General features: G+C 45.4%; 2 protein-coding genes across 2 annotated transcripts; one reads left to right on the top strand and one right to left on the bottom strand.

Annotated features, from left to right (window-relative positions):
- Positions 1-35676: 35676 nt before the first annotated feature.
- Positions 35677-114007, bottom strand: COTL1 (coactosin like F-actin binding protein 1). Its single transcript, XM_082270435.1, has 4 exons — positions 113642-114007; positions 108200-108282; positions 44128-44285; positions 35677-35864 (listed from the first exon to the last, which is right to left on the bottom strand). The coding sequence occupies exons 1-4, from the start codon at positions 113716-113718 to the stop codon at positions 35754-35756; spliced, it is 429 nt and encodes a 142-aa protein (XP_082126561.1). The 5' UTR covers positions 113719-114007; the 3' UTR covers positions 35677-35753.
- Positions 114008-123442: 9435 nt separating this feature from the next.
- KLHL36 (kelch like family member 36) lies at positions 123443-139752 on the top strand. The gene is made up of 4 exons (XM_082270412.1): positions 123443-123506; positions 127821-128894; positions 132098-132255; positions 138953-139752. Exons 1-4 carry the CDS (start codon positions 123447-123449, stop codon positions 139506-139508), a joined length of 1848 nt encoding a protein of 615 aa, XP_082126538.1. The 5' UTR covers positions 123443-123446; the 3' UTR covers positions 139509-139752.
- Positions 139753-144179: the final 4427 nt, after the last annotated feature.

The raw sequence follows: 144179 nt of genomic DNA, 5'->3' as shown, positions 1-144179 counted from the left end.
TTGTGGTAAAATCACGCAACTTTTAGGTTGTATAAGTGTGAAAGGGGCCTTACACTTCACTAATTATGGCTTTTCTTACAGTTACCAAACAGCCAAAGTGCAATTCCAGGCAACATGTAAAGCAGAGGTAGGCAACCTTAAAGCGGAGTTCCCGGGAAAAAAATATTTTTAGATAAAAATACCCCCGGGACAGTCAGGGCTAGTGCATTTAACCAACGATAGCCTCTGAACTGTCCTGTTTCACTTACCTGTAAGAAGAATTACTTACCTTGAAAATGTCTTGTCCAGCGGTGCCATCTCAGGTGTGGGCAGCTGAAGCCGGAGCGTCCCTCTTTGTGTCCTCTTCAGTGATGTCGGAGTCTCAGAATGCCCTGCTCGTCACTTCCGGGGCAGGCGCGTCATACCTGCACAGCTTCTGGGCATGCCCAGAAGCTGTTCAGCAGGGAATGACGCGCATGCACTGGAAGTGACGAGTGACTCCAGTGCAGGCGCATTGATTCCTGGGATTGATGACGCTCATCTCCCAGGAGTCAATGCAAAGGAGGAAGTGACGTTGTGGGCCACGGCCGCAGAGGGAGGAAGAGGAAGTAAGGTAAGTTTATTTTCATTAAAAACAAGGTAAGTGAAACAAAAAAAAAATGTAATTATCCAATTCTTTTTCAGGTTTTTTTAAGCTAACGGACGGTGAAAAGTTAATTTCTAGGGTGGAACTCTGCTTTAAAGAGGTGGAGATCTACCTGAACAACATAGGAGAAGTCAAAGATCACCGGGCAGTGTCACCTCCTCACACCTGATTTAAACCTCTGATTACCATACTACCGTGTTGCAATCACATGCATTGCACTGCAATCATGGGTTTAAATGAAGTGGTGAGAAAGCAACATATTGCATCCTCACTACCTGTCAAACACACTTGGATCGCTTTTCAGAGGAGCAGCAGTGCCTGCTGTACTTGTGAATGAGCACTTTTGTTTTGAACTGTATTGTAACTGTATTGTCTTCCCTCCAGAGTTGTATAAATTACTCGAAACCCATACTTGAGTAAAAGTACAAGTGCTCGATCAAAAAGTGACTTGAGTAGAAGTGGAAATGCTCGATCAAAAAGTGACTTGAGTAGAAGTACTAAAGTATTCAACATTTTTTGTACTTAAGTATTGCAAGTAGTTTTTTTTTACATTTTGCTACTCAAGTACTGAAAGTAAAAGTACAAGTACTGTGTTATGTAGTTATTAAAGAAAGAAGTCAAAAGTTTGAACATCATATTGTTTTTTATTATTTCAAATGCAGCTTTTATTTATACATACAGTAGCATTTATTTTCGTATGCGCTGATAATACACATGTTTTGAGCTTCATGAAACCTGCCATCTACTGTTCTGGCAGTGGTAATTTTTATAATTGTAACGAGTAACTATGCAGCACAAAAAAAAATATTGGAGTAGAAGTATTGAAATCATCGAAAAAATGTAGTGAAGTAAAAGTGGAAGTAGGAGAAAAAAAAGTACAAATACCGCCTTTCGGTACTTAAGTACAGTAGTGAAGTAGTTCTACTTAGTTACTATACATCTCTGCTTCCCTCACATTGTAAAGCGCTGCGCAAACTGTTGGCGCTATATAAATCCTGTATAATAATAATAATACTTGCATTCAGCAGTGGCCCCCTTAGAGCTTATTTACACATAAAGTTGGGGGGTAATAAAACCCTGCGGCTGAGTTGCAGATTTATGGCCCCCAATTCCTGCCAAATGCTGCCAAAGGTGTACTACTCGTGGCACAACAGGAATTAGGCCCCCTGTTGCTTTTTAAGGGTGCTACCGCCTTCCAAACATGACCCATTCAAGTAAATAGGGCTATTCTGAAAACACCCCGCAACTGAATGATTCTGCGGGGTCCAAGGGATTAAAATAGGTGGTGAGAAAGCAACACAATGCTGCCTGCTTTAACCCCTTGTTTGCTTTACTGCCCAGGGTTGCAGGGCATTAGCAAAGTGGCCTCATTCACTTGAATGGGTCAGGTTTGGCAGGTGCTACACCATCCAACCATGACAGGGCATACAACTCCTGCTGTGGCTGTTACATGTGTACACCCCTGGCCACTGCACCTTAAAGGGGGGTCAGGGTGGTTGGGGCAGGGGTGGTAAAACACATCTTAAAATTGCGCACACCCGTGCAGCGGCAACAAGCTACATTTTTTAAAGCCTTTAAAAGCCTTTACAGGTTGCCACTTCAGATTTACAGAGGAGGACTACTGCAAGAATTAGTGCCCTCGATCTGACATTTGCGGTGATACCTCACATGCATACTGAAATTGCTGTTTACATATGACACCAGACCGATGCTTGCGTTCACCTTTGCACACAAACAGGGGTGCTTGAATTTTTTTTTTTTATATATATATATATATATATATATATATATATATATTATCTATTTTGACACCTTTTCTTTCATTTTTTTTTTTTATAATTTTTATTGTTATCACAGGGAATTTAAATATCCTCAATGATAGCAATAAGCAATTAGTAATATCCATGAGGAGGGATAGGCCCAGAAAGGTTTTAAATTCGGAATCGGTGATACATTTCCATGCAAATTCTCTGGCAAGGATCAAATTTGGATTTGCGGCGATTAATTGATCGGCATATAAATTGCTTTGGTCCACAATAGATCTGTACAGATCTTCCGTGAAAAACAGCTCATAAAAACCAAGGGAAGTAAAATCTGCTGCTTTCACCTGAATTCTGGGTTGACCAGTGAATGGGGGAAGTACGGGTGCTGCAGAAGTGGTGGGCTCCCAATTAGGATTTGCAAGCCCATCAAGAAGGACACTATGGGCTCTGCGGGCCTGTCTTTGAATTCTTGGTGGCTGCGGGACACTACCTGTGCTAGCCAACACAACAGCTTGAACTGCACTTATGGGACTCTCCACATTACCAAGTGTTGGGCTGGCCATACACTATACAATTTTCTTGTTCAACTTTCCTTTAGATTTACCAAAACCATGTAATATAGGGTCAAACCTAAACACTTTCAATTTGTATGCAGTCAGGCAGGCCCTTGCACTACATAGTTTAAGGTAAATCTAAAGGAAATTGAATAAGAAAATTGTATAGTGTATGGCCAGCCTTACTGCAGTGCTGGTTTGACTATGACCAGGATGTACTAGGCCGCTGATGCTTGCCAGTTCACCAGAAGGTTGAGCGGCACTAGTACCGACACTCTGCTGCATACGAGAACCTTGTGATTGTTGCACCTCAGCAACAGAAGAACAGGGTCGGGTACGCCTGACCTTAGCAGGGACCACTACTCTGTCCTCAGAGCTATCTGTCAGGGTGCTGCTGCTCTCCACAGGTTCGAATACTGAGACTGATTCTTACAGTGAGGCTTCCCCATCGCTCTCATCTTTAATGCTCAGCATCGTGTAGGCCTCTGTCTTCACTAATGTACCTCTTTTTGGACATTTTGTCCAATAAATTTATAAGTATCTAGTGTGACTCACAGGTAAAAAAGCACCTGTTTTTTTAAGGACCGTTTGAACCCCTACCAAAAAATCTAACTGCTAGTGCCAGCAGAAATCAGGCCTGACTCTGCTAACGCTGCGGTTTAGTGTGCTGTGTATTGGAAGTGACAGTAATCTGCTGAAACTGCATTTCTTCGGGGATGGGAGGAGGGGCCAAACACAGGTACTGGCAGGTGTTGGGGCTGATCCTGCTAACGCTGCATTTTGGGAACACTATACTAAACTATTGAGGACACTAGTATATTTCCGATCAGATCAAAGATATTGATCTGTTCAGACACTATACTACTGTAGTAATGAAGGTGTTTAGCGTGTGTGTGTGTGTGTGTCACTGGCAATCAAAGGGTTAAAATGTATTACTGGATTGATGCTAACTAACGTTAACGCTAACTGATGTCACCTGTGACACTAATACAGTGATAAGAAAAAAGATCTGTATAATATAATAGTGACACTGTGACAGGGCAATAAAGGGGTTAACTGGGGGGGATCAGGGGGTTAAATCTTTATTAGGGGATGTATGGCGGGTACCCTAAACCTATCTGGAACTCCCTCTAACTACCACTAACTGTCTCTTACACTAACTGAAGTCACAAGTGGCAATAATTCAGTGATCAGCAAATTATCTGTATACTGTATATAGTGACAGTAGTGGGGGGGGGGGGGGTGATCAGGGGGCTAAATGTGTGCCTATGTGTACTGGTGTGGGTGTAGTGCTTGTGTACTCACAGTTGATGCTCTCTTCTCTCACGCTGGAACTGAAAAGGGCTCCAGGAGAGAAGATTGCATAATTTCCTGTGCGTGTATTTACATTAAACAGGCACGGAACGTTCTGCAATTGGTCAGAACCAATCACCAGGTCCAGGCCAAAAATCATTGGCTTGGATTTGATGACTGATCGGTTTTAAACCGAATCAGAACATCCCGGGTACGGCGGGCGCTAACGCGCCCTCTAGCCCTGCGCGTGACCGACGTACATTTACGTCGGTACATGCAGCCGAGCCACCTTGCCGCAGTAAAACTGGTCGGCATATGGTTAAACAATAAAGTACAGAATTATATTTCAGCTCACAGACACACAGCCATCTATCAGGCTGAATGACGTCCTAAACAACTCAATGAGACTCATGAAGATATTTCTATGATTCACGAGATGTAATCAGAACTGTCTTCCATCTACGACCTTTATCAGGCCTTTAAATAACGCTGATCAATTCGGCATGGGTCAGCGCACAATACAAGCCCCGGCGACATTTGCATTTTAAGGGGATTTCAATTTTTACAGCGGTAATATCTGGGGGGCGCTCTGCGCAATTAGCAACAATTGATCCACAACAAATCTATATTGCATTAACTCACGTGACATGGCAAGGGTACGGGCGAGCCATTTTAGCGTCCGATAGGTTAATCTGCAACTTCGCGCCCATCAATAAAACGCAAATAAGCACAGTAAAAAAAAAAAATTTCCGCCGTCTTAAAATTAGGTAACTGACATTTCATTTGTAGTGTGCATCAAGCTACGTCGTTAACTTAATTTGTTTATATGCGAGGCAAATTGTTGCAGCTTCGAGATGAAAGCCCTGAGAGAGAAAACGAATAAAGGAGATGATATACTTCTGACGTTAAATAGAATGGGTCATGTAAAAACGCACAATATGACCGTCACCGCTAATTTCCTGATCAGTGGAAAGCAGAACTATCTTATAGATTGTCTGTTTCTACACCGTAACACATCAAAGATGCTTTAAATATCTGAGGGAAGTTACAGGAGGAAGGAAGCGGGTTTGAAAAACGCAGAAGTTTGCTTTTCATAATGCGGAGTTCACTTAATAATCATGCGTTAAGTGTTGGCAGGCGCTATTTTGCCTGCTGGTGAGAAGAGGTCATGGGGGTCACCATTGGCAGAGGCTTTTTGTTGAGGCTTTCATTGTTTAAGGCAGATCCACGTCTATGTGTTGCGATTATGAGCAGTAAGGGCTTATTCACACCTACCATATTGAGCTGCATTCAACACCTGATCTGTGAACTGCCCTGCCCATGTGCACCTTACTTTGCCCACATATTAATTAATCTGCTGTGTGCTAGTATGACACTTCCAGGTATTTATTACTTCTCACAGGTAATAGTACTCCCCCTGACAATGCCTTCATCTGATTTTCACTCCAGAAGAACGGCACCTTATTTGTTCAGGCATCCTCCAGAATCACCACTTACTTCCTGAACTGAGATGCTGGTTCACAGTCATGTACAGTATCTCACAAAAGTGAGTACACCCCTCACATTTTTGTAAATATTTTATTCTATCTTTTCATGTGACAACACTGAAGAAATGACACTTTGCGTATTTTGATTGGTTTGCGCAAAAGTTATCGCGTTTACTAACAAAGATAAAGATTTTTTGTCATTTTTGTTGTTTTTTTTTTAATGCGTAATGGCGGCGATCTGTGATTTTTTTTTGCGGTACTGCGATATTGTGGCGGACAGATCGGACCCTTGACTGACATTTTTGACACTTTTGGGGTTACCAGTGACATTTCTACAGTAATCAGTGCTATACATATGCACTGTTACTGTAAAAATACACTGGTAGTGAAGGGGTTAACTTTATTTGAGAGGGAGGGGCTGTGTGTGTCCCTAGGGGCGTGATTCTTACTGTGATTGGCTGTGGCTTGAGCTGTAGGAACAATGATCAACGGTCCTACATAGTAGAACCGTATGATCAGTGTTTCTACACAGGGGAGAATGACAGGCGGCTTGTTTACACTAGCCGCCTGACTTTCTCCCTCTCCCCCTCCCCTAACAATCGCTGAGTGACCGGCGGACATCGGGTCCGCCGGTCACACGCGCGGGGGGGTTCGTGACTGCGCGGGAGTGGGAGCGCGCCTCCGGCGGCGCGCACTCGCTCCCCAGAGCCTCACAGGCTAGCGACGTAGACCTGCGTCGCTCTGCCTGTGAGGGGCTGACTGCCGCAGTAAATATACTGTGAGCAGTCGGCAAGCGTTTAATGTCTAAACAGCTGGCAACAAAAGTGAGTACACCCATGAGTAAAAAATGTCCAAATTGGGCCCAATTAGCCATTTTCCCTCCCCCGGTGTCATGTGACTCGTTAGTGTTACAAGGTCTCAGGTTTGAATGGGGAGCAGGTGTGTTAAATTTGGTGTTATCGCTCTCACTCTCTCATACTGGTCACTGGAAGTTCAACATGGCACCTCATGGCAAAGAACTCTCTAAGGATCGTAAAAAAAAGAATTGTTGCTCTACATAAATATGGCCTAGGCTATAAGAAGATTGCCAAGACCCTGAAACTGAGCTGCAGCATGGTGGCCAAGACCATACAGCGGTTTAACAGGACAGGTTCCACTCAGAACAGGCCTCGCCATGGTCGACCAAATAATTTGAGTGCACGTGCTCAGCATCATATCCAGAGGTTGTCTTTGGGAAATAGACTTATGAGTGCTGCCAGCATTGCTGCAGAGGTTGAAGGGGTGGGGGGTCAGCCTATCAGTGCTCAGACCATACGCCGCACACTGCATCAAATTGGTCTGCATGGCTGTCATCCCAGAAGGAAGCCTCTTCTAAAGATTATGCACAAGAAAGTCCACAAACAGTTTGCTGAAGACAAGCAGTGGATTATTGGCAAGGATTACTGGAACCATGTCCTGTGGTCTGATGAGACCAAGATAAACTTATTTGGTTCAGATGGTGTCAAGCGTGTGTGGTGGCAACCAGGTGAGGAATACAAAGACAAGTGTGTCTTGCCTACAGTCAAGCATGGTGGTGGGAGTGTCATTGTCTGGGGCTGCATGAGTGCTGCCAGCACTGGGGAGCTACAGTTCATTGAGGGAACCATGAATGCCAACATGTACTGTGACATACTGAAGCAGAGCATGATCCCCTCCCTTCAGAGACTGGGCCGCAGGGCAATATTCCAACATGATAACGACCCCAAACACACCTCCAAGACGACCACTGCCTTGCTAAAGAAGCTGAGGGTAAAGGTGATGGACTGGCCAAGCACGTCTCCAGACCTAAACCCTATTGAGCATCTGTGGGTCATCCTCAAACAGAAGGTAGAGGAACGCAAGGTCTCTAACATCCACCAGCGCTGTGATGTCATCATGGAGGAGTGGAAGAGGACTCCAGTGGCAACCTGTAAAGCTCTGGTGAACTCCATGCCCAAGAGGGTTAAGGCAGTGCTGAAAAATAATGGTGGCCACACAAAATATTGACACTTTGGGCCCAATTTGGACATTTTCACTTAGGGGTGTACTCACTTTTGTTGCCAGCGGTTTAGACATGAATGGCTGTGTGTTGAGTTATTTGGAGGGGACAGAAAATTTACACTGTTATACAAGCTGTACACTCACTACTTTACATTGTAGCAAAGTGTCATTTCTTCAGTGTTGTCACATGAAAAGATATAATAAAATATTTACAAAAATGTGAGGGGTGTACTCACTTTTGTGAGATACTGTATATTCTAATACCTGGTATTACCGAGTTCCCGCATCGCAATCGACTCGCAGGCAGTTCACACTGCCATATGCGAATCGCTGGGGGTGTCAATACAAAGTTAATGACTCCCCCAGATTAGTTTGCATATCACAGTACGAACTGTCAGTTCGGACAGGAATCGGATCACATAGGTGTGAACACCCATGCGATCTGGTTCTGGTGCGGACCAAAAAAGAGTCCTGCACGACTATGGTCCGAATGTGATGCGAATTTAGCCATACAACCTATATGGCTGAATTTGCATCGTACAGACATCGCAGTGCGATCTGAATTACATGCGATGTCTGTCATCCTCTATATGTGAACCGCCACTAAAGGAGTTGTAAAGTCAGAAGGTGTTTTATCTTAATGTATTCTATGCATTAAAATAAAAAGCCTTCTGTGTGTAGCAGCCCCCCCCCCTCCAGCATCCCCTAATACTTACCTGAGCCCCCTCTCTATCCAGCGATGTCCACAAATCCCTCAGCCTCCGGGACTCTCCCTCCTGATTGGCTGAGACACAGTCACACCCATTGGCTCCCGCTGCTGTCAATCAAAGTCAGTTAGCCAATCTGGAGAGAGGGGGCGGGGCCGAACTGCAGCTCCATGTCTGAATGGACACATGGAGCTGCAGCTCGGCCCAGGTGCCACCATAGCAAGCTTCTTACTGTGGGGGCACTTGACAGAAGGGAGGAGACAGGAGCAGCGAAGAGGGACCTGAGAAGAGGAGGATCCGTGCAACAGGTTTGTTATTTTTTTTAAACAAGACCTTACAATCACTTTAAGGTTTGACAAGTTGGGTATCTGCTCTGCTTTTATATTTTACCAAAAATGTGGGTAGTTTATTGCATTTGTTTGCCCTAAAATTCACAATAGTGTGTTTTTCTCTTTTGCCTTTTTTACCTTTACGGTAATTTTTGAAGAAAAAAAAAGTCTGACTTACTGTCTTTTTTTTCGGGGGCGGGGCGGGGTTCAGAATTCTTTGCCTAAAGGCCCCCTAGATGTAAATCTGGCCTTGGCCGCAGCAGAGATCTTGGGTTCAGATCCAGGTCCTAACAGTAGCAGTTCCTGGGGAACAGGAGAAATGTGCTTCCTCCTGCCTGCAGCAGACTGATAACGACATCTCAGGTCCCTTTCACACAATCCGGTCGGTCAGGCGGACTCTGCTTATCCCAGCGGGGGATCGATCCACCGATCACTCGCTGAGCAGATGGCAGCTCTGTCGCCGCGCTGTGTGCGGAGACAGAGCTGTCAGGTCCCACTGTTCTCGATGGGGGAATCAGTCTGTCCGTTCTCATCCGATCCCATCCGATCCACTGGAGGAATGGAAAATAGGGTTTCCATCCGTCCAGATTTGACGGATCGGATCGGATAGCAGTGGACGTGTCTCCGCTGACGTCCGATACCCCATAGAGATGCATGGGGTGACACTTCAGATCCGCCCAAAATACTGACAGGCGGATCTGAATGGTCCGCCTGTGTGAAAGGGGCCTTAGCCTGAACATCACTGAGCTTGAGGTCAAGGAAGGCTTTTATTGATAAGAGAGTAGATGTATATTAGGAGCTGCGCCAGACATATATTAACCACTTAAGCCCCGGAAGATTTTACCCCCATTCCGACCAGGGTTTTTTTTGCGATTCGGCACTGCGTGACTTTAACGGACAATTGCGCGGTCGTGCGACGCTGTACCTAAACGAATTTGACGTCCTTTTTTTCCCACAAACAGAGCTTTCTTTTGGTGGTATTTGATCACCTGTGCAATTTTTTGATCATGCGCTATAAACAAAAAAAGAGCGTCAATTTTGCAAAAATAACAATATTTTTCACATTTTTTTATATGAAATTCCCCCCCCCCCCAAAAAAAAATGTAAAAATCGTAATTTTTAACATTTTCGGCCAATTTGTTTTATGCTACATATGTTTGGTAAAAAAAAATCGCAAAAAGCGTATTTTGATTGGTTTGTGCAAAAGTTATCGCGTTTACTAACAAAGGGAAAGATTTTTGTTGTTTTTTTTTAACGCGTAATGGCGGCGATCTGCGATTTTTTTTGCGGTACTGCGACATTGCGGCGGACAGATCGGACCCTTGACTGACATTTTTGACACTTTTGGGGTTACCAGTGACATTACTACAGTAATCAGTGCTATACATATGCACTGTTACTGTAAAATTACACTGGCAGTGAAGGGGTTAACTTTTTTTGAGAGGGAGGGGTTATGTGTGTCCCTAGGGGCATGATTCTAACTGTGATTGGCTGTGGCTTGAGGTGTAGGAACAGTGATCAACGGTCCTACATAGTAGAACCGTATGATCACTATTTCTACACAGGGGAGAATGACAGGCGGCTTGTTTACATCAGCCGCCTGCCTTTCTCCCTCTGCACCGACGATCGCCGAGTGACCGGCGGACATCGGTCCGCCGGTCACACGCGCGGGGGGGGGGGGTCCGTGACCGCGCGGGAGCGCGCCTCCGGGGGCGCTCGCTCCCTAGACCCTTACAGGCTAGCGACGTAGTACTACGTCGCTCTGCCTGTGAGGGGCTGACCGCCGCAGTAAATAGTCGTGCGGCGGTCGGCAAGCGGTTAAACAATCTATCACAGTATACAGTCCATGAACAATCTAATGGAGTAGAACTGCAGGTAGAGAGAAAGGACCCGATCCAATCAGCCAATCACCAGTGAATAGTGAGAGAGATGAGTTACACCCTGTGCTGACACCCGTAGCCTCTTACCGGAACTTTTGACCCTCCTGTCACAGAGTGGTCAAACATGCATAAGAGCAAACAGCGCTCGGCGTAAATGATGGCTTTATTGATAAGACTCCATTCACAACTGAGCGTATTGTTTACAGGCGTTTTTTTTTTTGGGGCGTTTTTCAGGGCATTTTTCAGGGCGTTTTTCATGGCATTTTCCAAGCATTTTTTGCAGGTTTTTGGAGGCAGGCATTGACATCTAACAAAAACGCTTGTAATCTGCCAAAAGAAAAAACTCATGTACTTTTTTGAGCTTCAGGCGTTCTGCTTCAGGCGACAAATTGCTCAGATGTGAACAGGGGCCATTGAAATGAATGGGATTTTGCTTGTTGGGCATTTTGAGACTTCAGAGATTAGCGTTTTATGAGCTGAAAAATGCTCAGGTGTGAACTGGGCCTAAAAGATGGAACTTTTCTGAGACATGATACTGTTGCTGTATATTATGTCAGGAATTTATTCATGCAAAGTTGTTGAAAATGTCCACTTCGAGTTAACGGAGTCAATGATATCAATGTATGGATTTGCAGCCTCAGCCTGTAAACAGATGTCTGGGGGATCATAATGAGGTTACAGACGGACAAAGAGGGTCTTCAGTCACCAGTTTTATTAGCTTCTGATCAGTGAGGGTGACAGATGCGATATGAGGACCCGTAACGGGAACAGCGATGCATGTTACACCCCGGGGTGGGTGATGTCACACAACATATGTTCAATGTAGTCATTAGTGAAGGGTGAATGCTCATCAGACAATTGAAAGTACCAACCATACCAGGCTGACAATAACATGGTGCCACAGGGGTTCAAAGAGCATACAACTGTGTAGAGCAGAATAACTCAGGTGGCATTTTGAGGGTCTTCTTGGTCCTTATCAGCCTGCTTGTAGAAGCCAGGATTTAACCACTTCTGGACCGGAAGGATTTTCCCCCTTAATGACCAGGCCATTTTTTGCGATTCGTCACTGCGTTACTTTAACAGACAATTGCGCGGTTGTGCGAAGCTGTATCCAAATAAAATTGATGTCGTCATTAGAGCTTTCTTTTGGTGGTATTTGATCACCTCTGCGATTTTTATTTATTGCGCTATAAACAAAAAAAGAGCAACAATTTTGAAAAAAAAACAAAACAATATTTTTCACTTTCTGCTATATAACATTCCCAAAAAAAAAAATTTAAAAATCAAATTGTTTCATAATTTTAGGTTAATTTGTATTCTGCTACATATTTTTGTTAACAGAAAAATCAAAATAAGCGTATTTTGATTGGTTTGCGCAAAAGTTATCCCGTCTACAAACTAAGGGAAAGATTTATGTCATTTTTATTTATTTATATTTTATACTAGTAATGGTATAGATCTGCGATTTGTAGCGGGACTGCGGTATTGCGGCAGACAGATTGGACCCCTAACTGACATTTTGACACTTTTGGGGGGACCAGTGACATTACTGCAGTAATCAGTGCTAAAAATATGCACTGTTATTTTACTACTGACACTTGCAGGGAAGGGGTTAATCCAGGGGCGATCAAAGGCTTACGTGTGAGCCTAGGGGAGTGTTTTCTAACTGTATGGGGGAGGGACTTGTGAAATGAACACAGAGACCTGTGATCCTATAGAGGAGGTTCACAGGCACTCTGTGATCATTCCAGAGAGAACAACGGTCCTCTGTGTTTACAACAGCTGACCGTCCTTCTCTCTCAGCGGGGAGCGATCACGAGTGGATCGGCATCCCTGCTGCCTAGTTGGGGCGAGCGCCCCGGCGGCGGCGCGTGCTCGCCTCCAGGAGCGCTCCGGCGAACTAACATACCCATACGTTGGTTCGCGCAGCCAAGCAATTCTGCCGTAGTATATCTGCAGTAGGCAGTTGGCGAGTGGTTCAGAGCCCATTCACACTAGCGCGACTTGTGAGGCGACTTGTGTGCCCTCAAGTCGCCCCAAGTCGCTTGACATAACAAAAGCAATGTTAATCAATCAGTGCCGTCTTAATTGGCACTACTGAAGTCGCTCCGACTTCAGAAAAGGGTCCTGTACTACTTTTAGGTGACTTGTATCCGACTTGTCCCATATACTTCAATGGGAGTCGCCTCCTTATCTTAATTGAAGCGACTTGCTATCAGACTTTCCAGGAAGAAGAAAGAGATTAGCCAGACATTCCCCACATTGCAGCCATGCCTATATGGTATATGGTATATGGTATATATATATATATATATATGTAATGGTATATATATTCCATTATCTCTGGTTGGTCTGTGTGAGTGGCACTGGTGGACACAGATAAGTGGCACTGGTGGACACTGATTTGTGGCACTGATATGTGGCACTAATATATGGCACTGGTGGACACTGATTCATGGCACTGATACGTGGCACTGATACGGGGCACTGGTGGACACTAATTAGTGGCACTGATACGTGGCACTGATACGTGGCACTGGTGGGCACTGATTCATGGCACTGATACGTGGCACTGATATGTGGCACTGGTGGACACTAATTCGTGGCACTGATATGTGGCACTGGTGGACACTGATTCGTGGCACTGATACGTGGCACTGGTCGACACTGATACGTGGCACTGATACGTGACACTGATACGTGGCACTGGTGGACACTGATACGTGGCACTGATACGTGACACTGATACGTGGCACTGGTGGACACTGATTTGTGGCACTGATATGTGGCACTGGTGGACACTGATTCGTGGCACTGATACGTGGCACTGGTGGACACTGATTCGTGGCACTGATATGTGGCACTGGTGGACACTGATTCGTGGCACTGATACATGGCACTGGTGGACACTGGTTTGTGGCACTGATACGTGGCACTGGTATGTGGCACTGGTGGACACTGATTCGTGGCACTGGTGGGCAGTGGCACTGGTGGACACATACGTGGCACTGGTGGGCAGTGGCACTGGTGGACACTGATACATGGCACTGGTGGGCAATGAGGAAATGAGTAAAAAAAAAAAAAACAGAAAAGGGGAATTAGGTCACAACACATCATATTCTGATTGGCCAAATACAAAGTCGTCTGTCATATAAGTCACGCAAAATAATTCACAGGTCGTGCTGAAGTCGCGGTAAAGTCGCGGTAAAGTCACGGTAAAATCGTGGTAAAAAGTCATTCCGACATGGGGCGACGTATGGTCGCGGCAGTGTGAACCGGCTCTAAGGCAAGGTTCACCACCTGGCTGCTCATCACCTGGCTAATACCATCCTACAGTAAAGCATGGTAGTGGCAGCATCATGCTGGGGGGATGTTTTACAAGTGGCAGGAGCTGGGAGACTAGTCAGGGTTGAGGGAAAGATGAATGCAGCAATGTACAGAGAACCTTGATGAAAACCTGCTCCAGAGCGCTCTGGACCTCAGACTGGGGTGAAGGTTCGTCTTTCAACAGGACAACGACCCTAAGCACACAGCCAAGATAACAAAGGAGTGGCTACGGGACAACTCTGTGAATGTCCTTGAGTGAACCAGTCAGAGCCCAGACTTGAGCCCGATTGAACATCTCTGGAGAGATCTGAACATGGCTGTGCACCGACGTGTCCTGTCCAACCTGATGGAGCTTAAGAGGTCCTGCAAATAAGAATGGGAGAAACTGCCCAAAAATAGGTGTGCCAAGCTTCTAGCATCATACTCACAAAGACTTGAGGCTGTAATTGGTGCCAAGGTGCTTCAACAAAGTATTGAGCAAAGGTTGTGAACTTGTGATACTTATGTACATGGGATTTTTTCATTTTTTATTTTTAATAAATTTGCAAAGATTTCAAACAAACTTCTTTCACGTTGTCATTATGGGGGATTGTTTGTAGAATTTTGAGGAAAATAATGAATTTATTCCATTTTGGAATAAGGCTGTAACATAATAAAATGTGGAAAAAGTGAATCAGTGTGAATATGTTCCGCATGCACTGTAACTCGGTCGTACAAGTTTCCTTTAAATAGGGAATGTTTCTACTGGTTTTATACAAATCATTGAAAAGAGATGCTATTCTTACTTTTTTTTAAAAAAAGCTATCTGTGGGGTCAATAATACCAAACCCAGCAAAATGAATCTATCAGTGTCTGGTATCTGAGACATGTGCTGACCGCCCCCATTGAGTTGGCTGGGAAGTGCACTGGACACCTAATAATAATAATAGCAGCAAAGAACACAAAAATCGCACATTCAAAGGGGAACTGAGGAGAAGGGTGGGGGGGATTGTGTAATGTGTGCGACTTCACTTCCCCACACTGAAAACTGAAATGAAGATTCATAGATATCAGCAGCAAAATATATACCACAGGCAGCAAAAATACACCCTGAGAAATAAAAATGAGATAGAGGCGCAGAGCTCAGCATGCACTAATTTCTGCAATGGTTCTCTAAATTTAACACAGCGGATAGTAAAAAAGCAGTTACAGTATTATTTTCCAGAAAAACTTCACCTTTTATCATACACCCACCCACAGCTGCCCGATGCCAGCCAGCCAGCCACCCACAGGCCTGTACCAGCCAGCCAGCCAGCCATAGGCCTGTACCAGCCAGCCAGCCACAGACCTGTACCAGCCAACCAGCCACAGGCCCTGCCTGTACCAGCTAGCCAGCCACCACACAGGGTGCCAGCCAGCCACCCACCAAAGGGTGCCAGCCAGCCACTCACCACCCACCCTGTCTGCGCTGCAGTCAGTGCAAAACTGCTAGATAAAAAAGCATTGGAGTCAGTGGACTACTGCTGCAGTAGTGTGCCACTCACTGCTACAATCACTTTAAAGCCCCATACACACGCACAGATTGTTGGCCAACTGATCGGCAAACTTTTGTCCAGTGTTGTTTGTTGGTTGAAATGTGCTCTAGACTTGCACTGGACTTTTGTTGGCCAACAAAAACCAACTTCAGAAGTGATGTCTGTTCTGGTTGACTTTCCGTGTGTTTTTACTTCTCTGAGCATGCCCAGTCTTGCTCATCTGATTTTTGTCTGCCGAAATCTGTACTGACTGAGGAACAATCGACCGTTCTTTGTTGGCCAACAAAAATTTTATAGCATGCACACCAGATTTTTTTCGGCCGAAAATTCGCAGTTGGTTGTCGGAAGCATCATACTAACAAGCCTACAATCGGCCGATCGGACGTTGGCCGACAATTTACGGCCAACAATCTGTGCGTGTACGGGGCTTTAATCACTACTGCAGTCACTGCAGCAGTGCAGTTGTGATTTAAAATGATTGCAGTGAGTGAGTGCCCTACTGCAGCAGTAGTCCACTGACTCCTCCAATCCACTGTCTAGCTGTTTGTTGTTGCCTAGCTTTTTTTCTAGCAGTTTAATTTGCGCTGACTGCAGTAGTGTAGAAAAAAAATGACCGTGTAAGTAGGCCCCTACCCCTATTGATGCAAAACAACACAAAAAGAAAAGATGGGGCTTTCTAGCCAATTGGGAGAAGGACGATCAAAAACAACCATCAATTTATATATAAAAAAACCTTGTTCATTCATACAACTTAAAAAACATATATGACATTAGGGTAAATAACCCGACATATGTACAACACAGAATTAAAAAGGTACCTTAGTGCAGAAATACTTTCCCATAAGGGGGTTATCAAGGACCCATTAAAGATGTTATAGGGTTTCTGGTGGAATAACGGTCTAGGGGGCCCCAGCAAGCCAACGCGTTTCACACGGGGCTTCCTCAGGGCCAGAGAGACCAGAGAAGACCGGTATTTCTGCAATTTTACATATGCAACAAGAAATTAGTAACCATGACATATGTAGCAACAACAAAAAACATAAAAAAAACAGAAACAAAAAAATATATGATATATAGTCTACATGAATGTATAATTTGTACTGACCCCACTATATAATGGACCATGGATGGGCAGGACCGACGGACCACCAATGATCAGAAGAATCTCCAGATCAAACAGTAAATGTCTTTTTTTTTTGTATTATCTTTTTATGTTGTTCCCTCTTTGTGCTAATGGGAGTATATAATTGCTTGGTCTGCAATGTATGCAGCATGCATTAATTAAGCCCCGGAAGATTTTACCCCCTTCCTGACTGGGGGGTTTTTGCGATTTTTTACTGCGTGACTTTAACGGACAATTGCGCGGGCGTGCGACGCTGTACCTAAACGAATTTGACGTCCTTTTTTTCCCCACAAACAGAGCTTTCTTTTGGTGGTATTTGATCACCTGTGCGATTTTTACTTTTTGCGCTATAAACAAAAAAAGAGCGTAAATTTTGCAAAAACAACAATATTTTTCACATTTTTTATATGAAATTCCCCCCAAAAAAATGTAAAAATCAAAAAATTTTAACATTTTTGGCCAATTTGTTTTCTGCTACATATGTTTGGTAAAAAAAAATCGCAAAAAGTGTATTTTGATTGGTTTGCGCAAAAGTTATTGCATTTACTAAGGGAAAGATTTCTGTCATTTTTGGTGTTTTTTTTTTTTTAACGCGTAATGGCGGCGATCTGCGATTATTTTTCCCTTGACTGACATTTTTGACACTTTTGGAGTTACCAGTGACATTACTGCAGTAATCAGTGCTATACATATGCACTGTTACTGCAAAATGACACTGGCAGGGAAGGGGTTAACTTTATTGGGGAAGGAGGGGTTAAGTGTGTCCTAGGGGCGTGCTTTTTACTGTGATTGGACATGGCTACTAGTGTAGGAACAGGGATCAACGGTCCTACATAGTAGAACCGTATGATCACCATTCCTACACAGGGGAGAATGACAGGCGGCTTGTTTATATCAGCCGCCTGCCTTTCTCCCTCTGCACCAACGATCGCCGAGTGACCGGCGGACATCGGGTCCGCCGGTCACACGCACGGACTTGCTAGGGAATGAGCCGGGGCGGGAGCGCGCCTCCGCGGGCGCGCGCTCGCCGGCTATTGGCTCCCAAGCAAGTGACAGGCTAGTGACGTATATATATGTCACTTTGCCTGGCCGGGGCTGACTGCCGACGTATATAGTCGTGGGGCGGTTGGCAACCGGTTAACCGCAAAATGGGTTCCTGTCAATCAGGTTTAGCAAGTCCCAAAACCTGGGTACATAAATATAGCTGGAAATTCCAAATATAAAGGGGGGGAGAAACCATCCCATAGAAGTCCAAAGTTGGTCTTGAGGCAGGTATATTTAATGCATAATCCTCATAGCTTATCAAGATATATGGCAGCTCCCATACTCCATAAGAGAGTGAGGCTGATCCAAGGTGTCCTGTTAGGGAGACTGCAGTAGTGATTTAAAATCATTGCAGTGAGTGTACTACTGCAGCGGTAGTCCACTCACTCCAATCCACTGTCTAGCTGTTTGTCTAGCTTTTTCCCTAGCAGTTTTGCACTGACTGCACTGCAGTAGTGATTTAAAATTATTGCAGTGAGTGAGTGCACTACTGCAGCAGTTTATGCATCATTCACAATCAGATGATGGGAAACTGATGTCCCTGCATGTGCAGTTTTCCTATCGGTTTTCATGCAGTTATAGTGTGAAGAACGAGCCCTTAAAGCGGAGTTCCACCCAAAAGTGGAACTTCCGCTTTAGGTAGTGCTAACCCCCTGACATGCCACATTTGGCATGTCATTTTTGGGGTGGGGGGGGAGCGGGTACCTAGTTTTGATAGGTACCCGCTCCCACTTCCGCTCGGAGCGCCGCGGTGCCCTGAGCGGAAGTTCTCCTCTCCCCCCTCCCTCCCTGCAATCTTCTGGGACATGTCAGAGGTCCCAGAAGATTGCCGGCCAATCACGACGCGTAGCGCAACTCGCGCATGCGCAGCGCGTATCCGGCTGTGAAGCCGCAAGCTGTCACAGCCGGGTGCCCACACCAGTGATGCCGGCGCCGGAGAGCAGAGAGGGAGAAGAGCGAGGCTTCGGGCGGCCGCATCGCTGGACCGTTGGACAGGTGAGTGTGTCAGTCCCCATTCACACTAGCGCGACTTGTCAGGTGACTTGGTCGCCTGACAAGTCGCGGTGGGTCGCCTGCCATTGATTAGCACAGGACCCGTTCTAATAGGAGCGACACAAGTCGCTCCGACTTAGAAAAAGGGTCCTGTACTACTTTGGCGTGACCTGGAGGTGACTTTCATTGGCTTCAATGATATGTAGTTCGTGCATGTCGCTTCACAGGTCGCCCCAGCAAGTCGCCCCTGTCTGAACGGGGTCTTAGGCTGGAACTCCGCTTTAATGTTAAAAATGTTAATAAACAAACATTAACATGTTCAGTAAGGCCCCGTTCACATTGCAGCGACCCGACTTTGCCGGGCGACCTCATAGGTCGCGGCGCGCTGCTCGCCCCGCGACCTCGGAGCGGCCGGCACGGACTTCATAACATTGAAGTCTATGCAGGTCACTCCAGGTCGCCCCAAAGAAGCTCCGAACCCTTTTTCTAAGTCGGAGCGACTTGTGTCGCTCCTATTAGAAGGGGTCCATAGCTTCTGTATGGCTGGCGACCTACGGCGACCTGTGAGGCGACCAGGTCGCCTCACAGGTCGCCCTAGTGTGAACGGGGGCTAACAGATTTGTTTTGAAAATTGTGTTTATTTTGCAAAACTTTAAAAGTTCAAAATATCGGCCCACATCAGCCAATACCAATATGCAATGGACAAAATATTGGTATCGGCAATGAAAACTGATATCGTTCGATCCCTAGTACATACTGTATGGTCAGTTGTCACCCTAGGACAGGAATTACTTTTCTGGCAGGATCAGCAGGTAAAAATAAGGACAAGAAACGAAAAAAAAAAAACAAACCCTAGTGCAGCCAATACATTAAGTGCCGGTTCACATTTATGTGATGCAGGAACCCTGCGAATCCACTGCGGGTTTCTGCATCGCATTCAAATCGCAGACAGTTTGAACTGCTATATGCAAATCGCTGGGGGTGTGAATGCAAAGTTAACAACACCCCAGATCAGTTCGCATATCGCAGTGCGAACTGTCAGTTCGGACATGAATCGGATCACACCCATGCAATCCGATTCTGCTGCGGACCCAATGCAAATTCAGCCATACAATCTGTGTGACTGAATTTTCATCGCACAGACATCGCATGGGATTTTCAGAGCAGTACGCTCCGAATCCCATGCAATGTCTGTCATTGCACTGATGGGAACCGGGACTAAGGCCCCTTTCACACCTGGCGGTCCGTTGGCGGACTCCGTTTTTCCCAGCGGGGGATCGATCCGCTGATCCGCCGCTGAGCAGGCGGATGGCTGCTCTGTCTCCGTGCTGTGTGCGAAGACAGAGCTGTTAGGTCCCCACTGTTCTCTATGGGGGAATTGGATGAGAACGGACCGTCTGTCCGTTCTCATCGGATCCCATCTGACCCGATCCGCTGGACAAATGGAAAATAGGGTTTCCATATTTGAAGGATCGGATTTTAGCGGACATGTCTCCGCTGACATCCGATGCCCCATAGAGATGCATGGGGCAGCCGTTCAGATCCGCCAAAAAACAGACAGGCGGATCTGAACGGTCTGCATGCGTGATAGGGGCCAAAAGGACAGGGAATCTGAAGTATATTACACCTGCAGTTTTTTGGGAAGCTGTTGATCTCCTACAGTAGAACTAGAAGTCCCAGCGTCCAGTCAGATGTCATCTTTGTAGTTCCGCACAAGGATCCCATTTTTGGCAGCTCAGGGCAGTTGTCAGAGGCACCACCAATATACAACTCTGCAGATTTTTAATGAGAATTTATAATCAGGGCAGGCGCTGAGGTGTTTGATGAAGCTCGGTGAAACGAGATTGTGAATTAAGTAGGTTAATTACTCCCAGTTATTATTCTGAAGCCTCTCCAGTATCGGTGATCTGAAAAGAGACCTCCAAATTGTAATGGATAGCTGAGCTCATCCCCCAATGCAGGGTGAGATCAGACGCCTGACAATGAGAGCTGATTATGGCGCTGGCGCTATGGGCTCAGAACATGCCGAACGTTCTAAACAGCACTGTAATTTAGTAGCAATTATATTGTTATTATGTTCTCTGTATATTAAAACAATTATATGTTTGTATTCTCTTTACTTCTATACACCAGTTAACCACTTGCCGACCGCCCCACGCAGATTTACTGCAGCTCGGCTGCGCATAATCACGTACATGTACGTGATTGTGAGCACGCGATCTCGGCGGCGTGCGCACTCTGTCGGAGCCGCGCTCCCACTGTGATTAGACACAGCGGGAGCCAGACTGCGGGAGGAGCGGGCTCGATTACCGCCCGCCTCCCGCGATCTTCGGGGAAACTGACAGGAGAGCCGCCTGCCTGTGTAAACAAAGCAGGCGGCTCTCCTGTCAGACAGGCACAATGCGATTGTGTGTCTTAGATAAGCTGAAACACCGATCTCTGTGTGCCTGTCACAAAGCCCCCCCAGAGTTAGTAAGCACAATTAGGCTCACACTTAACCCCCTGATCACCCCCAGTATTAACCCTTTCCCTGCCAGTGTCATTTACAGTGGCGGCTGGTGCATATGGGGCGCAGGTGAGCCGCCCCCCCCCCCATCCATGCCTCCGGCCCCCTAATCGACATGCTGGGCACCGGACGCATGGAGTTGTTATTTTGAAATTCCAACACTCCTAGCACAAAGATTATTCACATTTGTACATTGCGATTATGTGCGATTACTTGCATTTACATGCAGCTGCATTTAGCTGCGGTGGTAAATTCTTGCCTTTTGTATAGCAACGGTTTACTTTTTTTTTTCTTTGTACTGCGATTAACTGCATTTACATACAGATGGCTGCGTGACATCGCTACTGGACGGATGTTATGAAAACGTTGCTAAAAGCAGTGTGTGAACAGGGCCATAGGGATGCATTGTCTGCATTTAGCTGCAGTAAATAAACTCCTCTTTACACAGCTAAAAGCTGATATTTAACGGTTCGTGTGAAAGGGACCTTAGGGTTTGTTACATTTGCAATGCTGACTGATACGCAAAGAAGAGATATTCCTGGGCTCAAATCCCAATAGCTTGTTCATGTATTTGAACTATCAGGCGCTAAAGGGGCGTGACCACATATTAATCGGTTGCCGACCGCCGCAAGTACATACACTGCAGCGGTCAGCCCCGGCCAGGCAAAGTGACGTATATATACGTCACTAGCTTGTCAGTTGCTTGTGAGCCAATAGCGGGCGCGCGCGCCCGCCCCGGCTCGTTCCCTGGGAAGTTCGTGCGTGTGTCCCCTGGTCACTCGCGATCGTCCTCCGTGAAGGGAGAAAGGCAGGCGGCTGATGTAAACAAGCCGCCTGTCATTCTCCCCTGTGTAGGAATGGTGATCATACGGTTCTACCATGTAGGACCGTTGATCACTGTTCCTACACTAGTAGCCATGTCCAATCACAGTTAGAATCACGCCCCTAGGGACACACTTAACCCCTCCTTCCCCAATAAAGTTAACCCCTTCCCTTCCAGTGTCATTTTGCAGTAACAGTGCATATGTATAGCACTGATTACTGTAGTAATGTCACTGGTAACCCCAAAAGTGTCAAAAATGTCAGTCAAGGGTCCGATCTGTCCGCCGCAATGTCGCAGTACCGCAAAAAAAATTGCAGATCGCCGCCATTACGCGTTAAAAAAAAAAAAACACCAAAAATGACAGAAATCTTTCCCTTAGTTAGTAAACGCAATAACTTTTGCGCAAACCAATCAAAATACGCTTTTTGCAATTTTTTTTACCAAACATATGTAGCAGAAAACAAATTGGCCAAAAATGTTAAAAAATTTTGATTTTTAAATTTTTTTTTGGGAATTTCATATAAAAAAATGTGAAAAATATTGTTATTTTTGCAAAATTTATGCTGTTTTTTGTTTATAGCGCAAAAAGTAAAAACCGCACAGGTGATCAAATACCACCAAAAGAAAGCTCTGCTTGTGGGAAAAAAAGGACGTCAAATTCGTTTAGGTACAGCGTTGCACGACCGCGCAATTGTCCGTTAAAGTCACGCAGTGCCGAATCGCAAAATAAATCGGAATGGGGGTAAAATCTTCCCGGGGCTTAAGTGGTTAACACTAAAAATTCTGGATGGACCCTCTGCACACTGCTACACCCTTTCCAGCAAACTATGCAGTGAAAAACAGGGCCGTATAACTGCGGCAGGCGGTCGGAAGCGGTTAAACTGAATGGGTTGTTTTACAAGGTGATCGTTTACAATCATTTTAGCTTTTAATGCCATTTGTTCCTCATTGAAGAGATTTTTCTTCACTTCCTGTTACTGGTGACACAATAGGAAGTAAGGGGAACTGTTTCCCAAATGAGGGAAGATAACTCGTTTTTTGATGTTACCAAGAACATCCGTGTGATCCTCCAAATACCGCCTTTTGAAAAATGAAGTGCCACCTCTATGAAATCAATGCAGAATCCTCTGCCTCCCACTATGTGGAGTAGAGGGAGGAGGAGATCCCAGGAGGAACTTCATAGTTTTAGATCTCATCAGAACTTCACTTGGATTCATGTAATACCTGCTGCAGGCTATAGTTCCACCATAGAACAATGCTGGGCGTCAGTTCTTCTATCTGAGCAAACAATGGTGCAGCCCAACGCAGATACAATGTAGCGGAATGTTTCATGTCTGCCCCGGGTTCTTATCGTCAGATAACAGCTACAGTGCTGCATGTTTACCAACTGGGCTCAGCCATGTGTGCTTAACATCTACTGAGCACACACACTGCCGCGGACTCATACTTCTCACCCTATCAGAAGTGCTCCAGATAAAATGTCTTCATTTGCTATTATTAATCCCAATTTTACCCTAAAATGACACACAATTGCCAGAACTGCCACTTTTCTACTAAATAGAATTACACTGTAATAAAGCTCTGTTCACACTATGCAGGTGCGATGCAGCGCGTGCACGTTTCCACGTGCCGCGTGTACGGAAGCCCATTCAATTGGGCTGACCTGCGTGCAAGAAACATGCAAAAGAAGTCTCTGACCTTTTGTAAGATTGTGCCCCCCCCCCGAACCACATGCTACTGCAGCACCATGCGTTTTGGGGTGCTTGAAAACATGTGCATTAGCAGATGAGTGAGGTGTCAGGAAACCATGCCCATCTTTGGTTGGTGGGAACAGTTTCCCATCATTGATGTCATTGGGAGAAACTGTGCCTCATCATTGGTGTCAGTGGGAGGAATAGTGCCCCATCATTGATGTCGTTGGGAGAAACTGTGCCTCATTATTGGTGTCAGTGGGAGGAATAGTGCCTCATTGTTGGTGTCAGTGGGAGGAATAGTGCCTCATCCTTGGTGTCAGTGGGAGGAATAGTGCCTCATTGTTGGTGTCAGTGGGAGGAATAGTGCCTCATCCTTGGTATCAGTGGGAGGAATAGTGCCCCATCATTGGTGTCAGTGGGAGGAATAGTGCCCCATCATTGATGTCATTGGGAGAAACTGTGCCTCATCATTGGTGTCAGTGGGAGGAATAGTGCCTCATTGTTGGTGTCAGTGGGAGGAATAGTGCCTCATCATTGGTATCAGTGGGAGGAATAGTGCCTCATCATTGGTGTCAGTGGGAGGAATAGTGCCTCATCATTGGTATCAGTGGGAGGAATAGTGCCCCATCATTGGTGTCAGTGGGAGGAACAGTGCCCCATCATTGGTGTCAGTGGGAGGAATAGTGCCCCATCATTGGTGTCAGTGGGAGGAATAGTGACCAATCATTTTTGTCATTGGAGGAATAGTGCCCCATCATTGGTGTCAGTGGGAGGAATTGTGCCCCGTCTTTGGTGTCATAAGGCCCCTTCGTTAGTGTCATTGGGGAAGAATTCGGCCCCATTGTTGGTGTCATTGGAAGGAACTGTGCTCCATGGTCGGTGTCATTGGGAGGAATTGTGCCTCATCTTTAGTGTCACTGGACCCCATCTTTGGTGTCATTGGGAGGAACTGGTCCCCACCGTTGGAGTGATTGGGAGGAACTGTGCCCCATTGTTGGTGTCATTGAGAGGAATTGTGCCCTATCTTTGGTGTCATTGGGAGGAATTCTACCCCACCATTGGAGTGATTGGGAGGAACTGTGTCCATTGTTGGTGTCATTGGGAGGAATTGTGCCTCATCATTGGTGTTGCTGGACCCCATCTTTGGTGTCATTGGGGAGGCACCATCATTAGTGTAATTTAGAGAAACTGTGCCTCATTGTTGATCTCAATGGGAGGACTTCTGCCCCACGGTTGGTGTCATTGGGAGGAACTGTGCCCCATCATTGGTGTCAATGGGAGGAACTGTGCCAAATAGTTAGTGTCATTGGGAGGAACTGTGCCCCATCATTGATGTCATTAGGAGATACTGTGTCCTATATTTGGTGTCATTGGGAGAAATAGAGCCCCATCATTGGTGTCATTGAGAGGATTTTTGCCCCATTGTTGGTGTCATTGGGAGGAATTGTACCCTATCATTGGTGTCACAAGGCCCCATCGTTAGTGTCATTGGGAGGAATTCTGCCCTATTGTTGGTGTCACTGGGTCCCATCCTTGGTGTCATTGGGAGGAACTGTACCCCATTGTTGGTGTCATTGGGAGGAATTGTGCCCAATCATTGGTGTCACTGGGCCCCATCTTTGGTGTCATGGGGAGGAACTATGCCCCATCTTTGGTGTCATTTAGAGTAACTGTGCCTTATCGTTGGTATCAATGGAAAGAACTGTGCCCCATCTTTGGTGTTATTGGTTGGAATTGTGCCCCATCATTGGTGTCATCTGGAGTAATTGTGCCCCATTGTTGGTGTCAGTGGATAAAATATTGCCACAAAGGCCAGATAAAAGAAAACAAAGGGCCGCAGTTTGGAGACCAGTGATCTAGAGAGCCTTGGGCCTGTCCATGATCAGAGCTCTCCCACACGAACCCTTCTGTCAGGCTGTACGAGATGTTATACAATTCTTTGACATAACTTCAGTTCTGTGAGAGTTCATGGACCACTGATCAGAAGCTTTATATACAGTATTTTTTTTTAATCAATGGTTATAAGAAATTGTTTGCACGTGTGGTTTGGAGAAGTACTGTTTATTTACTGCCCAGCCAAACACTCCCACTTAAGCTGCAAAGGTGGAGTGCGGTATGCCATGGCCTCAATGCTTTATTCCCCTGGTGTCGCCAGGAAGGAATTGGAAGCACCCTGCAACAACATGCAACACGTGTGTACACAAACCCTAAAAGCTGTGTGAAAAGGTTGGAACACAAGGTAGTACCCAATCACCACAAAACCAAAGGGAGTGTGTGGTGGTTGGGGGGGAGGGGGGGCACTTTGTAGGCACCAAATGTCTTTGCAAACTCAGGTACTACCTGTAAAAGTAGCAGTGGCATCATCATAGTGGCGACACACAATAATGGACCGAAAAGCGCACATGCAACATTTTTCCTGATACAGTGCACTACAATGCACAGCAGTACACTGCGACACTGCAACACATGTGTCTGAGTTGCAATGTTTTAGGGCATTGGGATGCCATCCAAAATGAATGGCACCACAATGTGCCAGCAAGTGCATAGTTGTAATGTGCATGCTGATTGCACACATTACCACAATACACCTTTTATCCCTGGTGCCCAACCTGGGACACATGGGGCCCTTTGGCAGTGGCACTTTTTATGTGGCCCTTGGGGGGCCTGCAGGGACATGTGTGGTTCTTTATTGCCCTGTAATAGCAATGATTTTTATCAGTCTCATGTAATTTGTCTCCAGTCTATGACTGTCTTCCGAAGCATGTCCCCAGTCTCCAACAACTTCTATAGCATGTCCACAGTCTCTGACCATCTTCTGTACCATGTTCACAGTCTCTGAGGATCTCCTGCAGTATATCTGCAGTCTCTGACCATCTCCTGTACCATATCCACAGTATCTGACTAGCTTTTGTACCATGTTCACAGTCTCTGACCATCTCCTGTAGTATATCTGCAGTCCCTGGCCATCTCCTGTACTATATCTGCAGTCTCAGACCATGTCCTGTAGTATATCTGCAGTCCATGACCATTTCATGTAGCATGTTTGCGGTCTCTGACCATCTCCTGTAGTATGTCTGCAGTCTATGACCATCTCATGTAGTATTTTTGCAGTCTCTGACCATCTCATGTAGTATTTTTGCAGTCTCTGAGCATCTCTTGTAGTATGTTTGAGGTCTCTGACCATCTCGTGTAGTATGATGCAGTCTCTGACCATCTCTTGTAGTATGTTTGAGGTCTCTGACCATCTCCTGTAGTATGATGCAGTCTCTGACCATCTCCTATAGTATGTCTGCAGTCTCTGACCATCTCCTGTAGTATGTTTGCAGTCTCTAACCATCTTCTGTAGCATGTCTGCAGTCTATGACCATCTAATGTAGTATGTTTGCAGTCTCTGACCATCTCTTGTAGTATGTTTGAGGTCTCTGACCATCTCCTGTAGTATGATGCAGTCACTGATCATCTCCTGTAGTATGACAGCAGGCTCTGACCATCTCCTGAAGTATGTTTGCAGTCTTTAACCATCTCCTGTAGCATGTCTGCAGTCTCTGACCATCTCCTGTAGTAGGTCTGCAGTCTGACCAGTTAGTAGATCTGCTGTCTCTGACCATCTCCTGTAGTAGGTCTGCAGTCCCGGACTATGTCCTGCAATATGTCTGCAGTCTCTGACCATCTCCTGTAGTATGTCTGCAGTCTCTGACCATCTCCTGTAGTATGTCTGTAATCTCTGACCATCTCTTGTATCATGCCCATAGTCTTTGACTATATTCTGTTGTGTGTCTGCTGTCTCTGACACTACTCACCATATTGTATGTGGGACCCTTTGGTGATGTTGGGGGCCGCACTTGAGGCCCCTCATTTCATGAACGTTGGCCACCACAGTCCTATAGCAAAGCTGTTTTTCAGCCTATCTGCACCAAGTGGATTCTCTGACTTTACCCAAACCTTACCTGATTTTCCAGATTGCCATGATCAGATTACAGATGTACCCGTAGCCTGCCATTATATTCATAAAATAACAAAAGGAACTGAGAAAAAAAGCATAAATGACACAAAGAAGACAGAAATCTGATTCCTTTGCGCTTTAGTAAATGACCCCAAAAACAATGGAGCACATTGGATGCAGAGTCCATCCGCATTCTCACAGTACAAAACAGAAATGGAGTCACATAGGATGTAAACAAGATTCATTCCAGTTCCTTCTCCCGGACAAACAGATTTAGTTACAAAACAAAAAAAATACATATATATATATATCACCTTTCAAAAAGTGACCTTTAACCTTTTGCAAACGTCATATACAGGTCATGTAACATTCAAAGAACTACAGATGATATGTTTGGTGTATAGAGTTAATCTCTCTCCTCTTTCCCACACAAGCCAATTAACAGGCCTCGGGCTTCTTAACTACGATTGAGGATCTGTGGCTCCAGTTTACAGACCTCAGCTCCTTAAATACCATTGAGGATCTGTGGCTCAATTTACAGACCTCAGCTCCTTGACTACCATTGAGGATCTGTGGCTCCAGTTTACAGACCTCAGCTCCGTAACTACCATTGAAGAGCTGTGGCTCCAGTTTACAGACCTCAGCCCCTTAACTACCATAAAGGATCTGTGGCTCCAATTTATAGATTTCAGCGCCTTAACTTCTATTGAGGATCTATGGAGCTGAGGCTCCAATTAAGTGCCGGCTCACACTATGCGGTGCGGGAACAACATGCTACTTTGAACAGAAATCGCACCGCATTCCTGTTCAAATCACATGGGATTCTTTAGCAGTGCAATTTGAGGGACTATTCTGTATGGCTCAAATCCCACCAAAATCACGTGGAACCCTTTTTTTTTGGCTGCATCAGAATCAGATTGCATTGCAATCCAATTCTGAAAATCGCGCTGCATTTTGCGAACTGATTCTGGGGTGTCTTTAATTTAACACACTCACCTGCAGCGGCTCGCATGAACGGGGTGCAATTTGGATGCGGTGCGGAATCCGCATAGCATTTGTTGCAATTTTGCAGTGCATAAGTGTGAACCGGCACTTCCAGACCTCAGCTCATTAACTATCATTGAGGAGCTGTAGAGCTGCCGCTCTAGTTTATAGACCTCAGCTTGTTAACTGCCATTGAGGAGCTGTGGAGCTGCAGCGCCAGTTTACAGACCTCAGCTCGTTAACTACCATTGAGGAGCTGTGTCTCCAATTTACAGACCTCAGCTCCTTAACTGGCATTGAGGAGCTGTGGCTCCAATTTACAGACCTCAGCTTGTTAAATACCATTATGGAGCTGTGACTCCAATTTACAGACCTCAGCTCGTTAACCCTTATTGTGGAGCTGCAGCTTCAGTTTACAGACCTCCGCTCATTAACTACCATTGAGGGGCTGTGGCTCCAATTTACAGACCTCAGCTGGTTAACTACCATTGAGGAGCTGTGTAGCTGATGCTCCAATTTACAGCTCTTAGCTTGTTACCTACCATTTAGGAGCTGTGGAGCTGAGGCTCTTTTTTACAGATCTCAGCTTGTTGACTACCATTGAGGAGCTGTGGCTCCAATTTACAGATCTCAGCTCGTTACCTACCATTGAGGAGCTGTGGAGCTGCAGCGCCAGTTTACAGACCTCAGCTCGTTAACTACCATTGAGAAGCTGTGGCTCCAGTTTACAGACTTCGGCTCGTTAACTACCATTGAGGAGCTGTGGCTCCAGTTTACAGACCTCAGCTCGTTAACTACCATTGAGAAGCTGTGGCTCCAGTTTACAGACTTCGGCTCGTTAACTACCATTGAGGAGCTGTGGCTCCAGTTTACAGACCTCATCTGGTTGACTACCATTGAGGAGCTGTGGCTCCAGTTTACAGACCTCAGCTCGTTAACCCTCATTGTGGAGCTGCAGCTTCAATTTAAAGGCCTCAGCTCATTAACTACATTTGAGGGGCTGTGACAAATCTAAAAATCAGCTGAGCTTGAAAGGAGTGGTTTTTAGAAGGGATTGCTTTATCAGATACTCAGTACTGTAAGGCTCTATTCACATATAGGCATTTCGGATCGCAGGCAAAATTGCCGCGATTCTTCCCGTGATCCCGAACCATTGCAAGTCGCGGGACGCCCGTGCAATGCCCGTGAATTGCAATGGCACCCCAAATGCGGCGCGGTTTTACGCTTGACGAATCGCTGTAAAATCTGAATTGCCGGACGCCTGTCACCCAAAAAGAGTACAAAATTTTATCTTGGGCGACAGGCGTCCCGCGCTTCTGTTTGCGTGATTTTACCGCGATTCGTCAGACAAACTCGCGTCGTGTTTGGGGTGCCATTGCAAGTCCCAGGAATCACATGGGCATCCCGCGACTTGCAATGATTCGGGATCGTGGGCAGAATCGCGGCAATTCTGCTCGCGATCCGAGAAGCCTGTATGTGAATGGAGCTTAAGTGACTATGGAGGGGGCATTGCCTAAAAAGCCCGTCCGTGTAAACCCAGCTGATCTCAGTGAAGGGATCAGACCCCGCACAGCCCCGGGGTTCTCCTGCACTGGGGTTCTCTCTCCATGAACAATTGGAAAGTTTTCTAGGACCCCTTTACCATACAGACATAGAGCCACACACTCAGTGGGGCCAAAATCAGGTTTCGGAGCTGAAAACCCAGCAATATGCAGCATCATGCGACCTTGCAAGGTGCCAATAAGGAGCAGGTTGCAGGTTTGTAGACGAGGTACACTGGTCTAGCTATGTGCATAATTAGGACAATTTGGCAATTTCGTTGCATGGGAATGTTCAGAAGTAAAAAAAACACATTTTACGAGACTCTCCCGTGTAAACAAAAGGGGACAATATTAGTACAAGAGCGGGGGGGGGGGGTCGTGTGAAGTCGCATCTGCCTGGGGGGTCGTGTTACTATGGAACCACGGCTGTCTTTAACGCAAGGCAAAAGGGGCAGCTGCCCAGGGCCCAGTCATTGTTGGGGGGCCCAAAGCAGCTGCTCCTTGAGCCCGCCAGAGTTTCGGCCACCTCCGGCGCTGGTCACATGCTGGTTGCTCGCTACTGTCACTTGCTGTAAATACAGAAGCGCTGTAGAAACCTCTAGCAACCAGTCAGTGAGTGGTAATGATGTGCAGTATCCTCTAGGAACTAATCAGTGAGCGGTAATGATGTGCTGTAACCTCTAACAGCCAATCGCAATCGCTGCCTGATCTGCTGCAGTAAACAAATTTTGAGTCTAGGTGAAGGGGGGTCCAATCAATATTATGTATGGAACGATCAAGTGGGGTTTTGTGTTTAAAATACTAATGAGGTCCCCTCCTGTCTGGAAGATTACCGGGAAATATTAAAGAGCTCCAAGGAGAAGCAGGATATTGATTTAGGATCCGCTTATATGTTGTATCCCCCAACCACAGAGAGCACAGTTCAGTTTTTTGAGGTATGCCTCGTCTGCTCTTATGTAGTGCTAAGACGTTATTTTCTGTAATTCTGTATTGTTGTAATTAATTACATATGTTCATATATATATAAAAAGTTCTTACATATTTTTCTCACCATATACAGAATATCACTTGTATAAGATGTCTGTAAATCTCCTGAAGAAGCTATGGTATCCTGACGAAACATGTTGAGCTGACACCACCAAGTGTTGTTTCATTTATGTTTTTAAATGTTTGTACTTCGATCGAATAAAAGATTTCATGTTTTTTACATTTTTAGTTTTTTTTTCTCCATCAATTGGGTATAAATACATTTTCTTTTGGATTTTGGCACCAAAAAAGTCCCAAATATCCCTATTAATATTTCTTTATATGTTGTAAATTGTTTCCCTGTCCCCGTCCCCTAAAAGAGGATCAGTCTTGACTTATGCAAGGATCTGAGATCTCCATAAGGCCAACTCTCACCACAAAGAAGGTTTCATGTTGCCTTGCCCCCGCCCCCTCCCTCTCTAACAATTGGAATTTAAGTGAAGGCTATTTATTTGTACTGTTTCCACCCTTTCCCCACTGCACATGCGCAGATCTGCCGCCATAGGTATGCGCAGCCTATTAGGGTGTGCACCCCAAAGCTCAGACACACATGCCTTTCTCTGCAGCCTCGGCTGCACCGGACAGTAAAAGAATGGGAATTGCTCTGTGCTGAGATGCTTCCTGTTTATTCACAAACAGGAGCATAGCAAACAGTCTACTATGCTTCAGTTATAAATTAACACATTGAGTAATCAGTACCGATCGGCCAGACAGCAGATTCTGCAGCGTATAGGACAGTGATTAGGGTGTGCCCAGGCACATCTGGCACACCTTGTTCGTATGCCACCTCTATGAAATCAGTGCAGAATCCTCTGCAAGTATGTTCATTTAGAAAAGGAAGGGGCCGGTAAATGACATGTTAGCCCCTTCCCCCGCTCTCCATTCCTAAACATCCCCCCCACAGCAGCCGGGGGGAGAGGAGAGGAGGGAAGCCAGCAGCACTGCTAGGGGGAAAAGGTGCAACACAGGCGGAATCCACACTAAGTGATTAGGGTGTGCCCAGGCACACCCCCTGCACTCACCCATGGGTGACATTTAAAATGTATGGCACCAGAAGACAGCAACGCACGTTACATGCACTACCATACATTAAGAGGATGAACATGTTACTACAATGCAGATGTGCAAATCCAGCCTCATTTTGCCTTAAGGCCCCGTTCACACTGAATGCAACTTTGAAATTAAGCTACTTCACTTAAAGTCGCACAATTTCAAAGCTGCAGGTCAGTGCGATTTTCAGGTGCGACTTTCCTGACATCTCTGCGACCTAATGCACAGATGTCTATGCAAGTCACACCTGAAACGGCAAAAAAATAGTGCAGGAACCTTCAGATTTGAACAGCGGGGGGGCGACTTGTCATACGATTTGGAACTGTCAAATCGCATTACAGGTCGCACTGGTGTGAACAGGGACTTAAGGTCACCCAAAGTTACTGTCCTGTCATCTGCCTGACCTCACTCCTTACCTCCCAGCTCCTGAGACTGCATAACATAGTCAGATAGCAAAGACCCCAAGCCAAGTGGAACACTATTCACTATAGAGATGTGTTATTTGATGGAGTTATGCAAACTCGGGAGCTGGAGGACAGTGCGGCAGGGAACATGGAACTGATTCAATCCAGCTGTGCTCTGGGCTCGGACTCTCTGGCTCAAGAGATAAAGAAAAACCAACAAGCAAATCTTCTATAAGTATGCAAAATAAAATTCTAATGACATGTAACTGTCAATTCAATTAGAGGCGGGGGTGGGGTGGCAACATGAAAATAATTTTATACATTTTGTAAACGGATAATGTGGCCACTTCAAATGTGAATTGTGCTTGATGGGTCAATTTAAAGTGTGGGTCCACTTTTTTTTTTAGTGGTTAAATAGTGCCAAGTTTGTACATTACAGAGTTTGTATGAACAATGTCACAGCAACAATAGCGCTTTTTTTATTTTTATTTTTATTATTAATAATAAAAAGTCGCACTTGAGCTCCAGTCCAGTGATTTGTTCCTAAGCTGCAATGATGTCATCAGTCTGCTGCAGGCAGGAGTAAGCATTTCCTCAGTCTCCCCTCCCCCTAGTGGTCAGATTACAACATTGTAACTTTGTAGCAAGCCACAGTGTGAGAGGCTGCATCAGTGGCTGAACTGTGTCAGACATTTGTGAACACAGCCAGGGGATTTACAATATTACAGTATGTCATTTCTGAGCCGGCAACTCAGTGACCCTGGATGATGCCTGAACAAAAGATGGTGCTGTAATTCTGGAGAGAAAAGCAGGCTGTGATCTCTGCATAGGTGTGCACCCCCAAAGCTCAAACACACATATAGCCTAAGCTACAGAAGTGCTCTGTGTTGAATGGCTTCCTGTTCATTCTCAACGGAAGCATAGTAAACACGGTTACTATGCTTCAGTTATGAACGAACACAGTGAGTGATTGCTACAGATCACTCGCTGTGTTCATTCAGAAAAGGAAGGGGCCTATAAATGACATATTTACTGGGCCCCCACCCATTCTTAAGCATCCCCCGCAGCAGCCGAGAGGAGAGGAAGGAAGCCAGCAGTAAGCTGCTCGGTGCTGAATGGCTTCCTGTTCATTCACAAACTGCAGCATAGTAAACAGTTACTATAATTCAGTAATGAATGAACACAGTGAGTGATTTCTACAGACCATTCATTGTGTTAATTCAGAAAAGGAAGGGGCCTGTAAATGACATATTTACTGGCCCCTTCCCCTGCTCTCCATCCTTAAACATCCCCCGCTGCAGCTGGGGGAAGAGGAGAGGAAGCCAGCAGCAAGCTGCTCTGTGCTGAATGGCTTCCTGTTCATTCACAAACTGAAGCATAGTAAACAGTTACTATACTTCAGTTATGAATGAACACAGTAAGTGATTTCTACAGACCATTCATTGTGTTCATTCAGAAAAGGAAGGGGTCTGTCAATGAGACATTTACTGGCCCCTTCCCCTGCCCTCCATCCTGAAAAATGCCCTTTTGTGCCTTCAGAAGCAGCCAGCAGGAGAGAAGAGGAGGGAAACCAGCAGCTCTGGGGGGGGGGGGGGGGGGGTTGGGCAGGGGGGGGGGGATCTGCACCACCAGGATGATTAGGGTGTGCCCAGGCACACCTGACACACCTTGTGTGCACACCTATGAATCTCTGTGAGAGGGAATAAACACCTGGGAGTATTACACTGACACATTACATAGCATGAAAACGATATCGAACGATGGGTCCACTTTATGTATTGCTTAGGGCTCTGCACTGGTGCCCCATTGGCATGATGCCATTTACTTTGTGCTCTGACAAGAGGTGGGTACCTATCAGGCTGGCGGCCAGCCATACATCGAACGCCCCACCCCTTTTCAGTGCAGGAAGCGGGCGCCACAGCCCATAGGACTTCTGTACAATAAACTCTTCTGAGCTCACCAATACAATCTGATTGTACAACCTTCTTTCTTAGTCTTCCAACATCTATGTAGTGTAAGGGCCTGCCTGATTGGATACAAATTGATTGGATAGTTCAGGTAGGTCCTCTTATTGCATAGTTTTGGTAAATCTAAAGTAGATTGCAGTGGCGGCCCATCCATTGGGGGCGCAGGGGCGCCGCCCCCCTATTCATGCATCCGGCCCCCTAATCTACATGCAGGGCGCCAGACGCATAGATTCCAATGGGTTTTTGTTTTTTTTTTAAAGCACATGATTGGAGCCAGAGGCTTTAATAGGCTTCAAAAAAGGGTGGGCTCGGGGCGCAGAGCTCTGCGCCCTGAGCCCACCCAGTTGTGTGACAATAGCGAATGAGTATTCGCTATTGCCACACTGATTCTCCTCCTGGCCAATCAGGAGGCGGGTCCTGAGACCCGTTTCCCGATTGGCCAAAAGGAGAAGCCATGCTATTGGAAAAGGAGGAGGAGGGAGGAGATCAGTGCAGGCTGGAGCTGGTGGAGGACCAGCGCCCGGGGGGAAAGGCTGGAGCTGGTGGGGGACCAGCGACCAGGGGGGGGGGGGGCAGTGCAGACTGGAGCTGGTGTGGCCGGGGGGGGGGGGTGTATGGTGTGATCCGTCTGGTGGATTGGATGATTAGATTGCTATGTGTATGGGGAGCCTTAGGTACCGGCTTGGCTCTATTTAGCTACTAAAAGTTCCTAAACAACAATAAAATCCATCAAGGAGAATTTTGCAACTTTGTAACAAGATTTCAAACATTCCAGAAAACAAAAAAAACAACAATGAGGGATCAGTCTGCGGAACGCCGAATCCCCGGAGAGTCACGAGAAATTGAAGATAATCTTTTCAGGAGTTGGTTGTGTTTTGTCTTGGAGATGCAGAAAGCTGGCTGAACTCGTGGCGAGCGCCATCCACAGAAAGGCGGTAGGCTCAGACGCGCGTCTGCTGATAAAACCAGCGCAGCCGCCATGATAATGTCAACTGAGATGTTGTGACTGAGATATCAAGATATAAGAGTCCAGACGGGGCGGGGGAGGGGGGAGAGAAATATGCAAAGAAATATCCAGTTTCTTTTATCACAGCTTCCACCGGTTTTCCGGTTGTCTTTGTTGCGGCGAAATGTTGGTCTTCTAGCAGTGCGGAGGATTACTCTGCCTGGGCGTCGTAGTTGGCACCTCCGGCCTTCTTTAGCTCATTTTTGATGTAATCCTCGTCCAGGTCTTTGCGGTCGGTGATGACCATCTCTTTGGCAAAATTCTAAGAGGATAAAAAAAAAAAAAAAAAAAATCAGAAAGTTTAACATTTCAGTCTTATAAATATATTTTTCACCAACACAGTGCAGGGACAAGGTCAACTAGAGCCTGGGGCGCACATACCTAGCTGCCCCCCCCCCCTTCATGATGTATGAGCATCATGTCTCAGCTAAAATCCCCCCATAAAAACACTGAGCACAAATCTGCATGCTTACCCCCCCCCCCCCCCAACCATAAATTTCCCCTCCTCCCAGTAAAAATCCACCCCTTGCTGAAATCCCCCATCTCAGCACAAATCTTTGCCCCCCCCCCATCCCCTAAATCCTCCCAGCTCAAATGCCCACCCCCCCCCCCCCCAATGAAAAAAAAATAAATAATTCACCCTTCCTAGCACAGATCCTCTCCGCACAAATCTTTGCCCCCCCCCCATCCCCTAAATCCTCCCCGCTCAAATGCCCACCCTCCCTTCATGATGTATGAGCATCATGTCTCAGCTAAAATCCCCCCATAAAAACACTGAGCACAAATCTGCATGCTTCCCCCCCCCCAACCATATATTTCCCCTTCTCCCAGTAAAAATCCACCCCTTGATGAAATCCCCCATCTCAGCACAAATCTTTGCCCCCCCCCCATCCCCTAAATCCTCCCAGCTCAAATGCCCACCCCCCCCCCCCCCCAATGAAAAAAAAAAAAAAAAGATTTCACCCTTCCTAGCACAGATCCTCTCCGCACAAATCTTTGCCCCCCCCCCCCCATCCCCTAAATCCTCCCCGCTCAAATGCCCACCCCCCCTTCATGATGTATGAGCATCATGTCTCAGCTAAAATCCCCCCATAAAAACACTGAGCACAAATCTGCATGCTTACCCCCCTCCCCCTCCAGCATAAATTTCCCCTCCTCCAAGTAAAAAGCCACCCCTTGCTTAAATTCCCCATCTCAGCACAAATCTTTGCCCCCCCCCATCCCCTAAATCCTCCCAGCTCAAATACCCACCACCCCCCCCCCCCAAAAAAAAAAAAAAAAAAGAAAAGAATTCACCGTTCCTAGCACAGATCCTCTCAGCACAAATCTTTGCCCCCCCATCCCCTAAATCCTCCCAGCTCAAATGCCCCGCCCATAAAAACAAAATGAATTCACCCTTCCTAGCACAGATCCTCTCAGCACAAATCTTTGCCCCCCCCATCCCCTAATTCCTCCCAGCTCAAATGCCCATCCCCCCCCAAAAAAAATATAAAGAACTCACCCTTCCTAGCACAGATCCTCTCAGCACAAATCTTTGCCCCCCCCCCCATCCCCTAATTCCTCCCAGCTCAAATACCCACCACCCCCCCCCCCCCCCCCAAAGAAAAAAAAAAAAAAGAATTCACCCTTCCTAGCACAGATCCTCTCAGTACAAATCATCGTTATATGTAAACAGCATTACTACTGGCGTTACTTTTTACAATAACCAGTAATAAAACAAATTACTGTTTCCCCAGAAACAGTACAATAAAAATGCGGCGTTACTATAATTTCAGTGGCCAGCAGTGTAACATCCAATCCTGCATCCAGTGATTGGTGGGCAAGCAGGGGGCAGCCGTAATGAGAGTGAGTGGAGCTGTCGAAACACTGATGTCGGGGAGGGATGAGCTGGTATGTGGGGCTCCGCCCCTTGTTCCGTGCATAGACAAACAGCAGCTGACCGGGGAGGAAGGTGTGGCAGGGGGGTGATACCAGTTGTCTCAGAAGTGATGAGCGGGGCCGGTGCAGGGCATTCTGGGACTCCGATATCACGGAAGAGGACGCTCCGGCTTCAGCTGCCCACACCTGAGATGGCAGCGCTGGACAAGAAATTTTCAAGGTAAGTATTTCTTCTTACAGGTAAGTGAACCCGGGGACAGTTCAGAGGCTAGCCATTGTGGAATGTACTAACCCTGACTGTCCCGGGGGTATTTTTAGGTAAAAATTTTTTTTTAGGGTGGAACTCCGCTTTAACTAATTGGTGTCTTTGCAGTTTAACTAATTCCTGAACCTTGCACCCGAACAACGCTTTCCAGAACCTTGCACCCCGTACAACGCATTCCTGAACCTTGCACCCGAACAACGCCTTCCGGAACCTTGCACCCCGTACAACGCATTCCTGAACCTTGCACCCGAACAACGCTTTCCGGAACCTTGCACCTCGTACAACGCATTCCTGAACCTTGCACCCGAACAACGCTTTCCTGAACCTTGCACCCCGTACAACGCATTCCTGAACCTTGCACCCGAACAACGCTTTCCTGAACCTTGCACCCCCTACAACACATTCCTGAACCTTGCACCCCGTACAACGCATTCCTGAACCTTGCACCCCGTACAACGCATTCCTGAACCTTGCACCCCATACAACGCATTCCCAAAGCTTGCACCCCGTACAACACATTCCTGAACCTTGCACTCCATACAACGCATTCCTGAAGCTTGCACTCCATACAACGCATTCCTGAACCTTGCACCCGAACAACGCATTCCTGAACCTTGCACCCTGAACAACGCATTCCTGAACCTTGCACCCGAACAACGCATTCCTGAACCTTGCACCCTGAACAACGCATTCCTGAACCTTGCACCTGAACAACGCATTCCTGAACCTTGCACCCGAACAACGCATTCCTGAACCTTGCACCCCGAACAACGCATTCCTGAAGCTTGCACCCCATACAATGCATTCCTGAACCTTGCACCCTGAACAACGCATTCCTGAACCTTGCACCTGAACAACGCATTCCTGAACCTTGCACCCGAACAACGCATTCCTGAACCTTGCACCCCGAACAACACATTCCTGAAGCTTGCACCCCATACAACGCATTCCTGAACCTTGCACCCCATACAACGTATTCCTGAACCTTGCACCCCGTACAACGCATTCCTGAAGCTTGCACCCCGTACAACGCATTCCTGAAGCTTGCACCCCGTACAACGCATTCCTGATCCTTGCACTCCGTACAACGCATTCCTGAAGCTTGCACCCCGTACAACGCATTCCTGAACCTTGCACTCCGTACAACGCATTCCTGAAGCTTGCACCCCGTACAACGCATTCCTGAACCTTGCAGCGCCAGACCCAGCATATATCTTCATTCTTACCATAATTTTTAAAACTAACACTTAGAGAAATAAAGTGTGTTTTTAGTTTTTGTTCTTTTATTTCATAAAAAAAAAATCTCCAAACATTATTACCAAAAGAAATTCCTGTTTGTCCTAAAATATAAAAGGTAAAAAAAAAATATATATATATATATATTTCTATATATTCTTTAGTCACAACAAAGATATTGCTGAATAACCAGCCTCATAGCAGAGATGTAAAAATTGCTCTGGTCCATAGGGGGTGTACAGGGCTGACAGCAGAAAAGGTAAAAAGGTCAACTTCAGCCAAAATTGCTTTTTTTAAATTATTTTGAAAAGATCAGGGAAGGGTTAGAACCAGGGGCTGACTGGCAACCTTCAGCCCAGGGGGCAAGTACAGACCAGAAGCCCATGGTGCAGCGAATCATCCCCCCTCCCACTCTCCCTCTTTCCAGGACAGGGGCAGCAGTGGGGACTTTTTACTTCTCTTCACCAGGAATCCTTTAGGCAGGTCAGTGGGAGAAACGGTGCATCCTTTTTACAGGGCATCAGAGTGGCCCGGGGGGGGAGGGGGGCAATTGCCCCCCTGGCCTAGTCTTCCCCTGGTTAGAACCCTATGTTTATTGTTGTTTGTGCCATTTTTAAGTAATTTTGTGGCCCTTTTAGGCCCCTTTCACACAGGCGGACTGTTCAGATCCGCCTGTCAGTTTTTTTGGCGGATCTGAACGGTCACTGTAACGGACCGTTTCAGCAGACAAGGGGTTAAAATCCGTTTAGGCGATATGCCCCTTTCTGAGAGACAGGCACAGCTACTGCAGAACACCAAACCCTCGAACTGGATACAAAATAGCACTCCAACCTGGAACCTCACGAATAGCTGCTAGCAGACGAACAGGAAAAGCATACATCAGCTTACACTCCTAGCAATCAGTCTCCAACAGCATACAGTGAATCCTCCCAAGAACGAGACAAGGCTCCAAATTGAGGGTAAAACAGGAACAACAACAACATTTATTGGAAGAACACAGCACACTTTTATACAGAAATTGGAACATCCTTCCCCCAACAACCGCTTTCCCATTGGTCAATTGCACAGTACCTGCAGTTCCCATTCAGGTCCTCTTTTAGCCATGCAAATGAGGAATTGAAAATGAGTCAACAGGGATTGGTCAGATAGCTTTGACCAATGCAAGGAGACAGAAGCCCCAGGGGGCAATCAATGTACACAATAGTCAGACACAGAACAATGGTTCCATAACGAGCCCTCAATACACATTACTCTGAGTGTCAATACATCCCTTAGCAGACAACAGGTGAGGTCATTAGCACACCTGACAATAGGTGAATGGAGAGCCACCTCAGACAGCCCGTCTCCTCAGAACTTCCTGTAATGACCATATTAGGAGTTGACTTCCTGTTCAGAGACCTCATGGCAAATGGGAACAAAAATCTTCATATTACAAGGGAGACATTTTTCCTGAATATGACTGTCCCATTTGTAGTAGTCCAAACCATATTTTCAGTGTTCAACACCCTCCTGGTCACCCTGCATTCACCAAATCCATACGAATTAGAACCAGGGGCTGTTTGTTCGGTAGATAGAATCTACCGAACGGCTGTGCAGAAAGGGAGAAATAAATCCTTCTGCACCATAAAATTAACCCTTTAGCTGCCGGTCCATAATCCAAAGGCAGCAGGCGGGCAACCAGGGTCCTCCAATGCAATGTGGCGAGGTTGGTCTCGTCACAGTCACCCCATGCATCTCTATGGGGCATCGGATGTCAGCGGAGACATGTCACCTGATATCCAATCCGTCAAATCTGGATGGATGGAAACCCTTTTTTCCATCCGTCCAGCGGATCGGATGAGAACGGACAGACGGTCCGTTCCCATCCGATTCCCCCATAGAGATGCATGGGGACCTGACAGCTGTGTCTCCGCACACAGAGTGGAGACAGAGCTGTCATCCTCCTGCCGATCCCCCGCTGAGAAAAACGGAATCCGCCTGATGGGCTCCAAGTGTGAAAGCGGCCTAAAAGGCATTTCCCTTCACATTCTGTTCTCGGATTCCTTTCACTTGGACAGGAAGTGAAGGGAATTTTCCAAATAGGGACACAGCCAATGACAAAAAAAGCTGACAGGGGATCTAACCCTCCTTTACTCTATCCAACACTGAAAAGTGTGTGGATTTGAGCATTATACCATTGAAGCCTTCATTTCTTAAGAACTGGTATTTAATTTCTATGTAGTAAATTCAGCCAAGTTAAAGTCTTATCGATAATAAAAAAAAAAGAAAGAAAATACTGCAGACATTCTTCTTTAGTGAGTTAGCCCTTTAAGAAGATCTAGTGAGTGATTCCGCCAACTCTTCATCCTAAAACAGTATCCTGCTTCTTCGCCCAGACCGGAGTTCCCCTTTAAATGGTAAGACGTAAAAGCGGGGCGGCATGTCGTGTGAGATCGGTGTTCAGCCTGACACAACCGACACTGTTCTGGAGTCACAACAATGCATTCCGCGGACACAGTACAAGCGCCTGTTTGTTCATGTCGGAACACTGGCTGCTATTGAGGTCTGGCCATGCCAGAGAGGTTTAATTATGAATCCGGCCCTCTTGTCCCACTCACCCTGACCGGCGTCTCACTGTGCCAAATCAGAGCGCGGCGGACGCTCGTCACAACGAGGGAATGCTAGCTGCGGCATGAGGACCCGGCTGCTGGGGGTTTCCGATGGCTCTGATACATTGTTGAGCGATTCTAGGATTGAAACTTCACCACTGTGATATTCCAACCCAGATAGAAGTTTATTTTAAGCACTTCCATACAGGGCAGTTACACCCCCTTCCTGCCCAGGCCAATTTTCAGCTTTTAGCGCTGGTGCATTTTGAATGACAATTGCGCGGTCATGCAACACTGTACCTAAACCAAATTTATGTAATTAGTTCCCCCCAAATAGAGCTTTCTTTTGGTGGTATTTGATCACTGCAAGGTTTTTTTCTTTTTTGCTACACAAATAAAAAAAGACCGAAAAGCTTGAAAAAAAAAAAAAAAGTTTTTTTGTTGGTTATAAAATTTTGGAAATAGATAAGTTTTTTCCTGCACTGATGAGGAGGCACTGATGGGGTGGCACTAATATGCAGCACTGATGGGCACTGATATGCAGCATTGGTAGGCACTGATAGGCAACACTGATAGGTGGCACTAATGCGCACTTATAGGCAGCACTAATGGGCACTGATAGGCGGCACTGATGAGCACTGTTAGGCGGCACTAATCAGCACTGATCGGCACTGATGGGCACTGATAGGCGGCACTGATGAGCACTGTTAGGCGGCACTAATCAGCACTGATCGGCACTGATGAGCACTGATAGGCGGCACTGGTGGGCAATAATGGGCACTGGTGGGTGGCACTGATAGATGGCAATGATGGGCACTGGTGGGCAGCACTGATGGCAATGGTGGGCATCCCTGGTGGCCATGGGTGGGCATCCCCACAAATAGAGCTTTCTTTTGGTGGTATTTGATCACCGCAAGGTTTTTTTTTTTTTTGCTACACAAATAAAAAAAGACCAAAAAGTTTGAAAAAAAAAAAGTTTTTTGTTTATGTTCTAAAATCTTGTAAATAGATATGTTTTCTCCAGCACTGATGAGCACTGATGAGGCCGCACTGACAGGCACTGATGAGGAGGCACTAATATTCAGCACTGATGGGCACTGATAGGTAGCATGATATGCAGCATTGGTGGGTACTGATAGGCGGCACTAATAGGCACTGATGGACGGCACTGATGGGCAATAATGGGCACTGGTGGGTGGCACTGATAGATAGCAATGATGGGCACTGGTGGGCAGCACTGATGGGGAGGGCACCACTGGCAGGCTCCCTGAGCCCTGATTGCCATCCCTGGTGGCCATGGTGGGCATCCCTGGTGGCCATGGGTGGGCATCCCTAGTGGCACCCCCCCCCCCCACCAAGGGTCTGCACTGGTAAACAATGCTCTGATTACCAGCACAGAGCCCTCCCTGTCAGGGGAGCCGATCAACGGCTCTTCCTATTTACTATGTGAAATGCCGCTCTGCGGCTTCACGGCTGGGCCCCTACTGCGCATGCGTGAAGCGCACTGCGCTCGGTTACCGGCCTGAAAGCAGAGGGAGGAGGAGGGGGCCGAACTTCCGACGTTCCTCACTGCGGCGAGGTCCGATGAAAGTGGGGACAGGGTATCAGTCAAGAACAGGTACCAGCTCCCCCCCCCCCAAAAAAAAGGTGCCAAATGTGGCACTGGAGGGAGGGGAGGAGACAGATAAGCGGAAGTTCAATTTTTGAGTGGAACTCCGCTTTAACTCATTCCCACTGGCTGCCTCCCATCCCTTAAAAGGTTCTAAATGCCGGGAGGCGGAGGCAGGTATTCAGGTCATGTGACTGCTGTGATTGGCTGTCACAGTGGTCACATGATCACAAAGCTCCTGATGGCTAGTATGGCTAGTCACACAGATACTGTATGAACGGTACTCATTGGAAATCATGGGGTACAACTTGTCATGCGACTTTGCAGTCCCAAGTTGCAGGATGGGTCGCAAAGGTGTGAAAGGGGCCTATGGTAGTCTGTGGGTGGGGTTTACCTGTGTCCTGGGATCAGGGGAGAACTGGGCCAGGGGGGCAATCGCCCTCTGGGCGGCTCTAATGCCCCGTAAAAAGGCTGCACTGCTTCTGCCACAGACATTCCTAAAGGATTCCTGGTGAAGAGAAGTAAAAAGTCTTCACTGCTGACCTATTGAGTGCGGGATGAAGACAAGGACAGAGCGCAGACCTCCCCCCCAGCATGGATGGTGTAAACTATGTCTGAGCGGAGGCCGGTTCTGGAGACTCTCCTCCCCCAGCCAGCCCCGACTGAGCTGTCCCAACTCCCCCCAACCGCTCCCTGCTGGCCAGGTCGGGATTCGGTCAGTGAGTAGAGAGTACCTGGAGCGGAGCTTCAGCCTGGAATGGGGGTCAGGAGGACGGCGGGAAGAGGGAGAGTGGGAGGGGGGCTGAGTCGCTGCACCATGGGCCTCTGGTTTGTATTTGCCCCCTTGGCCTGAAGGTTGCCAGTCAACCCCTGCCTGGTGTGTGTGAGCGTAATTCCGCTAATAACAAGAAGATTTGATTGATTTGACACGTCACCGTCCAGAACTCACCTGCACAATGTCCTTTACCAGCGACTTATCCGTGCCAGTTTTGGCTCTCTGTAGGCCACCAACATTCTCTCCAATCCACGTAATTAAGGCAAACTTGACCCTCTTGCTCATGGCGTCTCCGGTGGTGAGTCTAACATAGGCGTACAGTCTGACATCATCTGCAAAGGAACAAAAAGAGACAGTTTACCGGATGGTTCCACCAAGGATTGAGCATTATTTACCATCAGGGACAAGCTGATAGGATCCCACATAACCACTTGCCCTCCGGAAGATTTACCCCCTTCATGACCGGAACATTTTTTGCGATACGGCACTGCGTTACTTTAACTGACAATTGCGCGGTCATGAAACACTGTACATAAATGAAATTTATGTCAGTTTTTTCCCACAAATATTTTCTTTTGGTATTTGATCACTATTGGGTTTTCTATATTTTGCATTATAAACAAAAAAAAAACAAACAAAAAAAAAAAAAAATAATCAGACAATTTAAAAAAACAAAAACAAAGAAAAAAAACAATATTTTTTACTTTCTGCTATAATAACATTTCCCATTAAAAAAAAAAAAATCTAAATTTCTCCATAAATGTCGGCCAACAAGTATTCTGCAACATACTTATGTTAAAAAAAAAAAAAAATCCCAATAAATGTATATTGGTATATTGATATTTATTTATAGCTTCTACAAACTATATATACTGGAATTTTTATTTATTTTTGCAAGTAATTGTGACAATCAGCAACTTATAGCGGGACTGCGATATTGCAGGCGACAATCTGACACTAACTGATATTTCTGACCCTTTGTAGGAACCAGTGCAGCGGACAATCTGACACTAACTGATATTTCTGACACTTTGTAGGAACCAATGCAGCGGACTATCTGACACTGATATTTCTGACACTTTGTAGGAACCAGTGCAGCGGACTATCTGACACTAACTGATATTTCTGACACTTTGTAGGAACCAGTGCAGCGGACTATCTGACACTAACTGATATTTCTGACACTTTGTAGGAACCAGTGCAGCGGACTATCTGACACTAACTGACATTTTTGAAACTTTGTAGGAACCACATTTGGCACCTTAACCGCTTGCCGACCGCCGCAAGTACATATACTGCGGCGGTCAGTCCCGGCCAGGCAAAGTGACATATATATATACGTCACTAGCCTGTCACCGGCTTGTGAGCCAATAGCGGGCGAGCGCGCGCCCGCTGAGGCGTGCGCCCGCCCCGGCTCGTTCACTAAGGAGTCCATGCATGTGACCGGCAGACCCGATGTCCACCAGTCACACTGCGATAGTCGGTAGAGAGGCAGGCAGCTAAGGTAAACAAGCCGCCTGTCATTCTCCCTGGTGTAAAAATGGAGATCAGATGGTTCTACTATGTAGGACCGTTGATCTCTGTTTTTACAGTAGTAGCCACAGCCAATCACAGTTAGAAGCACACCCCTAGGACACACTTAACCCCTCCCTCTCAAATAAAGTTAACCCCTTCCCTGCCAGTGTCATTTTTACAGTAACAGTGCATATGTATAGCACTGATTACTGCAGTAATGTCACTGGTACCCCAAAAGTGTCAAAAATGTCAGTCAAGGGTCCGATCTGTCCGCCTCAATGTCGCAGTCCCGCAAAAAAATAAAATCGCAGATCGCCGCCATTACTCGTTAAAAAAAAAAAAACAATAAAAATGACAAAAATCTTTCCCTTTATTAATAAACGCGATAACTTTTGCGCAAACCAATCAAAATACGCTTTTTGCGATTTTTTTTTTACCAAACATAGGTAGCAGAAAACAAATTGGCCGAAAATGTTAAATTTTTATTTTTACATTTTTTTTGGGGAATTTCATATAAAAAAATTGAAAAATATTGTTATTTTTGCAAAATTTTACGCTTTTTTTTGTTTATAGCCCAAAAAGTAAAAATCGCACAGGTGATCAAATACCACCAAAAGAAAGCTCTGTTTGTGGGAAAAAAGGACGTCAATTTCGTTTAGGTACGGCGTCGCACGACCGCGCAATTGTCAGTTAAAATCGCACAGTGCCGAATCGCAAAAAGTGGCCTGGACGTAAGACAGCAAAATCCTCTGGTGGTAAAGTGGTTAAGGGGGGAACGGGTACCTGTTTTTGACAGGTACCCTTCCCCACTTCCGGGAGACAGCATTATGCCTTGTACACACTATCAGATTATCTGAAGACTTTTGTCTGCAGACTTACCAAATCCATATAATATGAGGTCAAACCTAAACACTTTCAATTTGTATGCAATCCGGCAGGCCCTTGCACTACATAGAAAAGGTAAATCTGAAGACAAAAGTCTTCGGTGTGTACAGGGCATTAGGGCAGGAACCTTTCGAAGAGTTGCTGCATTTTGAACCTCAAGGATTTGAACGTTTCCATTACTGAAAATAGGGTTCGACTTGGCAATGTTGAACTGTCAAAATCGCATGACAAATCACATTGGCGTGAAATGTGAATGAGGGCCTAATGATATTCCTAAAGAGGCTAGTGTTGTATTTAAAGGTCCTGTGCAAGTTGGGTGCGATTGCGGTGCAAATGCAGTCATACAAACTGTATGGCTGAATTTGCAGCGCACAGAGATCGCATGTCGTTTTTTTAGGCGGTTCTGAGCGGATGCCCCATGCATCTCTATGGGGCATCGGATGTTAGCGGAGACATGTCCGCTGACATCAAATCCGGACGGATGGAAACCCTATTTTCCATCTGTCTGGCGGATCGGATTGGATGAGAACGGACAGGTGGTCAGCGGGGATCTGACACCGTCTCCGTGAAGATGGAGCTGTCATCCGCCTGCTCCCCCGATAGAACGGAGCCGTGTGAAAGGGGCCTTAAAAAAATAAAATCAATAGAAACTATAACAAAAATATTGATCTATATTAGATAATAAATAAAAATAAATATATAAAACACAAAATCCATTTTACACCAAGCAGCTTCTACAAACGTCCGCTGGTATATATGTTAGGGAGAGGACGGTGCCCCTGATTTATGAGGTCACTGTGACCGGAGGACAGATCGCACCTACAGGCGGCGTACAGCCATTGTGCAGTCTGCAGTCACAAGACGCATCGGAACATTTCATGCCATGAGTTCCTGTTAAGTGGTGGAACGCAGTGACCCAACTGACATTTTCCAACCTCTCTACTGACATTTACTGCATTCTGTGCCTGCTGAGCTGTGCTGAGAGCAACGACTTCCCGGGAAAACATGGAGGACCCCTATATACTCCTCTGTATAGATATACAAGATCAGGGGGCTCCGAACTCCTCAGTACGAGGCCACATCATATATTTCACAAATTATGGAGAGCTGAATCGGAGTCCCCCTTACATCAGCATCCCTATCAGATGTTCCCCCTTACATCAGAGTCTCCATCAGAATCCTCCCTTTTATCAGGGTCCCTATTAGAGTTCCCCTTTACATCAGGGTCCCTATCAGAGTCCTCCATTACATCACAGTTTCTACTAGAGTCCCCCTTACATCAGAGCCCCTATCAGAATCCCCATTACATCAGAGTCTCCATCAGAATCCTCCCTTTTATCAGGGTACCTATCAGAGTTCCCCTTTACATCAGGGTCCCTATCAGAGTCCTCTCTTACATCACAGATTCTACTAGAGTCCCCTTTACATCAGAGCCCCTATCAGAATCCCCATTACATCAGAGTCTCCATCAGAATCCTCCCTTTTATCAGGGTACCTATTAGAGTTCCCCTTTACATCAGGGTTCCTATCAGAGTCCTCTCTTACAATACAGTTTCTACTAGAGCCCCCCCCCCCCTCTTACATCAGAGCCCCTATCAGAATCCCCATTACATCAGAGTCTCCAATCCTCCCTTTTATCAGGGTCCCTATCAGAGTTCCCCTTTACATCAGGGTTCCTATCAGAGTCCTCTCTTACAATACAGTTTCTACTAGTCGCCCTTACATCAGAGCCAGAATCCCCATTACATCAGAGTCTCCATCAGAATCCTCCCTTTTATCAGGGTACCTATCAGAGTTCCCCTTTACATCAGGGTCCCTATCAGAGTCCTCTCTTACATCACAGATTCTACTAGAGTCCCCCTTACATCAGAGCCCCTATCAGAATCCCCATTACATCAGAGTCTCCATCAGAATCCTCCCTTTTATCAGGGTACCTATCAGAGTTCCCCTTTACATCAGGGTCCCTATCAGAGTCCTCTCTTACATCACAGATTCTACTAGAGTCCCCTTTACATCAGAGCCCCTATCAGAATCCCCATTACATCAGAGTCTCCATCAGAATCCTCCCTTTTATCAGGGTACCTATTAGAGTTCCCCTTTACATCAGGGTTCCTATCAGAGTCCTCTCTTACAATACAGTTTCTACTAGAGCCCCCCCCCCCTCTTACATCAGAGCCCCTATCAGAATCCCCATTACATCAGAGTCTCCAATCCTCCCTTTTATCAGGGTCCCTATCAGAGTTCCCCTTTACATCAGGGTTCCTATCAGAGTCCTCTCTTACAATACAGTTTCTACTAGTCGCCCTTACATCAGAGCCAGAATCCCCATTACATCAGAGTCTCCATCAGAATCCTCCCTTTTATCAGGGTCCCTATCAGAGTTCCCCTTTACATCAGGGTCCCTATCAGAGTCCTCTCTATATCAAGGCCTCCATCAGAGTCCTCTCTTACATCACAGTTTCCATTAGAGTCCCCCTTACATCAGAGTCCCCATCAGAGTAACCCTTACATCAGGGTCCCCAGCAGAGTCCCCCCCCTCTTTAGATCAGGGACTACACCAGAGTTCTCCCTTACATCAGAGTCCCCATCAGAATTTTGCCTTAGATCAGAGCCCCCCCCCTTACATCAGAGCCCCTATCAGAATCCCCATTTCATCAGAGTCTCCATCAGAATCCTCCCTTTTATCAGGGTACCTATCAGAGTTCCCCTTTACATCAGGGTCCCTAATAGAGTCCTCTATTACATCACAGTTTCTACTAGAGTCCCCCCTTACATCAGAGCCCCTATCAAAATCCCCATTACATCAGAATCCTCCCTTTTATCAGGGTCCCTATCAGAGTTCCCCTTCACATCAGGGTCCCTATCAGAGTCCTCTCTTACATCACAGTTTCTACTAGTCGCCCTTACATCAGAGCCAGAATCCCCATTACATCAGAGTCTCCATCAGAATCCTCCCTTTTATCAGGGTCCCTATCAGAGTTCCCCTTTACATCAGGGTCCCTAATAGAGTCCTCTATTACATCACAGTTTCTACTAGAGTCCCCCCTTACATCAGAGCCCCTATCAAAATCCCCATTACATCAGAATCCTCCCTTTTATCAGGGTCCCTATCAGAGTTCCCCTTCACATCAGGGTCCCTATCAGAGTCCTCTCTTACATCACAGTTTCTACTAGTCGCCCTTACATCAGAGCCAGAATCCCCATTACATCAGAGTCTCCATCAGAATCCTCCCTTTTATCAGGGTCCCTATCAGAGTTCCCCTTTACATCAGGGTCCCTATCAGAGTCCTCTCTATATCAAGGCCTCCATCAGAGTCCTCTCTTACATCACAGTTTCCATTAGAGTCCCCCTTACATCAGAGTCCCCATCAGAGTAACCCTTACATCAGGGTCCCCAGCAGAGTCCCCCCCCTCTTTAGATCAGGGACTACACCAGAGTTCTCCCTTACATCAGAGTCCCCATCAGAATTTTGCCTTAGATCAGAGCCCCTATCAGAATCTGCATTACATCAGGGTAAATTATATAAATAGGGGGAAAAAAATGTAAAGCGCCCCGTCCCCGTGAGCTCGCGCATGAAAGAAAAATGCATAGGTAAGTCACGCCCGCAAATTAAAACAGTGTTCAAATCACACGTGAGGTATTGCCGCAATGTTCAGAGCAAGAGCAATAATGATAGAAAAGGACCTCCTCTGTAACTCTACTCTGGTAACCGCTGAAAAAAAAGCGTCGTCTTTGGAGATTTTTAAGTACCGTAGTTTGTCACCATTCCACGGGTGTGCGCAATTTTAAACCGTAACATGTTAGGTATCTATTTACTCAGCGACATCATCTTTCACAATATACAAAAAAAAATTGGGCTAACTTTACTGTTTTTTTTTTTTTTTAATGCAGTAAAATGTATTGTTTCCAAATAAATTGCGTTTGAAAGACCGCTGCGCAAATACCGCGAGACAAAAAATATTGCAACAACCGCCATTTTATTCTCCAGAGTCTTTTCTAAAAAAAATTAAAAAAAAATCAATCTATCTATCCTTCCAATAATTATCTATCTATCTTTCCAATATCTATCTTTCCAATATCTATCTATCTATCTATCTATCCTTCCAATAATTATCTATCTATCTTTCCAATATCTATCTATCTATCTATCTATCTATCTATCTATCTATCCTTCCAATAATTATCTATCTATCTATCTATCCGATATCTATCTATCTAATATCTATCTATCTATCCAATATCTATCTATCTATCTATCTATCTATCTATCTATCTATCTATCTATCTATCCATCTATCCAATATCTATCTATCTAATATCTATCCATCTATCCAATATCTATCTATCTAATATCTATCCATCTATCCAATATCTATCTATGTAATATCTATCCATCTATCCAATATCTATCTATCTATCTATCTATCTATCTATCTATCTATCTATCTATCTATCTATCTATCTATCTATCTATCTATCTATCTATCTATCTATCTAATATCTATCTATCTAATATCTATCTATCTAATATCTATCTATCTAATATCTATCTATCTAATATCTATCTATCTATCTATCTATCTATCTATCTATCTATCTATCTATCTATCTATCCATCCTTCCAATATCTATCTATCTATCTATCTATCTATCTATCTATCTATCTATCTATCTATCTATCTATCCTTCCAATATTTATCTATCTATCTATCTGTTTGGGGGTTCTATGTAATTTTCTAGCAAAAAAATACTTATTTTAACTTGTAAAAAACAAGTGTCTGAAATAGGCCTAGTCCTTAAGTGGTTAACCTACCAGCGTGTCTTTGGTATGTGGGAGGAAAGTGGTGTACCTGGAGGAAACCCACACAGGCACAGGGAGAACATGCAAAACCAGGCAGGTACTGCCATAGTTGAGATTTGAACCAACAACCCTAGTGCTGCTAGGCAGAAGCGCTAACCATTTAGCCAATGTGTTATCTTCTATTCCTGTTTAAAGAGGAAGTAAACTTTTCCTTTTTTTTTTTGCTTTTTTTTTTTGCTTTTTTTCTTCCCTGCAAAGTAAATTCAGTGTGCTAGTATGCATCACATACTAGCACATTATGTGACACTTACCTTCAAAGTAAGCCCTCATCGTCCCTGCTGGAGGCAGCATCCATCTTCAGCTTTCTTCCTTCCTGGTCTGCAGACTCCGGCTATGCTAATGGCAGAAAGCCACGTGACGCCACGCGCGCGCCAGCGCGGAGCCGCCAGTCACGGCACAGGGCTCTGAGGAAACTGCATGGGCGGCCCTTTCTTTAGAGTGTATGCGACGATGGCGTCATCTGCTGCATGCAATGTAAATATCTCCTAAACGGTGCAAGTTTAGGAGATATTTACAGTACCTATAGGTAAGCCTTGTTAACCACTTCTGGACCGGAAGGATTTGCCCGCTTAATGACCAGGCCATTTTTTGCGATTCGGCACTGCATTACTTTAACTGACAATTGCACGGTCGTGCGACGCTGTACCCACATAAAATTGGTGTCCTTTATTTCATTTGAATGTTTATAAAGCCACACCCCATTGATGAGTCTATTATGGTTCTCCATTCTGCACATTCCCATGTTGTTTTAAGCCCCCGTTCACACTAGGGCGACCTGTGAGGCGACCTGGTCGCCTCACAGGTTGCCGTAGGTCGCCTCCCATAGGGAAGCTGCGGACCCGTTCTAATAGGAGCGACACAAGTCGCTCCGACTTAGAAAAAGGGTCCGGAGCTTCTTTGGGGCGACCAGGAGGTGACCGCCATAGACTTCAATGTTATGAAGTCCGTGGCGGCCGCTCCGAGGTCGCGGTGCGAAGTAGCGTCGCCCCTATGTGAACGGGGCCTTAGAAGAATGTTTGTTTGCTATTTGGCTACAAAAGTTTATTTTCATGTCCACTTACCAGAAGCTCTTCAATATGCTAATTAGTGTCATTTTGCACCTATTCAGTTCAGTTAACCACTTTAAGACCAGAAGGATTTGCCTCCCCCTTAATGACCAGGCCCTATTTTGCGTTACTTTAACGGACAATTGCGCGGTCGTGCGACGCTGTTCCTAAATAAAATTGATGTCCTTTTTTCCCCACAAATAGAGCTTTCTTTTGGTGGTATTTGATCACCTCTGCGAACTTTATTTTTTGCGCTATAAACAAAAAAATAGCGACAATTCTGAAGCAGTTAAAGGCTTACCTATAGGTAAAAGTTCTAAGAGTGGGTTTACAACCACTTTAATTGTAAACATTATATCAATGCAATACAGAGGAGTATACACAGTCCATTGCAGGTCCTCCTTCTCTATAAATCATATTTTGTGTTAGTGGACTATGAACTTTTGAAGACGTTGGAGATCACCAAGAAGCAATGTTGTACAATAAAAGTTTAGGAAAATACAAATTTCCTCCAAGTAAAAGAAATCATATTTGTTCATTTGTAGCATTCAGTGTTTCCAGTAACTACCAGTAGTGGCCGGTGCATTGGGGGAGCAGGGGCGCCGATCCCCCTATCCATGCTTCCGGCCCCCTAATCTACATGCAGGGGCGCCGGACACATGGAGTTCAATGGGTTTTTTTTTCTTCTGAAGCACGTGATTAGATCCAGAGGCTCTAATCACAGGCTTCAGAAAAGGGTGGACCTGGGCGCAAAGCAGTGCGCCCTGAGCCCACCCATTGTGTGACAATAGCGAATGAATATTCGCTATTGTCACATGGATCCTCCTCCTGGCCAATCATCGAGACCCGTTTCCTAATTGGCCGAAAGGTGAACCTTTGCCATTGGCCAAGGAGGAGGAGGACTCAGGAGACGCTGAGGACTGAGGAAAAGCCACCGCTGCATCAGGTAAGTGCACTGGTCACTCTGCACGCTGTGGTCACTCTGCACGCTGTGGTCACTCTGCACGCTGTGGTCACTCTGCACGCTGTGGTCACTCTGCACGCTGTGGTCACTCTGCACACTGTGGTCACTCTGCACGCTGTGGTCACTCTGCACGCTGTGGTCACTCTGCACGCTGTGGTCACTCTGCACGCTGTGGTCACTCTGCACGCTGTGGTCACTCTGCACGCTGTGGTCACTCTGCACGCTGTGGTCACTCTATACTTTGATTACTGAAGGCCCCTTTCACACTTTTGTGACCTCAAAGTCATGCAATTTTTTGCCGCAAAGCAATGCCTATTACATTTTTCTGTTTGCGCCCCCCCAAAAATTTGGAGCACCAGCCGCCACTGGTAACTACTTCACTTTTAAAGTGGACATCCAGCATACAGAAATTAAATTCCTCTTGCTGAGAAAATAAATCGGTCATGTTTAAAGTTCACATATTGCAGGGAAGTGTACTTACTTACAGCCAGAACATTACAGATTTGTACCGGTTTGTGTTTTGTAGATATTGAGACAGGAAGTTGTAATTGCCTCCTTCAATAGAGAGCTGTGTGGGAGAGTGAGGCTGCCATAATCGGTGGATTAGAATCGGTCCCAGCATTGTAATAAACAGATATTGTAACCTCAACACCCCTGCAGACAGGATAAAGGGTATCCAAACCCAAGAACCATATTTCAATTTTTGCTTATCAGTCTTTTGATGTGATGGCTGCAATTGTTTTTTTTTTTGGCTTTGTTTTCACATGGTGATCCTGCCAATAACACACGTCCTGCCCTAGTGTGATAACACTCAACTCACTGCTAGGGATAAACTTAGACATGTTTGGATCCTGGTCTGAACTCACCCGAGCTATCCAGCCAAGAAGCTGTCGCTGTGCACCACCAATCAGGGCCGGGGCAAAGGGTGGGCAGGAGAGGTGGCTGCCCTGGGCACTGTGGTATCCTGAGGTGGAGTGGGAGCTGCAAAGAGATTTATGGGGGGGGGGGGGTATTTGGGGGATGGCAGGGGGTAAGAAATGTTATAGGAGAGGACATTTGGGAGGGGGTGCTAGGAGTGGGGATTTAGGGGGATTTGTGTTAGGAAGAGGGATTGGGGAAGATGATTTGTGTTGGAAGGGGGAAGTTGGGTGGTGACGGGGGAAAGAAAAGTTATAGGAGGGGACATTTGGGAGCAGAGTTGTATAAAGTACTCGAAACCCATACTTGAGTAAAATTACAAGTGCTCGATCAAAAAGTGACTTGAGTAGAAGTACTAAAGTATTCAACATTTTTTGTACTTAAGTATTGCAAGTAGTTTTTTTAGAAATTTTGCTACTCAAGTACTGAAAGTAAAAGTACAAGTACTGTGTTATGTAGTTATTAAAGAAAGAAGTCAAAAGTTTGAACATCATATTGTTTTTTATTATTTCAAATGCAGCTTTTATTTATACATACAGTAGCTTTTATTTTCGTATGCGCTGATAATACACATGTTTTGAGCTTCATGAAACCTGCCATCTACTGTTCTGGCAGTGGTAATTTTTATAATTGTAACGAGTAACTATGCAGCACAAAAAAAAAAATATCGGAGTAGAAGTATTGAAATCATCGAAAAAATGTAGTGAAGTAAAAGTGGAAGTAGGAGAAAAAAAATTCTACTCTAGGAAAGTACAGATACCGCCTTTCGGTACTTCAGTACAGTAGTGAAGTAGTTCTACTTAGTTACTATACATCTCTGTTTGGGAGGGGGTGATAGAACTGGTGATTTAGGGGGATTTGTGTTGGGAAGGGGGATTGGGAAAGAGGTTTTGTGTAGGAAGGGGGAATTTGGTTGATGGCAAGGGGTAAGAAATATTATACGAGGGAAAATTTGAGGGTGGGGGTGCTAGGAGTGGTGATTTGGGAGGATTTGTGTTGGTAAGTGGGAATTGGGGAAGAGGATTTTTGCTAAGAGGGGGGAATATGTCCCCTGTACACCTGGATAGGAGGGGCGGCGGGGGCAGCATGTAGGGAAATCACTGTCCTCCTTTTTCCTCCTGTAGCTGCAGGAAGAGAATGGAGGAGATTGGTTCCTCTGTATGCTGCCCCCGCTGCTCCTCCTATCCAGTTCACTTGTGTTCTGCTGTCTCTGGGCCCCTGTGTGCTTCCCCGGTCCCCCCCCCCCCCCACTCTCCCGCCGGCTGCTGCAGGGGATGTGTCACAATAGAGAACCAGGAAGGGGTCGGTAAATATGTAAATTACCAGCTCCTTCCTTTTCTGAATGGACAGAGTCATAGTCAGTGACATTGTAAAAAAATAAAATAAAATTATAAAAAATAATACAATTAAAATACGAAAAAATAAAAACTACTGACACCAGTGGGTGAACTTCCAGGATCGCAAAGGTCACACTTGCAACCGGGCCCTGGCATTCCACCACCGTGGAGAGGCCCCAAGATGGCAGGAAGGGGGCCCACTGCAGAACTTGTGAAAGGGTCACACTTCGGGACCGTAATAAAGGGCCCTGCAACGAGAGTAAAGGGCCCCAGTATCAGTGGGAGGAGCCCCAGGCTTGAAGGGAAGGGCCCCGGCCAGGGGTCCGGGTGGGCCCTTCATGGTTTCTTGCACTGGGACCCTGAAGGTTCTAGTTACGCCTCTGGTTCACATCTAAAGAAGTCTTTGAAATAAGACTAGATCTTATACTTTATTTTTCAGTTCTGGTACAAGCGGAGCCACGGGCCCTGACCAGATCCGGCACGAGTGCGGCCATGATGGAAGGGTCACCCCCGGCGGCAGAGAATGTTCAGTGATATTTTTTATTATTGCATTTCTGGCAGAGAACAAGAAGAAATGTTTCAGAAAAAGAAGGGATAGTCAGCCAACGCAGACCTCCTCCCCTCTGCAGCCGCACAGACCCCAGGGCTCGGAATTACACAACCGACACATGTTGTATCAAATCTTTACAATCTCCAGCCAAGAATCCAGAGCCAGGAAAGCTGCTTAGTGTCAGGAGGAAAAGGTCCTCATACCTTCCTTTTTAAAGGAGAATTCCACATGGCATTCCTTCCTGGGGCTGGGTGGGATACTTAAACACTAACTGGTGGTCTGGGAACCAAGCAGGGCATGTATATCTATTGTATGATGAAAAATGACAGGTTCCTGCCGAAGGCTGGCCACACATTATACAATTAAATTGTACTATTTTCCTTTAGAAAACCATAGATAAAAAGGTCAAACCTAAACCTTTTCAATTTGCAGCAATCAGGCAGGCCTTTGTACTACATATAGTATCTCACAAAAGTTAGTACACCCCTCACATTTTGTAAATATTTTATTTTATCTTTTCATGTGACAACACTGAAGAAATGACACTTTGCTACAATGTAAAGTAGTGAGTGTACAGCTTGTATAACAGTGTAAGTTTGCTGTCTGTTCAAAATAACTCAACACACAGCCATTAATGTCTAAACCGCTGGTAACAAAAGTGAGTACACCCCTAAGTGAAAATGTCCAAATTGGGCCCAATTAGCTGTTTTCCCTCCCCGATGTCATGTGACTCATTAGTGTTACAAGGTCTCAGGTGTGAATGGGGAGCAGATGTGTTAAATTTGGTGTTATCGATCTCATACTGGTCACTGGACGTTCAACATGGCACCTCGTGGCAAAGAACTCTCTGAGGATCTGAAAAAAGAATTGTTGCTCTACATAAAGATGGTCTCTAGGCTATAAGAAGAATGCCAAGACCCTGAAACTGAGCCTCAGCACGGTGGCCTAGACCATACAGCGGCTTAAAAGGACAGGATCCACTCAGAGCAGGCCTCGCCATGGTCGACCAAAGAAGTTGGGTGCACGTGCTCAGGGTCATATCCAGAGGTTGTCTTTGGGAAATAGACATATGAGTGCTGTCAGCATTTCTGCAGAGGTTAAAGGGGTGGGGGGTCAGCCTGTTAGTGCTCAGACCATACGCTCAGGGCTGGCCCAAGACATTGTGCTGCCTGGGTCCAAGAATTAATTGCGGACCCCACCCCCCAAAAAAAAAATCACGCCCACCAAAAGGCCCCCACATGTATTGTATATAAATCTAACATTTTGAAAATATTATTTATACTGTTATCTTCTTCCATGATTCACCATCGGACCAGTTCCTCAAATACCCACTGTCTGTCCTCAGTCCTCCTGTCACTCTTGTGTCTGCCGTGCCCACCGCCCTAGAAGATCCAACCTGCCCTGCGTAAGATGGAGTACGCTGATGTCTGACGTCATTGCGCACATCACAATCACGTGAGGGACGTTCCCCCGGAGGAGACGTTCCACCTCCTCATACTCATAAGTTTGCAGTACGGACCGCAGTATGAGATGGGGAAATGCCACCCCTAACGCGCCGCAAGCTGATGACACACAAAACTGCTGGGAAAAAAAATCTTGAGAGTCAATCTGCTGCCCCTCTCCAAGTGCTGCCTGGGTCCAATGGACCCAGTGGGACCCATGGTAGGGCTGGCCCTGCATACGGTACACACTGCATCAAATGGGTCTGCATGGCTGTCGTCCCAGAAGGAAGCCTCTAAAGATAATGCACAAGAAAGCCCGCAAACAGTTTGAAGACAAGCAGACTAAGGAAATGGATTACTGGAACCATGTCCTGTGGTCTGATGAGACCAAGATAAATTATTTGGTTCAGATGGTGTCAAGCATGTGTGACGGCAACCAGGTGAGGAGTACAAAGACAAGTGTGTCTTGCCTACAGTCAAGCATGGTGGTGGGAGTGTCATGGTCTGGGGCTGCATGAGTGCTGCTGGCACTGGGGATCTACAGTTCATTGAGGTATCCATGAATGCCAACATGTACTGTGACATACTGAAGCAGAGCATGATCCCCTGCCTTCGGGGACTGGGCTTCAGGGCAGTATTCCAACATAACGACCCCAAACACACCTCCAAGAGGACCACTGCCTTGCTAAAGAAGCTGAGGGTAAAGGTGATGGACTGGCCAAGCATGTCTACAGACCTAAACCCTATTGAGCATCTGTGGGACATCCTCAAATGGAAGGTGGAGAAGCGCAAGGTCTCTAACATCCACCAGCTCCATGATGTCGCCATGGAGGAGTGGAAGAGGACTCCAGTGACAACCTGTGAAGCTCTGGTGAAAGAGGGTTAAGGCAGTGCTGGAAAATAATGGTGGCCACACAAAATATTGGGCACATTGGGCCCAATTTGGGCATTTTAACCTAGGGGGTGTACTCACTTTTGTTGCCAGCGATTTAGACATTAATGGCTGTGTGTTGAGTTATTTTGAGGGGACAGCAAATTTACACTGTTATACAAGCTGTACACTCACTACTTTACATTGTAGCAAAGTGTAATTTCAGTGTTGTCACATGAAAAGATATAATAAAATAGTTATAAAAATGTGAGGGGTGTACTTACTTTTGTGAGATACTGTAGTTGAAGGTAAATCTAAAGGAAATTGAATAAGAAATGTGTATAATGTATGGCCAGCTTTACTCTTCCCCCATGGGATAATCCACAGTGCTGAATGACTCTGCCCCTTCCTCTAAGTTACTCTCCACTCTGAAACACTCTGCAGTGCTGGAGGACTCTGCTCCTTCCTCTGTCTACAGCTGGCCATAGATGGATCAAAATTTTGCTGGGTTAGCAGGGATTGGCTGAATTTCGATCCATGTATGGGCTAGCTTGTTGTACACAAGTCGACCTATTGATTGTTACAGTACAGCGCAGCGGGAGGATTCCCCCGATCCACATTGAATGTATGGATGGGGAAATCAGCTCATTTTTCAACCTGCTGGTTGAACGAAGAAAAATAATTGTGTATCGGCTGCCTACCTCTTCTCTCCTGCACTGCCACAGGACTCTGCCACTTTCTCTAACTAACCCTCCTCTCCTGAAATACTCTGCACTGCTGGATTACTCTGCTCCTTCCTCTATCCAACTCTCCTCTCCTGAAATAATCTGCTCTTTCCTAACTAACTCTCCTCTCCTGTAATACTCTGCACTGCTTGAGGACTCTGATCCTTCCACTAACTCCTTTCACCTTAAATACTCTGCACTGCTGGAGGACTCTGCTACTTCCTCTATCGAACTCTCCTCTCCTGAAATACTCTGCGCTTCTGGAGAAATCTACTCCTTCCTCTAACTAACCCTCCTCTCCTGAAATACTCTGCGTCGCTGGACGGCTCTGCTCCTTTCTCTGTCCTTTCTGCTCTTTCCTCTAACTAACTCTCTTCTCCTGTAATACTCTGCTCCTTCCACTAACTCTTCTCACCTTAAATACGCTGCACTGCTGGAGGACTCTGCTCCTTCCACTACCTATCTCTCCTCTCCTGAAATACTCTGCACTGCTGGAGGACTCTGCTCCTTCCTCTATCCATCTCTCCTCTCCTGAAATACTCTGCACTACTGGAGGACTCTGCTCCTTCCTCTATCCATCTCTCCTCTCCTGAAATACTCTGCACTGCTGGAGAAATATGCTCCTTCCTCTAACTAACCCCCTCTCCTGAAATACTCTGCGTCGCTGGACGACTCTGCTCCTTTCTCTGTCCTTCCTGTTTAAGGGCTAAAACACATTTTACACTTTGGTGCCTTGCGGTAACATGTTCTGTGCATTTTAGTACCATTCATTTTTAATGGCACCCCAACACACTAAGACAGCACAGCTCCAATGCACATCCATTGCAGTGCACCAAAATGCATGATAATCATGCATTGTGGTGTGTCCTGCAATGTCAAAAATGGTGCATGTCTGTTTTCTTGGACATTTTGTTCTGCTGCCAGTCCATTCATTTGGTTAGACTACCCTAATGCAATGCACGCTAATGCATACAATGCACGTTAATGTACCGTGTTGACGCAATGCACCAGGATGAAAAAATTTCTGCATGGGCCCAAAAACTTATTTTATTTTTTATTTTGCAAAGGAAACATTTGTGCTCCAGACTACTCTAATATGGAACTACAAATATACAGATCACTTCTATCACTTCTTGTGACCTGCCCTCTGCATGCTTTTCCTCCGCCGCTGACCTAATGGCTGTTGGGAAGCATCTCCGGGACACTGTCAGCTCAGCAGGAAAAGCAACTGCAGCAAAAAAAAAAAAAAAAAGAGTTTTGTGCCAGAGTGCAGAGGAATTTCTATACAGGAAATGTTCAAGTTATCACTGTAAGGAATCATGTTTTGGACAATCCATTGTAGGGGGCTGAAGCACAAACAAGACAAGGGTCATCCAGGGGCAGGAAGACATCTGGATTTACATTAAGAACACCCTGTACCCAATGAACTCAGCCCGTTACATCCGCGGTGCACATTTCAAGGGCATAAGACTTGCTGACAAGGGCCGTGTCTAATGGATTTCGGAATGTTCAAGGAACATGTGAGTACAGGTTTTTTTAAAACAAAAAGTCCTAACATGCCATACATTTCTTTTAAAACACTCATATACTCTATAACCAGCTTGCAACATTTAAAATGTAACTAAGACTCAGCACTGCCCCTAGCGGTGAGAAAGCTAGGTAGCAACAGAAAGTCATGTGACATGATGATATTTATTCAATGGCCAATGAGCTGTAAAAGCTACATGCAGTTTGAAATACAGTAAAACCTTGGTTTGAGAGTAACTTGGTTTAAGAGCGCTTTGCAAGACAAGCAAAATTTTCAAATAAATTTTGACTTGATATACAAGCGATGTCTTGATATACAAGTAGCCTCAAGTCACAGCTGAGTATAAAAGAGAAGAGAGGCGCCTCTAAGTGTAGCAATATGTTTAAATTTAATGAAGGTACAACATTTAGCAACTCACATGGTTGATGATTGGAACAGGCACATCTAAGGATGCAGGCATTCAGGCTAAAGCTGTCCACGTAGACCATTCTCCGCACCACCATCTACGTCATCCCTTCCATGCTGCCCCTCGTTTTCAGATCGCTTTACTGCAGGGTGGTCTGCCCGGTCAGGATTACAGACTGGGAGCCGGCGGTGCAAAAGATAGTCTATGTGGACAGCTTTACCCCGGATGCCTGCATACTTGGATGTGCCTGTTTTATTCATCAACCATGTGAGTTGCTAAATGTTGTACCTTCATTAAATGGAACCATATTGCTACACTTAGAGGCGCCTCTCTTCTCTTTGATACTCTGTAGCTCCTGCTGGATTTTGCTTCTAATCCCCTTGTGGAAGCGGCTATTTGTGGATGGACATTTTATGGTTATATAACCTATCACATTGCTATAATCTTTGTATATGGACTATAAACTGAAGAATTTATGAATAAATGGTTGCGGAACGAATCATCTGAGTTTCCATTATTTCTTATGGGAAAATTTGCTTTGATATAAGAGTGCTTTGGATTACAAGCATGTTTCCGGAACGAATTATGCTCGCAATCCAAGGTTTCACTGTATATATATATAAAATATAGCTCTATAACAGGGGTCTCCAAACCTTCTAAACAAAGAGCCAGTTTACTGTCCTCATACTTTAGGGGGGCCGGACTGTGGTCAGTGGGAGTAAACAATGCTCCATCATTGGTATCAGGGGGAGCAATAGTGCCCTATCATGGAAGGAATAGTGCCCCATCAATGGTATCAGTGGGAGTAATAGGCCTTATCATTGGTATCAATGGGAGGAATAGTGCCCCATCATTGGTGTCAGTGGGAGGAATAGTGCCCCGTCATTGGTGTCAGTCGAAGGAATAGTGCCCCATAATTGGTGTCAGTCGAAGGAATAGTGCCCCATAATTGGTATTAATGAGAGGAATAGTGCCCCATCATTGGTATTAATGAGAGGAATAGTGCCCCATCATTGGTGTCAGTCGAAGGAATGGCGCCACATCATTGGTATTACTGAGAGGAATAGTGCCCCATCATTGGTGTCAGTCAAAGGAATAGTGCCCCATCATTGGTATTAATGAGAGGAATAGTGCGCCATCATTGGTATCAATTGGGGAAATAGTGCACCATCATTGGTATTAATGGGAGGAATATTGTTTCATCATTGGTGTCAGCAAGAGGAATAGTGCCCCATCATTGGTATCAATGGAAGGAATGGTGCACCATCATTGGTATCAGTGGGAGGAATAGTGCCCCATCATTGGTATCAATGGAAGGAATGGTGTCCCATCATTGGTATCAATGGAAGGAATAGTGCCCCATTATTGGTATCAGTGGGAGGAATGGTACCCCATCATTGGTATCAATGGAAGGAATGGTGCCCCATCATTGGTATCAATGGAAGGAATAGTGCCCCATCATTGGTGTTAGTGAGAGGAACCGTGCCCCATCATTGGTATCAATGGAAGGAATAGTGCCCCATCACTGGTATTAATGGGAGGAATGGTGCCCCATCATTGGCATCAATGGAAGGAACAGTGCCCCATCATTGGTATCAATGGAAGGAATAGTGCCCCATCATTGGTATCAATGGAAAGTATGGTGCCCCATTTGGTATCAGTGGGAAGAATTGTGCCCAATCATTGGTGTCAGTGGAAGGAACTGTGCCCCATCATTGGTATAAAAGGGAGGAATAGCGTTCTATTATTGGTGTCAGTGAGAGGAACATTGCCCTATTGCCAGTGTTAGGGGCTATTGTTTGTCCCTTTGTTCCTGACAGTGAGGGGGAATATTGCCCAAGGCCCAGATAAAAGCAAGCAATGGGCCAAATCTGGCCCCTGGGCCGCAGTTTGTAGACCACTGCTCTATATTATTAGGCTGTGCCAAAAATAATATCCAACAGTTCTGGATCTACAAAAGGCCCAGAGGGCATTTAAAAATATTTAGCATGGCTCCTCCCACTATTTCAGAGCACTAAACCGCTTTTTTTCAGCAGTAGTGATGGAAGTTAGAGTAGAATGATCAGACTAGAATGTTTCTAAGAAGATCTTACTGTTTATTTAAATTGTATAAAGTTACAATGTTTACAAATTTATATATTGGTGTTTTATAACATTGTTCAATATATGCAGAAAATTTTTATTTTACAAATGTTGAAAGCTAGGTTCACACCTTGTGTGTGTCGGGAACACGTGCCAAGTGGCATTTTCCTGCCACGCCTAGAAACTCACTGCCCTTTAACAGATGTGCGGCGGTGCCATTCATGGTTAATGGTACGCCCACCCATCTGTTAACGTAAGCACCAAACCACATGGTGCTGCAGGTTCAGTGCGGCGCGATTTCAGATAAGGGTCGGGGACTTCTTTTACCGCGTTTCTCACACATAGGGAAGCCCAATAACACCGATTGGCTGCCATACGCGGGAGTGCATATTTGCCGTTGTGCATGTAGGTGTGAACTTCGCTTTATATGGTGTTCAACCATGAGAGCCATGAGGCCCGCAAGCTTACTAACAGACAGCAAATTAGCCCTGAGTCACATGGGCGGAAGTAGAAACAGGCAGTTGATCTGTATTTTTAGTGCCCTCTGACCAGTGACCCACCTACACTGCAATGGCGGCCAGAGGGGGGGGGGGGGGGTAGATATTGCTATGGCTAGGAATGATTCGTTTTGTCATGTGGCAGAAATTATGTTGCATGAGCTTTCGGCAGGCAATAACTTGGCCACACGCAACTCATGCAAGTGAATGGGGCAATACTGCAGCTGGGAGCCAAACGCTTGACTCCTGGTTGTGGCATGCTGTTTTGATAGACTGTAAACTCTCATGAGCTGAGCCCTCCGAAATCTATTGTATTGTAACTGCACTGTCTCTCTCTATATTAAAAAGGGCTGCACAAGCTGTTGGCATTAAATAAATCCTGTAAAATAATAATAATATTAAAGAAAAAAAAAAACTGGCTGAAAAAAAAAAAAAAAAACGGGGCCCAGATGTTGCCCTATTGTTTGCCTTTATCCGGCCCTTGGGACACAATTTCTCCCACTGATATGAGGCACCATTCCTCCCACTGACAGCAATGATGAAGCACTATTCCTGCACTAACACCAAAGATGGGATGTTTTTTTTTTTTCTATAAAGATGGAATGTTTAATACCAATAAAGCATTCCTGTTTGTTAAAAGGTGGGATATTATTCTTGTAACCCAGGTCTGGCAGGGAAACAGGGAAAGGGGAGGGAAGGGCATGGAAAAGGGGGAAAGAAAACTGCCAGCAAATCCTGGAAATTTGGATTTGAATGTGCCCAAAATATCCAACAAAATCAATTAAAAAATATATATTTTATTTATGATACAAAAAGATAAAAATGACAGTCAATGTTAACATGTCAGAATAAGTTCATATAATGCATAACAGGGGCGTAACTACAGTGGTTGCAATTGCAACCGGGCCCCATGCTCCAGGGGGCCCGTGTACACCTGGATAGGAGGGGTGGGCGGGGGCATCATGTAGAGAAATCATTGTCCTCCTTTTTCCTCCTGTAGCTGCAGGGGGAAAATGGAGGAGATTGGTTCCTCTGTATACTGCCCCCCCCTCCACTCCTCCTATCCAGTTCACTTGTCTTCTGCTGTCTCTGGGCCCCTGTGTGCTCCCCTGGTCCCCCCCCACTGTGCTGCCCCATCCCCCCACTGTGCTGCCCCATCCCCCCCAACTGTGCTCCCTTCCATCTCCTGCAGGGGGTGTGTCACAATAGAGAACCAGGAAGGGGTCAGTAAATATGTAATTTCCAGCTCCTTCCTTTTCTGAATGGACAGAGTCATAGTCAGTGACATTGTAAAAAAATAAAATAAAATGAAAAATAATATAATTAAAATACCAAAAAATAAAAACTTCTGACACCAGTGGGTGAACTTCCAGGATCGCAAAGGTCACACTTGAGACCAGGCCCTGGCATTCCACCTCTGTGGGGAGGCCCCGAGATGGCAGGAAGGGGGCCCACTGCAGAACTTTTGAAAGGGTCCCACTGTGGGACCATAATAAAGGACCCCGCAACAAGAGTAAAGGGCCCCAGGATCAGTGGGAAGAGCCCCAGGCTTGAAGGGAAGGGCCCTGGCCACGGGTCTGGGGGGCCCATCATGGTTTCTTGTACCAGGGCCCTGAAGGTTCTAGTTACGCCTCTGATGCATAACATCATCTGGTTGGTTGATCGACACGTTTTGCTCAAAACCGCTGAGCTTCCTCAAGATCCAATTGAGTGTACATACAGAAAAACCCTGTGTCTAATTTACTTAACCAATGTCATTAAAAGGTAACCAAATCTTAGATTTTAAAATGGAAATAGCTGTATAATATGGAGATACAACAAAGGAAAAAGCCTTGACAGAAAGAGGAACCAATCTGTCTAATCCAAGCAAGGGGTGTGAAATAAAGGAAACGGCACCCCAGACAGGGTCCCCTAATCCATGTTATACAGGGATCAACAAACCAGATCCATCAATTAAGAGAACCCATAAGCAAGACATGCAACAATCGAAAAAACTGACCTGGCGTCTGTTCAAAGAGAGCGTATAGTCATACCAGGTCAATTTTTTCTATTTGCCAGATGAGGCTCTTTGTTTGCCTTTATCCGGCCCTTTGGGGCATTATTCCTCCCATTGATAAGACACACTATTCTGCCATCTGACACCACAGATGAAGCACCTTTTTTTCCACTGACACCAATAACTGGGCACTATACCTCCCTATGATGCCAACGATAGGGCACTATTCCTCCCCCTAATACCAAATGTGGCAATATTCCCACCAATACCAGGAACATTTCTACTTCTTCTGGCCACAGTTCAGCCCCCCTAAAGTCTCAAGGACAATAAAATGGCCCTTTGTTTAGAAAGTTTGGAGACCCCTGCCCTAAACCTTGGTTTTCCTGCCCAAATACCGCAGGCCAGAAATTATAGTGATGGGAACACGCAGACACCTCAAGAACCCAATCTGAGGATAATGAAGCACATTCGCTCCCTTCTGTTATTAATTGCAAGTTTGTAACGTTTCTATTCAATGTTTTATTTTAGATGAAAAAAACAAAATGTATCAATACAAAAAGGCCAAAATTAAAAAAAAAATGTTTCTCAGCAGCAGAATAATGCCGCTCATTCTGGCGATACACTAAAAATAAACAGAGACAAGGTGAAGGTGCCTACCCACACACGCTCACACTGTGCCGTGCTATGTTACAGTAGAAGCACGTTTCTGATAAATAGCGGGATTAAATTGCACCTGTTAATGGAAAGGTGAAAAGCTGCTAGCGAGATCAAAAAATGGGCCGCAGCCATTGGTCAATGCGATGGGTGACCTCAATGACCATTAGCTGGGTGGCGAAGACAGGAAGGGCCAGGGCTCAGATTTGGAGCTGAAAGATTTGTATGATTGAGGAGGATGGAGCCAAAGTCCCAAAAAAACATTACTGAGCCTCCTACTGCTGCCTCCTACAAAGCTCAGATCTATAACACAGATACACTATATTGTCAAAAGTATTGGGACACCTGCCTTTACGCGCACATGAACTTTAATGGCATTTCAGTCTTAGTTTGTAGGGTTCAATATTGAGTTGGCCCACCATTTGCAGTTAGAACACCTTCAACTCTTCTGGGAAGGCTGTCCACAAGGTTTATCAGTGTGTCTATGGGAATGTTTGACCATTCTTCCAGAAGCGCATTTGTGAGGTCAGGCACTGATATTGGGCGAGAAGGCTCCGCTCGAATTCATTCCAAAGGTGTTCTACGGGGGGTAAAGTCAGGACTCTGTGCAGGCCAGTCAAGTTCCTCCACCCCAAACTCGCTCATCCATGTCTTTATGGACCTTGCTTTGTGCACTGGTGTGCAGTCATATTGTTGGGAGCATGAAATTGCCCAAAATGTCTTGGTAGGCTGACGCCTTAAGAGTTCCCTTCACTGGAACTAAGGGGCCAAGCCCAACCCCTGGCAAAGCACCCCCACACCATAATCCCCCTCCACCAAATGATTTTGACCAGTACACGAAGCAAGGTCCAGAAAGACATGGATGATTGAGTTTGGGGTGGAGGAACTGCCCAGCCAATGTAAAATTCATCACACTCACATAGTCCAGTCTCTGCTGCCTCTCACCCTTTGAGCATCCAAAGTAAAAAAAAAAAAAAAAATCAATAACTTTTGCATAAGATAAGGGCTCAGACATCACAAAGTCCTGGCCTATTACTGGTAATATGTTTAAAACTGTAAATCCCTCAACAGCCTCCTGTAACTGCAAAGCCTTTAACTCATGATCCGGCCACCGGAGCCAAGCCACGTGAAAGAGCCAAACTTTTCCCACATTCAGCCAGAATCAAACCCACATTTGTTAAGCTCTGACCTCATGTGGCTTAACAATGATATAAAAATAGATGAGTAGTCCTGTTATGTATATTTAATATACTCTTTTAGGACTGAACCGCACTTGCCCAGTCCGGGGAATGAAGCTGGAAGGGGACCAACACTGAAGAGACCTCTTCAAATGGAGCTCTTAGGAAACACTTAATAGCTGCAGTCACCAAGCTTATGAGAAAATCCATAAATCACATTTGTTGATATAAGAATTTCTGTAGGATGACTGGTCAGTTTGGTGCCAGCTTATAGTGCTTATAATGCTTACCCCCGAAACATGCAGAAATGTTCACGCTATTGATTGACCGATATCGTTCTTTATTGCTGATACCGATATTTTGGTCATCGCATATCGGTATCGGCCAATATTTTCTTAGATTAAATTTTTTTTTTTTTGACAGGTACTCTTGTGGAGGGATCTAGGGGTCTAAAAGACCCCCAAACCCCTCCTCTGCACTTAAAAGTATTCAAAAACGCCAGGATTGGCTGTTTTGAATGCTGTCATTTTTTTTAATTTGGTAACCGGAAGTGATGTCTATGGACGCTGGTACCGGGGTGATGCCTCTAGCTGCAGGCATCATTCCGGTACAAGCACTTTCTGAAATATCTGCAATATCGGTAACCTCAAGTGCATAACGGCCCCCGATATATCGGCTTTGCCGATAATCGGTCGATCCCTAGTTCACGCATATAATTCTTACTCCGAAATGACATATATAAAAATTATATGACACTGTATAAATTGCATAGAATATACCCTGGGGTCTCCTCTCATTATTGGAGATGTGCGGGTGACAATGCGTATTTTTACCACATTTTCTGGAGATGCCCAAATATTAAAACTTTTTGGTCTGAAGTTGCTGGTTTTGTAATGCAGCTCACCACTGTTGAGATCCCCCTGAGTGTTGATGTATGTTTGCTTGGGCTGGTGGGCACATTGATCCCCCATGGGGCTCTTAGGACCCTTGTCCGTCTGCTGCTTTTTTATGCCCATAAGACCATTAACTTGAAGTGGAAGTCTAAGGAGGCCCCTAGCTTACAATTTTGGAAAATCCAGGTAAATAAGGTAATACAAGTAGAAAATACCCAAGCTGAACCGCACAATTGGAAAATACTTGCTGAGATTTTGTGCTCAGGCTGGGGGATCCCCACTCTCCTGTTCAAACATCCAAAGCAGAATTTAAGTCGGCAAGTCGATGACTCCTTGGTATTATCCTTTATTAGGCTACATCATACACAGGATCAATGCTGACATGTTTCGGCCATTACAGCCTTACTCGTAGCTATGAGTAAGGCTGTAATGGCCAAAACATGTCAGCATTGATCTTGTGTATGATGTAGCCGAATAAAGGATAATACAGTACCAATGAGTTATCGAGTTTCCGGCTTAATTTCTACTTTGGAAATAAGTTAATCCCCCTTTATAAAACAACTGTACCCCAATCTCGTGGGTGTTCCCTCGAAAGTTCAACAATGCCTAGATTCTTCATCCACGGCCACATAGTATGTGATATTATAGTTATTGGGTGATTTCATCCTCTATGATTTCAAAACAAAGGTGATTTGAGAAATCTCAGTGGTTATCTGGGGAAAATAAATGTGATATATTCCAAAAAAATTTGTAATGTGCTGCACCATGGGTACTGGGGATAATGCAGAGGCCCTTCTATTTTTCATTATTTCAAAACTTTTTTCTTAAAGTGGAATTCCACCCTAAAGTGGAACATCCGCTTACCAGATCCTCTCCCCCCTCCGGTGCCACATTTGGCACCTTTCCGAGGGAGGGGGGAGTGGGTGCCTGTTTCTGACAGGTACCCTGTCCCCACTTCCTTCAGACCTTGCCATGGCAGGTACATCACCAGTTTGGCCACCCTCCTCCTCCCTCCCCCGCTGCCAGGCCAGTAAGAGAGCGCAGTGCAATAGGGAACCAGCTGTAAAAGCCGCAAGGCAATTACGGTGACAGCACCTGACAGCCAATGGAAACAGCCAATGGAAACATCGGCTGGGGTGTCTACATCGCTGGATTCCAGGACTGGTAAGTGTCCTAATATTAACAGTCAGCAGCTACAGCATGTGTAGCTGCTGACTTTTAATATTTTGGAGGTGGTGGGGGGGATGGGGGGGTGGGGCGGAAATTTTAACTGTGTACTTCTAACTGAGCTGAGATAATTAGAGATGCTTGTTTTGTTGTTTACTTCGAGCCGGGGAATACCCAGAGGCTCTGTTTTCTACCACTTAATTCTTTAAAACCAATAAAAAGATCCCCCCCCAATAAAAGTGCTGAATATGAAATGCTTTGTTCACATTTCATGTCTGAGCAAGTGTTCTGTGACTTCTGGACTTCTGAAGGGCGATGGTCTTCTCTTCTCTACATCCATTCAAAGTCCAGAATTTATAAAGCTTGTCTTAGAATTTCAAAAAAATGGGGACGGAGAACTGAATTTACACACTGCAGAGCTCAGTGAGGAGAGCTCTGAAAGCTGGTTGGAAGGAAGAGACACACCCCTCTTCACACAGCACTCAGGAACAGAGTTGAGGCTGTCAATCACAGGCTAGGTGCTGGACCTCCCTCCCCTGTCACCATTTTTCTCTTGGTGTCAGGAAAACTTGTCAGAAGTGATTCATGCTGATAGCAGAGGAACAAAGCAACACTCAGTGCTCTGGATTGAGACAAGTACACACTATAGAGGGGTATGCTCTGTTCATATTTCATATCTGAGGCTTACAACCACTGTAATCCCGCTGACAAGTGTTCTGCGACTTTTGAAGGGAGATAGTCTTCTCTTCTCTACATCCATTCAAAGTCCAGAATTTATAAAGCTTGTCTGAGAGTTTCCATAAAGGGGACGGAGAGCTGAAATTACACTCGTGCCGTTCCTTCAGAGCCAAGTGCCGGGAAAGTCGGCACCCGCGCGCATGCGCGAGAGTGACGTCACCGCGGCTCCAGCCAATCAGATCGCCGGATGCTGCAAAGCAGGAAGAAGAGTGACCGAACATGTCACCTGTGAGGGAGGTGAGCGAGCTGCACTGCGGAGCTTTGTTCTAAGGTAAGTATTTCATAATGAGCTAGTATGTGATGCATACTAGCTCATTATGTGTTTGTCTTTCAGGTGTTTTTTTTTTTTTTTTTAATTCTGAGGTTTACAACCTCTTTAATTCTTTAAAACCAATAAAAAGAGTTTTCCAAAAGAAAAAAAAAAATGCTGAATTTATAAATTTGTCTGAAAGTTCAGAAAAAAGGGGGCGAGGAGCTGAAGTCACACTCTGGAGAACTCAGTGAGGAGAGCTCTGATAGCTGATTGGAAGGAATAGACACACCCCCGTCCACACAGCACTTAGGAACAGTGCTGAGGCTGTCAATCACAGGCTGTGTGCTGGAGCTCCCTCCCCTGTCACCATTTCCAGGGGAGGACTGGGCCAGGGGGGCAGTTTTTCCCCCAGGCCGCTCTGATACCCTGTAAAAAAGCTGCACCACTTCTGCCACAGACATGCCTAAAGGATTCCTGGTGAAGAGAAGTAAAAAATCCCTGTCGCTGACCTACTGAGTGTGGGTTGAAGACAAGGACAAAGTCCTGGCCTCCCCCCCCCCAGCATGGATTATGTGTGTCTGAGCAGAGGACAGTGCCTTGCCCCACTGGAGACCCCTCTTGCCCTTGACGAGCCCCAACCGAGCTGTCCCTGCTCCCCCCAACCCCCCGCTGGCCAGTGTGGGAACCCAAATTCAGCCGGTAAGTAGAGAGAATCTGGAGCAGGGCTTCAGCTTGGAATGGGGGTCAGGAGGAGGAATGTGAGAGTGGGAGGGGGGGTGAGGGAAAGTAGGAGGGGGGCCCAGTCCCTGCACCATGGGCCTCTGGTTTGTACTTGCCCCCTGGGCCAAAATTTGCCAGTCTGCCCCTGACCATTTCTCTATTGGTGTCAGGAAAACTTGTCAAGTGATTCATGCTGATAGCAGAGGAACAAAGCAACAGACAGAGATGACACTCAGTGCTCTGGATTGAGACAAGTACACACTATAGAGGGATATGCTTTGTTCACATTTCATGTCTGAGGTTTACAACCTCTGTAATCCTGCTGGCAAGTGTTCTGCGACTTCTGAAGGGAGATATATGGGAACAAACTGGAGATCTGATCTGCCTGCCCGGGAGCCTTTCTTCAGATTCGCAGCATGACACAACAGCCAGCAACAGGATTTAATTAATATTCTCCCGGAGGAGCGGAGTGACTCTGAAACTTCCCGGGGGATTTGGAGGCCTCTCGGGAGACAATAGAAAGGCGTTTGGCCTGGTAGGGAGGGTGGGGGAGGGGGATGCCAGGGGAAAGGGTTAATTCCGCCATGCGGTGATGAAGCGGTAGACAAGGTGTCAGTGCGCAGAACCTGTTTTTTTTTTTTTTTTCTATGGCGTATTATTCTTTGCGGGATCTGGTTGCCTGGTGAACGTATAAAGAAAAGTGTGAACTCTCACCCAAGCTGTTTTATGTTCTAAGCAGCTAAACATTCCTGATAAAAGAATCCTTCTCACCCACACACCGCTCTGCGCTAGGTGCACCGCAGTCAATCAGGAACAATCTGCATTTAACCTGAGACTGAAGCCGAAACGCTAGGGGCGGAGGGCTTCTACCCATCCCGCCGTTCATTTTATACAGATTAGGGCTTTGTTGGGTAAATCTGTACGATTGCTGGGCTTCCCAAATCATCATCGGAAAAGGAGGCCAATGCTTTCCCTTGTTCCAGCACCTTGGAAGTTGCACAGCCTTAGGCCCGCTTCTCACTGATGCAAATCTGATGGGATCCGAAATTCATAGATTCGTATGTCATCTGAAAATACATTGTGTTCTATGAAGGCCGTTCACATTGATGTGGTGCGATTTTCATCCGGTTAAAATAAAAGGTCCTTTGCAAGTTTAGCGCGGGTGCCGGGCAAGTTTAACCACTTGCCTGCTCGGCACTTTCACCCCCTTCTTGCCCAGGCCACTGGTCAGCTTTCCAGTGCTGTCGCACTTTGAATGACAATTGCGCGGTTATGCAACACTGTACCCAAACTACATTTTTATAATTTTTTTTTTTCCACACAAATGGAGGGTTTCTTTTGGTGGTATTTAATCACCACTGGGTTTTTTATTTTTTGCTAAACATAGAAAAGGCTGAAAATTTTGAAATAAACAAAACAAAATACTTTTCATAGTTTTTTTTTATAAAATTTAGCAAAATGTTCTTCTTAACTGATGTGCGCTGATAGGCTACCCTTATGGGCACTGATAGGCTACCCTGATGGGCACTGATAGGCTACCCTGATGGGCACTGATAGGCTACCCTGATAGGCTGCACTGATGTGTGCTAATTGGCTGCACTGATGGGAACTGATAGAGTGCACTGATAGGCTGCACTGATGGGCACTGGTAGGGTGCACTGATGGGCACTGGTAGGGTGCACTGATGTGTGCTAATTGGCTGGACTGATTGGCACTAATGTGTGCTAATTGGCGCTTATGAGGCTGCACTGATTTGCGCTTATAGGCTGCACTGATGAGGCTGCACAGAGGGGGGTACTGGTGGGCGCTTATGAGGCTGCACTGATTTGCGCTTATAGGCTGCGCTGATGAGGCTGCACAGAGGGGGTACTGGTGGGCACTGATGAGCACTGAGAGGTGGCACCGATAGGTAGCATTGATAGGCGGCACTGATGTGCACTATCAGTGCCACCTCTCAGTGCTGCCTCATTAGTGCCCCCTCATCAGTGCCGCCTCATCAGCGCAAATCATTGCAGCCTCATCAGTGCCACCTATCAGTGCACATCAGTGCAGCCAATTAGCGCACATCAGTGCAGCCTATCAGTGCAGCCAATTAGTGTACATCAGTGTCACCTAGCAATGCTAATAGGTGGCACTGATGAGGCACTAATAGGGGGCACTACTGGTGGGCACTGATTAGCAGCACTGCTGGGCACTGTTAGGACCGATGCACCTTTAAAAGAAGCCGGTAATCGGCTTTCTTCTTCTCTCCTCATGCTGCCAGCGTGAGGAAAGAAAAGCTGATAACTGCCTTGTGTTTACATCTGTGATCAGCTGTCATTGGACACAGCTGATCACATGGTAAAGGGCTGCTGTGATTGGCCCTTTACCCTGATCACAGGAGGACATCCATGTACAGCCACCCGGCATTGTAAGCTCGCACTGTAGCCATCTTTCATCTATAGCGGGGTGTGGAAGTGGTTAATCTCCAGCTATGCCCAGTCCCCCCCCAGAAATCGCATTCAATTTGCACCTGTCAAAACACAAATCGCAATGCTGGATCTGGTTGCAATGTGTGATATAAAGCTTGCATTCAAGGTTTATTTATTTCAGGTATTTATATAGTAATGCCAGTTTACACAGTCCTAAAAGGAGCTTACAATCTAAGGTCCCTATCTCACATACATACATAAAGTGTCGATATCGGATGCTGACCATTATGGGAAGTCCGTCCCCAGGGGGTTGTGAAAACAGACAGAAAGCGACACCACAAGGAAATCGAGGCAAACACGCTCACATGGCCAACCAAACCAATGCCACTTCACTAATTCATGGGTCCACAAAGACTTCTCTAAATGAGGTGTTGGTAGCAGTCTACCAAAAGATATGATGGTTTGGTGAGCCACGTGGGCTTAGAACGCCACTCAAAGCCAGGAGTTCTGTTTCCATGATCTACATGAATGAAGGGGTACAAGGGTACCAGCGCGCCCATCCAGAGCAGTGTATGTAGTAGAGGAGACGCCACTCTCCCAACCAGCCACCATAACATACGAGTGAGGATCAGTTTTAGCCTACATGTTTCCACCAACTTATCACACCCACTGACGCGTTTCACCCCACCCACCAGGGCTTAGTCATAGGGTGGCTATTTTGTGTGTGTTGATTACCTCCAAAAAGTCCCATGGGTACTAAGTTTTTATTTTCTTTCAGGGCTACAGGACCCCCCCCCCCCCTCCTCATCTTCATAACATGGGAGTTCTCAGCTCACCGGATTTCAGGAAGGATCAACAGATTTTTATTTTTGTACTACAGATAGAATGAAATGCTTTCAATTGTATATTATCTAACCATGAGGGAGCAAATAAGGTCATTATTGGGGTTTAATTCAAGGCTCTGTAATGGCCACGGCAACAGCTGGATGGAGCCGGAACTCTGGTGGAAAGATTTATCCACTGGAGAGCAATAAGAAGCCGGGATGTGATTCAACCTGCCAGCAACCCGGCAAAATTAATATATTACAAGGAGCTGCGTGATTCTTTCCGATCGTCCTGTATTTCAATCTGTTCACAAAGATGAAAAAATAAATAAAATAATTCCAAAAACGATCCCCTGAAGGTACAAGAGGGACCCTCCTTTTCTTGGACTTACCTTTATGGCTCTGTCCCTATATCTGGATCCTTACTGCAGCCCCTGGGAATATTTCAAGCAGGCACTGGCCACGCCCTAGAGGTACCTACAGGCTGCTAGACACGCCCCCTGCCTTTATGTGACAGCACTTAGAGCTGCCGATTGGCCATTAAATCTTTGAAGGGGTGTGGCATGTGTTGTCTCATAGCTGAAAGTGGTGGCATATGGAAGAGTTTCCAGTGCAGATCAGACAGGAAAGGTAAAGAAAATGAACGCAGGGTGCCTTCTAAACACCGGGGGGGGGGGGGGGGGGTTTATTTCTTAAATTGATTGTAAACAATCAACCTTGTGAATCAACCCATTCAGTTTAGAAATGAAAGGCAAAACATTTTTGTACAGATATATATATCATACTGTGTATATATATATATATATATATATATATTATATATATATATATATATATATATACACACACACACACACACACAATATCAATACCTCTTTTTTCCCCTTTTTTATAAGTGTTACATTCCCTCTATTCTATGGTGCATAAGAGCTGGGGGAGGAGAAGCAGCAGCACACTAAACTTCCCATGATGAGAGATGATATCACTGTGTATAAAATAACATATGTAAGGAAAACTGAGGTTTTGGATAGCATGGGAAAGAGTTTAAAAATCTATCAGTTTTAATTTTGCTAGTGAGTATTTTCTTTAACTTCCTGTGAAACTTCTACTAGAATTAGGGGGTTGGTGGGGGGGGCGGTTCGGTGTCATGGGGTAGGGGGGTGGTTTGTCACTAGGGTATGAGGACAGAAGAACAAAACATTGCCAGACGTTCAGAATGGCAGAGCCTAACCTTCAATACTCTATCCAAAATAAAACAAAAAGTTTGGCCTAGAGTTGGGCTTTAGGCTTTATATCCAGCCAAGGTCATCCATAAGAGGAAGAACATTTCCGCCATTTTGGGCACCTAGATTTTGGATCTCCAGAATTCTGTTGCAGAAGATCACATCTGTCCCTCATGCGTTCAACTTGCTGAGTTTTTCCATAGAAGGAATGTGATCCTTCGGCCCAGCAATGAGGCGGCAAGTCCGCACACGCTGCTCTGACAGGCAGGGACCTGCGCTGGATGATCCCATCCATGGAGACTCCGAGGAATCTCAGCAGATAACGGGCGACTTCTCCCATAAACCGCTTTTCAGGGGAAATAGCTGCAGGATTCAACTGGAACTCCAAAAAAAATGCAACATTTATTGTAAGAGAGTAATATGTCCTCCTGACGGATGGAGACGTAGAGGAGTAGATACCTCGCTGAGGATGGCCGGTTTCCCATAATATTTACTATAGGAACACCCAATCCTAATCTATACCCTTCTACTACATGTATTATGGCAATATTAGGTGTTATTTTGCCAAGACTGTTCCTCCAAATCAGGAAAAATAAAAATATATCAGAGTATCCCCTTACATGAGGGTCCCCATCAGAGTCCCACTTACATCAGGGTCCCTATCAAAGTTGCCCTTATATCAGGGTCCCTATCAGAGTCCCCCTTATGTCAGGGTCCCTATCAAAGTCCCTCTTATGGCAGGGTCCCTATTAGCATTCCCCTTTCATCAGGGTCCCTATCAGAGTCCCCCTTATATCAGGGTCCCCATCAGAGTCCCCCTTATATCAGGGTCCCCATCAAAGTCCCCCGAATATCAGGGTCCCTTTTAGCATCCCCTGAATATCAGGGTCCCTATCAAAGTCCCCTGAATATCAGGGTCCCTATCAAAGTCCCCCTCTCATCAGGGTCCCTATAAGTGTCTCCCTTTCATCAGGGCCACCATCAGAGTTACCCCTTACTTTATGGCTCCTATCCGCATCCTCCTTTCATCAGGGACTCCTTCAGAGTCTCTCCTTACATCAGTGTCTCCATCAGAGTTCCCCTTTCATCAGTGTCTCCATCAGAGCCCCCCCTTACAACAGGGTCCCCATCAGAGTCCCCCTTTCATCAGGGTCCCCATCAGAGCCACCCCTTACATCAGGGTCCCCATCAAGAGCCCCCCCCCCCCCATCATCAGGGTCTCCATCAGAGGTACCCCTTTTATTACTCTAATCAGTGTCCTCCTTTCATCTGTGTTTCCATTAGAGTCCCCCTTTCATCAGGGTCTCCATTAGAATCTCACTTATATCAGGGACCCTATCAGTGTCCCTCCTGCATAAGGGTCTTCATCAGAGTCCTCTTTACATCAGGGTTCCCCTCATATCCCCCTTACATCAGAGTCCCCATTAGAATCCCCCTTACATTAGAGTCCTCCCTTACATCAGAGTCTATGTTCCATGGGAGCTTTGACACAGAGACAACAGTCAGCCTCTACTGGCCTTAATCCGCAATCTGTGTACATGCGGGATATGCCATTGAGCCTAGCTGCGGGCTGATACAAATCTTTTAGTGTGCCAGCTATGACCCCTGGTTCATAGTTTAAAGACCCCGCATTCTTCATCATAATGTTTCTATGACAATACTTTGTATATTGGAAAACGCACTCAATACCGAAGACAGATACAGAGTGAAAGCTTTCCATTTCATCGAATGAATCTGAATATACATTTGTTCTGTGAGAATTGGGCAAAAATGAACATTCTCTAAGTTGTTTTCTCTTCTGATCTAATCTTCTTTATAAACAGCAAAACAGCGCATTATGGCCACTAGATAAAGTGGTAGAGCGCAGTTTTGTAACTAGAGATAAAAGTAACAATTCTAGAGAACACTAGAGGGAATTAGCATATAAAGGCCCCTTTCACACTTGTGCGACTTGGGACTGCAAAGTTGCAGGACAAGCATGAGTACCATTGATATTTGTGCGACTTCAAGGCGCAGCGACTTCAAAGTAGTCTCTGCACTACTTTGTTCTGACTTTGATGCGATTTGTGGTCCATAGACTTCAAGATTACACAGGCATTGCTTTAAGTCGCGTCAAAGTCGCGCAACTTTCAGGTCGTACAAGTGTGAAATATAAGGTGCGTATAAATGGTTGCTGGTATATTATAGTCTCGTCAAGGGGTTATAATGAATTGATCCTTTACAGCAGTGATGGGGAACCTTGGCACTCCAGAGCGTTTTGGAACTACATTTCCCATGATGCTCACACACTCTGCAGTGTCATTGAGCATCATGGGAAATGTAGTTCCAAAACATCTGGGGTGCCAAGGTTCCCCATCACTGCTTTACAGTATTGCAATCAATGTGGAGTGCTATGGAGAACAATGATGGTGACACCCTCCGTGCTCGTGGGATGTGATAGAAATGCACTCTGTGATAGCCGGTTACCCGCTACTCCCTGGCGTAGTTTACCTTGCATTTTTCCATTTGTACCACCAACGTTTTTTATGTTATGCGAGTCTTTCAAATAAACTTTGGCAATCTTCTTTTAATTTACTACACCATGAGGAGTCCGTCTTTTGTGTTCCCACACCCCTCTTCCTAGGACCATCCAGGACCACCCGGGCATGGACGGATGACACAAAGATCTGGACCATTGTCCTAAGCTATTTATGACCTCCTTGCTGTATGGTAGTGGGGGGTCAACAACTTCTGGTGAGTGTGCATTTCTATCACATCCCACGAGCACGGAGGGTGTCACCATCATTGTTCTCCATAGAACTCCACATTGATTGCAATCAGGGCTGTCTTTAGCACAGGACAAAAGGGGCAGCTGCCCCGGGTCCATTCATTGGTGTGTAGCCCAAAGCAGCTGACCCTTGAGCCTGCACTGCCCACAAATAGTTAATTTGTGAATTTGGGAGGGCCCAAGAAAATGTTTGTCCAATCAATAATAAAGACGGCCATGATTGCAATACTGTAAAGGATCAATTCATTATAGCACCTTGAAGAGACTATATTACACCAGCAACCATTTATATGCACTTTATATGGACACTGATTGCACTATACTTGTTGATTATTTCACTATACAAGAATTTTTGCACCAATTATTGCTTATCTGATGCACTTTATATGGGCATCTGCAATATTGTTTACTGATGCACTTTATATGGACATTTTTCCTAATACTGCTTGTTCATTAATGCACTTAAAAAAGATTTTCAGCACATTTATTGTACTATACTTGCATTTTGATTGCACTGTATTACGTACTTAGTTTTTGGGCAGCCAATTTATTTTTTTGCACCACCACCTGGAGAGATTTTGGGGGCGATACTACCACATATTACATTACCTACCACTATTACATTACATTACCACTGAGGCATTGCGCTGCTAGTAATATTACATTACATTTCTTTCTCTCCCTCCTGATTGGCAGAGGTACAGTCATAGCGCCATTGGCTTCTGCGGCTGTCAATCAAAGTAGGTGAGCCAATCAGGAGAGAGGGGACAAGGCCAAATGGAAGCTCCATGTCTGAATGAACACACAGAGTTGCTGTTCGGCTCGGGTGCCCCCATAGCAAAGTGCTTGCTGTGGGGGCACTCAATAAAAGGGAGAAGCCAGGAGCACAGAAATGGGACCTGAGAAAAGGAGGATTTGGGCTGCTCTGTGCAAAACCAACTGCACAGAAGAGGTAAGTATAACATGTTTGTTATTTAAAAAAAAAAAAAAAAAAAGAAGAGAGACCTTACAATCACTTTAATGTAAGCAATGGCTACATTGTATGTTTTGTTACAAAGACATTTGTATCTCCAGTGCTCCTCAGCTTCATCTAGTGGCCATAATTTTTGTTTTAGCCCCCGTTCACACTGGGGCGACCTGTCAGGCGACCTGGTCGCCGTAGGTCGCCTGGCATAGAGAAGCTGTGGACCCGTTCTAATAGGAGCGACACAAGTCACTCCGACTTAGAAAACGGGTCCAGAGCTTCTTTGGGGCGACCCGGAGCGACCTGCATAGACTTCAATGTTATGAAGTCCGTGCCGGCCGCTCCGAGGTCGCAGTGCGAGCAGCGCGCCGCGACCTGTGAGGTTGCCCCGGGAAGTAGCGTCGCCCCAGTGTGAACGGGGCCTTATGGCTGCATTTTATATGGCTATGCTAATTTTTAATGAATAGGTCCCAAAGTGTCTATACATTTATTTGTGGTTTATTGCTGTGCTTTCTGGTCCATGTATTCCTATTTACATAATGTTGGAACTGGATGTTCTTTTATCAAAACAAATGAAAATATTGAAACATAAAGTGCAGAATTTAGTTTTGTGTAAATTACTTCTCTTCATGAGAGAACAAGCAAATCCCATACCGGACACCCTCCAAAACGGTTTGCCCTATGCACCAGCCCCCACCCTGAAAAACAAAAATGTATATTTCTGCATGTCTTTGGGATTTAGCCACTTAAACCCCGGAGGATTTGGCTGCTCAAAGACCAGGGCCTATTTTGCGATTCGGCACTGCGTGACTTTAACGGACAATTGCGCGGTTGTGCGACGCCGTACCCAAATGAAATTGACGTCCTTTTTTCCCCACAACAGAGCTTTCTTTTGGTGGTATTTGATCACCTGTGCGATTTTTACTTTTTGCGCTATAAACAAAAAAAGAGAGACAATTTTGAAAAAATAACAATATTTTTCACATTTTTTTATAAGAAATCCCCCCCCCCCCCAATGTAAAAATCTAAATTTAACATTTTAGGCCAATTTGTTTTCTGCTACATATTTTTGGTGAAAAAAAAAAAAAAATCGCAATAAGCGTATTTTGATTGGTTTGTGCAAAAGTTATTGCGTCATTTTATGTCATTTTTATTGTTTTTTTTTTTTTAACGTTCACATAGAGGCGACCTGTGAGGCGACCTGGCTCGCCTCACAGGTCGCCGCAGGTCGCCTTCCATAGGGAAGCTGCGGACCCGTTCTAATAGGAGCGACACAAGTCGCTCTGACTTAGAAAAAGGGTCCGGAGCTTCTTTGGGGCGACCAGGAGGCGACCGCCATAGACTTCAATGTTATGAAGTCTGTGGCGGCCTGCTCCGAGGTCACGGTGCGCTGCTCGCACCGCAACCTCGGAGGTCGCCAGCCGAAGTCGGATCGCCCCTATGTGAACGGGGGCTTAATGATAATGGACTGATGACATCTCTTCAATTTAAAAGGAAATTCTGCTTAATCAATGTCATTTTGGAAGAGGAAGAAGCGCGCTTCAGCAATCAGCACTTAAACAAAATACTTCCCTAAACAGCAAACATTTGCAGAACAAAAGAGCCATTTCTGCAAAATGTAACACTGTTATGACATCATTCTATTCAGCATTCTAAATCTATTCTCAGATGAGAGATAAAGTATACTGTACCTTCACTTAGCACATTTGATGAACATGGAATACTTGTTACTGTGTTTATATTTTTTATTTTTGTTTACTTTTTCCGAATTGTTACAAGCTTGCTTTGCCATATTTTTTTTTCTGGATTGGGCATATTTCTGACACTTGTTTACAAGTTAAAACTATTTTTTTTTTTGGTAGAAAATTACTTAGAACCCCCCAAACATTATATATTCTTTTTTAGCAGAGACCCTAGAGAATAAAATGGAGATCGCTGCAATATTTTTTTAATCACACCGTATTTGCGCAGCGGTCTTTCAAACTGAATACATTTTTTGAATTAAAAAAATAAGAAAACAGTAAAATTAGCCCAATTTTTTTTCTATAATGTGAAAGATAATGTTACCTTGAGTAAAGAGATACCCAACATGTCATGCCTCAAAATTGCGCACGCTAGTGGAATGGCGACAAACATTGGTACTTAAAAATCCCCATAGGCGACAATTTAAAAATTTCTACAGGTTACCAGATTAGAGTTACAGAGGAGGTCTAGGGCTCAAATATTTGCTCTCGCTCTAACGATCGCGGCGATACCTCACATGTGTGGTTTGAATACCGTTTACATATGTGGGCAAGACTTGCAAATGCGTTCGCTTCTGCGCGCGAGCTAACGGGGACAGGGCGCTTTAAAAAATTTTTCCTATTTATTTTAAGGCCCCATTCACACTAGTGCGACTTGTCCCGCGATTTTGGACCGCAAAATCGCATGACAAGTCGTTTTCCATTATTTTCAATGAGCCCCATTCATATCAGTGCGTTTTGAAGTCGCACCGACTTCAAAGTAGTTCCTGCACTACTTTGCCACGATTTTAATGCATTTTGAGGCATATAGCCTTGCCCATGCTTTCAAAATCGCGGCAAAAATCGCGGCCGCGAAATCGCGGCAAAATTGCGTTGCAATAGTGTGAAAGGGGCCTTACTGTTATTTTTTATTTTTACACAGTTTTTTTTTAAAACAATTTTTGATCATTTTTATTCCTATTACAAGGAATGTAAACATCCCTTTTAATAGAAATAAGCATGACAGGTCCTCTTTATTGTGAGATCTGGGGTGAAAAAAACCTTACATCTCACATCTACGCTATAAAAGAAAAAAAAAAAGTCATTTTTTTCCATGATGAAAAAAAATGGGCTCTTTAAATGCGTTGCTAGGAGACGATGTTTGACGTCACTCCGGTCCTCCAAGGCCATACAGTCGAGTGAGGGCTATCTTGTCCTCACTCGACTTCCTACCTGTGAGGAGCGCAGACCGGATCGTTTTCCCCGCTACCGACTATTCCTCCCACTGACACCAACAATGGGGCACTATTCCTCCCACTGACACCAACAATTGGGCACTATACCTCCCACTGATACCAACAATGGGGCACTATTCCTTCCACTGACACCAACAATGGGGCACTATACCTCCCACTGATACCAACAATGGGGCACTATTCCTCCCACTGACACCAACAATGGGGCACTATTCCTCCCACTGACGCCAACAATGGGGCACTATACCTCCCACTGATATCAACAATGGGGCACTATACCTCCCACTGACACCAACAATTGGCCACTATACCTCCCACTGATACCAACAATGGGGCACTATTCCTTCCACTGACAACAATGGGGCACTATACCTCCCACTGATACCAACAATGGGGCACTATTCCTCCCACTGACACCAACAATTGGGCACTATACCTCCCACTGATACCAACAATGGGGCACTATTCCTCCCACTGACACCAACAATTGGGCACTATACCTCCCACTGACACCAACAATTGGGCACTATACCTCCCACTGATACCAACAATGGGGCACTATACCTCCCACTGATACCAACAATGGGGCACTATTCCTTCCACTGACACCAACAATGGGGCATTATTCCTCGCACTGACACCAACAATGGGGCACTATTCTTCCCACTGACACCAACAATGGGGCACTATTCTTCCCACTGACACCAACAATGGGGCACTATTCCTCCAACTGACACCAACAATTGGGCACTATACCTCCCACTGATACCAACAATGGGGCACTATTCCTCCAACTGATAATGATGGGGATCTATTCCTCCCACTGACACCAACAATGGGGCACTATTCCTCCCACTGACACCAACAATGGGGCACTATTCTTCCCACTGACACCAACAATGGGGCACTATTCTTCCCACTGACACCAACAATGGGGCAGAATTCCTTCAATGGACACCAAGGATGGGGTGGAATTCATTCCATGGACACCAAGGATGGGGCACTATTCCTCCAACTAACACCAAAAATGGGGCACTAGTCCTCCTACGGACAGATACGGCATTGTTTACTCCCACTGAAAGCAGGACATTTCACACTCCCACTGGCCCTAGTCTAAGCCCTCTAATGTCTGAAGGACAGGAAATTGACCCTTTGTTTAGAAAATTTGGAGACCCCTGGGCAAAATAATGCCAGCCAGGAAATGAGGCGGGCTCTGTCTAACTTGCTGCAGCTTCTAATGCACATTGTGAGAAGCTCACAGTGTGCAGTGAAATCAGAGTAAGTCATTTCAGTCCAGGAGAGGAGCCGCTACAACTGTGCAAGACTGAAGGGAAGGCCTGAGGTCAGCTTGAATTTTTTTCTCTGTGTTCTGCTTTTCATAAACTCTAGTGAGTCAGCACTGAAAAAGAAAACTACCCCCCCCCCCCCTCCTTCCTGAATGAGCAAGCAAACCTCAGACATGGATAATATAAACTCATCCGAAATGTTTGCTTTTAAATAGAGATCTCATTCCCGACAATAAGCAGAAAATAAAACAAACACACAAAGTGAAACTCGATTCCCATTCTGGTGATGCGAAGATGTGACGAAGACAATGGACATTCGGCCTTTTATCGTTCCCATCTGAGACGCAGTCAATGGAGTGAAAAGATTGGATTTGGGAGTGGGGGAAGGGAGGGGGTGTCTGAGCGGGTGTCACCGGCAGGGCTGAACAGGTGACATCGGTGCACAAACACGGCACAAAATCACTTTCCTCCTGCTGTTATCCGCCAGCGTTCACCTGCCACGCTGCTCCCCCGGGGAGGGATAATTACACCCTATGGATCCGGAGACACAGAGAAATCACTGTAATTACAGCCTGCTTCTAGATTGTGTACGAGTGTTCTCCGCACTCACACATGCTAAAAAACATTTCACCCTACATCATAGACCACCTTTTTCTGGGGCTGGATGCAAATAAAATTTATAAAAATGTAACTGATGTAGAATATTTCGACTGTTTTATTTAGAATTCTGTTTGGCCAGTTTTATGATTTCCAAACGGTGACACCAAAATTGAACTTTACAGCTTCTGGTCACACCCTCAACTTGCTCTTCAGACTTTGAATCTGGTTCATCACATTACTGATTCACTGTCCAGTAAGCAAAGACAAGAAGCTGAATCAGGATGCAGTGAAGTCACCTTCCTGACTTAGCAGTGCGGCAAGAGGGAGAAAATCAAAAATGATTGTACAGAGAACACTGAGCCAGTCACATCATTCCCTGCACCAGAAGAGCTTACACTCTAATGTCCCACCACAATAACACACTATTATTATTATACAGTTATATAGCGCTGACATATACTGCGGTGCTGTACAGAGAACACTGAGCCAGTCACATCATTCCCTGCACCAGAAGAGCTTACACTCTAATGTCTGCCCATAGTCACACACTATATAGCTCTGACATATACTGCGGTGTTGTACAGAGAACACTGGGCCAGTCACATCATTCCCTGCACCAGAGGAACTTACACTCTAATGTCCGCCCATAGTCACACACTATTATTGTATATTTATATCTTTTTAAATTATTATTATTCTTGTAATTTATTATTTATAGCTGACATATACCACAGTGCTGTACAGAGAACACTTAGCCAGTCATATCAGTCTTTGCACCACAGGAGTTTACACTCTAATGTTGTCCCCCCCGTCACACACCATTATTATTATTATACATTTATATAGCTCTGACATATACTGCAGTGTTGTACAGAGAACACTGAGCCAGTCACATCATTCCCTGCACCAGAGGAGCTTACACTCTAATGTCTGCCCATAGTCACACACTATTAATATTATACATTTATAAAGCTCTGACATACTGCAGTGCTGTACAGAGAACACTGAGCCAGTCACATCATTCCCTGCACCAGAGGAGCTTACACTCTAATGTCTGCCCATAGTCACACACTATTAATATTATACATTTATATAGCTCTGACATATACTGCAGTGCTGTACAGAGAACACTGAGCCAGTCACATCATTCCCTGCACTAGTGGAGCTTACACTCTAATGTCCCACCACAATCACACACTATTATTTTTTATACAGTTATATAGTGCTGACATATACTGCGGTGCTGTACAGAGAACACTGAGCCAGTCACATCATTCCCTGCACCAGTGGAGCTTACACTCTAATGTCCCACCACAATCACACACTATTATTGTACATTTATATCTTTTTAAAATTATTATTCTTGTAATTTATTATTTATAGCTCTGACATATGCTATTGTGCTGTACAGAGAACACTTAGCCAGTCATATCAGTCTTTGCACCACAGGAGCTTACACTCTAATGTTGTCCCCCCCCCCCCCCCCCCCCTGTCACACACCATTATTATTATATTTATATAGCTCTGACATATACTGCAGTGCTGTACAGAGAACATTGAGCTGGTCACATCATTCCCTGCACCAGAGGAGCTTACACTCTAATGTCCGCCCATAGTCACACACTATTAATATTATACATTTATATAGCTCTGACATATACTGCAGTGCTGTACAGAGAACACTGAGCTAGTCACATCATTCCCTGCACCAGAAGAGCTTACACTCTAATGTCTCACCACAATCACACGCTATTATTTTTTATACAGTTATATAGCGCTGACATATACTGCGGTGCTGTACAGAGAACACTGAGCCAGTCACATCATTCCCTGCACCAGAGGAGCTTACACTCTAATGTCCGCCCATAGTCACAAACTATTATTGTATATTTATATCTTTTTAAATTATCATTATTCTTGTAATTTATTATTTATAGCTCTGACTAATACTGCAGTGCTGTACAGAGAACACTTAGCCAGTCATATCAGTCTTTGCACCACAGGAGCTTACACTCTAATGTTGTCCCCCCCCCCCCCCCCGTCACACACCATTATTATTATTATACATTTATATAGCTCTGACATATACTGCAGTGCTGTACAGAGAACATTGAACTGGTCACATCATTCCCTGCACCAGAAGAGCTTACACTCTATTGTCCTCCCAAAGTCACACTTGATGTTTCCTACTGCTGAGACCAAAGCAGAGTGAGCCAGCAGCACCTTGCAGAACATTAGAGTGTAAACTACTCTGGTACAGAGAGTGATGTGTCTGGCTCAGTGTTCTCTGTACTGCACTGCAGTATATGTCACAGCAATAAATAATAAAAATTGCAATACTAATATTATACATTTAGATCTTTTTAAATTAAATATTAGTATTGCAATTTATTATTTATAGCTCTGACATATACTGCAGTGCTGTACAGAGAACACTGAGCCTGACACATCAGTCTCTGTACTAGAGTAGCCTGGGAGCTCTCCTGCTGGATTCTTCCCAATCACCATGCAGCAGGTGGGGGAGGGCGAAGGTGAAGGCTCTGAGGCCTACACCATGTGCTCAAGCTGCAATGGATCCTGGGCTTGTCCCTATGCAAAGGGAGTCCTTATGTCACGGTGCCAGGAAACCAGACCACATGAAGATGCAAGTAAAATATAGCAGTTTATTGGATCAACAACAATAAACGCACAGCAAGAGTGGGGAGCAAAATCAGGAACAGCCGGGGTCAAATCCAGAGCGGGTCATCTGCTGATGTGGAATTGAGAGCCAGGAAAGTCATCAGCCAAGCCAGGTCATGCACAGAGGAACACGAAGAACAAAAAACTGCTAGCAGTGATGGACCTTGGAGCACAAACACAAGGGCAAAGGACTGCAAGCCAACAGGTGATTTTATATATATATATATATATATAAGGTGTGAAACATCATCACTGACGCCCAGGCAGCAGGCAAGTGATGATCCAGAGTTTATAAAAGACAGCAGTCTGCACACGTCTAAGATGGCTACCAACTGGAAGGCAAGGTAAGACATTGACACCTTACCAGCCTTCCAGGATAGAGTGGTGAAAAAACACATCCGTATTACTACGGAAGAACAGAAGCTTCCTGCCCTGAAAGCAGATTTCAGGAAAAAAATCTTTGCACAGTAAGACTGGGAGCAGTAAGAGGGAAAACTCCAAACTGAAGTGTTCAAAGAGAAGTAGGAGAATGAGGAGAGATTCCAACAGATGAAGGAGAGTGCCAGTGTGAGTACCAGCCAGAGGGTGGATGCCACAGCAATGGTGATAGTATGGATGGGGGGGGGTGCTCCAGTATTACCCCTGTCTCAGGATCTGTCGTGTCTAAGTTGCCCCCCCCCCCCTCCTCAGCAGCCTGGGCCATCTAAGGAGGAGGTTGGGGAAAATGGCGGATTGCTCCAAGCCATTGTGGAAATGGAATCTCCCTTGAGTGGTAAGAAGTTTCGGTTTTCCACTGACTCGTCAGATGAAGATAAAGAGGAGGGTGTCGTCCCCTCAGCCTATAAGGGAGAAAGTTGTGGACAAATTTTTATTTGTTAAGTCTGATCAAAATGGCGGCAATGCTACAGAGTCTGCAAAAGGTGGACATGCTGGAACTGTTTCAGGTCAGAAAAATGCTGGTGAAGTAGTGTCTATGGAGAATCTGTCTCAGTGTGTGGAGGACTTTCCTGTGATTGCTGCCATGGACAAGATTGCATCTGTCAATGGATCCTTGCAATTGGCAAGGAATGCAGGAGGAAATGGCGAGAAGCCAAACAAAGAAGTTCCTGTTGTCTGTGAAAACAAGGAGCAGGTGTCCCACATGGACACTGAAAATGCAGAGCAGGAGTGCTGTATGGACACAAAACCGCAGGGCAGGAGTGCCAAATGGACACTAAGACTGCAGAGCAGGTGTGCCGTATGGATGCCAAAACAGCTGGTGTTTTTTTCTAAAAACAGAAGACTTTACCTAATAACAGGACTGCTGGTAATTATGGTACTTCTGGGACTATGGTGAGCAGGACTGCCGTGCTGGAGGGGAGGAGGGAGAATCAGGTGGTGGGTAATTTACCAAACCTGATTGCAGAGGTTCCCAGACAGCCACTAAAAGTGTCTAAAACCCTTAATTCTGTGCCATCTGTCCCGGGTAAGAGGCGAGCTATGCTAGGGCTGTATCGGGACAAGTTCATGCTGCTACTAGAACGGAGCCAGTTGTGGGACTTTCACCTAACAAACCTTTTTCCTTTAAACACAGGAATGTGGTACAGCTCAGGTGGGAAGGAGGAGGTATTCCACCTATCAGGAAGGTGGTCGCGGATAGGATCCTAGATATGGGATTTAAGGCAGAGGGTATTTATACTCTCATCAGTCCAGCAGGTTCCTATGAATATGATTTGTCATTTGTGCGTCCAGAGTCACTGGATCGGTTTTGGAGCGGTATGAGCATTTATATAGGGGCCAGCCAGACTGGAAAGGGCTTATCCCCAAAGTTATCTCATGGCACCCCTTAATAAAGAATGTCATTATCTTGACAAGGAATGAGTCTATACCCCTGCAAGGATTTATGGGTCTGTTTCAGGAGGTTTGGGGAAACATTGTGTCCCCTAAAAAAGATTGTGGATGATAGAGGAACCTGGAGGGGTGGGTGGTCAGTGTCAATGAGGTTGAGAGTGTGTGAGAATGTGGTCCAGCATTTGCCCACCTCTGTTTTTATTGGTAGAGTTAGGCTTACCATCTTCTACCCTGCTCAACCTAAGCTGTACCATAAATGTGGTGCCAAGAGACATTTCTCCTCTTCCTGTCAAGAACAGAAGTGCTTTTTGTGTCAGAACTGGGGCATCTGGCAATGGACTGTAAGATCATTAAAGAGGAAGTAAACCCTCCTCTACAACTTGTACCTATAGGTAAGCCTATGATAAAGCTCACCTATAGGTACTGTAAATATCTCCTAAACATGTATCGTTTAGGAGATATTTACCTTACATGCAGCCAGTGACGTCACTGGCGCATGCGCTCTGAAGGAACGGCCGATCGTGCCGTTCCTTCAGAGTTCCGTGCCGTGACTGTCGGCTCTCGCGCGCGTGCGCGGGAGTGACGTCACCGCGGCTCCGGCCAATCAGATGGCCGGATGCTGCGATCCCGGAAGATGGGCAACTGGACATGTCGCCCGTCATAGAGGTGAGTGAGCGGCACGGTGGGGGCTCGTTCTAAGGTAAGTATTGCATAATGAGCTAGAATGCGATGCATACTAGCTCATTATGGCTTTCTCTTGCAGGGTGGAAAAAAAAATGCACGGGTTTACAACCTCTTTAAGTGTAACCCATGTGATAAGGTTGGTCACTCCTATAGCAATGCCCTGAGTGGAGGAATTCTTCCGTCTGGATAGGGAAGAGTCTGGGTTGGCTGAGGTTGTGCCAGGGGATTCCAGTGTCTCTGTCCCGTCGGAATGTGTGTCTGTGAGGCTGGCTATGGTGTCAGTGTCTCCCCAGTTTGTGGTTCCCCAGTCAGTGTCAGAAAGTGAGGTTGTCAAGTCTGTGTCTGCACCTGTTATTTTTCCTAGAGTAGTGAAGGCAATGGAGGATGCTAGACCAGCGTGTATGGTTGTGCCAATCCTTCCACCTCGGCATGGCATAAGTGCGGCTGGAGGTCAGCAGACACCGAGGGATAAAGTAGGTGATGGAATGGATGATAGTGGGGAGGAGGGGGAAGGGAATGAGAGTGGCTGGTGCAGAATGCAAGGTGAATAATGTGGAAGTTGGGGGAAATGATGTGAAAGTTGGGGAGAATGATGTGGGGAGAAGGGTTAATGCGTGGCTTTTGGCTGAGGATGTCCCTGGGGGGGGGGGGGGGGAGAGGGTTCCGCCGTCCAGATTGTCGAATGAGAATATGGAATGGTTGGAGGCTAAAAGGGTAAGGGGCGGAGAAGGAACAATGTCAGTGCTCCTGAATCGGGGAGGGTGGAGGTGCCAAATGCTTTTGAGGTGTTTTCTGAGGTGGAGGGTGGAAGTTCTTCTGGTGATGAGTCAGTGATTTCTATGGAGGAGGAATCACAAGGAGAATTCAGGTGTGTAGGGTCGCCAAGTAGGGAAGGGGGTACGCAGGCTAAGAAATGTGTACCTCAATCATCCTGATGGCGGTTCTTACTCCACTGAAGGTGGCGACCATTAATGTCGCCAGCATAAAATCAGTAAGTGCTCGTAACATGGCCCTATTTTTGCTCAGCAGGCTTGAAGCGGATATTTTCTTTTTGCAAGAGACCCGGTTGTCTAGTTTGGAGGATATTCATCTGATGAAGAAGAAGTGGAGACGTGGCCCCTCCTTCTAATCTCTTGTGGCCGAGCCTTACACTGGAGTTGCGGTACTTTTTCCCGGGAATTGTTACCTGTAAGTGGATTATTGATGTAGAAATGGGGACGTCTCCATGGGGGGGCAGGACCTGCGCCTGATTAACATCTATGGGCCCCAGACAAAGTGGGACAGGAAATGCCTCTTCATGAAGATCAAGCCTTTTATTTTTACAGCCCAGCAAGTTGTCTTCGGTGGTGATTTCAACACCGTCACTAGGACTAAGGACAGGAAAGGTACCGGAACTGGACTGTGACTGCTTTTTTTAAAATCAAAATAGGTAGAGAGGCAGGTCTGGTTGATGTGCACATTCACTGCTGCCCAGACGACACGGGATTCACTTTTCAGCGAGGTAGTAGTCACAGTAGAATAGATCGGTTTTAAAGGGGAACCCTGCCTTCTCGGCACCAGTGTGTCAGGCGGTGGAGTTTTCCGATCACTATATTCTGTCTGTGACTCTGAATAGCCCCAATACACCACCTAGGGGGAGGGGTACCTGGAAGCTGAATTCGGCACACCTGGACGATGAGAAAGTGAGTCAATCCTTTGAGGATCTTTTTCAGGCACAGGTATCGATTATGGACTTTTGCAGCAGTAAGTCAGAGTGGTGGGAGCTTACAAAACGATGGATCGTTTGGTTTTTCAAGGCCATAGGAAGAAATAAACAGCTTGATAAGTATGTCACCTACCAGCGTCTGCGGGGGGAAGCTTGATAAGCTTGTCTCGAATAATGGAGATCTGGGGATGATCTCTGAGGTTAAACTCTTGCTCAGGGGGTGTCAATATGACAGGCATGCCTCTATGGTTCTGGAAATGGATTATGGGAAATATCACTCGCCCAACCCTTACTAGAATTGCAAACAAGGTAGAGCAGTAAATCAGTTGTAGGCCTGGTTGACAGTACGGGTTCCTTGCCAAAGTCCAAGTAGGGGATCCTGGAAACCGCCAGGTCATATTAAGCTGACCTCCTGGGTAGTAGAGACCTCGATCGGGCTGGCATGTCATGTTTTCTGGATTCTATTTCAGGACTGAGAAATGGCAGTTTTCTGGTGAGTTTAACAGAGGACATCACTGCAGATGAGGTGGTTAAGGCGATCGATAAGCTTGCCATTAAGAAGTCGCCAGGGCCAGATGGACTGACAGCCGAGTTTTATAAGCACTTTAAGGTTACTCTGGCCCCTTATTTGGTGGAGGTTTTTAATTGCTGTCTGAGAGAGGGTTTGCTCTCTCCCTCCATGCGACAATCTGCGGTGAATCATCTGTCAAAGGGTAAAGATTCTTTGAGAATTAACACAGACTAATACCTGAAGTTTAGCAAAAAACTACCTGACTGGCAACAAACTGAAGTTACACTGAACGAAGGGTGCGCTCCCTTACGCACCATAGACCATAGGTATTTAAAATATAACTTTTATTCATTCCTAAAAAACATTTTCTGGACTATATACATGTACAAAAAGGGAGGGTGGGTTTATTGGTTGGCCAATAGTGTACTAATGATTGAGTGCACACAATAATAAATAATCAAGTCGAAAGAAGATAGATGATAAGAAAAGAAAGAAGTGAAAACAATGATTCTCTCCTATGGAGTCTCGAATTGTGCTATCTAGACAAGATGGTCTATAAAGCCCCGTACACACGAGTAGAAATTTGGCTGGGAAATTTCGTCCGAAGACCGATCTGCCGATTTTCGGCTTGTTAGTATGGTGCTTCCGACAGCCGACTCCGACTTTTCGGCCAAAAAAATCCTGGTGTGCAGGCTATATCATTTTTGTCGACCGTCAAAACAACGTCCGATTTACGTCTCATTAGTACAGATTTCGATGGGGAAAAATCTTTTGAGCAAGACTAGGCATGCTCAGAGATGAAAGAACACATACAAAGCAATCCAACACATGACATCACTTCTGAAGTAGAATTCTGTCGTGCGGGAAAATTCGTGTGCAGTTTAGAGCACATTCCAACCAACAACAGACACCACTCTGGACAAAAGACGGACGACCGGTCGGCGGAAATTCGTTGCGTGTGTACGAGGCTTTAGGATCTAGGTAGCCACACGCCACTAATTATGCTTGTTCCTTTTCATCGAGTCAATCTAAAAGCGGTAAGGCTCTATCTCTCTGGCTCATATCTATCCTAAATATCTTCTCGTATAGCAAAGCTCTCCACTGGAGCTAGTATCTGTATGTTCACTGCTCACAAAGCTAAATTACTCTCTGAGATCTGAAGCAGCAAATATTACCTGCCTGGTCTGAATCTGAAGGATGAAAGAGCTGTTCCAATCTTCCTCATAAGGAATCTCTCTCTCATGAGCTCTCTTGTCAAGTTAGTCCCAGAGACTATAGCCTATCAGAATCTGGATAGCTGCATACTATTACATAGTTAGTCAGATTGAAAAAAAGACACAAGTCCATCTGGCTCAACCAATAAAAAACAGTAAAGAAAACCCAACCATACAATCCCATATACACAATCCTATACCCGCAGTTGATCCAGAGGAAGGCGAAAAGCCCCAGCAAAGCATGATCCAAATTGCTCCAGCAGGGGAAAAAAATCCTTCCTGGTCCCTGGAGAGGCAATCAGGTATTCAATGGATTAACTTTACCTATAAATATTAGTATCCAGTTATATTATGTACACCTAGGAAAGAATCCAGGCCTTTTTTTAAGTGAGCTGGCCAGAACCATCTCTGGAGGGAGTCTATTCCACATCTCTTACTGTGAAGAAATCTTTCTGTATTTGGAGATGAAATCTCTTTTCCTCCAGACTTAGAGTGCCCCCTTGTCCTCTGTAATGACCTTAAAGTGAATAACTCAACACCAAGTTCACTATATGGACTCCTTATGTATTTAATACATGGAGATCATATCCCCCCTTAATCTCCTCTTCTCAAGAGAGAATAAATTCAGTTCCTCCAATCTTTTCTCATAGCTGAGATCCTCCATGCCTCTTATCAGTTTGGTTGACCTTCTCTGCACTTTCTCCAGTTCCCTGATATCCTTTTTGAGAACTGGTGCACAAAACTGGGCTATTAAATAGGCTGGCTACTCTTGCTCATAAAGCCTTCCTAATATCTACTGCTCTAAAAGTAGAATGGCTGGCTAACAATTAGACTGACAAATGTTGTCCTGCCTGGTCTAATTTTGAAAGCTAGGAAAGCTGATCAAGCCTGCCTATTCAAAAAACGGAATGCTATTAGCACTAGTGAGGTCTCCCAACCCTAAAGAAACACTCTCCCCACAAACCATGCTGTACCCCAAATCATAATAGTGCTCCCAAAATACTAAAACTCTACATGTTTCGCTTAGTAAATAAGCTTCGTCAGGAGTGAAAAATAATTGCAACAAAGTAAAAGTGTCAAAAGATAAAGAAAGAAAATGGAGGGGACCAAACTATCCCCGCATGGTTGGAGTCAAAATGGCAGCCTCCTCCTCCTTCCTTCTATTTATAGGGTTTTTTTGCATTTGCATCATCACACAAGTCCCGTCACGACGCAAATTTGTGTCATGATGTAATAGAACGCTTTCGCGGAATCGCGTCATAACACAAATACACGTTCAGATGCAATTTCGGTGGGAATATCAACACCCAGTGGGGAATAACCAGAAAACAATCTCCCAATCTGGGGAAATGTCAAAAATTCTCCCAAATCCCCAAGAGACCTCTTTACAAGTCCATATAAAAAGGCAAAGAGACAATTGAATAAGGACAAATTAATATTTATATGTCTATCTCTAGATACCCCTTCTTTCTATTCCCAGTCTTCTCTAACCCTTTTTTAACAGTCAAGAACATTATAGGCTTAAATTTAGTTTAAAGGGGAACTCAGAACGCACAATGCAAAACCCAATCATTTCTTGCTAAAGGGCCGATAAGCAAAACCCTCATTTAAGCCTGATGGCGCACGCCAGTTCAACCGGAAAATCCACCTTGCCTCGGTTTTAAATAAATATTTATCCAGATTTACTTTTCTTACACCCAGCTTTGGTTGTTCAACGACCCAGAACCTGAGCTGGTATGGTTCCTTACTATGCACCTGTCGCATATGTCTAGCCAAGGTTCTCTCTCTATTGAGTGTTATATGCCCAATATGCTCCAAAACCCGCCGCCGTAGCTGACAAATGGTTTTGCCCACATATAATTTGGGGCACAGACCCTTGGCTGCGTAGATCACTCCTTCTGAGCTACAATTGTAAAATGATCGTTGTACTATCCTTTGGATTTACGAATTCCTTGGTTGTTGGAATATTAGGGGAAGCCTTGCAATGACCGCATTTAAAGCAGCCAATGGGTTGGCGCGGTAGCCAAGTGGAAGTAGATGGTTGTGCTGAAGTTCTATCGAGATGGCTATGTACTAGCAGGTCTCTTAGATTTTCCCCCCTCCTATATATAATTAATGGATTCTGGGGAAGGACACCATGTAGGTCCTTGTTGTCATGTAAGATACAATTATAGTCTAGGAAGGAGTGATCTACGCATACTATATCTACTTGGGTATATATATATATATATATATATATATATATATATATATACAGTATATACACACACACACAATATATATATACATATACATACATACATATACATATACATACACACACACACAAACACACACACACACACACACACACACGCATTATATATATATAATACTATTTCTACATATATATCTACTTGGGTGACCATACATGGATGTAAATTCTGCTGGTCCCTGCTGAACCTGCCGAATTTTGATCCATGTTTGGCTGCCTTAAGCAGAGACAATAAGCAAAATCAGGATGCAGTAAAGTCATCTTCCTGACTTTACAGTGTAGGAAGAGTACTACTGCCAGTCAATGCACCAGAGGGGCTTACACTCTAATGTCCCCCCACAGTCACACACTATTATTATTATTATACATTTATATAGCTCTGACATATACTGCAGTGCTGTACAGAGAACACTGAGCCAGTCACATCAGTCAATGCACAAAAAGGAGCTTACGCTCTAATGTTCATACAACAGGCACACACTATCATTATTAAACAATTATATAACTCTGACATATACCATAGTGCTGTACAGAGAACACTGAGCTAGTCACATGTCTCTGTACTAGAGGAGCTTACACAATCCTGTCCCATCACAGGCACACACACCAATATAATTATACAGTCAGACCTTTTTAATTAGTATTAATATTAATAATAATTAGTATTAATTAGTATTGTAATTATTATTTATAGCTCTGACATATACCCCAATGCTGTACAGAGGATACTGAACCAGTCACGTTGATTTCTGCACCAGAGGAGCTTACACGCTAAATGTCCCCCCACAGTCACACACTATTATTATTAATATTATACATTTATATAGCTCTGACATATACAGCAGTGCTGTGCAGAGAGCACAGCCAGTCTCTGCACTGACAGCAGCCCTTAGTGATGATAAGCACAGGTAGGGCCGTCTTTAACGTGGGGAAAAGAGGCAGCTGCCCAGGGCCCAGCCATTGTAGGGGGGCCCAAAGCAGCTGCCCCTGGAGCCCATGCTGCCCAACAGGTTTTTTTCAGCCAGAGTTCCGCCACCTCTGGGATCCAGCGCTGGATGCAGAGCTGCTCCCTACTGTCACTTGTCAATACAGAAGTGCTGCTTCTGTATTAACAAGTGACAGCGCTCCTCTCCTGGAAGCAGTTCAGAGCCCTCCCTGCTCTACACATCGATCCCTATACGAGAGCAGAGAGAGCAGAGGAGGGAGGGGCGGGGCTCTACACAGGTAGAAGCTCCTCCACAGATTCCACTGACATGCAGTAAGTTACAGCTGTTCTTCTTTAGCCCCACGCTAATGTTATTTAGATGGGGAGGACTGGGAATGCTCAGTATTTAGAGGGGGAGGGGGGGTTTGGTGCCAGGGGAATGCTGTGTATTGCAAGGGGGGAGGGGGGGATGGGGAGTGGGGGGCCTGGACTGGGATGTGCACAACACACCCCCTCAACCCTGCACTCCTTACGTAGCGCACCCCTCAACCCTGCATCCCCTTCATAGCGCACCCCTCAACTCCGGATGTAGCGCACCCCTCAACCTAGCACTCCGGACACAGGGCACCCCTCAACCCTGCACTCTGTACATAACTCGCCCCTCAATCCTACACTCCGTACACAGGGCACCCCTCAACCCTGCACTCTTTACATAGCTCACCCCTCAACACTGATCTACTGCAGGCGGCATGACTAGTCATTTATTTCTGGCAGCCTGTCCTCAGGGATGCTGCTTTACATTGGGCTATGTTCCTACCTGCACTCAGTTAACCTTCATAGCTGTGTGTGCTGTGCTCTGCTCATTGCTAATAGCAAGTTCTAGTAGTTTTCTGTCTATTGGCGGGTCCCCTCAGCTCTCCAGTCCATGGTGTGCAGGCAGTAGGGAGATGATGCGCTATAACTTTCAGCAACCAATCAGTGAGCTGTGTTGATGTGCTGTAACCTCTAGCAACCAATAAGTAAGTGGTGATGATGCACAGTAACCTCTAGCAATCACACAGTGAGTGGTAAGGATGTGCAATAACCTCTAGCAGCCAATGAGCATGGAACCTCTAGCAATCATACAGTGAGCGGTCAGGATTTGCTGTAACCTCTAGCAATCATACAGTGAGCCATAAGGATGTGCAGTAACCTCTAGCAACCAATCAGCAAGCAGAAATGATGTGATGTAACCTCTGGAAACAAATTGGTGACTCGTAATGTGTGCTGTAACCTCTAGCATCCAATCAGTGAGCAGTAATAATATGCTGTAATCTCTGGCAACCAATCGCTGCCTGATCAGCTGCAGTAAACTGATTTTGAGTCTAGCTGCTGCTTATTGTATGTCTCAGAGCAGGGAGGAAGCTGGGTGGGGGGGGTTGGGGGTTAAAGAAAATTTTGTCCAGGGTCCAATCAATATTAAAGACGGCCCAGTGCACAGGGGACCATCCTGTGGAGTCCTCAGGGTCGGATATCACAATTTCCTCATCATAACATGACAACATTTCCTTTTCTGCTAACTTACAGGATACATTGCACGCTGCATGCTGCCAACTTGTGTATGCCGACTGAAAATGGTGAATCAATATCCAGCAGCAGTACATTGTGCAGGGGTCCCCTTTTTACTGAATCTCTGTGGCTTCAATGGTTCTTCCTTGCCCTTTTATCCCTGCATCAAGTGGACCTATTAGTAACTTTACTAGTCTGTATGAATAAATTCCTGACATGATAAGATATACAGCAACAGTATCATTTACCAGAAAAGCTGCACCTTTTCTCATTAAAAATCCATCCTTGTGCTCCAGCCCAGTGAAGATGATATCAGTCTGCTGCAGGCAGGAGCAGGCATTTCCTCAGTCTCCCCTTCCCCAGTGATCAGACTCTACATTGTAACGTTGTAGCAAGTCACAAGGTGAGAGGCTGCAGCAGGGGGCTGATCTGCGTCACTCAAAAACTGCGCAATGACAGGTCCACTTTAACTAAACCGTGCAATGAAAAAAAAGAATCCAGCTGCACTCTTGATTTGTGTTGTTGGGTTTCTGGCACATTAGAATGATGTCACATGGGAGATGGAGGGGAGAATTGTGCGTCCTTGGAAGGGATTAATTTAGCACACTGGTTGAGGGACGGTTCAGTTAATTATCAGACAAGCTCTGCATACCCCAGTGCACACATTAATGGACCAATCAGATCACAGGAACAGAAAAAACATTCTTATTTCACTTAAAGAACAAATTTGTTATTTTTACTTTCATGTTCTGAAACAGAATCCAATCATTACAGTTTACATAGATATTATTTATAAAAACATTATATATAATACAATTATATATATATATATATATATATATATATATATATATATATATATATATATATATATATATATATATATATATATATATATATATATATATAAAAATACAAATACATAGATATTATTTATAAAAACATTGATAGATATTATTTATAATTATTTTATATATAATAATTAATCAATGTATTTTTTTTTATATTTTTATTTTTGAAATAATATCTCTTTACCAATGTTTTAGACATACCATCTCTTAATCATAGTTTTTTTAAAATAATTTTTACTACACCTGACCTAACTGACACACTTTTCAAACTTTTTTGGGGGACCAGCGACACCAATACAGTGATCAGTGCTAAAAATATGCACTGTCACTGTACTAATGACACTGGGTGAGAAGGGGTTAACATCAGGGGCAATCAAAGGGTTAAATGTGTGCCTGACACTGTTTTTACTAAGGCTGGCCAATGGCCATACATGTTCAATTTTCTTGTACAATTTATTTTTAGATTTACCAAAAACCACATAATATGAGGTCAAAAGGAAATAACACTTTCAATTGTGTCCAATTAGGCAGACCTTTGTACTACATAGTTGAAGGTAAGGCCCCTTTCACATTTGTGCGACTTGTCCTGCGATTTGGGACTGCAAAATCTCATGACAAGTCGTTCTCCATTATTTCCAATGAGTACCGTTCATATTTGTGCGACTTGAAGTCGCACCGACTTCAAAGTAGTCCCTGCACTACTTTGGCTCAATTTTAATGCGTTTTGAGGTCCAAAGACATAGGCATTGCTTCAAGCCCAGTCAAAATCGCGGTAAAATCGTGGCAACAAAATCTCGGTAAAATCGCACGACTTAAGTCGCACAAGTGTGAAAGGGGCCTAAATCTAAAGAAAATTGTAAGAAAATTGTATAATGTATGGCCAGCCTAAGCAATGTGCTTTGCAGGAGCATTGCTGCTGTCAGAAGAGAGCCCTGTGTAGGTAAACAAACTAGGTAATCTCCGGAGCCCATCGTGGGGTGCCAGCGACCAATCAGCGCTCGGCACCCGCTGATTGGTTCATGCTGCAGCTACTTGGTACGTAATCCTGTGCAGGAAAGCCACCATGTCCCTGTATATGTACTGTATACGGTCGGCAAGCGGTTAAAGTATAACTATAGACAAAACGTTTTTTTTTTTTTTTACGTTTTGGATAGAGTGTAGAGGGGTTAGAACCCCTGCCGGGTTTTTATTGTCGTCTGTGCCCCCGTTAGGGATAGTCACTTTCTCTATTTGTCCTGTTTACTATGATCACCGGGAGAGAAAAATAAAATAAGAGGGGAAATCTTCTAAAGTTGACCCTTCAGATAGACCCCCCCCCCCTTTGACAAAGTCAGAAGTGACGAAAAAGGGATAGACCCCCCTTTGACAAAGTCGGAAGTGACGAAACGCGTCAGTGTGGCTATACGCCAGATCGGAACAGGAGATTGGGTGAGCGGCGGCGGAGCTCGCATGTCTTAGTTTATAGCCAGGCAGATTCAGCGGGGCTTTCCTAGTACTGTTAGGTGCGATAGTCACGACCCACTTTTGTACTGCACAGGTCCAGGGCAAGGACAAGGGGTGGGCAGGAGGGAGGGCTGCCTTGGGCGCATCAGCTTTGCCAGGGGTAGCATCCCCTAAGCTTGCACATAATGAAGGGGGATGTTGGCGCAGTTTGGCTTCTTTGCCCTGGGCGCTGGATGACCTTGTCCCAGCACTGCAGGGGTCCTAGTGAACCGCAGAAGTTGGGGCTCAGAATGGGTGGCAAGGAATGTAAGATGTATTTCTGGAATGAAATTATTTTGATTCGGTGTCCTTATTGTGTGCTACAGTAGCACTAAGGCCCCTTACACACAGGATTTCTGATCCGGTCCGTCTGTCAGTTTTTCAGGCAGACCTGATCGGATGCTCCATGTGCCCTTATGGGGAAGCGGGTGTCAGTGGTGACATCTCCGCTGACACCCACTGCTATCCAATCTGATCCTGTCCGTGAAATCCAGACGGATGGTAACCCTATTTTCCATCCGTCTGGAGGATCGGATCGGATGAAAACGGACAGGCAGTCCATTTTTTAATCAGATCTCCCATAGAGGAGAGCGAGGATCTGACAGCTCCGTCTCTGCACACAGAGCAGAGACAGACCTGTCATGTGCCTGCCCAGCGGGGATCAGCGGATCGATCCCCGCTGAGCAAAATGGAGTCCGCCGGGCGGAAAGCCCGTGTGAAAGGACCCTTATGTGATACATTGAGGCTGATTTACTAAAACTGGAGAGTGCAAAATCTGGTGCTGCTGTGCATGGTAGCCAATCAGCTTCTAACTTCAGCTTGTTCCATTAAACTTTACCGATAAAACCTGGAAGCTGATTGGTTTCAATGCAGAGCTGCACCGGATTTTGCACTCTCCAGTTTTAGTAAATCAACCCCAATGTATCAATAATGTTTCAAAACACAGATAAACCTGCACTGTCTGTCTGCCTAGAAGGGAGCAATGTTGCTAAACAAATGAATAAATGATTACACGGGTTAGAATTTATGTCTGATATATGAATATTCAGCAAAGTGCGGGGTGGTAGATCAAAGGGCATACATCTCATTATGCTGAGTTTTCGTATTTATTAACACCACAGGGGAATTTATTGGGACATAAGCATATCACTACCATTACTTCCTTTGGTAGGGCTCCCCTAGTGGCCATCACATCACATCATTTGTCAAGTGAACCAACCTAAACCACATAGATGGATTTACTAAAAGCAAAAATGATTGTGAACTTTGCAAGTGCAGTTGCGCTCTGCAACTAATTTGTTCCAGGTCTTAGTAAATGAGGGGAAGCTCTGCTGATTCCATCATCCAATCATGTACAAGCAAAAATGCATTTTTTTTTAAATATTTTTCTTGCACATGATTGAATATTCTTTGCAAAGTAAAGCTTCACCTCACCATTTACTAAGCTCTGGAGCAAATTCCCTTGTAACTGAACTTGCAAAGTGCACAGTCTATTTGCCTTTAGTAAATCAACCCCACATGTGTGTGCTCTTTTAGGTTCCTTTTACATTAGTGCATCTTCAAAGTCGCACTACTTTGATGCGACTTTTGGTGTGACTTTGATCTGACTTTACACTCTCTTGACCAAAGTCGCATCAAAAGTTGGACCAAAGTGGTGCAGGGACCTTTTCTAAAGTCACAGTGACTTCTGTAGTGTCAATAGGAAGGGCTCCCATAGAAATACATTGCATTTCCAACCTAGTGTGACTGTAGGTGATATAATATACATAAGAGCATGAGGCTGAAAATATATATTTTTTAAAAAAAGTTAGCTCCTTTCACACTTCTGCGATTTGGGATATGACTTGTGAGACCCCTAGTCTCATCCCACGTCTTGTGAGACCCCCAAGTCTCATCCCACGTCTTGTGAGACCCCCAAGTCTCATCCCACGTCTTGTGAGACCCCCAAGTCTCATCCCAAGTCTTGTGAGACCCCCAAGTCTCATCCCAAGTCTTGTGAGACTCCCGAGTCTCATCCCAAGTCTTGTGAGACCCCCAAGTCTCATCCCAAGTCTTGTGAGACCCCCAAGTCTCATCCCAAGTCTTGTGAGACCCCCAAGTCTCATCCCTAGTCTTGTGAGACCCCCAAGTCTCATCCCAAGTTTTGTGAGACCCCCAAGTCTCATCCCAAGTCTTGTGAGACCCCCAAGTCTCATCCCAAGTCTTGTGAGACCCCCAGTCTCATCCCAAGTCTTGTGAGACCCCCAGTCTCATCCCACGTCTTGTGAGACCCCAAAGTCTCATCCCACGTCTTGTGAGACCCCCAAGTCTCATCCCACGTCTTGTGAGACCCCCAAGTCTCATCCCAAGTCTTGTGAGACCCCCCAAGTCTCATCCCACGTCTTGTGAGACCCCCAAGTCTCATCCCACGTCTTGTGAGACCCCCAAGTCGCATTCCACGTCTTGTGAGACCCCAAGTCTCACTCCAAGCGTTGTGAGACCCCCAGTCTCACCCCAAGCGTTGTGAGACCCCCAGTCTCATCCCAAGTCTTGTGAGACCCCCAGTCTCATCCCAAGTCTTGTGAGACCCCCAGTCTCATCCCAAGTCTTGTGAGACCCCAAGTCTCATGAGACCCCAAGTCCCATCCCAAGTCGTGTTCATGAACAGTTGACCAATAATTTTCCCTCCAGCCCAGGGGTCTCAAAACTTTCTAAGCAAAGGGCCAGTTTACTGTCCTTTAGGCTTTAGGGGGGCCGAATGATGACCAGTGGGAGTAGAAAATGCCCCGGCACCAGTGCCCCATCATTAGTTTTAATTAGAGAAATATGGTCTCATTGTTGATATCAATGAGAATAATACCCTATTGATGTCAGTAGGGGGAATGGTACCCCATTGACAGTGTCAGTAGGGGGAATGGTACCCCATTGACAATGTCAGTAGGGGGAATGGTACCCCATTGAAGGTGTCAGTAGGGGGAATGGTACCCCATTGAAGGTGTCAGTAGGGGGATTGGTACCCCATTGAAGGTGTCAGTAGGGGGATTGGTACCCCATTGAAGGTGTCAGTAGGGGGAATGGTACCCCATTGACAATGTCAGTAGGGGGAATGGTACCCCATTGACAATGTCAGTAGGGGGAATGGTACCCCATTGACAATGTCAGTAGGGGGAATGATACCCCATTGAAGGTGTCAGTAGGGGGAATGATACCCCATTGAAGGTGTCAGTAGGGGGAATGATACCCCATTGAAGGTGTCAGTAGGGGGAATGATACCCCATTGACAATGTCAGTAGGGAGAATGGTACCCCATTGACAATGTCAGTAGGGGGAATGGTACCCCATTGACAATGTCAGTAGGGGGAATGGTACCCCATTGACAATGTCAGTAGGGGGAATGGTACCCCATTGACAATGTCAGTAGGGGGAATGGTACCCCATTGACAGTGTCAGTAGGGGGAATGGTACCCCATTGACGGTGTCAGTAGAGGGAATGGTACCCCATTGACGGTGTCAGTAGAGGGAATGGTACCCCATTGACGGTGTCAGTAGGGGGAATGGTACCCCATTGACGGTGTCAGTAGGGGGAATGGTACCCCATTGACGGTGTCAGTAGGGGGGAATGGTACCCCATTGACGGTGTCAGTAGGGGGAATGGTACCCCATTGACGGTGTCAGTAGCAGGAATGGTACCCTATTTATGGTGTCAGTAGCAGGAATGGTAACCCATTGATGGTGTCAGTAGCGGGAATAGTACTCCATTAATGGTGTCAGTAGGGGGAAAGGTATCCCACTGATAGTGTCAGTGGGGGGGGGGGAATAGTACCCTATTGATGGTGTCAGTAGGGGGAATGGTACCCCATTGATGGTGTCAGTAGGAGGAATAGTACCCCATTGATGGTGGCAGTAGGGGGAATGATACCCCATTGAAGGAGTTAGTAGGGGGAATGGTACCCCATTGATGGTGTCAGTAAGGGGAACGGTGCCCCATCATTGGTGTCAGTTGGTGAAATAGTGCCCCAAGGGCCAGATAAAGGCAAGCAAAGGGCCACATCCGACCCCCGGGCTGCACTTTGGAGACCACTGCGCTAGCCAATCGATTTGGTTGTATTGAATCGAACTCAACCCGAGTCTAAATCAAGGCAGGGAAGTTATGACCTATTTTATTGGTTGCCGATTTGATCGTCACTTAACACATTGATCGGATTAAAAATCGAAATTGGAGCATGTGTGGTCACGTTAAGATTTATTTTTCTATTTAATAAAATGAAGTGCTCTATATCACAGAGTTGAATATTTTAGGTGGTTGTAAAGCTCAGACATGGAATATGAACAAAGCTTATCCCCCTATAGTGTGTACTTGTCTCAATCCAGAGCACTAAGTGTAATTTCTGTCTTCTGCCTCATTCCTCTGCTATCTGCAAGACAGGTTTCCTGACACCAAGAGAAAAATGGTGACGGGGAGGGATTTCTAGCCGATTGACAGCCTTAGCTCTGTTCCTGTGTGCTATGTGCTGACCGGAGGGGGGGGGGGGGGGGTTGTCCCTTCCCTTTGATGGGGGGAGGGGGTGGGAGGGTGTCCCTTCCCTTCAATCAGCTCTCAGAGCTCGCCTCACTGAGCTTTGCAGCGTGTAACTTCAGCTCTCTGCCCCCTTTTTTCCTGAACACTGACAAGCTTTAAAAATTCATGATTTTGAGCAGATGTAGAGAAGAGGAGACTGCAGATAAACAGGTACAACTTATCTAGGATAGTTTATTTCATCTTTGTGTATCACCTGAGGCCAGTCACTTCACTGGGTATATGTAAGGTTTTACACATAGTCTGCAAATGATGAACAATAATGTCAGGAAAGGTGAGTTATATATGAAATGTAACCATTCAGTCGTTGTTCCCCGCTGTGTGAAGAGAGACCACAGAATCACAAAGAAAAGAAGTAGCCCCACCTAAAGCTCACACTTCTTTCACCTTTCACTGCTTTTGTCTGATCCAAGTTCCCAGACCTGACCAGCCCAGGAACCTATTGTTGGCTCTGTCACTATAATACCCATCCATCATCCTTGTGATAAAATAATCCTTTCTCCCTTTCCTTATGATTTTACCTCCCTGAGCTCAACTTACCAAGAAAAAAAGTCTTCTAATCGGTATTCTAGGAAGCCCACAGGTAGAGATGGTGATCCTGCCATGAAGGTTCATATTCAGGTACTTCCTGTTATAGGGTGACAACCCTCTATCTGTTTCCCAATCATGCACCTGCGTTGTCACCCATTCACACAGGTTTCCGATAGAGACTACAAGTGGTCGTTTCAACACACATTCCGTAGGCATGGCCACCACCAGTGATCACTATAATCTCATGTTAATATCATTTTAGGAGTCATTTTAAATTATTCCTAAATCTGAAGCTTTTGCTAGAATAATGTCTGGTGATCCCGCCATGAAGGTTCTTGTTCGGGTACTTCCTGTTATATGGTGACAACACTCTCTCCCTGTCTCCCACTTGTGCTCCTGAGTTGTCACGCTGAGTCTTCTATACACTTTACACAGGCAATTGCACATTGAAATCACGCATTGAGATTGTCCCCACCAATGATCACTAAAATCTTATGTTAATGTCATTTTAGAAGTCATTTTAAATATTCTTAATCTGCAGATTTTTTTTAGAATAATGCCCAGTGATCCCACCATGAAGGTTCTTGTTCAGGCACTTCCTGTTACTGGGATACAACCCTCTGTCCCTCTCCCTCAATTGTGCTCCTGCGTTGTCACCCTGTCAAACGGCTTTATGATAGAGACTACAAGTGGTAATTTCAACAAGCATTCCACGGGCATGGCCACTTCAAGTGATCACTATAATCTCATGTTAATGTAATTTTAAATATTCCTAAACCTGCAGCTTTTGCTAGAATAATTCCTGGTGATCCTGCCATGAAAGTCCTTGTTCAGGCACTTCCCGTTATATGGTGACAACTCTCTTCCCTGTCTCCAATTTGTGTTCCTGAGTTGTCACCCTGAAACTTTAACACACTTTACACATGGCAATCACACATTACAGTTATCCCCACCAATGATCACTATAATCTCATGTTAATGTCATTTTAGAAGTTATTTTAAAAATTGCTAAATTTGCAGCTTTTGTTAAAATAATATATGGTGATCCTCCCACAAAAGTCCTTGTTCAGGCATTTCCTGTTATAGGGTGACAGCGCCCTGATGCTGTCCCCCAATTGAATCTGTGCGTTGTCAACCTGTTATACAGGCTTCTGATGGAGACTACAAGTGACCGGTCCAACACATGTTACATGGGCGTGGTCCACTGTTGTCACCATCGGGAAACCTGCCCCAAGAAATGGCATGAAGTCATCGCTGCAGTGCCTGTAGACAGGAGCTGACTGCAAAGAGGCTTCAGGAGATCTGCAGCACTGAGATGAAACAATGTATGAAAACAAGGAACCGTCCGAAATTCACTCAGTGGGGTGGGGTTTGTGGGTGGGTGGGGGTGGTGCTTCCTACCGGATATTGCTCCATTGGGAAAGTAAAGGAGCCATGCAAAAAAATGTCAGCTGAACAGCAGCTGCATCCAACTTTATGCAGTCACTGTCTACAATGGGCGCAGCTTGAGATTGATCCATCTGCACTATGTAGCATGCAGTGCCGGGACAAGGTCATCTAGCACCCATTGCAAAGATGCCAAACGGTGCCCCCTCCCAAAAATGTATGAGCATTATGTGTCAGCAAAAACCCCCTCTCTCCTCTCCAAAAAACTTTGAGCACTTATCTGCACGATTACCCCCAAGCCTAAATTCCCTTTGCAAACCCAAAATTCTTGGCAAACAAAAATTCCCCCTCTTCCAGTATTCCTGCCAGCTTGCACGTAGGCACTCTCCATGTAGCGCCCCCTACCTCACATGATACCCCAGCGCCCAGGGTAGCCCCCCCTCCTGCCCACCTCTTGTCCTGGCCCTGGTAGCATGGATGGGGGAATCTGTTCAATTTTATTTGTAAAATTTCTATATGTGCATGGCCAGTGCAAGTCTCTGAGGTCACCAGTGGCGGCTGGTGCTCTATGGGCCGGGGCGGCAGATGGACCACACACCATACCCCCCCCCCCCCTGGACCACACAAGCCCGCACACCATATACCCCCCCCCCGGACCACACCAGTCCGCACACCATACCCCCTCCCCCCCGGACCACACCAGCCCGCACACCTTCCCCCCCCCCCCCCCCCCCCGGTTGCCGGCTCACTCACCCTCTCACCCGGGACATGTGGAGGGCAGTCGGCAGTCAGCAGCAGCGGCGGCGGCTTCCCCATCAGTCTCCTGCATCTCCTCCTCGGCCAATGGCATGGCTTCCCCTTTCGGCGAATCGGGTCTCAGGACCCACTTCCTGATTGGCTAGGAGGAGGATCCATGTGACAATAGCGAATATTCATTCGCTATTGTCACACAACTGGGTGGTCTAAAGGCGCAGTGCTCTGCGCCCCGAGCCCACCCTTTTTTGAAGCCTATTAGAGCCTCTGGCTCTAATCACGTGCTTAAAAAAAAAAAAAAAAAAAAAAACCCCATTGGAATCCATGCGTCCGGCGCCCTGCATGTAGATTAGGGGCCGGACGCATGGATGGGGGGGGCGGCGCCCCTGCACCTCCAATGAACAGGCTGCCCCTGGAGGTCACCCTATACAGCCCTGAACCTGAGCCTGAGGATTTCAACCCACGCGTTCCATGGTTCCTGCTCCGCCCCCTTAGAAAGAAGAGCGTCAATAGGCGGGCCCCCATAAAAGTGGAAAGCTGCACAGATTTTAATGGGCTAGGGCAGCACACAGGAGACAAGGGTCATTGAAATGCTGCCGACCCATTCAGAAGCACTGTGAAAGGTCTGCTGAATCTGGCTTCCAGGAAGCTTATCAAACCGAATAAAAGGTACATTAATTGGACTTTTGACCCCCAGATACTTCCTGTAGAGTTTTTACAGATCATTTACTTATTTTATTGTCTACGGTTGTTCTATTAAGTGATATTTTTTAATGAATTGCGCCAACTTGGATCCTCGGTTGGGATATGACCTGGATCCTGTACAGAGGATATAGTCATTGCAGTGATACATCTAGGTCAGCGGCTGCCCAGTTCTCCATTAGGGCAGGGCTAGGCAAGTCAATACATATCATGCTGCACATTCCAAAACCATAGCCCCAGGTCCTGCTCCAACCCCCCCCCCCCCCCCACCCTCGCCCAGCCAACACACAGCTACAGCCATTACAGGCATTGCACATCTCCTTATATACAATCACCGCCTATGGCGGCTTCACCTACCTGTGCAAGTAGCTACAAAGTCTTCATAGTTTGAGCCCTGATCTCCGGGAACTATCGTGGGGCCGTCATATTTAAACGTTACCCTAAAAAAAGAAAAGGATTTTTAAATTGATGATGGCTATAAAATGTCACTAAATGTTCTTTATTTTTGTCTGCCTAAAGAACTCAGAATGGTTAATGTGAATAGTTCTCTGTACTGCACTACGGAATATGTCAGAGATATATTAATGTTTAATAAAAATTATGTGTGACTGCAGGGGGACATTAGATTGTAAGCTCCTCTGGTGCAGAGACTGATGTAAGTGGCTCAGTGTTCTCTGTACAGCACTACGGAATATGTCAGAGATATATTAATGTTTAATAAAATTGTGTGTGACTGCCGGGGGACATTAGAGTGTAAGCTCCTCTGGTGCAGAGACTGATGTGAGTGGCTCAGTGTTCTCTGTACAGCACTACGGAATATGTCAGAGATATATTAACGTTTAATAAAAAGTGTGTGACTGCGGCGAGATTAGAGTGTAAGCTCCTCTGGTGCAGAGACTGATGTAAATGGCTCTCCTTTGCAGCACAAGGAATATGTCAGAGCTATATAAATACTATTATTAATAATGTGTGACCGTGGAAGGAAATTAGAGTGTAAGCTCTTCTGGTGCAGAGACTGATGTGAATAGTTCTGTGTTCTCTGTACATCACTGTGGTATATGCCAGAGCTATATAAATGTATAATAAAAATAGTGTGTGACTGTGGGAGAACATTGGAGTGTGAGCTCCTATAGTACAGAGGCTGATGTGAATAGTTCTGTGTCCTCTATACAGCACTATGGAATATGTCAGAGCTATATAAATGTATATTAATGTGTGACCATAGTAGGAAACTAGAGTGTAAGCTCCTCTGGAGCAGAGACACATGCGACTGGCTCAGTGTTCTCTGTACAGCACTGTCTATATGGCAGAGCTATAAAAATCCATACCAAATATAATGTGATAGGAAATTGGAGTGTAAGCTCCTCTGGTGCAGAGACTGGCGTGTCTCCGTACAGTACTGCAGAATATGTCAAAGATGTATAAATTCATAATAATAATAGTGGTGGGGGCAATAGAGTGTGAGCTCCTCTGGTACAGAGAGTGATGTTTCTCTGTACAGCACTATGGTATATGTCAGAAATATATAAATGTATAATAAAAGTTTGGGGGACATTAGAGTGTAAGCTCCTTTGGTGCAGAGACTGCTGTGCTCTCTGTACATCACTATGGTATATGTCAGAGATATATAAATGTATAATGATGATAGTAGGACGGAACATTAGAGTGTGAGCTCCTCTGGTGCAGAGACTGATGTGTCTTTGTACATCAGTATGGTATATGTCAGAGATATATAAATGTATAATGATGATAGTAGGGGGGAACATTAGAGTGTGAGCTCCTCTGGTGCAGAGACTGATGTGTCTTTGTACATCAGTATGGTATATGTCAGAAATATATAAATGTATAATAATAAAAGTAGGGGGGACATTAGAGTGTAAGCTCCTTTGGTGCAGAGACTGCTGTGTTCTCTGTACATCACTATGGTATATGTCAGAGATATATAAATGTATAATGATGATAGTAGGGGGGAACATTAGAGTGTGAGCTCCTCTGGTGCAGACTGATGTGTTCTCTGTACAGTACTATGGTATATGTCACAGTTATATAAATGTATGATGATAGTAGGGGGGACAGAAGAGTGTGAGCTCCTCTGGTGTAGACTGATGTGTCTCTGTACAGCACTATGGTATATATCAGAGATTTATAAATGTATAATAATATTATTAGTGGGCACATTAGAGTGTGAGCTCCTCTAGTGCAGAGACTTATGTCTCTCTATGCAGCACTATAGTATACTTCACAGAGATTTAAAAATGTATAATAATATTATTAGTGGGGACATTAGAGTGTGAGCTCCTCTGGTGCAGAGACTAATGTAAGTAGTTAAATTATATTATGTCCAGCACTGCGGCATATGTCAGAGTTCTATAAATTAATAAACTAGAAGGAGAAGTTTATCTTTTTCATTCTATACTATGATAAACTCCTGAATGCAAACTGACCAAGCATGCTGGGACTTACAGTTCCACATTCTCTTCTCTAAATTAAATACTACACTCACAGGCGTCACGAGCCGGGTGCGGGGGGGGCGGGCCGCACCAGGGTGTCCATCGAGGGGGGTGACACCCAGTGTAAAGTAAAAAGGCTGCCAGACAGTAAAAAAAAACAGCCTGTCTCAGCCTGTGTCTGTGACACTTGCAGTTCCGGAGCCTGCCTGACGAGTCTCCACTGATCTTTCTGAGTGCTTCTGATGCTTCTTGCACCCTCCCCCTTCTCCAGCGCGCCTTATTTGATCTAAACAGGAAGAGATGCCGGGAGGGGGGAGAAGTGCAGTCTGCAGGGGAGGACGGACTTGTTTAGCCTAGCACTAAGGTAAGCTGCTAGCTAAACTAGGCAATAAACATGTCATGTCCGTAGCTTGTTGTCTGGAGGGAGGGGGGGAGAGAATGGGCTCTCTCTAGCAGGCTGCTGTCTGTGTTTTTTTTTTTTTTTTGTGTGAGATCTACTCTGCTGCTGAAGGGTGGATATTTTCTACATTCTACCCCAGTGTCTAATACACCTCCCTAGAATCCCTATCCCTTACCTGCTCATCAGTCCAGTTCAGGCACAGACTCCTCTCCTGCATTACCACCTTATGTCTGTGGCACTACAAATCCAAGCATGCCAGGAGAGGGGAGGCAGCAGCAGACAGATCAGGCTGATTTTCAGATTAAATTTGCATAGTGTATATGTACTGTATACTGTATGATCATTATTTATTTATTGTGCTTGGTGGTCTTAAGGTGCTTACCATTCATATACCTATCAGAGTAAGTAGAGAGCACATTTGCAGTGGAAGTGCTCTGGAGCATTTTTATTAGTGTAAAATGGAAAGACAGAGACAGAGTGGTGGAGTGATGGGGGAGGGAGATGGAAGGAGTGAGTAAGGGATGGAGGTATAGATTGGGTGACAGATAGATGGAGGGATGGTAAGAGACACAGAGAAATGGAACAATGGAGCAAAGGATATAGGGATGGGGTGATGGAGGGATGGAGTTATGGAAAGACAGTGAGAGACACACAGAATAATAGGATAAAAATGATGGAGGGTAGAAAAGGGGGAGGGATATATAGGGCACAAGGATTTTTGGATGGACAGTATGATGGAGAGATGGAGCAAGGGGCAGACAAATGAAGCAAGGGACGGATGGACCAAGAGATAAAACGATGGAGTTATGGAAAAATGAAAATAATGGAGGGCGAAGTGGTGGGAGGGAAGGTTGGATGGACAGGGGGTGATGGAGACAGGAGGTGATGGAGACAGGGGGTGATGGAGGGATGGAGACAGGGGGTGATGGAGGGATGGAGACAGGGGGTGATGGAGGGTTGGAGACAGGGGGTGATGGAGAGATGCAGACAGGGGGTGATGGAGAGATGCAGACAGGGGGTGATGGAGAGATGCAGACAGGGGGTGATGGAGGGATGGAGACAGGGGGTGATGGAGAGATGCAGACAGGGGGTGATGGAGGGATGGAGACAGGGGGTGATGGAGGGATGGAGACAGGGGGTGATGGAGAGATGCAGACAGGGGGTGATGGAGAGATGCAGACAGGGGGTGATGGAGGGATGGAGACAGGGGGTGATGGAGAGATGCAGACAGGGGGTGATGGAGAGATGCAGACAGGGGGTGATGGAGAGATGCAGACAGGGGGTGATGGAGAGATGCAGACAGGGGGTGATGGAGGGATGGAGACAGGGGGTGATGGAGGGATGGAGACAGGGGGTGATGGAGGGATGGAGACAGGGGGTGATGGAGGGATGGAGACAGGGGGTGATGGAGGGATGGAGACAGGGGGTGATGGAGGGATGGAGACAGGGGGTGATGGAGGGTTGGAGACAGGGGGTGATGGAGGGTTGGAGACAGGGGGTGATGGAGGGTTGGAGACAGGGGGTGATGGAGGGATGGAGACAGGGGGTGATGGAGAGATGCAGACAGGGGGTGATGGAGAGATGCAGACAGGGGGTGATGGAGGGATGCAGACAGGGGGTGATGGAGGGATGCAGACAGGGGGTGATGGAGGGTTGGAGACAGGGGGTGATGGAGGGATGGAGACAGGGGGTGATGGAGAGATGCAGACAGGGGGTGATGGAGAGATGCAGACAGGGGGTGATGGAGGGATGCAGACAGGGGGTGATGGAGTGATGCAGACAGGGGGTGATGGAGAGATGCAGACAGGGGGTGATGGAGTGATGCAGACAGGGGGTGATGGAGTGATGCAGACAGGGGGTGATGGAGTGATGCAGACAGGGGGTGATGGAGTGATGGAAACGGGGGGATGGAGTCAGAAGATGATGGAGGGATGGAAACAGGAGGTGATGGGGGATGGAGTGATGGAGACAGGAGGTGATGGCGTCAGAAGATGATGGAGACAGGAGGTGATGGAGGGATGGAGTGATGGAGACAGACAGGCGGTCCTTAGAATTGGGGACATAATATTTGGGTGATCCTGGTGGCTTCCAGGGATTTCCCCCCACTTTCTGTGATGGCTATGGAACAGAAATTAAGGGGAAATCTCTCCAGTTTGACATAGGTGACAAAATCTGATGGGTTATAATCTAATCTGGCTTACTATATCAAAAATAACATAAGAAATATGTTATTTTACCTTAATGTCTATCTTAAACCACATTGCTAATTGCATATTGTACTTGTTTGTAGCTTATGCACTGAAATTTGCAATTAAACCTGTCATTTTGTAACTTTTGGAAAATGCCAGTAAAAACTTGGCTGTGCCAGTAAATTTTGAGTGTCGTGTCAGTGAATTTCAGTCTGGTAGGTTGGCAACACTGGTGACACCAGTGTACCTGAGGCGGGAGCCGAAGCTGCCAGTCTGTGGCCCCACCACTCGCTGCCTCTGTGTCTCGCGGCCGCCGAAATTGCAGTGTGTTATAATCTATTCAGACCAGCAGCCTCCTCCAGCAGTGTTTGTCACGAACAGATGGTGGGTGTGTTACCTGACCCCACCTCCTCGGCTTGGCTCCTCCTGTGTACTGTACATTGCTGGGGTCCTGGGAGCAGGCAAACGAGACGAGCGGCAAAGGTCTGGAGTGGCCATCAGTGCCATTAAAAAAAACATTATTAAAAGGGGTTGGGGTGACACCATGAGTTACCGCACCGGGTGACACCAACCCTAGTGACGCCACTGACTACACTTTAAGCCAGGTATACTGCATCCTGCTAACATATTGCAAGCTCTTGGGTCAAGCCACTGACTAGACTGCAGTGCAGCAGTAAACTCTTACATTTAGGAACTGTGGAAAGTCTAAACTCAAACAGTGTGTGCCCCCCACCCCACCCCAGACCTCAGGACCACTCACCAGCTGATGCCATTGGTGTCGTCTCTGACTAGATTGTAAGCTTCTCGGCAGGATTCCTTGTCAATCTTGGTTGCCATGATGTGATGACCGGTTAAGCTGTAGGAAAAGGCTGAACAGGAGGCAGAAAACAGCAGCTTTGCAGAAAAGTCCTGGCTTTAAATCCTTTAACCAGCTCAGGGCAGGTAGGTGCCAGGGGTGCTTAGGAGGAATGATCTGCTGCTGCTGCCTCCTCACTCCTTCTCACTTCTGCTATGAATGAAGCTTGCAGCCCTACAAGGACTTAACCCCTTCACTGCCAGTCTGGGAGTGCAGATGGGGCAGGTCATTTTTTTTTTTCCTTTTGCTTCTTCTGCAAAAAGTGGGAGGAGCCTGCATGGCTAATGACAGCCTGTGAGAGGGCAGCAGCTGGCTTGGAGCTCCCTCTTGCAGTTGTTCCATCTGCTTCCTGTGCAATGGAGAGCTGCAAAGCATTACTGGGAGTCTGTGACATGAGCACAAAGGAGTGAATGAGGGGAGCAAGACCCCCCCTCATCACAGCACCCCAGCTTATTAAACATGAGGATCAGAGCTTGCAGCTGCATCCTGACAATGCATTGCAAGAGAGAGCTGGAGCAGCAATCAGCCATCATCATCATCATCTTCTAGACTGGAGAGACTGGCAGGCCAGCAGGTAGGGAGATGCCATCCTGCTGGGTGGTCTCTGTGTCTGGGAATTGGATACATTGTGATCATTAGAATGTTACTGTGTTACTGGTGCTTCTCAGTGCAGCAAGTGTCAATACAGTGTGACAGCCTGCCATGTCACCAGGAAGAGATCTGGCTGGAGAGGAATCAGACAGGGTTTAGGGTGTTATTTGGGGTCAATCCTCCTTCTCAGGGTCGCTTATGGATAAGGCTATTAGCTGCAATGGCTGCAGGGAAGGCTGAACTGAACATAAATAGAATGTATATATTGTAACAATGGCGACATCTAATGGCCGGATGAGGGATTACAACTAAAGCTATTGCGCAAACCTTTTTTATTTTGGCACAATATAGCATGAGATCAGCTCACCGGCCACTTTATTAGGTACACCTGTTCGATTACTGGTAACACAAATTGCTGATCAGCCAATCACATGGCAGAAACTCAATGCATTTAGCCATGTAGATGTGGCGAAGACGACTTGCTATTCAAACCGAGCATTATAATTGGGAAGGGGATTTAAGTGACAATGGGGTTAATTCACTAAGCTTTACTGCATGTGGTAAGGGTATCATGTTACTTATTTGCATAAATTACTGCATGCCGTAAATAAAGTTCCATTCATCAAAAAATAATAATGATGATTTTGCAGTAAACAAAGGGAAAAAAAATTCACAGCAACGATCACAAAAAAATCGTATAGTAATCTGTTAAATCCAATTCACAAACGAAACGTGAACAAAAAAAAAAAAGGTGCAATATTTAACACCACCCTATTGGTGGCAATAACCAGTGCGGTACCCGAAAGAGGGGCCTATTCAAAGCCTTTAGAAAGGGGCATTCCACCCACCGAGAGCCTAATTCCACCCACATAAAGGGGTGCAATACTACCCAGAGAGGGGTCTAATTCCACCCACAGAGGACCCACAGAAAGGGGCCTAATTCTTCCCACAGAAAGGGGTGCAATACTACCCTCAGAGAGGGGTTTAATTACACCCACAGAAAGGGGCCAAATTCCACCCACAGAAAGGGGTGCAATACTATCCTCAGAGAGGGGTCTAATTCCACCCACAGAGGACCCACAGAAAGGGGCCAAAATCCACCCACAGAAAGGGGTGCAATACTACCCTCATAGAGGGGTCTAATTCCACCCACAGAGGACCCACAGAAAGGGGCCTAATTCAACCCACAGAAATACTACCCTCAGAGAGGGGTTTAATTCCACCCACAGAGGACCCACAGAAAGGGGCCTAATTCCACCCACAGAAAGGGGGGCAATACTACCCTCAGGGAGGGGTCTAATTCCACCCACAGAGGACCCACAGAAAGGGGCCTAATTCCACCCACAGAAAGGGGGGCAATACTACCCTCAGAGAGGGATCTAATTCCACCCACAGAAAGGAATGCAATACTATCCTCAGGGAGGGGTCTAATTCCACACACAGAGGACCCACAGAAAGGGGCCTAGTTCCACCCACAGAAAGGGGTGCAATACTATCCTCAGGGAGGGGTCTAATTCCACACACAGAGGACCCACAGAAAGGGGCCTAATTCCACCCACAGAAAGGGGTGCAATACTACCCTCAGAGCGGGGTCTAATTCCACCCACAGAAGACCCACAGAAAGGGGCCAAATTCCACCCACAGAAAGGGGTGCAATACTACCCTCAGAGAGGGGTCTAATTCCACCCACAGAGGACCCACAGAAAGGGGCCTAATTCCACCCACAGAAAGGGGTGCAATACTACCCTCAGAGAGGGGTTTAATTACACCCACAGAAAGGGGCCAAATTCCACCCACAGAAAGGGGTGCAATACTACCCTCAGAGAGGGGTCTAATTCCACCCACAGAGGACCCACAGAAAGGATCTAATTCCACCCACAGAAAGGGGTGCAATACTACCCTCAGAGAGGGGTCTAATTCCACCCACAAAGGACCCACAGAAAGTTGAGACTATTCCACCAGCAGTGGACACACAAAAATGTGGCATTATACATCACAAGTATTTTTATTTTATTTTTTTATTATTAAATCAAAAAGGCATAACGTGCAGGGCAAATTAAATGCTAACATTGGGTGAAATTTAATATCAAGAACTTTAGAACTTTTAGAACTTTTTTTTTTTTTTTTTTTTAAAGTAAACGTTCAATACCGCATTCATTATTTAATGCTAAATTCTTAGTGAATCGAACTTTCACAACTGATTTATCGCATGTGGACATGGTACAGGAGATGTCAGAGGCTGTGCAGACATGGTACAGGAGATGTCAATGGCTGTGCGGACATGGTACAGGAGATGTCAATGGCTGTGCGGACATGGTACAGGAGATGTCAGAGCCTGTGTGGACATGGTACAGGAGATGTCTGAGGCTGTGTGGACATGGTACAGGAGATGTCAGAGGATGTGCGGACATGGTACAGGAGATGTCAGAGGCTGTGTGGATATGGTACAGGAGATGTCAGAGCCTGTGTGGACATGGTACAGGAGATGTCTGAGGCTGTGTGGACATGGTACAGGAGATGTCAGGGGCTGTGCGGTCATGGTACAGGAGATGTCAGGGGCTGTGCGGTCATGGTACAGGAGATGTCAGGGGCTGTGGACATTGTACAGGGGATGTCAGAGGCTGTGCGGACATGGTACAGGGGATGTCAGAGGCTGTGCAGACATGGTACAGGAGATGTTAGAGGCTGTGCGCACATGGTATAGGAGGTAGACAGAGACTGTGCGGACATGGTACAGGAGAGTAACAGGAGGTGGTCAGAGGCTGCGGAGGGGATCAGTCATACCCAGCCATAATGTGGAGAGGCACGGGCCACCACCGAGATGGCAGCATTACATCACGGCGCATGCGCCCGCCTGCCCAAAAATGGCTGAGCGTGTACGGCTTTGCCGAGCCCAGATAGCTTTGGAATAGCGCATTCCCAGTTGACATGTCAGCCCGCAGCCATATTTTATACAGGCGCTTCTGCCCTTTCATGGCATTGACTAGCAGCCCTAAAATATGCTGAAATTTACAGGCTGGCCATAAATTACCGGGAGATTGGCAACACTGGGCCGATGGCCAGGCGGTCGCAGCCACAGTTTAAAGCTGCCCCAGGGCAGGCGGCCTGCCCGGAGATTTCCCGCTATCTCAGTAGGCCAGTCCGGCCCTGGTGTCGATATAAGGCCTCATGCACACGGGACGTTTTTCCAGCTGCTGTTTTTGGCATCAGGCGTTTTTTTTTCTGCAGCCAGTAAACTCCCCAACATGTATTCCTATGTGTCTGTGCACACACAGGCTGTTATCAGCAGTTTTTTGGCAGAGGCATTTTCTGGCAGTAAAAAAACCCCAGAACTAGTGGGTTTTAGGAGTTTTTCAGCTGTAAAAATGCTCTAAATCTGATAAAAGCTTAAAAACGCTGAAACATGCAGCTTTTCTGCGTTTATCAGCATTTTAAAATTGTAAGTGTTTGTAGGAGTAAAGTTGCTAAAACAAAAAGCTAAAAAACGCTACACTTAAAAACTCGCTAAAACACACTGAAAAACGCTACTGCAAAACAGCGAACGCTACTGGCGTTTTTATAGCATCCAGTGTGCATGAGGCCTAAAGTTAATGACACCCCCAAATAGGTTCGCAGAATGCAGTGCAAACTGTGGAATCGGATCGCATGGGACAGAAATCCCATGGGATCTGATTCCGGTGCAGACTAAAAAAAAAATAAAACGGCTCCTACACCTTTTTGGTGCGGATCCAGTGCGGATTGAGCCATATGTATGGCTCAATTTGCACTGAATTTACATGTCCTGTAAATTATTTCTTGTGATAAGTAATGTGTCAGTGTTGGGTCTATTTATAGTAGATGCGCTGGTTGCGATCAACGCATGCAAGCACATATTGTAAAACCGATGTATTTCAATAGCATCAGTTTACACCAGTGTGCTGCGCTGATATGCGCTACTCTGTGCTTAACCACTTGCCGACCGCCCTCCGCGGATATACTGCGGCAGGCTGGCTCAGCTGCGCCAACTGACGTATGGGTACGTCGGTTCGTGGGAGCGCTCCTGGGGGAGAGTGCACGCCCACAGTAGGCAGCAGGGATGCCGATTCACAGGACCGGCGGCAGCGATTGCCGCCTGCCACCCACGATCGCTCCCTGCTGAGAGAGAAGGACAGTCTGCTGATGTAAACACAGCTGACCGTTCTTCTCCCTGGAATGATCACAGAGCGCCTTGGAACCTCTAGGATCACAGGTCTCTGTGTTCATTTCACAAGTCCCTCCCCCATACAGTTAGAAAACACCCCCTAGGCTCACATTGACCCCTTTGATCACCCCTGGGTTAACCCCTTCCCTGCCAGTGTCATTATTACAGTAACAGTGCATATTTTTAGCACTGATTACTGTAGTAATGTCACCGGTACCCCCAAAAGTATCAAAAATGTCAGTTAGGGGTCCGATCTGTTCGCGTCAATGTCACAGTCCTGCTAAAAATTGCAGATCACTGCCATTACTAGTAAAAAAATAAAAAATAAAAACGTGATAACTTTTGCGCAAACCAATCAAAATTCCCTTATTGTGATTTGGTTTTTTTACCAAAAATATGTGGCAGAATACAGATTGGTCTAAAAGGATGAAAAAAAATCGCTTTTACCTGTTTTATTTCTGGGAATGTTATATAGCAGAAAGTAATAAATATTGTTTTTTTTTTTTTTTTTTTTTTTCAGAATTGTCGCTCTTTTTTTGTTCATAGCACAATAAATAAAAATCGCACAGGTGATCAAATACCACCAAAAGAAAGCTCTATTTGTGGTTAAAAAAAAGGACATCAATTTTATTTGGGTACAGCGTTGCACGACCGCGCAATTGTCAGTTAAAGTAACGCAGTGCCGAATCGCAAAAAAATGGCCTGGTCATTAAGGGGGAAAATCCTTCTGGTCCAGAAGTGGTTAAGAAAAAAGAACATGCTCTATCACGCAGGAATCACTGCAAAACGTGCCAAGCTCAGGGGCAAAATTTTCTCCCTGAGCTTCTTTGCACTGACAAATGCATGTAGGGAAGCTCTTATAAGTGAATGGGCTGCACAATGCCTACCACACGAAAACGCATGTTAATCACCCCCAAAAATTTAGGAACACATGTTCCCGCTACATGAAATCTGAAGTGTCCCTTCACGTGAATTGGCTGCCCTATGCCTGAAATGCACAAACGCATGTGAATCGCCCCAAAATCGCAAGTGGGAACGTGTGTTCCTGCTACATGAGATGTGAAGTGGGCCTTCAAGTAAATGGGCAATGCGTGGAATTGTGTGTTAATCCCCCCAAAAAAATCGCAAGGGGGGATCTCGTGTTTCGGCTACAGGAAATGTGAAGAGGGCCTTCCCTATCCCCGACATGTGGAAATGCATGTAAATTGCCAAAAAATAAAAAAAAATCACAAGAAGGAATGTGGGTTTCCACTATGTGAAATGTGAACCAGGCCTTCAAGTTAATGGGCTGCGTTATGTGCGATACGTGGAAATGCAGTCAATCGCAAAAAAAAAAAAATCGCAAGTGGGAAAGAGCAATCCCGCTACACGAAATATGAATGTGTAAAACCCAAAAGTGGAAGCTCTGCTTATCTGCTTCCTCCCGCCCTCCCTCCCTCCCTCTGATGCCACATTTGGCACCTTTCAGGGGGGAGCGGATACCTGTCAAAACAAGTAGCCCGCTCCCATTTCCGTGTACGGTCACAACAGCGATCTACGTAATTTATAGCCCTCCCCCCCCCCCTGCTGCCCTCTGGGAGACACACACAGGTCCCAGAAGACAGCGGGGCCATTTTAGAAAGTGCAGCGTGACTCGCGCATGCGCAGTAGGAATCGGGCTGTGATGTCACAAGGCTTTACTTCCTGTTTCCCTTAGTAAAGATGCCGGAACCTGGAGCCGATGGACGGATCGGCTTGGGATGCCAACATTGCGGGATCCCTGGACAGGTAAGTGTCCTCATATTAAAAGTCAGCAGCTACAGTATTTGTAGCTGATGAATTTTTTATTTTTTTTAACCACTTCTGGACCGGAAGATTTTTCCACCTTAATGACCAGGCCATTTTTTGCGATTCGGCACTGTGCTACTTTAACAATTGCACCGTTGTGCGACGCTGTACCTAAATAAAATTGATATCCTTTTTTTCCCCACAAATAGAGCTTTCTTTTAGTGGTATTTAATCACCTCTGCAATTTTTTTTTTTTTTTTTTTTTTTGCGCTATAAACAAAAATAGAGAGACAATTCTGAAAAAAAAATAACAATATTTTTTACTTTCTGCAATATAACATTCCCCCCAAAAAAAAAAAATCAAATTTTTTTCATCATTTTACGCCATTTTGTATTCTGCTACATATTTTTGGTGAAAAAAAATCCCAATAAGCGTACTTTGATTGGTTTGCGCAAAAGATATCGCGGTCTACAAACTAGGGGAAAGATTTGTCATTTTTATTTATTTATTTTTATACTAGTAATGGTGGCGATCAGCGATATATTGCCGGACTGCGACATTGTGGCAGACAGATCGGACCCCTAACTGAAATTTTTGACACTTTTGGAGGTACCAGTGACATTACTACAGTAATCAGTGCTAAAAATATGCACTGTTACTGTACTAATGACACTGGCAGGGAAGGGGTTAACCCAGGGGCGATCAAAGGGTTAAGTGTTAGCCTAAGGGGTGCTTTCTAACTGTGGGGGGGATGGGCTTGTGAAATCAACACAGAGACCTGTGTTCCTAAATAGCAGGTGCTCTGTGTTGATACCAGAGAGAATAATGGTCTCCTGTGTTTACAACAGCAGACCGCCGTTCTCTCTTCACGGGGAGCGATCGCGGGTGCCCAGCGGCAATTGCGGCTGCTGGCCCCGCGCCTTGGCTTCCCTGCTGTCGAGTCGGTGCAAACGCCCATAGTTAGGGCTTTTCGCGGGAACCTGCTGCCGTATACGGCGGCTGGTCGGCAAGCGGTTAATACAGGCTGCTTTAAAGTGGAACTTCACTCCCTCAATCATATTACATTATTTTCAATCCTCCTGCTGCTAGCATTAGTAAATAGATAGCAACATTTATCATATTTACTTTTTTCAAGATTTTTTTTTTTTTATTTATTTTTGTTTTACATTTCTTTAGTTGCTTCCTGGTTTCTTACCAAGGCAAATGATGTCATACAACCCAGGAGTCTTCAGGAGAGGAGGAGGGGTTTTCTCTGCTAAGCACACTCTCCTCCCTGCATGCCTGAGCTAAGGGCTGATGGATTCCAGGAAGCAAATGCTACATGAATTATTTGCCCTTACTCAAGATGGACGCAACCAGAAATGCTAGGGGGTTGTTTTTCAAAGTGATTTCTCAATAAAATAAAACATGGAGACATGGATGGATGGGGGAGTTTGCTTTGAATATTAAAAATTAATGAAATAGTGTTTTTGGTTTGTGGTACACAGATGCAGTGAAGATCTACTTTAAGGCTCCTTTCACACTTGTGTGATTTGGAACTGCAAAATCTCATGACAAGTCGTACTCCATGATTTTCAATTAGTACCATTCATATCTGTGCGACTTCAAAGTAGCCCCTGCATTACTTTGGTCCAAATTTGATGCGTTTTGCGGTCCATAGACCTCAAGATTACACAGGTATTGCTTCAAGTCCAGGCAAAATCGCATCAAAATATCGCTGCAAAATCATGCGACTAAGTGTGAAAGGGGCCTAAAGTGTAGATGAGTTTATGCATTCTTCTACTTCTGTATTTGATTATTTGAATGCTCTGGATTTACATTTTAATTTACTTTTTATTCCGCTGTATGTATTTTTCTTCCTGGGGTTAAAACACAAAGGGCTGGTGGTTCACACCATGAGATCCGGGGCGGGCAATCGCACTGCATTTGCAACCTGCTTTTGGGGTGTCTTTAACTTTTTATTGACACCTGCTGCAGATTGCAACTGCAGTGCATTGTGAATACTGTGCGGGAAACGTGCACGGAACGCAGATTTCCCACATTGCGTTCTGATATGAACCGGCCACAAAATGATGAGGATTAGACATGTTCAGAACGAAAAAATGTGTTTCCTTTTGTTACGATTCATTATTAACATATATTCATTTCTTAAAATTAGTTTATATCGTTTTCAAATTTTTCAAATCCAATTCTATTTGAATTGCATTCTAATCGAATTCCATTCAAAATCAAATTTATTCTATTCAAAATTTGAATTTTGGAAGATGGTTCAATTCTTTTTATTTCATTCTATTGTTTTTTTCTATTTTATTCTTTTATTTTCTATTCTTTTTTTTTTTTCTATTACATTTTATTATTTTCTAATTCTAAATTTCTAATTTACTGTATTTGAATTTCGGAAAACAGTTATATTGTTATATTCATTCTATTCTATTCTTTTCTGTTGTTTGTTCTATTATTTTCTCTTCTATTCTTTTATTTTCTATTCTACTCAAATTTATGCTATTTGAATTTCAGAAGATGGTTATATTCTTTCTATTTTATTCCTTTATTTTCTATTCTATTTTATTCCTTTATTTTCTATTCTATTGTGTTCTGTTTTTTTTCCCTATTCTATTTTACTGTTTTTATTTGTTTTATTTTTTGTTTATTTATTTTTTATTTGTTTTATTTTGTTTTTATTTTTATTTGTTCTGTTTTACTCTATTCTTTTTATTTTCTATTCTGTCCCTTTTTTTCCTATTCTACTTTTTTATTTTGTATTCTGTTCTGTTTTAATCTATTATATTCTGTTCTTTTTATTTTCTATTCTATTCTTTTCTACTTCTTTCAATTTTTTTTTTCCCTTTATTTTCTATTTCTATTTTATTCTCTTTGGAAATTCAAATTCGATTAGAAAACTATTTGAATTTGAATTTCGTCCACAATTATGATTCGTTATTACGGATTTGTTTAAATTCGTTACTATTGTAATTCGGAATAACGACAAATTTGTCCGAATTTCAATTCGGAAAAAAACGAACCGCATGTTAAATGAGGATAATGAGGGATTGTTTTTTTGCACAAGGTTAGGTCCGGTGTAGATGAAAACAGCTTCTGTAACAATTAGAAATCCAGAACCAATGGTTTTATTTTGTTTCTTTTTGGTAAAGGGTGTCATAGAACTGACCATGGAAGGATCCAGGCAGAGCCGGATGTCGCGGCCTCACAAGATCAGCGAATCATCAAAGGTACGGTATAAGCGGTATGTGTGCTATTCAGATTTATGTGTGTGTATATGGGGGGGGGTTCAGAATGCAGGGGGCCTGTGTGCAGGAACATAAGTTGGGCCCAATGTGGACCTGCAACAAGGGAGCGCCATACCGCACTGCCGCCACCTACATATGTACATCACTGAACTCTGCCCCATATCAACACACACCCTTCAGTATTAAGGCTCAGCATGGACTGGCAAAATGCTGGGTGTGGCCAGACTGTGCTAATAAGGGGGGCTGCAGCATGTGTATAGCCCCAGTCACTGCCTCTACAGTAAAACGAGGGAGGAGTTGAGGGTGGTAAGAATGTGACTTAACCACAGAATTTTTTTTCCCACTCCCCAACCTCACGTGTGAACCAGCCCCTTCGATATTTCACTTTATTATTGTATCTACTGACACCAGTGTTGAGGAATATTATTGTGTTCATTGAAACCAGTGCTGGGGGTTATTACTGTGTCCACTGATACCAGTGCTGGGGGTTATTACTGCGTCCACTTATACCAGTGCTGGGGGTTATTACTGAGTCCACGACACCAGTGCTGGGGGTTATTACTGCATCCACCGGCACCAGTGCTGGGGGTTATTACTGCGTCCACCGACACCAGTGCTGGGGGTTATTACTGCGTCCACCAACGCCAGTGCTGGGGGTTATTACTGCGTCCACCGACGCTAGTGCTGGGGGTTATTACTGCGTCCACCGACATCAGTACAGGGGGTTATTACTTTGTCCACTGATACCAGTGCTAAGGGATATTACTGCGTCCACTGACACCAATGCTGGGGGGTAATTACTGTGTTCACTGATACCAGTGCTAGGGGTTATTACTGTGCCCACCGACACCAGTGCTGGGGGTTATTACTGCGTCCACTGACACCGGTGCTGGGGGTTATTACTGCGTCCACCGACACCAGTGCTGGGGGTTATTACTGCGTCCACCGACACCAGTGAATCCATTAGACGCATCTTTTTTTGTTGTTCACATGTATTTAGGGCTGGCTCCCTTTATTTTCTTTTGGTCTGTTTATGACTCTTGAACCAGACCAATAAATTGCTAGACTGCCCAATGATAGTCCATACACACACAGGCATTTGGAGGCAGAAAAAAGCCAAGTGCCAGCACGTTCTAGGAGGAGCATTTTACTGCTCAAATGCTTGATGCGCCCAAACACATGTAAACGTGTGTTAACGCTAGGTGCGTGAAGGGTTTTGGAGCGTTAATTTCAATGACCAGAACCAATCAATATTCTGGTCAATGAAATTAATGAATGCCCAAGCGCTTGACATACTAGCTCATTATGCAATACTTACCTTAAAACGAGCCCCCGCCGTGCCGACCGCTCACCTCTATGATGGGCGACATGTCTTCCGGGATATATATATTTTTATTTTTTTTTATTTTTTTTATCATAGTTTGTGAACATTAACAGTCCTACCAACTAAATAATATTGTCAGCAACAGGTGTGACCAGAAGTGTGGACTGCCACAGAGAATATCAGGCACAAATATAGTGGAAAAGGATTCAATTTATTTAAAAATAAGCGAATAGCGCAAACGCACCTCCAAAAAACTAAAACTGTGTAAATCAAACCAGATAACCAAACAATAGTGACACACAACGAACTGCTCAAACCCAATATATACAGAAAACAGGATAAACAAATCCTAATCGTAACAGAGCCGGGATCATACACGGGAGATGAAGCAGACAGAACAGGGAGAGGGTAACAGGAGACAGAGTAAGTGGGTAGGAAAGAATCAGGCTGCAGGGTCAGGATCAGGGTCGAGGATCAGGATCAGGGTCGAGGATCAGGATGCAGGGACACAGGCCAGGAGCACATGGAGACAACACCAAGGCAGTGAGGAAGAGCATGCACAGGGTTTAAATACACTTCCGGCAACCAGCATCAGGTGATGACTGATTGCATGAGATTTCAGCTTCTGGCTGCTGAGAAACACCCAGTGGTGGACACTGGAACTGCAGCCTATGGATCTGGGAGCCACAGTGCCACCAGCAGGTGAACCCTTTCCTGACACACATACACTGATTTGGGTTATTTTGGTCTAAACTTATGAAGAAAGATTATTTACTTGCTAAATTTTATAACAGACAAAAAGGAAAACACATTTTTTATTTCTGAATTTTTGGTCTTTTTTTATTTATTTAGCAAAAAATAAAAACCCCAGTGGTAATTAACCACTCTACTACCGCTCACGGTAATACTACTGCGGCAGAGTGGCTCGTTCCCGTCCAGTCACGTAGTATTAACGTGACTGGACTCCTCCCCTTCTGGGCGGCGCTTGCGCGCCGCCGGAGGCTCGCTCCCGCTGTTTTCATTCACAGCGGGAGTCGGGCCAGGGGAGGAGCAGCGGCGATCGCCGCTGCTCTTACCCGATCGTCGGGGATCGAGTCTGGAGATCCGCCCGCTGTGTGTAAACACAGCGGACGGATCTCCATAGTGACAGGGAGTGACAGATCGGACTGTTCAGCATAGCTGGACATCCGATCTGTCCATGAATCACATAGTCACCTCCCCCCCTACACGTCAGTAAGCACCAGGCATACATTAACCCCTCCCTCTCCAATAAAATTAACCCCTTCCCTGCCAGTGTCATTTTTACAGTAACAGTGCATATATATAGCACTGATTACTGCAGTAATGTCACTGGTACCCCCAAAAGTGTCAAAAATGTCAGTCAGGGGTCCGGTCTGTCCGCCGCAATGTCGCAGTCCCGCAAAAAAAATCGCAGATCGCCGCCATTACGCGTTAAAAAAAAAACACCAAAAATGACAGAAATCTTTCCCTTTGTTAGTAAACGCAATAACTTTTGCGCAAACCAATCAAAATACGCTTATTGCGATTTTTTTTACCAAACATATGTAGCATAAAACAAATTGGCCAAAAACTTTTAAAAAAATTGGTTTTTACATCTTTTTTGGGGGGAATTTCATATAAAAAAATGTGAAAAATATTGTTATTTTTTCAAAATAAACGCTCTTTTTTTGTTTATAGCGCAAAAAGTAAAAATCGCACAGGTGATCAAATACCACCAAAAGAAAGCTCTGTTTGTGGGAGAAAAAGGACGTAAATTTCGTTTGGGTACGGCGTCGCACGACCGCGCAATTGTCAGTTGAAGTCGCACAGCGCCGAATCGCAAAAAGTGGCCTGGACGGAAGACAGCAAAATCCTCCGGTTGTAAAGTGGTTAAATACCACCAAGAGAAAGCTCTATATGTGTGGGAAAAAATTATTAAAGTTTTTATTTGGGTAAAGTGTTGTATGAGTATTTGCCATTCAAAGTGTGACAGTGCTGAAAATTGGCCTTGGCAGGAAGGGGGTGTCCAGTATTGAAGTAGGTAAAGAATGTCCTCTCTGTCCTTGGGCCCCCGTTGAACCTGTGGGTCCAAGTGTGTGCTGAGTACAAGAGGCCTGGCTCTATCTCACTTATCAGTGGCCCTGTATACAGCGGGTATAGAAAAGAATCACACCTTTAAAATAATCACATTTTGTTGATTTGCAGCCTGAAATGAAGACAGACACAGGTTTTGTTTTATCCAGCTGAATTTACTAGTGCAACCTATAACATCCAAGTGAAAGATATAACAGCAACATGTCAGAAAAAAGATAAAAAAGTGAAAATCAGAATTACTGAGTTGAAAAAAGGATCACCCCCTTATGTCAGTATTTTGTTGGACCACATTTTGCGTTGATTCCAGCCTTTAGTCTGTTGGGATTTGTCTCTACTAACTTTGCACCTCTAGACTTTGCAATATTTGCCACTCTTCTTTGCAGAACTGATCAGGTTCGGTTACATTTGATTGTGACCGTTTATGGACTGCGGTCTTTGTCATTCCACAGATTTTCAATGGGGTTTAAGTCTGGTCTCTGACTAGGACATGCAAGGACATTCACCTTTTCCTCCTTCAACCACCGTGCGCTCATTGTTGCTGTGTCATTTGGGTCATTGTCATGTTGGAAGGTAAACCTTCTTCCCATTGGCAACTTTCTGGCAGAGGGCAGCAGAGCTTCCTCAAGAATTTGATGGTATTTTGCCCCATCCATTTTTCCTTCTATCCTGACAAGTGCTCCAAGTGACATTTTAACAGTGGCGTGGTGCTTCAGTTTCCATTTTTCTTCTATTATAATACTGATTTGTTTATTTGTTTATTCTAGGTATTTACTGTATATAGCGCCATCAATTTACACAGCGCTTCACATATATATTGTACATTTACAGTCCCTGCCCTCAAGAAGCTTGCAATTTAATGGTGACTTTTCTTCCTCCAGCTGTATCAGTGGCCTGACAACTCCAGCCAAATCCTTCACAGCCTGGACCAGCAAAGGCAAAAGGGACTGTTCTGTGATGTCATCCTGGTGGCTGATGACCAAAGAGTCCCGGCCCACAGAAATGTCCTGTCCGCCTGTAGCGACTACTTCAACTCCATGTTCACCATTGGCATGAAGGAAGCCCACCAGACCGAAGTGGAGCTGGTCGGGGCCTCCTACATTGGCCTCAAAGCTGTCGTCGACTTTCTTTACAGCAGCGACTTGACTTTAGATGGCGGCAACATTGACTACATTCTTGAGACGGCCCATCTCCTTCAAGTCTGGAAAGTGGTGGATTTCTGCTGTGAATATCTGGAGAGCGAGGTCAGCGAGGAGAATTACCTTTATCTACAGGAGCTGGCCTCCATTTACAGCTTGGATCGGCTTGGGTCTTACATTGACTCTTTCATCTTGAACAATTACAGCAGTATGGCTTTCACCAATGACTACTTGCAGAACGTCGGTGTCCAGAAGCTGTGCCAGTACCTTGCCAGCAACCGGGTTCAGCACGTCAGCGAACATGAACTTCTACAGTCAGCTCTTCAGTGGCTGACCCACAACCCCGATCGTGAGAGCCAAGCCTATCAGATCCTGCAGAACATCCGATTCTCACTTATCTCCAAGAGTGACCTTGTGCAACGGGTGAAACCTGCCATGCCATCGCTCTTGCCAAAAAACGCCAGCTGCGAGGGCCTGGTGGATGAAGCCATCTATTACCATTCCAATGTGGCTGCCCAGCCCCTCCTTCAGAACATTCGCAGCTCTCTTCGTAATGGAACAGAAAGGCTGCTCTTCATAGGCGGGGAGGTCTCTGAACACTGCCTGGAGCTCAGCGATGATGTTTATAGCCTTGACCTTCAGAAAGAACAGTGGCTCTCAGAGACTCGACTGCCGGCAAGAAGAAGCCACCACTGTGTCACGGCCCTGGGTAACTTCATCTATGTTGCTGGTGGAAGCTTCTCGATCGATGATGGTGGTGATGCAGCCTCCAACATTCTCTACAGATTTGATCCTCGCTGTGGTCAATGGATCCAGGTGAGATGATTTTGTTGGTGGTGACCAAGGATGAGGGTTAGGAATCTGGCAAAATAAGCCAGGTTTTGGGCAACAAGATTTTAGGAAGGCAGCAGACTGGTCCCTAACAATTTTTTTTCACAGAGAAAAAATATTAGAAAATTATCATTTTCAAAAAAAGTACAGTAGTAAATTTAGGAGTCTATTTAAAAAAATAAAATAAATGAATTGGACAACAGTTACAAGCATTCGCCCAGCCATAACTAATTCTGACTGTATTTTGCTTAATGTGTTAATTTTTTATGGCCATCAGCTCCATAACATGACTTAAGAAAATATGTATATTATTGCCACTAGATGGAGCTGATGATCATAGGAAATCACCATATTAAAGCAGTTGTAACCATAAAAGAAAATGCTTCTGTTCCTTTTTAAAGCATGATAAATACCACAGCGCTTCTACGGTGTCATTTGTCCCATTCTATGTTATAAAGTACCTGTTTGATTCTGCCTGTTCCTTTGTCCCTCTATGTGTACCGACCACCGTAATCATGGCTGCTGATCCATGATACCGTGGTCAGTTTACGTGCCTCCATCATCCCGCTGTGTGCTCAGTCTTTTCCCCCTCCCCCTCCCTGCCTGTCATTTCTGTGTGTGAGAGCTGATCTCCTCCTGCCACTATTCCCTGCAGCTGTAAAGTAAGATTTACAAAACACTGGCATCCCCTCTGTTGTATGAAGATATAAAGTACTGCGTGTCAGTTTTTCTAAAATGATAATTCGAAATACCTTCTTGCACAGCGTCGCTGTCCAGTCATGGGATCTCCCTCTGCTGGCCGGCTGACGTAAGAGGGGAATCTCAGCACCTCCTGCTGCTCTCCTTAAATTGGAGAAGGAGGGAGGTCACGTGACTGCACAGCGGACCAGTGGAGAGATTTCTCATGACCTTCTGACCAGCACTCGGGAACATCTACTCTACCTGCAGCAACTATGTCAACTATAAGTTCACTGTTGGCATGTAGGAGGTCCATCAGAGGTGGAGCTGCCTGGATCTTCATAGATCATTGTTGTTGATGTCTTGCCCAGTGGTCTATAAACTGAGGCCCAGGGACCGGATGTGGCCCTTTTCTTGCTTTTATCCAGCCCCTGGGGCACTATTCCACCCACTGACACCAATGATGGAGCACTATTCCTCCCACTGACACCAATGATGGGTCACTATTCTTTCCACTGACACCAATGATGGGGCACTATTCCTCCCACTGACACCAATGATGGAGCACTATTCCTCCCACTGACACCAGTGATGGAGCACTATTTCTCCCACTGACACCAATGATGTGGCACTATTTCTCCCACTGACACCAATGATTGGGCACTGTTCCTCCCACTGACACCAATGATGGGGCACTATTTCTGCCACTGACACCAATGATGGGGCACTATTTCTCCCACTGACACCAATGATGGGGCACTATTTCTCCCACTGATACCAATGATGGGGCACTATTCCTACCACTGACACCAAAGATGGGGCACTATTTCTCCCACTGACACCAATGATGGGGCACTATGCCTTCCACTGACCCCAATGATGGGGCACTATTCCTCCCACTGATACCATCGATTGGGGCACTATTCCTCCCACTGGCACCAATGATGGGGCACTATGCCTTCCACTGACACCAATGATGGGGCACTATTCCTCACACTGATACCAACAATGGGGCCCTATTCCTCACACTGATACCAACAATGGGGCCCTATTCCTCCCACTGATTCCAATGATGGGGCACTATTTCTCCCACTGACACCAATTATGGGGCACTATTCTTTCCACTGATACCAATGATGGGGCACTATGACTTCCACATACTCCAATGATTGGGGACTATTCCTTCCACTGATACCAATGATAGGGCACTATTCCTTCCACTGATACCAATGATAGGACACTATTCCTGCCACTGACACCATTGATGGGGCACTATTCCTTCCACTGAAACCAATGATGGGGCACTATTTCTCCCATTGACACCAATGATAGGGCACTAATCCTTCCACTGATACCGATGATGGGGCACTATTCCTCCCACTGACACCAATGATGGGGCACTATTCCTTCCACTGATACCAATGATGAGGGCCTATTCCTTCCACTGACACCAATGATGGGACACTATCCCTCCCACTGACACCAATGATGGGGCACTATTCCTCCCACTGACACCAATGATGGGGCACCATTCCTCCCACTGACACCAATGATGGGGCACTATTCCTTCCACTGATACCAATGATGAGGGCCTATTCCTTCCACTGACACCAATGATGGGACACTATCCCTCCCACTGACACCAATGATGGGGCACTATTCCTCCCACTGACACCAATGATGGGGCACTATTGCTCCCACTGACTGCACACAGACTGCAATAAAAACCTGACAGAGATTCCTTCCCTCCCCCTCCAAACAAAACAAAAGGAAAACATTTTGGCTTGAGTTGGGCTTTACCTGCTTAGATTAATTCTGTATTCTACTGATGGCCATAAAATCCTTTGAATTCAAGTGCAGATCAGGCTTGCAGTGGGATTGGCTGCTCTGTAAGCTGTTGGCTAGTAGAGGGGAGTGCTTAGGCTTACAGGAAAAAGAGAGCTCACAGTGATGAGAGGAAAGGCCACTTGTAGACCAAAAAAGCAAGTCAGGGCAGGGCAGGACGGGGCAGGGCAGGGCAGGACGGGGCAGTGGCACAGAGTCTATAGGTCTCCAGTATAAAAGAAGCTGTGAGAGGCGGATGGGGTCATAAGACTGCATGCATTACTGTGTAAATCTTTTAGTTTTAAAACCTTCTCTTGGTATTAGTGTCAGACGAGTTTTGGAGTTCGGTTGGAGTTTTTTCTTTTCAGCATAATGTCTATTTACAATATATGTCACACTTCAGGTCACGGCACTAAAAGTGACTCATCCTGAGCAAATAAATCTGGGGAGGTCTGAGTCTCCAATGTCAGCCATGAGTCAGCTAAAATCCATGGAATGTGTACACACAACAAATAAATGCGGAGAATAAAAAAAAAGAAAAAAAAAAACGATTTCTGCAGACCCCCCATGATGGTAAAGACCTCCAACCCATTTGACTAATGTAAAAAAAAAATTAGGAATGTGCAGATAAATCGACTGCTTACACTGATCTAAAGTAGTACATTTCATTGATCTCATGCATTTAGGTGGCTGCCATGAACCAACCTCGAGTGGACTTCTACCTGGCCTCAATGAGTGATAAGCTGGTCTCGGTGGGTGGTAGGAATGAAAACGGGGCCCTGTCTTCTGTGGAAATCTATTGCCCTCGACTGGATACCTGGACGTACGTGTCAGAGCTCCCCAGGTAAGCCACAGTTGATGCTTGTAAAGGGCTTATTTAGTGATTATAAAATGGTAGTGGGGTTGGGGTGCGCTGTATCATTTTCTTCAGGTGTAGTCTTGGTGGACTATCTCTGTGCAGATGTTTTTCTGCCTGCTTTCCAATATACAAGGAGTACCGTACCACATCTGGCCTGTAATGTATGCCCAGCTGCTAAGGTCAGAAGCTATAGCTTCTAGGTTTGACACATTTAGCAGTCCCTCGTTCCCTTTGGGCAGGGGGCTCCAAACTTTTGAAACAAAGGGCCAGTTTACTGCCCCTCAGACTTTAGGGGGGGTCGGACTGTGACCAATAGGAGTAGAAAATGGAGTCACTGGAAGGAATAGTGCCCCATCTTTGGTGTCAGTGGAAAGCGTAGTGCCTGATTGTTGGTGTCAGTGGGAGGAATAGTGCCCCATCATTGGTGTCAGTGGGAGGAATAGTGCTCCATCATTGGTGTCAGTGGGAGGAATAGTGCCTCATCATTGGTGTCAGTGGGAGGAATAGTGCCCCATCATTGGTGTCAGTGGGAGGAATAGTGCTCCATCATTGGTGTCAGTGGGAGGAATAGTGCCCCATCATTGGTGTCAGTGGGAGGAATAGTGCCCCATCATTGATGTCAGTGGGAGGAATAGTACCGCATAATTGGCATAATTGGTGTCAGTGGGAGGAATAGTACACCATCTTTGGTGTCAGTGGAAAGCATAGTGCATGATTGTTGGTGTCAGTGGGAGGAATAGTGTCCCATCTTTGGTGTCAGTGGGAGGAATAGTGTCCCATCTTTGGTGTCAGTGGGAGGAATAGTACCCCATATTTGGTGTCAGTCGGAGAAATAGTACCCCATAATTGATGTCAGTGGGAGGAATAGTACCCCATAATTGGTGTCAGTGGGAGGAATAGTACCCCATAATTGGTGTCAGTGGGAGAAATAGTACCCCATCTTTGGTGTCAGTGGGAGGAATAGTACCCCATATGTGGTGTCAGTGGGAGGAATAGTACCCCATATTTGGTGTCAGTCGTAGAAATAGTACCCTATAATTGATGTCAGTGGGAGGAATAGTACCCCATAATTGGTGTCAGTGGGAGAAATAGTACCCCATAATTGGTGTCAGTGGGAGAAATAGTACCCCATCTTTGGTGTCAGTGGGAGAAATAGTACCCCATCTTTGGTGTCAGTGGGAGGAATAGTGTCCCATCTTTGGTTTCAGTGGGAGGAATAGTGTCCCATCATTGGTGTCAGTGGGAGGAATAGTGCCCCATCATTGATGTCAGTGGGAGGAATAGTACCGCATAATTGGCATAATTGGTGTCAGTGGGAGGAATAGTACACCATCTTTGGTGTCAGTGGAAAGCATAGTGCATGATTGTTGGTGTCAGTGGGAGGAATAGTGTCCCATCTTTGGTGTCAGTGGGAGGAATAGTGTCCCATCTTTGGTGTCAGTGGGAGGAATAGTACCCCATATTTGGTGTCAGTCGGAGAAATAGTACCCCATAATTGATGTCAGTGGGAGGAATAGTACCCCATAATTGGTGTCAGTGGGAGGAATAGTACCCCATAATTGGTGTCAGTGGGAGAAATAGTACCCCATCTTTGGTGTCAGTGGGAGGAATAGTACCCCATATGTGGTGTCAGTGGGAGGAATAGTACCCCATATTTGGTGTCAGTCGTAGAAATAGTACCCTATAATTGATGTCAGTGGGAGGAATAGTACCCCATAATTGGTGTCAGTGGGAGAAATAGTACCCCATAATTGGTGTCAGTGGGAGAAATAGTACCCCATCTTTGGTGTCAGTGGGAGAAATAGTACCCCATCTTTGGTGTCAGTGGGAGGAATAATGTCCCATCTTTGGTTTCAGTGGGAGGAATAGTGTCCCATCTTTGGTTTCAGTGGGAGGAATAGTGTCCCATCTTTGGTTTCAGTGGGAGGAATAATGTCCCATCTTTGGTGTCAGTGGGAGGAATAGTACCCCATAATTGGTGTCAGTGGGAGACATAGTACCCCATAATTGGTGTCAGTGGGGGGAATAGTGCCCCATCTTTGGTGTCAGTGGAAGGAATAGTCCTTTATCCTTGGTGTCCAATGGGAGGAATAGTGCCTCGAGGGCCAGATAAAGGCAAGGAAAGGGTCGCAGTTTGGAGACCACTGTCTTAGGGCAAGCAGAGAAGCATAAGAAGCATGCAACAGGAGGTCAGAAGCAGGCAACAGGCACAGCATAATCCAAAACAGCCTGACGTCAGAGCAGGCATAAGAGAAGCAGAATCCAGGAAAAGTTCAAGGTCAGAGGCAGATAGCAATCTGAAAGATTAGTCCGTTTTCCAGGCAGGGTTCAGTGATCGGACAATTCAATGACCAGGCAAGGAGAGCAGAAACAGCAAGGCAGGGTATGGAGCCAGGAAGCAAGATACTGTCACAAGCCTAGAACCCTGAGCTTGTGATAACCAATCAGGCCCAAGCGGATGAAACCTTTTCCCTGTTACAGCGGTTCAAATATCATGGTGTAGTCCAATAAGTACCAGCGTTAGCCCCAGTGCGTTCAGCAATCAGCACTAAGTAACAGACCTAGTCAGATACACACCTTTTCCTCCTCTGCAATACACTTGTGCTGAGGGGTGTGGCTGTTACTCAGCTCTGCTAGTATAGAGCATTGCAGGAGAGAGCAGGAAGCAGCATTTTTCACTGATAGAAAAGTTTATTTTAAAGAGGTTTCTAATTAAAATGGTGGCAACCTCTAGTTTTTATTTATTATTAAAGTGGTTCTAAAGTTTTTATTTTTTTTATTTTTACCGTCATGCATACTTTGCATGAAGGTAAAAAACATTTCTGTGTGCAGCAGACTCCCCCCAATATTAACATGAGCCCTATAGCTCTCCGAGGACTCTCCCTCTTCATTGGCTAAGACAGCAGGGAGAGCCATTGCCAAAGCCCAACGCCAATATTTCTATTCATACAGGTACCAAATATAAAGCCCAACGCCAATTATTCTATTCATACAGGTACCAGATATAAAGCCCAACACCAATATTTATATTCATACAGGTACCAAATATAAAACCCAACGCCAATATTTCTATCCATACAGGTACCAAATATAAAGCCCAACGCCAATATTTCTATTCATGCAGGTACCAGGCGTAGAAACCAACTACAGCTTAAGAATTTTTATTCAAAGTATTTGTGAACCCGTAACTTGTAAAACAATCCATTCAGTTTAAAATAGAAATGAAAGGCAAAACATTTGTGCATTGATATAAAAACATTATACATACTTATTTTGTTTCCTTTTTTCTAAGGCCCCGTTCACATAGGGGCGATCCGACTTCCCCAGGCGACCTCCGAGGTCGCGGTGCGAGCAGCGCGCCGCGACCTCGGAGCGGCCGCCACGGACTTCATAACATTGAAGTCTATGGCGGTCGCCTCCGGGTCGCCCCAAAGATGCTCCGGACCCTTTTTCTAAGTCGGAGCGACTTGTGTCACTCCTATTAGAACGGGTCCGCAGCTTCCCTATGGAAGGCGACCTACGGTGAACGGGGACTAAGTGGTTATATAATCTCTTTTCTCAGCTGCAAAAGTGGCTTGGAGAGGTGGGGGTGGAGAAAAAGCAGAACACTGATCTTCCCAGTGAATGGCTGCTGGGAGCATGACATCACAAGTCTGATCATTGCATGACAGGCAGGCTGTTCTCCTAGCACAGCCAAAAAGCTGACCTGACTGGGATTGGTGTGCTTTCATGCTTAAAAAACAATATTTCTATATAAATATTTCCTTAAAATAGGAAAGCAGGGGGACTGTCAGGAACACATACCTCCCAACTTTTGAGATGGGAATGAGGGACACCTATTAGCTAAAGTATGTAGGCAAAGGACACACCCCCTGCCACGCCCCCTTAAAGGAGAATTATACAAAAAAAATATTTGTTAAACCCACAAGTGCTTTTTTTTTACCACTACTATTCCTTTATATTGGCTTTTGAAATTTAATAATGCAGCAATTTTAAAATTGGATGAAAGATTTAGCACTGGGAAACATTTTTTGAAAGATAAAAAGTGCATTTTAGATACAGTATCTCACAAAAGTGAGTACGCCCCTCACGTTTTTTGTAAATATTTTATTATACCTTTTCAGGTGACAACAATGAAGAAATGACACTTTGCTACAATGTAAAGTAGTGAGTGTACAGCTTGTATAACAGTGTAAATTTGCTGTCCCCTCAAAATAACTCAACACACAGCCATTAATGTCTAAACTGCTGGCAACAAAAGTGAGTACACCCCTAAGTGAAAATGTCCAAATTGGGCCCAATTAGCCATATTTCCTCCCCGGTGTCATGTGACTCCTTAGTGTTATAAGGTCTCAGGTGTGAATGGGGAGAAGGTGTGTTAAACTTGGTGTTATCGCTCTCACTCTCTCATACTGGTCACTGGAAGTACAACATGGCAAAGAACTCTCTGAGGATCTGAAAAAAGAATTGTTGCTCTACATAAAGATGGCCTAGGCTATAAGAAGATTGCCAAGACCCTGAAACTGAGCCTTCAGCACGGTGACCAAGACCATACAGCGGTTTAACAGGACAGGTTCCACTCAGAACAGGCCTCACCATGGTCAACCAAAGAGGTTGAGTGCACATGCTCAGAGTCATATCCAGAGGTTGTCTTTGGGAGATAGACGTATGAGTGCTGCCAGCATTGCTACAGAGGTTGAAGGGGTGGGGGGTCAGCCTGTCAGTGCTCAGACCATACGGTGCACACTGCATCAAATTGGTCTGCATGGCTGTCGTCCCAGAAGGAAGCCTCTTCTAAAGATGATGCACAAGAAAGCCCACAAACAGTTTGCTGAAGACAAGCAGACTAAGGACATGGGTTACTGGAACCATCTCCTGTGGTCTGATGAGACCAAGATAAACCTATTTAGTTCAGATGGTGTCAAGCGTGTGTGGTGGCAACCAGGTGAGGAGTACAAAGACAAGTGTGTCTTGCCTGCAGTCAAGCATGGTGGTAGGAGTGTCATGGTCTGGGGCTGTATGAGTGCTGCTGACACTGGGAGCTACATTTCATTGAGGGAACCATGAATGCCAACATGTACTGTGACATACTGAAGCAGAACATGATCCCCTCCCTTCGGGGACTGGGCTGCAGGGCAGTATTCCAACATGATAACAACCCCAAACACACCTCCAAGAGGACCACTGCCTTGCTAAAGAAGCTGAGGGTAAAAGTGATGGACTGGCCAAGCATGACCCCAGACCCAAACCCTATTAAGCATCTGTGGGGCATCCTCGAACAGAAGGTGGAGGAGCGCAATGTCTCTAACATCCACCAGCTTCGTGATGTTGTAATGGAGGAGTGAAAGAAGACTCCAGTGGCAACCTGTGAAGCTCTGGTGAACTCCATGCCCAAGAGGGTTAAGGCGGTGCTGGAAAATAATGGTGGCCACACAAAATATTAACACTTTGGGCCCAATTTGGACATTTCAACCTAGGGGTGTACGGACTTTTGTTGCCAGCGGTTTAGACATTGATGGCTGTGTGTTGAGCTATTTTAAGGGGACAGCAAATGTACACTGTTATACAAGCTGTACACTCACTACTTTACATTGTAGCAAAGTGTCATTTCTTCAGTGTTGTCACATGAAAAGATAGAATAAAATATTTACATGAGAGGTGTACTCACTTTTGTGAGATACTGTACAACTAGATTGTAGACTAGAGCTATAACAAAATATCAGACCAAAATGAGGGACAAATGAGGATAAGCGAGGGACAGAGGGACTTTGTTCCAAATCAGGGACAGTTAGGAGGTTTGGGAGCACCAGGAATTTTCATACAAAGAAAGCAATAAAAAGAGAACAGGAAACGTTTTAAAGAGGAAGCAAACTTCCCTCTAACTTTTACCGATGGGTAGGCCTATGATCAGGCTTACCTATAGGTACTGTAAATATCTCCTTTACTTTACGGGCAGCCAGTGACATTTCTGGTGCATGTGCTCTGAAGGAACGGCCACCCGTGCCGTTCTTTCAGAGCCCTGTGCCGTGAACAGCGGCTTCATGCGCAAGTGTGACATCATCGTGGCTTCGGCCAATCTCAGCAGTGAGCGAGCGCCACTGGAAGGGCTTTGTTTCAAGGTAAGTATTTCATAATGAGCTAGTATGCGATGCATCCTAGCTCATTATGCCTTTGTTTTACAGTTTATTTATTTATTTACTTATTTATTTATTTTTAGGAGGTTTACATCCTCTTTAGGACAACTACATGGTACAACAGGCACATAGCAGGAATAGGAAATGTTGGGTAACATATTCTTTGAGTTTTGAAGAGACTTGATAAGAGTTAACAGTTCTGTCAAGCTTTTATTGCCTGAGAGAGGTTCTAACCCTTCCTCATTTTACAGAACTTGAAGTATATAGATATATGGTAGATACATCCTTCCCTCTGATGTCTTTGTAAGACCTTTTGGATCCTCCTACTAATGGCTTCCGCTTACCTCCAACTGCTGGTCATGGAGCTACTGCAGGAAGGGGAGGGTCATATACCAGCTTTCAACTGGCAGGAACTGTGGGCAAGCAGATGTCTGATTGGCGGGCAATAAACCGGGAGTGGCAGTAGGGTCTGCCAGAGGCAATGAGCAGGAAGAGGTCTAAAATCTGGTGTTTGTTACAATGTTGCAATGTCTCTCTAATTTTTTCAGATTCACGTACGGCCATGCAGGCACCGTACACAAAGACATCATCTACATATCCGGAGGACACGACTACCAGATTGGCCCTTACAGGAAGAACCTGCTGTGTTACGACCCCCGGGCGGACGTCTGGGAGGAGCGAAGACCCATGATCACCGCCCGGGGCTGGCACAGCATGTGCACTCTGGACGATAGCATATATGCCATAGGGGGGAGCGATGACAACCAGAACTCCATGGAGCGCTTTGACATCCACAGCGTGGAGTGCTACAGTCCCCAGTGTGACCAGTGGGTGCGCATCGCCCCCCTTCTTCAGCCTAACAGCGAATCCGGCGTGGCGGTCCTGGATGGCAAAATTTACATCCTGGGTGGCTACAGCTGGGAGAACACCACATTCTCCAGAATGGTTCAGGTCTACGACAAGGACAGGAAAAAATGGGTGAAAGGGCCCGACCTTCCCAAGACCGTGGCCGGCGTCTCTGCTTGCGTCTGCGTGCTGAAAAACCGAGGCGACGACAGGAATAAAAAAAGCAAGATGAAAAGGCACTCCGATAGAGGATGGTGAGGGGTGGCTAGCAAGGACGATGATCCCGTTATACAGACTGAAAATTACTTTAACCCTCCGTGTGTGTGGACTCAAAGTGTACCTGTCCCGTAGGCAGCCATTTTGTCCACTGGAGAAGTTGGCAGTTGCTTAATTATTTTTTTGTTTTTTTTGGCCCCGGTTTTGTCACTGATTTCTCAGTGCCGCGGCTCTTTTCACCCACTAAAAGGGCAATTATCTGCAGATTAGTAACTAATACAGGGCAATATAAGATGGGAACTTTTACTGCTGTGTTTGACATCAATTATTCTGTTCATTAAGGCCCCGTTCACACTGGGGCGACGCTACTTCCCGGGGCGACCTCTTAGGTTACGGCGCGCTGCTCGCACCGCGACCTCAGAGTGGCCGGCACGGACTTCATAACATTGAAGTCAATGCAGGTCGCTCCAGGTCGCCCCAAAGAAGCTCCGGACCCTTTTTCTAAGTCGGAGCGACTTGTGTCGCTCCTATTAGAACGGGTCCATAGCTTCTCTATGGAAGGCGACCTGTCAGGCGACCAGGTCGCTTGACAGGTCGCCCCAGTGTGAACGGGGGCTGAGAGATCTATGGTCCTATCCTATAAAAATAAATAAATATTGTGAAGATAACGAAAGAAGGACCACATGTGCCCAACCCTATGAACAAAGGAGCTCCAACAGTCTTCAGATAAGCATAAATAATGCTGAAGACCTGAATGACCTAAGGTTATGAAAAAAACAAGACAATAGGCACACAGGATTAAACACCTCAAAGGTACAATCAATAGATAAAAATGGCTAAAGGCTCTTACACACTATAAGAAAATTGGGCGAGAATTTTCATCCAAAGAACTTTTTCGTACAATTTTCGTATAGTGTGTACACAACTTTCCACAACTGATTCCAACCTACTGAATGAAAATTCCCGAAGGGTTTACAAGCTCCAAAATTTTTCTCGTATGGAAACAGAACGCTCAATTTTTGCTTATTGTGTAGCGTTTTCGTACAATTTGCATATGAGAAAAATTAGAAGGGAAAGACTGCGCATGATCAGAAACCAGAAACAACAAAAAAAATTTTTGTCATACGAGAATTTTCGTACAAAATTTCATTAATCGTTTCCAATTTGCTGTGAAACAACGAGGAAAATGGGACGATTGTTCGCCCGATTTTCTTATAGTGTGTACCCCACTTTAGCGATAGTCCAAGGTTCAGGAGAACCATAATATAAAGGTCAAAAATTCAATCAATCCATACACCAGGGCTAGTTTTTCTCAGGAGCAGAAGCTGACTCCAAAGATGTGGAGACAAAAGGAACAAGAGAAGCGCCTCTAATGCTGGCCATACACTAGCCGAAATATATCGGGCAAACTCATTTTCGAAAAACGAAAAATCGGCCCTGAGAGCAGACAATCGTGCCATCATGTAATGACCGAATTTCGAACGATAAATCGTTCAATGGACATAAATGAATTCAGTTTGTCACATATACCGAGTGCAAACAGGTCGGCCGAGAAACACATTAACCTTTTAATTTATCGTTCGTTTATCGATCGGCCGGCAGATTTTCAAAACTGTTCCTTCGATTTTTCGGCTCTGAAAAGTTGAAAACTATTTTCTATTTGTGCCCATTAACTACTTGCCTACCTCCGCAAGTAAATATACTGCGGCGGTCAGCCCCGGCCAGGCAAAGTGACGTATATATACGTCACTCGCCTGTCACCGGCTTGTGAGCCAATAGCGGGCGCGCGCCAAGCAGTCAGTGCGTGTGACAGGCGGACCCGATGTCCGCCGGTCACTCGCCGATCGTCAGTAGAGAGGGAGAAAGGCAGGCGGCTAATGTAAACAAGCCGCCTGTCCTTCTCCCCTGTGTAAAAATGGAGATCAGACGGTTCTACTATGTAGAATTGTTGATCTCTGTTTTTACAATAGTAGACCTGTCCCATCACAGTTAGAAACACGCCCCTAGGACACACTTAACCCCTCCCTCTCCAATACAGTTAACCCCTTCCCTGCCAGTGTCATTTTTACAGTAACAGTGCATGTGTATAGCACTGATTACTGCAGTAATGTCACTGGTAACCCCAAAAGTGTCAAAAATGTCAGTCAAGGTTCCGATGTGTCCCCTGCAATGTCGCAGTCCCGCAAAAAAAATCGCAGATCGCCACCATTACTCGTTAAAAAAAAAAAAACACCAAAAGACAAAAATCTTTCCCTTTGTTAGTAAACGCGATAACTTTTGCGCAAACCAATCAAAATACGCTTTTTGCATAAAACAAATTGGCCGAAAATTTTAATAAATTTTGAGATTTTTTTTTCTTTTTGAAAATTTCATATAAAAAATTTGAAAAATATTGTCATTTTTGCAAAATTTACGCTCTTTTTTTTGTTTATAGCGCATGATCAAAAAATCGCACAGGTGATCAAATACCACCAAAAGAAAGCTCTGTTTGTGGGAAAAAAAGGACGTCAAATTCGTTTAGGTACAGCGTCGCACGACCGCGCAATTGTCCGTTAAATTCACGCAGTAAAAAATCGCAAAAAACCCCCTGGTCAGGAAGGGGGTAAAATTTTCCGGGGCTTAAGTGGTTAACTGGAGGAAAAACGGGCGATTGGACCAAATGACAGATTTTCTAACGATTTTTTGGCAGGTGTATGGCCAGCATAAGTGTAGACTGTGACATGGACAAATACATTCACAAGTAGAACAACTCATATGATACAAGAGACCTAAAGGCTCATCGATTAAGAAATCCTCATTGAAAGTTGCCACTGCACCATGGATGGAGTTGGGGGAAATTCGATGCTCAGCCCCAAAGTGTATACTGTTATGCCCCGTACACACGTGCAGATTATCTGAAGACTTTTGTCTTCAGATTTACCTTTTCTATGTAGTACAAGGGCCTGCCGGATTGCATACAAATTGAAAGTGTTTAGGTTTGACCTCATATTATATGGTTTTGGTAAGTCTACAGACAAAAGTCTTCAGATAATCTGATAGTGTGTACGGGGCATTACATGGAAAAAGGGTAACTCCACTTTGGTGGTGGGGGGGGGGGGGGGATAGCAAATAAAAAAAAAAAAATATTAAAGTGTATACAATTGTGATTTAAGTCATATTGTAATGGAATGTTATTAACCACTTCAGCTCCGGAAGCTTTACCCCCCTTCATGACCAGGCCATTTTTTTTGTGATACGGGCCTGCTTTATTTTAACTGACAATTGCGCAGTCGTGCAACGCTGTACCCAAGTAAAATTGATGTCTTTTTTTTTTCCCACAAACAGAGCTTTCTTTTGGTGGTATTTGATCACCTCTGTAGTTTTTTATTTTTTGCACTAAAAACAAAAAAAGAGCGACAATTTTGAAAAAAAAAAAAAATGTTTCACTTGCTGCTATAAAACCTATCCAATAAAAAAAAAAAATGTAATTTCTTCATAAGTTTAGGCCAATATGTATTCTGCTACATGTTTTTGGTAAAAAAAAAATCCCAATAAGTGTATATTGGTTGGTTTGCGCAAAAAAGTTATAGTGTCTACAAACAATGTTATATTGATGGAACTTTTATTTATAGCGTGACTGCGATATTGCAAGGACAAATTGGACACTAAATGACGTTTTTGACACTTTTTTGGGGACCAGTGACACTAATACAGTGATCAGTGCTAAAAATATGCACTGTCACTGTTCTAATGACACTGGCAGGGAAGGGGTTAACATCAGGGGCGATCAAAGGGTTAAATGTGTGTCTAGGGAGTGTTTACTAACTGCGTGGGGAGGTGCTTGTACTGTGGGAAGGCAAAGATCTGTGTTCCTGCTTAGCAGAAACACAAGATCACTACCTTCCCTACTGACAGAACGGCGTTCTGCCTTGTTTGCCCAAACAATTGCCAGGTGCTGTTGATTGACTCCCGCTATGTCCAATCAGGGCCGGGACAAGGGGTGGGCAGGAGTGGCGGCTGCCCTGGGTGCAATGGTTTATTGCAGGGATGGAGGTGCCCTGATCATAACCCTAAGGGAAGGGGGGGGGGGGCGCAGTTTGGCATCTTTGCCCTGCACGACCTTGTCCCGACACTGTGTCCAATCAGAGCAGGAGGGGGTTGTCGGACGGAAAACGTGCTTGCCCCAGACCCGGAAGCACAGTATCACTTACAGGTAAGTGATTCTGCACAGAGGAGCTGTCTCCCTGCAGTAAATGTACATGGGGCCGTTGCCAAAAGGGTAACTCCCCTTTCGTGGGGAAAAAAAATAATATAGCGTATACAATTCCGACATAGGTCATATTGTAATTGAATGTTATTAAAAAATACTTTTCCTTTTCAATCTGCAGCTCTGAAATTTTCTGTGAAATGCAATATGGTTACCTGGAGGTGTTCTGTACACAGAATGTATACTGACCACACCCCCAGAAACATAATTTCCTGCTTGTGTGATTGGCTCAATGGTTTTCCCAGAATTCTGCACTAAGATTCAAATTAGATATCAGGCATTCCCTGCAACAAAAATGTTATTTTAAGTGAGATATTCCCAATTGGAAATCACGTCTAAAGGAATGCAGACTCTGCAATTGTCCTCATTAGAGCCCTGAAGGTGCAGCAGCTGATTGATAATTATGAAACCACTCCCATTAAATTTATTTACCACATGGGCACAGAAAAACACACAGGGATTTCTTC

This window comes from Pelophylax lessonae, assembly GCF_965119305.1.
Source record: "Pelophylax lessonae genome assembly, chromosome: 10".
In the NCBI taxonomy this organism is placed as follows: domain Eukaryota; kingdom Metazoa; phylum Chordata; class Amphibia; order Anura; family Ranidae; genus Pelophylax; species Pelophylax lessonae.
The sequence above is the reverse complement of the archived record's forward strand: the minus strand, read 5'-3'. Positions and strand labels throughout refer to the sequence as shown.

What these genes read in the sequence shown, in the direction of transcription:
- KLHL36 (XM_082270412.1), top strand. Translation starts at nt 123,447, where the DNA reads ATGGAAGGATCCAGGCAGAGCCGGATGTCGCGGCCTCACAAGATCAGC. An exon ending in AGATCAGCGAATCATCAAAG is followed by an intron (nt 123,507 to 127,820) that starts GTACGGTATAAG and finishes TTCTTCCTCCAG; the next exon opens with CTGTATCAGTGGCCTGACAA. An exon ending in TACGTGTCAGAGCTCCCCAG is followed by an intron (nt 132,256 to 138,952) that starts GTAAGCCACAGT and finishes TAATTTTTTCAG; the next exon opens with ATTCACGTACGGCCATGCAG.
- COTL1 (XM_082270435.1), bottom strand. Translation starts at nt 113,718, where the DNA reads ATGGCAACCAAGATTGACAAGGAATCCTGCCGAGAAGCTTACAATCTA. An exon ending in GACACCAATGGCATCAGCTG is followed by an intron (nt 108,283 to 113,641) that starts GTGAGTGGTCCT and finishes TTCTTTTTTTAG; the next exon opens with GGTAACGTTTAAATATGACG. An exon ending in CTTTGTAGCTACTTGCACAG is followed by an intron (nt 44,286 to 108,199) that starts GTAGGTGAAGCC and finishes GTTCCTTTGCAG; the next exon opens with ATGATGTCAGACTGTACGCC.